The sequence below is a fragment of the Sciurus carolinensis genome, chromosome 15 (assembly GCF_902686445.1).
Source record: "Sciurus carolinensis chromosome 15, mSciCar1.2, whole genome shotgun sequence".
Taxonomy (NCBI): domain Eukaryota; kingdom Metazoa; phylum Chordata; class Mammalia; order Rodentia; family Sciuridae; genus Sciurus; species Sciurus carolinensis.
In genome coordinates, this window is record NC_062227.1 from 41,112,516 (window position 1) to 41,243,956 (window position 131,441).

The following is a 131,441-nucleotide window of genomic DNA, read 5'->3' on the forward strand; positions in this document are numbered from 1 at the left end:
GTGTGTGTGTGTGTGTGTGTGTGTGTACACAGAGATATATGAAATAGAATTACTATCATTCCAGCATAAAGAAGTCAGGGGCTAGAGAGCTAGCTATGCATCCTCTGATTTTCAACAAATCCCCTCAACTTACTAAGTCATAGCTTTGACATTTTTAAAGTGGAACTAATTCAAGAATGACATACTATGGCATTGAATTTAGTATCTACTCTTAATGCCTTGGGATAAATGTCTTACAGAAGGAATACTATCTTGAAACTGACAGTCTCCAAGGGATGTTGAATAATCTGACAGAAACAAAATTTGTACTATTTCTCGCTCTCAAAGTCAAAATTATTCTCATTACTAAACAGAAACCACAGTTTTGAAAATGAGGCATAAATAACATATCTACAGGTCTCAACTCCAAGAGCACTAACAATAAACAGGACTGATATATTGCTTCCTGAGATGACTGGTGAATGTGTTTTGGTAAAGCCTGCCTTCTGTAATTAGGAGTTTGCCTAACATGAATGGGAAGTGCGAATTATCACCAGTGTTTGCTACCTTCCACATCTAGCTCATGTAAAAGAAGTGGAAGCTAAAAGACATTCTTCCCTCCTGATTCAACTATGTAAGCAGGGTTGTTGAGAGTCTCCCAGGGTGCTGAGCACTGTTGTAGGCATAGGAAGCAGAGGGGGGAGCTAAGCAGAAACTCTCCCTAGATGCTGAATTTGTTGGGGAACTAATTCACCAACCACATTTAAACACTGAGGAGTCAAGCAGCAGTTAAACACTAAACAATGTGTCTCTCAGCTCAAAGAGCATGGTCCTTGGGGAATGGGAAAGAAAGGGACTACTAAGTACATTGTAATCATACTGGACCTTGATGACTGGCAAGATTGGAATTGGGGAGCCAAGGGTAGAAGAAAAAGGGGAGGAAAAGGAGGTACTTGTAACTACAAGGAACTCTGCTATTTTAGCTAAACATAATGCCAAACGGATCTTTCTAGTCTCCAATCACCCCTCTATTCTTACATAGATTCTTCCACTACTTTAATATCAATAATTAACATTTAACTTTGAAGTTTCCTGATCTGAGGCTGATTCCAGTGTTTGGAGCCCGTACACAGTCTCTGCTTTGCAAGAAGAGTTCAATTTAACATTTTACCCTTGCAATAATAGTTATCATTTTAACAACTATCATTAATAGCATCCTTAAGTAGCTAGACACTGCAGAATGCTTCACAAAGATCTTCTGATTTAGTTCGTATAACAGCCCTATGTGTCGAACGTCATTAACCACATTTGACAGATCTGAAAACTGAGGCACAGAGAGGCCTGCCTAGGTCACAAGACAGTAAGTCTTGGAAAGGGACTCTTATGAAAGGTGCGATCTATGAAGGCGAATTTGTAAATCAAATAAAAGAGTGTACATTTCCCCTAATGCCCTCGAGTTTTCTCCTAGTCTACATCAAAGGATCAAAGAATCCTCCACTTTAACCTCCTGTGATTTTTCTAATAACTTTCTTCCCAAGGCTGATAAGCCGTAAACCTGTTGGAAGCAATGAAGGGGCCACAGTAAAGAAGAAAGAAACCTTTGCGGAGAATGCCACCTGGAGTTCTGCTCCTAAGAGCGGGCCCCACACACGTCGGCTGCGGCTGCCATAAGCACGCGGGTCCCCCACGTCACCAGTCTCTTCTCGCCATCTGCGATCTGGGCCCAAAGCACTTTCACCAAGCGCTGAACCTTTCAGAAGTAGTGGGGGCCAGGCCTCTCAGCGTTCGGTTGCGATCACGGCACCCCAACAGGTCTCCGCTCCGCTAAGCCAGTTTGCCCTTGAGCTGGGGCCGCGAATGACCGGGAAGCTCTCCGCTCCTGGCCATTCCCGAGGAGGAGGGAATCAGGAAAGTGAACGATGGGGCGGGGCTTGCACCCAAAGTCCCCAGCCCGGGGACGTCACGGTCCCAGGTGCGTGTGAGACGAGGGCGGGAGTCTGCCCTGCACCTCCCTCCTCGGCGCACATCCCACCTCTGCGCGGGCGGCGAGCGCGGGCCCCCGGCTCCATTTTCTCGGGAGGGCCACACCTGGGACTGCGCCTCTGGGCAGGGACTGGGAGGCCGCGGCAGCAGAGGAGGCAGAAGCGGCCTCGGGGCGTGAAGGGAGCGCCGGGACCCGGGAGGAGTCGGAGCCTGGTCGCGGGGCGCCGGGGAGCGGGCGGTGTGGTGCAGCGAGCGGCCCGAGGCCAGGGCGCGGCGGAGCGAGGGCGCGATGGCGCGGAGCCCAGGGCGCCCGTGCGTGCTGCTGCTTCTCTTGGTAAGTGCAGCGAGCCGAGACGCCGAGCCCGGCAGTCGGGAAGCGCACTGGCGGGCGCCAGGCTCGAGCCCGGACCTGCCCGCTTCCGCCTGGGAAGGACCCGCCTGCCTGGCGCTGCTGCTTTTCCCGAGAGGTGGGGACCGGCTGGAGGGACCGGCTACGGCCGGAGCCCACCTGAACTGCGGCAAACCGCTCCGCCGGCTGCAACCGGTCGGAGTTCCCCGCGCTCAGGCCCTAGGGTCCTTTCCTAACCGATCTGTTCGTGTAGTGGGCGCTGGGGCGGGGGCACCTTTACGCGGGAAGGGGGCTGCGTCTGGAGTCTTTTTCCGACCGGAATCCTGGAGGCGGTTGGGAGCCACCCCCGCGCCTTCTTCCAAGTTTCTTAAAAGTTCTGTCCTTGGTTTTTCCAGCCCGCGATACACGTCAGTGAACTGGAGAAACCAGGAAAACACCTGCATTGTTAAGAGTGCAGAACAAGAGCTAAAACTAGTCACTTTTTAAAATGTGTTTTACAACGCTTAAATTTTTTGTTAAATCCGCATTTCTGTTAAGAAAATCACTCGCATAAAGAAAATTTTAGCTTTAATTTTGACTTTATGTTCACAGAATCAGTGTTTTAAAACGATTTCCTAGTGTTTAAGAAAATGAACGTAATATTTGGGAGCTTTTTTTTTTTTTTTTTTTTTCATTTAAGATTACAGAAAAAGTGTAGAGCCACCACCATCAAATGGGGTTTTCAGAGGTTATTTACCTATTTTATTTTTTGGTACCGGGGATTGAGCCCAGGGGCGCTTAACCGCTGAGTTACTCCCCAACCCTTTTTACTTTTTATTTTGAAGCAGGGTCTAAGTTGCTTAGGGGCTTCGCAAAGTTGCTGAGATTGACTTTGAACTCGCGATTCTCCTGCCTCAGCCTCAGTTGCCGCCTCAGTCACTGGGAGAGGTTGACCATTTAAAGAACAGGTCTTCCACCACAAGAGACAGCGTTCAGACCCAGAGCTAGATTTCTTACATTTGGTTTCTATGATCAAATGGGTTGTGAAACTTTCAGTTTTCTGTTTGTTGAAGGATTGCACACAACTAAGGAAAGTATTTGGCTTATAGGGCTTTGTTAAGTGACAGGTACAGTGCTATTAAAGGTGTGACTTCATCTTCCAGAGATTTCACAAATATATATTCAGAGAGATTAGATACAAAATCATTCTTAGTTTTCTGATATAATGATCAAAACTAAAAAATGCAAGTACATTCACTCAATTAAAAGTTCTGAATTTCGAAAGGTAAGTTTCCATCCTGCAGTTGTGGAGGGAGAGGGAGAAAAAATATATATGTGTGTATCTTTATATATCTAGGGAAATAGACTTTTAAGGCAAAAGAGAAAAAAAAAATTACTAACTCCAGTCCAGACATTTCAATGAACTTTCACTTGAGTCCGCATGATAATTAGGAACTCCAGACTTTTGGCACACTCGTTCATTTTCACGCTCTGTTTCATTTCGTTTCACTCATGTTGCTGAGGTAATTTTCAATTCAGGTTCGTTTTTTTAATGACATTTTTCTAAGACACAATTTTGGGCTTTGTTTTGACTTCCAGAACAACCCAATCCTCTCATTTAGATGTTTCCTATCTAAGGAGAATACTAACAAAGCACCTGGCCCACCTCAAAAGTTAAATATTAAATTCTCTCCATATAAGAAAAGAAATTACTTTCAGTCTTCAAATGGTATATCAAGCAAGCCAGTTTGTACACTCAGATAAATAGGTAAATAGTGTAGGCAAATTTTACATTTCAGCAACTTTTCATTTTTACCTTATTGGGCAGTAGTAGACTCCTCTTTCAAAAATGACTATAGCCTACTGGAGAGGAACAGAATTCTGTTCATTATAGAAAGTATTATTTGTGATATAAATTTCAATTTTTTTGGGGGGGTCAAAGAATAATGGGTATATCAATGTGAAGTTGGAAGCATAGTGTTAGGGGCAAATAAAAAAAGAAAAGAAAACAATAGGTTCTTTGTAGGATAGGATATAAATTATAGTCTTCTGGGTCAGAGTTCAGTCAAAGATAACACAATTTAACAAGCTAACAAAGAGATTTATCTCAGGATATTAATTTGACTCTGTAAGTCTAGGAAAGATTGAGGAAATTTTTTCCAGTTTGAGCTGTCAGTAACAACTTCAAAGCTACAAAACAGAACCCAGCCATTTAGGAGCTGCTGCCTCTCCTGGGATCAGGAACCAGAAGCCACATTGCTGCTTCCATTGTCCAGAAACCACTCTGACCAGGATGCTACTTGGCTTTCTTGTTTTTTTGTTTTGGGGTTTTTGGTTTGGTTTGGTTTGGTTTGGTACTAGAGATTGAACCTAGGGATGCTTAACCACTCAGCACATCCCCAGCCATTTTTATGTTTTATTTTGAGACGGGGTCTCCCTAAGTTGGCATAGGTCCTCACTAATTGCTAAGGCTGGCCTTGTTATCTTCAGCCTCCTGAGTCAGAAAAATTGCTACCTTTTTCAGGGGGTAGGGGCAAGTACCAGGGATTGACTCAGGGGCACTCAACCACCGAGCCACATCCCCAGCCCTATTTTGTATTTTATTTAAAGACAGAGTCTCACTGAGTTGCTTAGGGCCTTGCTAAGTTGCTAAGGCTGGCTTTGAACTGGCGATCCTCCTGTCTCAACCTCCCGAGCCTCTGGGATTACAGGCATGCACCACCATGCCTAGCCTGGAAAATGGCAATTCTTAACAGAAGTTTTCTTTAATAATAAATTTAAGGAAAAGTAGTTTACCAAAAAAAAAAAAAAAAAAAAAAAGAGCACTTATTGGTCCAAATTTTCCCTGATCATTAGAAATCTCTGAGGAACTAAATTAAATCTCTAAGTCTGAGATCCAGAAATACGTATTGATGGAAAATTCCCAGTTGACTTAACCACTGGTCTAAATTTTGCAAAATAGTTGATTTGGGAATAAAGCATACACAGGGATTGGTATTTTTGAAAGTGGCCTAATTGTAATAAAAATTAGGAACCTTAATTGAAATCATAAATGAACTTTGGATCTACTTAGTAAATTTTGATCAGAGCTTTTTCTTTCTTTCAAATTTCAACAGTTTTGAAATTTTCAAATATTAGTCCACAGATGAGGAAAGATTTTTCTGGTCAGTTTGGTTTGTCCTAAGTATCAGAAGTATACTCATATGACACTATGCTTTATTTCAAATTATGAACATGGAGCATTGATCTTATGCAAAACTTGGTGATTGGGGTGAAGAAAGTTGGAGCTCCAGGATTTATACACAGTGTAGGAGTAAGATAAGAAATGCCCACAAGAAAAGAAACTAACCATCAATGGTTAGTATTAAGAGAATCCCTTCTTGGTGCTAGGCAATGTGCTAGACACAAGAGGAGTATTATGAAAAAGCCAGACATGCCTGCCCTCATGAGGTTTACAGTCTTGTAAAGGATACAATAAGGAAATGGCTAGCTTCTCAATGGGGAGTGATAAGAAAAGTCCTGATAAAGAAACACAAGTACCATGGAGCCTACAGAAGGACCAGTCAACCCAATACCGGGCATCTCATCCAAGATCTGAGGATAATTATAAATTAGTGAGATGATAAGAAGAAAAGAAGGAGAAGAATGTTGAATATTGAGAAAAGAACAAAGGCAAAGGCCAAAAGACAAGAGGGCATGGTTCTTTAGAGGAGCTAGGAAAGTTCACTGTTGCTTTAACCTACAATATGAAGCAGAAGAATATGTAGGAAATGAGACAGAAGAAGTCAAAAAAAGACTGCTTGCCAAGTGAGTGTTTGTAGGGAGGTGTTCAGTTTGCTAAGGAAATGAAAAGATGTTTTTTGGCTGAGATAAAAGGGAAAAAGAAGAAACAGTAAGGCTGAGTTGTGACTGAGTGCTGGCTTTGGTCCCCAACGCAACAAAGAAAGGAAGACAAGAAAGAGAATTTGACTGAGTACAGTTTTGCCTAGTTAAAACAAACAAGGTAGGGAGGCATTCAGGCCTTGGTCTGCTATAATCAGACAAGCAGAGAAGCCCAGAGATCACCCAGCAGAGTGGAGGGAGATGCAGCCTGGCAGGAGTAGAGGGCTGCTAAACAGCAAAAGGATCAAGAAGACATTTGGTTGTCACACTGCCTGAGGATGCTCCGGTCCTTTGTTCCCAAAGTTTAGGAGTATTTAACTTCCTACAATCTGCAGAACCTTCAAGAAGAACTGGCCACTGGGATTACTTTTCCTGTCTAAAATGCTAGTAACACCTACATTGAGAAACAGTGATAGGCAAATAGAAATAGTAAGAGGTTCTAATTAGGAATTCATCTTACTTCTTTAGTTCCTTTTTTTTTTAAATCCAGGGGCACTTAACCACTGAGCCACATCCCAGCCTTTTTTTTTTTTTTTTTTTTCTTTTTTGGCACACTTTGAAGAGTTCTTTATTTTTTTGTTCTTTTCCAAGATGCCGGGTATTCAAACCCGGGTCCATGCAAGCGCTCTACAAGATGAGCTATTTGCTCTTTTTTTTTTTTTTTGCGGTGCTGGGGATTGAACTCAGGACCTTTTACTTGCAAGGTAAGCACTCTACCAACTGAGCTATCTCCCCAGCCCCCAGCCCAGCCCTTTTTTATATTTTATTTAGAGACAAGATCTCACTGAGTTGCTTAGGGAATAGCTAAGTTGCTGAGGCTGGCTTTGAACTCACCATCCTCTTGCCTCAGCCTCCCAAGTTGCTGGGATTACAGGTGTGCACCACCATGCCTGGCACTTGGTTCCCTTTTTAAAAATGGATATAGCTCTGTGGTTGATTATGCCTTCATATGTTCATTCACTCAAGAAAAATTATTGAGCACCTACTCTGGGGCAAATGGTATATCTAGGACTTACATCAAAATTACACCTTTACAAAAATTATTCTCACCAGCAAAGCAGTTGCTGCCTGCCTGGGGAATGAAGAGGTAAATGTGAAAGTAGATGAGACAGTTCAGACCTCCTCACTTCTAAAACACTTCCCTCCCACTACTCTTTCAAGTCCTTTGCAGCACAAATTTATTTTTAAAAAAATTAGATTAATTTTTTGTACCCACTGTTTCATCTTAATGATGCATTCCTCATAATCCCCCAAAATCCTCATTAAGACACTGGACAAGGGCTGGGATTATGGCTCAGTGGTAGAGTGCTTGCCTAGCATGTGTGAAGCACTGGGTTCGAGCCTCAGCACCACATAAAATGAAAAAATAAAATAAGGGTACTGGGTCCATCTCCAACTAAAAAAAAAAAATTAAGAAAAAAAAAAAGACACTAGACAAGGGACCTAGCCCACACACTGCTAATCATCTTGTCTTGGCTTTGAACTCATGATCCTCTTGCCAGTATCTCCTTCCTTTGCTTCCTCGGTTTTCTGGGGTTTCTTTCATCCCTAGGAACCCACAGCAGTTCTCACCCTGTTTTTCTGAGCAAGTACAGTGGAGGGATATGAAGTAGATGGACAGAGGAGACCTTTCACCTGAAGGGGGGAGGCTTGGAGCAGAGTAGGTGGCAACTGTTGCGGGGGATGAGAGGGTGCTACCTGCAGGTCCTGTGCAGATCCATGTGGGTGAATGTTGACAGGTTCCCCAGCAGCCTGCTGTGCATCACTGAGCCTCTCTGCCCACCACCTAATGTCTAGTGTCTCTTCCCTACCCAGAGAATTTCCCTGCCACCTAAGCTTATTGTTCTTACAGTCTGTCCTCTGAGAATCGCATCCTTCTAACCACTCAAACTTAAAGCTCATTCCTCCCTCTGACTCACTCCTCGTCATCTGTATGCAGGAACATTGCCAAGGACAGGTTTTCCCCCATGAAGACTCCTGCTTCCACCCATCTCTCTTTCTGCCACTCCCCTGGTGGTAGTCCTCATTACAACCCCCGTGGGATTTTATTTTAGTCCTTGAACTATCTCCTGCCTTTTATGCTGCCCCATAGTTAATGTCAAAAAAATCTTTAGAAGGCGCGAGTGACAAATTCCCAAATTCCCTATGCAGAAGCTGGCAGACTCTCCACCCCTTATAGGACCAACAAGGATCCTTAGCACAACTTGTCCCTCTGCTCTGCTTGCTACTGTCATATAGACAAATGCCTAAATGCACTCTTGTTCTTTGTCTTCACATCTCCATGTTCCAGTGCGTGCTGTCTCTGGTTTGTGCATTTTCCTTCCTTCTCATCTGCACAGACAGATTCAAGGCCAAGTTCATTGCCACCTTCTCCCTACCAGCAGAAAGTAATTTCTGCCTTGTCTGAACTCCCCAGAACTATTTTTGTAGCTGTTGTCAACACATTTAAGGTTTTCCACTTCTGTATAGAGGTGTGCCCTCTTATCCATGGTTTTACTTTCTGAAGTTCTGTTACCTGCAATCAGCTGTGATCCAAATAAATTACATGAAAAATTCCAGCTATAAACAATTTGTGGTTTAAATAACTTTTATCATAGCATATGGTGACTATTCTGTTTTATTATTAGTTGCTGTTATTCTCTTGCTGTGCCTAATCGATAAACTAAAACTTTACAATCAGTATATACACATAGGAAAAAAAACTTAGTCCATATACAATTCCATACTATTCAAGGTTTCAGGCATCCGCTGGGAGTCTTGGGTATCCCTCTTGAATAAGGGAGGACTTTCCTACTAAACTGTTAACTTCTTTAGAGCAGGATCTTTGTATCACTTATCTGTAAACGAACTAAATCCCCTGGACACAGAGATAGTCTTTAAAAAACATGAGCTAAAGTGTCTTTCTGTGTTTGAAAAACTGGAACAATAATCTGAATTTCACTTGTTTAGAAGAAATATTTAATGCCCAGATAGGTTGACTATTAAATTTTTGCTTGACTTTCATACATTCAGCAATGACTGACTGTGCTTCTGCTGCATACCCAATAGTCTAGGTGTATCAATAGTCTAACTGCATCCTCCCACCCCCGCCACCATCAGGGAACTACCAGTGGGGGAAGAGGAATGTAAGAAAGAGAACTTGACTTTTTCTGAGCATCCCCTGTGTACCAGGCACTGGATTTAGTGATTGTTAACAGTGAGTGAAGTTGAATAGAATAGTTTACCTGACACCAAATGCCACACTATCAATACAGAGCTGTCACCTGACATCCCATTATAGCAGTTTTCTAGTTAATTTTCAATAAATTCGGGACTTTGGGTACTAGAATATTAGTTTCATTGAAAGTTGGAGTCATTCTAAAGATAAACAGAAGAAGAAATGTAAATCAAGATTTATCTAACTCCAGAGATAGAATTCTGGAAACCTGTGGGAATTACCCAGATGCTCTGAAGTCCTGGATTCTCACTTTTTCTATTTTGTTAGTCCACTCTTTTTAAGCCATGGTCAATTTCTGGTGGTTCCTGAAGTTTGCCTTCTGACCGACCAGTGCCATCTAATGGTGATAAAGGACAATCTGAAGTTTTGTTTTTTTTAAACTTCTGAGTGTGGGAAAGAATTGTTTTTCTTCATTTTGTTTTTTAGTATAATTTTCATGAATATATTGCAGAAGAGGAAGAAAGAAAGAAAGATAAAAAGAAAGAAGGAAAGAAAGAAAATAGCCCATGATATCTGTGTATCAATTGATGTGAAGTGTACTTTTCAGATTTACTTATATTTTGCCTAATTCTAAAAGCATTTGTGACTGTTAAAGAAATGCATACCAATAAAATGGAAAGATTTTTTAAAAGTGGTGTATGTTCAGAATCAGTAAAACTTAAAGAAAAGATTTTAAAAGATAAAAGAGGAAAAGACTATTTAAAGCAATCCTGTAGCAGCCGATTAATACTTATTAAATGGGAGCTCTTCCTGTGATGGTGGTAGTGGCTTACCAGTTCCTGAATTTCCTGGTTTAGAATATTTCTTTTCACACATCTTGGTATTGAAGGGTTCTTTATCAGTTTATGAATTACCCAGGATCTCTTCTTCCTCCTTTTCCCTTGCTAGTCTGATTTTACACACGGTATTTCCTGGAGAGACCAGCAACATTTGAATTACCTAGAAACTTGTTAGAAATACACATTCCTAGACCCCACCCCAGACCTGCTGAACCAGAAACGCTGGGGTGGGACCCAGCAGTCTGTGTGGTAACAAGGTGACCCAGTGCTACTCAAGTGTGAGAACCACTGCTAACATTTCCATTAGAAGAAAATCAGGAGTAGAAAATACTAAATATCAAAAGGTCTACTTTTGATTATTTGTTAGCAACTTTCATCTTTTTTAAAAAGATGATGTAGGGGCCAAGAGAGTTGACACTAAACAACATAATGTTGACTTTCCTGGGCCTTCAGTTGATTTGTCTATACCAAGGGAAATAGTAGGAACTGTCCATGATTACACAGAACTCTGCTAGAAATAATGCACAGCATGATCTGACAAGTCAGGTGTAGCACAGTATTGCTAAATCCATGTTTAAAATTCCAAGTCAATAAAATGACAACAAAGAAAATATCTTGCCCTTTGGAGTTAACTTCAGTATGAGTCACCTGAAATCATATTTGTTACCTGGAGATGAACCTAGACATATGAAAAGCAGGGTAAAGAAGATGATAAATTATATACTTTGCTAGATAGATGTAAAATATTTGCTAGCTAATGTTCATGAATTAAAAGTAGAGTTCAGTGTTCTGCTTTTCTTGCTCATTGAGGTATGTTAAATTAGCAACTATGAAAAATATAATTGTAGACTTAAATCAGCTGTTAAGTGAGACTGCTGTAGGAATATATAAATGTCTGGGTCCTTTATCAGTTGTGCTTTTAAGTTGAGATTTTCAAAACAAGTTATGCCGTTTAGTCATAAAATAAATTCTATAAAGACTATCTCCCTCACCCTCCCCCAAAAAAAAAAATTAAGAGGAGGAAAATAGGGTAGGTGAAATTTTGAACATAAATCATCTGGTCTATATAAGATTTGTCAGAGTAGCTCACCAAATCATTGATCTACCCTGACTGCACTAGGCCACTTGAGTTCTTTGGGTTGTGTAAGTCACCATGACTACAGAGATCCTGCCAAAATGTGCCAAAAACTTTGTGACTACAGTTATGATAAGACCAGATCTCCAGTTTATCAATACAAGCAGAAAAATCAGATTCTTTCACCAGAGGAGATAAACAGGTAGCATCCATTGCCTGTGTCTTATTTTATTTTCTTTACATTATTTCAGTCCAAGTTGAAATCATTTTAAGAATGGAGGTAGGGCTGAGGATGCAGCTCAATGGTAGATTGCCTAGCAGGGGTGAGACCCAGGGTCTCACTCACAGTACTGCTGCAAAAGAAAGAATGGATGGATGGATTGGAGGAGAGCCAAGGACCCTCAGGGCAGTGTCTTATCTGACCTTCTGTACAATAAAAGGGAGAAACAAAGTATTTTAAAACATTCTGCCTGAAGTCATTCCTAGTTGAATGGAAATAAGCCATTAAGAACTTTTAACTTACTTTCCATCCCTTTTCATCTCATTTGTCATAAGGTATGTATTAGTTAGAGATATTAAAGTTTAAGGGGTCACCTCGCCATGGACTCTGGGACCACAGAAGGAAACTTTGAGATATCTACTTTTACCAAGGACTTCAGAAAGAGAATTTGAGCCAGGAGGAGCTGACCTCCAGTGAGTCAGGAGTTCTCTTGGATTCTGCTTGTGAAACTCATCAAAGTGACTTCAGAACAGGACATCATTTCTAAAGTGCTGACCTGGAGAACAAAGAGTACATTGATTGATTGTGTTTTGCAGTGATATTTCACCTTCCTTCATGCCTCTGCCAAAAAAAAAAAAAAAAAAAAAGGGGTTTTTTTTTTTTTTTTAAACCAGTTGCCAGAAAGACCAGTTTCTACAAGATACATAGAATCCAGTGATAAAAATTTTAAAGAGAGAGAGAGAGAGAAAGGGGAAACCTTATAAACTAGGGAATCTTTTGAAGGACTTTCATCTGAAACCATATTTTTAGGACTAAAAGCCTCCTTTTCCTCTTCAGGCATGTTACATATGACATTTTTTTCTGTCACCAAGTGCCTTATGAGAAAAAAAGAAAAAGTCACAGATTTCCTGGTTGGGAGAAGCCGTTACAGTTCCTCTTGTCCAGCCTCACTCAACCCTTTTACAACATTCAAGGGAGGAGGTCACTCAGACTTAGGGGTGGTCCAGGGCTGTGTCTCCATGGTAGAGACCTTGCGCAGCATGTACTGGGCTCCATCCCCTACACTGCAAAACAACAATTGCAGAGAAAAGATGTCGAAAAGGAAGTGCCTGGGACTGAGCGGAGAACAGAAAGTAGAGAGCATCGCCTGTCTGTTCACATTCCCTGCAATGTGCTACCAGTTGGGAAATGTACATTATTACCATGGGCCTCTGGAACTTGTCTCTCAGACCCCAGGGTACTGTGGTAGTTTCCAATCAGAGAAGCTTGGTCAAGCTTTTTTAACCTCAGCACTTGGCAATGCCATTTGGAGCATTGTTGAAGGGTGGGGCTGCCCTGTGCATTTCAGGATGTTGAGCAGCTTCTCTGGTTTCAACCCATCAGTAGCACTTGTCTCCTCTACCTGCTCTTTTGACAATCCAAATGGTCTCTAGACATAACCTAGTGTCCACAGGGGTAGGAGGAAGAAGAGTGGACAGTAAGGCAAAATCACCCTCAGTTTTGAACTACTCGTTTAAATTAAAAATGTGTCCTGTGAAATTCAGGATCCAAATGGTTTACTTGAGAAAGAAGTAACTAAGTCATTAACTATTTCCTAGTCAGATAACGTAGAGTTTTACAACTGACAAAACGTTAGTGTGATTCTCATGGATTTTTTGTACAAGTGTGGAGCAAATATTTGAGTTCTGAGTTCCTCATGCCTTATTAAGGGTCTGAAAATAGGCTACTGCAGTAGGCCTCACTAAAATACAAATAGCAGAACCATTTACCTCGATTCCAAGACACTCAACTTTACGACGCACATCCATTTTTAACTTTTTGGTGTTATATAACTTACAGAAAAGTGCACACAGAAAAATGTGTACTGTATTCTCCAGGAGCTGAAAACACCCTGTCACCAATAACCACACTGAGACAGAATAACCAGCTTGGCCTCCAGGTGCTCCGTTTAGTCTCTGCCCACCCTCTTGGGAGGTCAGTGTCCTGTTTCCAACAGCATAAATTAGGCTTGTCTGCTTTATGCTTGCTTCTTAGATACACATCGACTTGACAGATTCTTCTGAGCATCCCATTTCCTTAACCAAAACTCAGTGACCATTCCTACATTTTTACCTCCAGCCAGACCCTCTTTCTGAACTTGAAACTCATTACCAATACACCATTCACCTAGAAGACAAAAATGGCTCTTGCCCCACATCTCATCCCTCCTTCAGTGCTACCCCTCTTGCCCACCCCTACTGAGACCTCCCATTTTTTCTCATCTCAGGAAACTTTTCACTCACCTCATATCAGGTCAAAATTCTAAGAGTCACCCAGACTGCCCTTTCCCTCCTCAATCCATTCACAGGTTCTGTTGCATCTGCCTCTAGAGCAGACACTCAAGGTATCTACTTCCTGCCGTCTTCCTGCAACCCCCAGGGCTCAAACTAGTGTTTCCTGTTTCCTGGTGACTGTGCTATGACAAGCCGTGACTATGACTTGGTCTCCATTTGTTCTTGCCTTCTTATGGTCCATTCTCCATACAACATCTGGAATGAGCTTTTTCAAACATACATTTGAGTTCTGTCATTCCAAGCTTAAAGGTTTCCAGTGAATAAAATTCATAGTCTTCTCCATGACCAGGATCTGACCTGTCCCCCTAACATCATCTTCATGGAGACTCCTCTCACCAACACCAGCTTTGACCACACCAAAACCATTCCCACCTCTTGATCTGGGATTCCTTTTGCAGGACTTTGCCTGAAGCTCCCTCATTCTATTCAAGTCTCACTAGGTGGAAGCCACACCTTCTGAGAGTCTGCCTATACTTCTAAACCACTCTACCTGTTTTGGTTTTCTTTATGGCTCTTATCGCAACCCACTTTTGTCTGTATCCCCAGAATGTAAGAATCTAATGGAGTAAGAACATTCTTCTACCTAGCATGTTATAGAAGCTTGGAAATTTGAGGATATGAGTAAGGTCAGAATTCAGAAATGTTAACATATAAGACTTAGAACTGAGTAAATTAGTAAAATAAAATATGTGTCTGTCTTTAAGGAATTAGCAACCAAGAGTGACAGTTTCTTGTGCTGACTATTGGGACAGTAATGAATAGGCTAACTTTGTTGTCTTTTTAACTAAACAAGCACTTTAGATTCCATATCACATTCTAAAGCCTGACTACTTAAAGCACTATGGAAGAAATCTACAGTATTGGAGACCTCGTTAGAAATGCAGTGTACAGCTGACCTCCAGGCCTACTGACTGGAATCTCCATTTTAACAAGATGACCAGTGAACAATACACACATTAAAGTTTAGGAAGCACTGTTTGTAACCGTGTGATTCTGCACTGCTAGGTGAATAACATCTAAAGAGTAAAGCCCAATAAAAATCAACGAGGATGCTCAGATTGATACCATAGGTTATTGATGACAAGTTCTGCTTCTTCAAATGTTGAAGTTTGGAACATTAGAGAAGCTCACTGAGGCAAGCATATACAGCAGATTCTACTTAAAGATAGTAACACAGACTTCTCCCAGGAAGGAGAAGGGCTCATAGCTGGTATTCTGGTATCTCAAGAAGTGAGTGCCCTGCCCCTTTTATACATTTTAGACTTTCTTTGTTCTCCTGCTGGAGATCTCCCCCCTTGCCTCTCTCCTTCCCGCACACATGACTAGGCCCAGGAGATGCGGGTGGGATGGCCAGAAGGTGAGAAGCAGATGGGCAGGGGGAAGGACCAAATGGGGTGATCCAGGCATGAAGCAGCCCAGGGGGCATTAATTAACAACTCCTTGTCTGCAACCTTTTGGGAGGGGTAGTATAGGCAGGTAATCTTGGTAATCAAACAACTCTGGAGGCAATGACATTCCAGTCTCCCAGGGGCGGTTTCCAAATTTCCAGGTCCAAACCAGTCTCCACTTTTTTTTTTCCTATATATATGCAATTCGCTTTCATGTTTTTTTTTAATTTTTATTTTTACAGACTGCATTTTTGATTCATTGTACACAAATGGGGTACTTTTCATTTCTATGATTGTACACAAGGTAGATTCACACATTCATGTAATCATACATATACATAGGGAATAATGTTTGTCTCAGCCTTCTCTTTCCTTCCCCCACCCCCTCCTGTCTCGTTTTTCTCTACACCATTCAGAGTTCCTCCATTCTTCTCCTGCCCCCACTACCCCCCCACTATGGATCATCATTCACTTATCAGAGAAAACATTCAGCCTCTGGTTTTTTGGGCTTAACTTATTTCACTTAGCTTGATATTCTCCAACTCCATCCATTTACCAGCAAATGCCATAATTTTATTCTTCTTTATGGCTGAGTGATATTCCATTGTGTATATATACCACAGTTTATTTATCCATTCATCGATTGAAGGGCATCTCGGTTGGTTCCACAATCTAGCTATTGTGAATATGAACATTGGTGTGGCTGCATCACTGTAGTGTGCTGATTTTAAGTTCTTTAGGTATAAACCGAGGAGTGGGATAGCTGGGTCAAATAGTGGATCTATTCCAGATTATTGAGGAATCTCCATACTGCTTTCCAGAGCAGCTACACCAATTTACAACTCCACCAGCAATGTGCAAGGGTGCCTTTTCCCCCACATCCATGCCAACACTTATCACTGCTTGTGTTCTTGATAATAGCCATTCTATTTGGAGTTAGTTGAAATCTTAGGGTGGTTTTAATTTGCATTTCTCTAATTACTAGAGATGATGAGCACTTTTTCATATATTTGTTGTTCACTGTATATCTTCTTCTGTGAAGTGTCTGCCCAGTTCCTTAACCCATTTATTGATTGGGTACTTCGTATTTTTGGTGTAAAGTTTTTTAAGTTCTTTAAATTTTGGAGATTAGTACTCTTTCTGAAGTGTGTGTGGAAAAGATTTTCTCCCACTTTGTAGGCTCTCTTTTCACATTATTGATTGTTTCCTTTGCTGAGAGAAAACTTTTTAGTTTGAATCCATCACATTTACCGATTCTTACTTTGATTTCTTGCACTCTGGGAATCTTGTTAAAGAAGTCTGATCCTAAACCAGCATGATGAAGATTTGGTCCTACTTTTTCTTCTATTTGGTGAAGGATCTCAGGTCTAATTCCTAGATCCTTGATCTATTTTGAGTTGAGTTTTGTGCAGGGTGAGAGGTAGAGGTTTCATTTCATTTTACTGCACATGGATTTCCAGTTTTGCCAGCACCATTTGCTGAACAGGCTATCTTTTCTCCATTGTATGTTTTTGGCTCCTTTGTCTAGTATGAGATAACTGTACTTATGTGGGTTTGTCTCTGTGTCTTTTATTCTGTACCATTGGTCTACGCGTCTATTTTGGTGCCAATACCATGCTGTTTTTGTTACTATTGCTCAATAGTAGAGTTTAAGGTCTGGTATTGTGATACCTCTTGCATCACTCTTCCTGCCCAGGATTGCTTTGGCTACTCTGGGTTATTTCTTCTTCCAGATGAATGTCATGATTGCTTTCTCTAGTTCTGTGAGAAATGTCATTGGGATTTTAATTGGAATTGCGTTAAACCTATATAGTGCTTTTGGAAGTATGGTCATTTTGGTAATATTAATTCTACCTATCCAAGAACACAGGAGGTCTTTCCGTCTTCTAAGGTCTGCCTCAATTTCTTTAATGTTCTGTAGTTTTCGTCGTAGAGGTCTTTCACCCCATTTGTTAGATTGATTCCCAAGTATTTTATTTTATTTTTTTTTTGAGACTATTGTGAACGGAGTTGTTTTCCTCATTTCTCTTTCAGATGATTCCTCACTTATGAATAAAAATATATTAGATTTATGTGTGTTGATTTTATATCTTGCTATTTTGCCACATTCATTCATTAGGTCTAGAAGTTTTCTAGTGGAGTTTTTTGGATCCTCTAAATATAGAATCATGTCATTAGCAAATAGTGACAGCTTGAGTTCTTTTCCTATTTGTATCCCTTTAATTTCTTTGATCTGTCTCATTGCTCTGGCTAATATTTCAAAGACAATGTTAAATAGAAGTGGTAAATGAGGGCGACCCTGTCTTGTTCCAGTTTTTAGAGGAAATGCTTTCAGTTTTTCTCCATTAAGAATGATGTTGGCCGTGGGCTTAGCATAGATAGCCTTTACAATGTTGAGGTATGTTCCTACTATTCCTATTTTTTTCTGGTGTTTTAAGCATGAAGTGGTGCTGTATTTTATCAAATGCTTTCTCAGCATCAATTGAAATAATCATGTTATTCTTAACTTTAAGTCTATTGATGTGGTGAATTACATTTATTGATTTTCAGATGTTGAACCAACCTTGCATCCCTGGGATAAACCCCACTCAATCATGGTGAACTGTCTTTTTAATATATTTTTGTATGTGATTTGCCAGTATTTTGTTAAGGATTTTTGCATCTATATTCACTCCATTCACAGTAGCGTCAAAAATAAAATAAAATAAAATACTTGGGAATTAATCTAACAAAAGAGGTAAAAGACCTGTACAATGAAAACTACAGAACATTAAAGAAAGAAATTGAAGAAAACCTTAGGGGATGGAAAGATCTCCTATGTTCTTGGATAGGCAGAATTAACATTGTCAAAATGGCCATTCTACCAAAGGCACTATACAGATTCAATGCAATTCCAATTAAAATCCCAATGACATTCCTCATATAAATAGAACAAGCAATCATGAACTTCATCTGGAAGAACAAGAGACCTCGAATAGCCAAAACAATCCTAAATAGAAAAAGTGAAACAGGAGGTATCACAATACCAGACATTAAACTGTACTACAGAGCAATAGTAACAAAAACAGCATGGTATTGGCACCAAAATAGACAGGCAGACTAATGGTACAGAATAGAAGACAAAGAGACAAAACCACATAAATACAGTCACCTCATACTAGACAAAGGAGCCAAAAACATACAATGGAGAAAAGACAGCCTCTTCAACAAATGGTGCTGGCAAAACTGGAAATCTATATGCAGTAAAATGAAATGAAACCTCTACCTCTCACCCTGCACAAAACTCAACTCAAAATGGATCAAAGACATAGGAATTAGACCAGAGACCCTGCACCTAATAGAAGACAAAGTAGGCCCAAATCTTCATCATGTTGGCTTAGGATCAGACTTCCTCAATAAGACTCCCAAAGCACAAGAAATCAAAGAAAGATTCAATAAATGGGATGGACTCAAACTAAAAAGCTTTTTCTCAGCAAAGGATACAATCAAGAATGTGAAGAGAGCTTACAGAGTGGGAGAAAATCTTTTTCACACACACTTCAGATAGAGCACTTATCTCCAAAATTTATAAAGAACTTACAAAACTTTACAACAAAAATACAAACAACCCAATCAATAAATGGGCCAAGGAACTGGACAGACACTTTACAGAGGAAGACACAAAGGCAATTAATAAATACATGAAAAAGTGTTCCACATCTCTAGTAATTAGAGAAATGAAAGTTAAAACAACTCTAAGATTTCATCTTACTCCAATTAGAATGGCTTTTATCAAGAACACAAACAATAATAGATGTTGGCATGGATGTGGGGAAAAAGGCACATTTTTGCATTGCTGGTGGAGTTGCAAATTGGTGCAGCCGCTCTGGAAAGCAGTAAGGAGAATCCTAAGAAAACTTGGAATGAACCTGCCTTTTGACCCAGTTACCCCACTCCTCGGTTTATATCCAAAGGACTTAAAATCAGCAAGCCACAGTAACACAGCCACATCAATGTTTATAGCAGCTCAGTTCACAATAGCTAGATTGTGGAACCAACCGAGATGCCCTTCAACAGATGAATGAATAAAAAAACTGTGATATATATATATATATATATATATATATATATATATATATATATAATGGAATACTATTCAGCCATAAAGAAGAATATTATGGCATTTGCAAATAAATGGATGGAATTGGAGAATATCATGCTAAGTGAAATAAGCCAAGCCAAAAAAACCAAAGGCCGAATGTTTTCCCTGATAAGTGGAGGATGATATATAATGGGGGTGGGGGTGGGGAATGAGATAATAATGGGGGAATATGTAGAAGAAAATGAGAGGAAGGGGAGTATGAAAAATGGTGGAATGAGACAGACATCATTGCCCTATGTACATGTATGATTACATGAATGGTATGAATATACATTGTGTACAACCATAGAAACGAAATTATGTACCCCATTTGTGAACAATGAATCAAAATGCAGTCTGTAAAAAATTAAAGCTAAATAAAAATAATTAAAAAAAAAAAAAAGAAAGAAAACACTTGTACAATTCCCACCCTGGGAATAAGAATCTGTGACCTAGAAATAAAACATATATAATGTGTCAGGATGTCAATTGCTGCATTATTACTAGTAGTAAGAACTGGGAAGCAAAGTATGCCCATCAGTTTGGGAATGGTTGGATAAGATGATTCTCCATGCTGTGAAATCTCAGGCAGTCATTCAAAAGAATTGGAGTTCAGTCTTATAATATAGAAACATTTCTAACAGAGTTTGTTGAGTGGGAAGAGCAAAATACAGAAAAGAATTTGAAAAAAATAATAATAATCATATGAATCTTAACCTTAAGCCTGTTGATGTGATGAATTACATTTATTGATTTCAAAATGTTAAACCAACCTTGCATCCCTGGGATGAACCCCACTTGATTGTGGTACACTGTCTTCTTAATATTTTTGTATGTGATTTGCCAGATTTTTTTTAAGGGTTTTTGCATCTATATTCATCAGAGATATTGGTCTAAAGTTTTATTTCCCTGACATGTCTTTGTCTGGTTTTGGTATCACAGAGATAATAGCTTCACAGAATAAATTTGGAAGGGTTCCCTCCTTTTCTATTTCATGAAATACTTCGAGGAGTATTGGTATTAGTTCTTCTTTAAAGGTCTTGTAGAATTTGAGAATTCATCTGGTCCTGGGCTTTTCTTGGTTGTTGACTTCTTCTATTTCATTGCTTGAAACTGATCTGTTTGGATTGTGTACGTCTTCCTGATTTAGTTTGTGAGGATCATAAGCCTCTAGAAATTTGTCAATGTCTTTGAGATTTTCTATTTTGTTGGAGTATAGATTTTCAAAGTAGCGTTTCGTTATGTTATGTATCTTAGTGGTGTCCGTTGTGATATTTCCTTTTTCATCATGGATTTTAGTAATTTGAGTTTTCTCTCTCCTTCTCTTTGTTAATGTGTCTAAGAGTTTATCTATTTTGTTTACTTTTTCAAAGAACCAACTTTTTGTTTTGTCAATTTTTTGAATTGTTTCTTTTGTTTCAATTTCATTGATTTCAGCTCTTTAATTATTTCCTGTTTCTACTACTTTTGGTGTTGCTTTGTTCTTCTTTTTCTAGGGCTTTGAGATGTAATGTTAGGTCATTTAGTTGTTGACTTTTGATTCTTTTCTTGAATGTGCTCCATGCAATTAATTTTCCTCTTAGTACCACTTTCATAGTGTCCCAGAGATTTTGATATGTTGTATCATCATTCCCATTGACCTCTAAGAATTTTTTTAATCTCCTCCCTGATGTTTTCTGTTATCCATGCTTCATTCAATAGCATATTATTTAGTCTCCAGGTGTTGTTGGAGTAGTTTCTGTTTTTTATTTTGTCATTGATTTCTAATTTCATTCCATTATGATCTGATAGAATACAAAGTAGTATCTCTGTTTTTTTCCCTTTACGAACAGCTGCTTAGTGGCATAACATATGGTCTCTTTTAGAGAAGGATCCATGTGCTACTGAGAAGAAAGTGTATTCGCTTGTTGATGGATAGAATATTCTGTATATGTCTGTTAAGTGTAAGTTATTGATTATGTTATTGAGTTCTATGGGTGCTTTGTTTAGTTTTTGTTTGGAAGATCTATCCAGTGGTGACAGCAGTGTGTTAAAGTCACCCAGAATTATTGTGTTGTGGTCTGTTTCATTCCTGGAATTGAGAAGGATTTGTTTGACGTACATGGATGCGCCATTGTTTGGGGCATAAATATTTATGATCCTTATGTCTTCCTGATTATGGTTCCCTTAAACAGTATGAAATGTCCTTCTTTATCCCTTCTAACTTTGGCTTGAAGTCCATTTTATCTGGATATAAGGATAGAAAGCCCCACTTTTTTACTGAGTTCATGTACATGGTAGATTTTTTTCCCATCCTTTCCCTTTTAGTCTGTGGATGTCTTTTTCTATGAGATGAGTCTCTTGAAGGCATCATATTGTTGGTTCTTTCTTTTTAATCCATTCTGCCAATCTGTGTCTTTTGATTGGTGAGTTTAGGCCATTAATGTTCAGAGTTATTATTGAGATATGATTTGTACTCCCAGTCATTTTGGCTTATTTTTGGTTTTTAATTTGACTTGGTTTCTCCTTTGACTGGCTTTTCCTTTAAGGTAGTTCCTCCCTTTGCTGACCTACATTGTTGTTTTCCATTTCCTCCTCATGGAATATTTTGCTGAGAATGTTCTGTAGTGCAGGCTTTCTATTTGTAAATTCTTTTAACTTTTGTTTATCATGGAAGGATTTTATTTCTCTTCAAATCTGAAGTTTAGATTTGCTGGGTATAAGATTCTTGGTTGGCAACCATGTTCTTTCAGAGCTTGAAATATGTTATTCCAAGTCTTTATAGCTTTTAGGGTCTGGGCTGAGAAATCTGCTGATATTCATATTGGTTTCCCCCAATATGCTTTTCTCTCACAGCCTTTAAAATTCTATCTTTATTTTGTATGTTAGGCATTTTCATTATAATGTGCCTTGGTGTGGATCTGTTATAATTTTGTGCATTGGGTGTTCTATAAGCCTCTTGTATTTGATTTTCCATTTCATTCTTAAGATTTGGGAATTTTTCTGATACTATTTCTTTGAATAGGTTGTTCATTCCTTTAGTTTGTATCTCTGTGCCTTCCTTAATCCCGATAATTCTTAAATTTGGTCTTTTCATGATATCCCATAGTTCTTGGAGGTTCCTTTCATGATTTCTTAGCATCTTCTTTGTTTGGTCAACTTTATTTTCAAGATTAAATATTTCATCTTCATTGTCTGAGGTTCTGTCTTCCAAGTGATCTAGTCTGTTGGTGATGCTCTCCATTGAGTTTTTTATTTGGTTTATTGTTTCCTTCATTTCAAGGATTTCTGTTTGTTTGTTTGTTTGTTTCAGAATCTCTCTTCGTTGAAATGATCTTTTGCTTCCTGCAGTTGCTCTTTTAACTGCTTATTAGAGTAATCGTTCATTGTCTGCATTTGCTCTCTTATCTCATCCTTTTCTTCACAAATCAGTTTAATTACATATATTCTGAACTCCTTTTCTGACATTTCTTCTACCATGCTGTCATTGGATTCTATTAATATAGAATCTTGGTTTGTTTACAACACTTTCTTCCCTTGTTTTTCATGTTGTTCACATATCTTCTCCTCTTGCAGTGCAGATCTGGGTTTCAGTTTCCCCCCTATAGGCTTACAGTGACCCTGCAGGTTTTCAAAATCTCTTATTTAAGGGGGAGATCAATATTAGCAGCACCCAGTACAGACAATATGAAGCCCTAAATCAAATAGCCCCTATGAAGATATTAACAATATTGTCATAATAAACAGAGGGGATGAGTTCAGTGATATCTACAGTATAACAAATAGATTTGCAATGAGGTCTGCAGTTTCTAATGGAGGACAAAGAGGATGGGGAGGGGTGTAGGAAGTAACTGTTAATGGGATAAGAAAAGTGTATATAGAAGTTCTTGATCATAGGAAGAGTGAAAGTGTTATCAAAAGAAGTTGGTTGTTAGCATGAGAAAAGGGAGAAAGAGACTGTGAGGAAACAGGTAAACAAAAGGAAAATAGTAAGAAAATAAAGAAATAAAAACTTAAAATTTTTCAAAAAGGAGGAAAAAAAATCTATACTATAACAGTTATATACTATTCAAACCTCTCAGTTTTCAGTAGCCTGATGCATGAGAGGTACCTGACAATGAGTTTCCAGTCTCCAGCTGGTGTCTCAGGATGGGATTTGCCCCACCTAAAGATGAGAGCTTCTGCTTCTAGGATAGTCCAAGATGGCTGCACTGCCTTTCAAACATGTTGGCAAATGGGGAGCTACAGTGTGGTGTATGGGCTCCAAGTCTGTGTGGGGTGCAGTCGATCGGACCAGGGGTCCTGTAGGCGGGGCGCAGTCAGGCTGGTGGTCCTGGAGGCAGGGTGCAGTCAGTCGGGCCAGGGGTCCTGCAGGTCCTGGCTTTTGTCCCAAAATAACGGCAGCCACATGTAAACCAAACCTGCTAGTACTGTGACAGTGTACTTCCAGACAACAGCAGGCAGCTGGCAATCTGCTGGTGGTCTGCAGGTGGTCTGCAGGCTGTCAGCAGATGATCAGCAGGTGGACCTCAGGCAGTGGGTGATGGGTAGGTGAAAGGCAGGCGATGGGCAGGCAAGAGGCAGGCAAATGGGCAAATGGTGGGTGATAGGCGGCAGTCAGTGAACAATCTGCACTCAAAACGTAGTTGATACGCTGGCAGAGGGCGGGTGATCATGGTGGACAAATAGAGTAAACAGCAGGGGATGGATGAGCAGCAAAGACTGCCTCACAGAAAAACAGATTTTCCTCTGCTTGAAGCCCGAGTTATGGAGTGACAAGGAACACAGCCTCCCTCCTGTCCACCATTTTGGATCTTCCCAGCCTCCATTTTCTTGATCCAACCAGATCACCTACCTACACTACCTGCCTGTCTTTAATTCTGGCTAAAATATGATGCATTTACTTTTGACCAGAAAACTACAGATTGCTCTCTTTCACTTATATCTTCATAAAACATGATATTTGGTCACAATAATGAAATGTACATAAAGTAGCACATAATTATTATGCCCTTTTTCTAGCCAGATAGATTTTAGGCAAGAATAAAAGTCAGAAATCTTCCATCCAGCCAACTCCTCAATACACTGTGTACTAGAAAGGAGAGAAATTTGCAGATGCTACCTTAACCAGAGAGGAGGCTGGGAAAGTAATGCAGTAGATTTTAAGAATGTTCCTTACCCATGTGACACTGAGGAATCGTGAATCCAGGCTCTGGTTTTTGCTTTAGAAGATTCCCCCAGAGAAACGTGCAGAAAACAGCAGTGTCAGCATTGCTTTTATTTTTCATACCGTGCCACTGTAGAGGATGCATTAATTTGGGGAATACAACTTTGGTTAGAGAAATCTCTGGCCATTGCTAACTGGGTAAACTAATATAGAAAAAATAAGGAAGAAATATCTGATCATAAAGTAGAAAATTAGCCATGGTTTTTCATCATCCCCAGAGGCTCACCCTAGAGACTGGACGTCCACTGACCTTGAGTCTCCCTTCAAGGGAGAGGCAGGAGCACGTGCTGACAAGAGGAAAGAAAGAGGGTGAACCATCTACAGAAAGAACAGTCCCCACAGGAAGTTTTCAAAGGAACATAAAGGATGCGAAAGAGACTTAGCAAAGTTTAGCTCTGATTGCATGAATAGCTTCATCTGTCCATGTGACCTGACATGCAGATGGGCAAAGACAAACAAGACTGAAAAACCCAAGTCAAAGACACTTTCCAATGTAATTAACACATAAGTGGAAGGTGGGGATGTGACTACCATAAATAGAGACAATTCTTTGCATTTGGAATGATAGTAAGGGAGGGATGCGGGTCAGTAGATTAAATGTTAGCAGAAATAAGAGAGGGATCTGTTTTAGGATAAGGAAGAACTAAATGTACTTGGTTAACCAGTGAAGAATGAAGATGAAAGGTTAGTGGAAGGACCAGGTTCTTGAGAAGCTAAATGTGGCAGAGCAAGAGTTGAAAGCCAAGCACACAAATGCTGGTTAATTTTAGAAAGGAGTCAGGACACCTCTCCTTGGGAAAAATGGGAAAGAGATGCCGACTAAAGATGTAGTATCCATCAAATTAAATGTGGAACCATTGTGTAAAAGCAAGTGGGTACAGAAGTGTGGTCAGTGTGATTGGGGGTGGGGGGGTTCTGAGGTTTAGAATGCTTATGACAAGATACAATAAGAGGGAGACAAAGCCAAGGTGACTACCTAATATGTAGTCTGTATGTACTGCTGTGGATGCGAGGCTAAGAGATGGATGCCTGGCCAAGTGTCAGCTTGTACTCTCCTGGGCAAACTGTAAACACCCTGGAAGGAGTTACCACCTTTATAGCTGCTCTAATTCATGTGAGGATGGATTCCACTGGACCACCATGGCCTTCTCTTAGCAGTATTGCCAGGATAGGGTAAGAATCAGTAAGAATAATAGGTTTACAGAGCCAGAAACCATGTGAGGCAAGAATGTCAAAGACTCAAGAAAATGAAGGCTCCCTGGCTGTCATTGACATCTGTAGAATCGCAGTCTGCTGGTCTGCATGATGGAAATGTGCTCCATCCCCACCTCCGCATGGTAACCATTAGCCACATGTGGCTCTTGAGCCACTGAACTACAATTTCAGATATTTTCAGTTTAAATATAAATAGCCACATGTGGCTACTGTATCCATCAGTGCTCATTTAGATGAAGCCCAGAAACAATGAAGCCTGCAGGCAATTAACAAATTAAAAGGAAATTACAGGAAAATTCAGAAAGCAGGATAGGCATTTATGGGGCAAAATGAAAAAGAAACAACTGTATTTAGAATAATATAATATTGTGACAATGAAATCCAAACTGGGATAGTGCTTGTGAAGAACCAAAGAAAATTCGTCTTAGTGTGAGCATACATGGAATTCGTAGATGGAGCAAGTTGAATGCATAAGCCCATGGCCCTTAGCTTGAGCAGAAGATGCACACTAATGGTTTCCCAGCACCAAGAAGACAGAAAAAACTCAACTGCAATTACTTCTTTTATTCTGAGCAGTTTAAAATGCTTTAGCAAATACCTTTCTGTTCTTAAATCATTAGTAAAAAGGTTCTTATATCATTATTGATACAAGAAAAAGCAACAGAGACAAGATTCAGGACTCTTGACTCCAAATGCTAATCCACTCAACCACATTTCATTTTAAAGTGATAAACACCTTCCTTTGGCACTGAAAGCATAGAGGTTTAAAAATGTTTAGGAAAATGAAATCCAAACTGGGATAGTGCTTGTGAAGAACCGAAGAGTCAACCCAGGCAGAGGTGTGTGTGTGTGTGTGTGTGTGTGTGTGTGTATGTGTGTGTGTGGTGTGGCCCCTGGGGAGGCTTGTGAGGCTCATCTCATCCTGAAGGCCTCGAGGAAAAGTAAGTGGATCCCAGAGAACATGAAGTGAAAACCACGGTGAGGAGAAAAGGACCAGGGGATAGCTAAAATTCCACAAGGCAGATTATTTTGTTTGTTTTTTAAGATTCTACTTGTTGTCTGGAGGAGGCAGGGTGGCTCAAGGTGAAGGCAGGTTCCTCTCTCTGGCCCTTGTCAATGAGGAAGGGCAAAGGGGAAGATTAAAATTAATTTTCTTTTGACTCAGGATGGCAATGGTGGTTAAGCTTCTGTTTTTATGTCTATAATTTTATTTTACAGATCTGCTTTAACTTTGGAAATGGACTTCACTTAGAGGTAAGTAACCAAGGGGTTGTCCCAGAGATGTCTGGGACTCAGAGGCTTAATTTTCATAGTGGACAGTTGGCTGTGAATCCTAGATTAAAACCCATGTTGCCTTGACACAGCTGTTCTCATTCAAACAAGTGCCGATAAGTGCTGGGGAACATAGATCATTTTATAGGGAAAGACCTTTACCCATGTGTGCATACATGCATAACTGTGTAGTCAGAAAAGATACACTTTATGCTGTTAACATGGATACTCTGTAAAAAATGAGTGAAAAAGTAGAAAGAAACTTGATTTTTTTTTTTTGCATCTTAAGTTTTGATGTCATTTTTAATTCTCATTATATAACTTACATTTTTTTTAAGTTAGAAAAAAGATTTTCAAATGAAAACAAAGAAAAATCAATGACCTAGTGATAACCAGTGTGTTTTGAAATAACAATACTTGTTTAGGTATAGCAACAAAATTAGTAAAGTGATAAAATAATCCTCATATAATAATCATTTCTGATCTTAAGATAGCAGGTCATCTGTATTGAACTTTTCCTTGATAAAATACACACTGACATATAAAACCCAACTGAAAACTTATATAATAGTTTTCTACCTAAAGTTCTAGAAACAAGAGATGGGAGATTTACTCCTTTACCCAATCCTGAAAACAATAAATTCATTAACTAGCAGTTGTACCAGTTTTGCTCAAATTTGTATTAATAGTTTACAAACACTTTGTCTTAAAGCATGATAGTAATTTATTTTTAAGTAATAAACCAACACAGAAAAGTGAAACTTCATTTTCAGCTAACAGGAAAAAAAAAAAAATTGACATGTTCTGTTATTTCTAACTTGCCAATTTGTAAGGCCGCTAAGTTATCCTTCAGCCTTTTGAACTGGTCACTCTGGGAAATCTTTTTTTTTTTTTTTCCCTGTGAAAAACAAAACCCTCTGCTTTATGGGTTTGGAGACAATTTCTTGAACACTTACAGAGTTACTAGAATATATACATTCCTCTTTGAAAATGAAGCTTGGTAAGAAATACAAAACACCTTAAAATTTGCACTATTTTTAGACTTTAGTAAACTATAGAATTTCCTACAAATGCTTAAGGATATGTAATAATTTTTTGACAATATTTTATTGTTGTAGGTCTTAAACACCAGAAGCGAAAATCAGCTGCTTCCTAAACATACTCACCTAGTACGGCAAAAACGGGCCTGGATTACTGCCCCTGTGGCTCTGCGGGAGGGAGAGGATCTGTCCAAAAAGAATCCCATTGCCAAGGTATCTTCTAAAGAGGAACATAAAACACACACATATGATTAAAACTGTGGTGTAAGAGGATTTTTATACCCACTTTAAAATTTAAGGAAAATTATGTAATGTCATTATTGAATTAATTCCTGAATATTCAGGATATATTTGGAAATTAGCAGAGCTTACTGTTAGCAGAAAGTACCAACTTTGAGATTTTCTTTCTCCTTCTGAAAGATGCAACATCACTGGCAAAAGTATCCATCACTTTAAGTTTTGATTCAACAAGGAGTTAAGGGATCTGGCATTAGCTTAATTCTAGTTTAACACAGTGTTACAATACTCAAAAGAGGGTATTATCATAAAAAGTAGTTTTCAAAATGGAAAGAACTGAGGTCTAAGCTGGAGGGTGACTGTACATCCTGATTCATGCCTGTCATCCTAGCTTAATAATTAGTAGCTCCCCTTTCACTCTCAAATGGTCCAATTTTTAGATAAATTATGTGGTAATCCTCATACAAATGTACCTTATAGATGTGTAAGCCTGAACGCTTGTTGTTGTTGTTATTTTCCCCTAAAGCTGCTGTCCTAAAGTTCTACCCATTTCTGTAAATGGCACTATAATTCCATGCAGTTTTTAAAGGCCAGTTTGTAGCAAGTACTATCAGTTCTACCCAAAAAGTACATCCAAACTCTGCCCACTGTCTTCCAAGTCGTTCCCATAGTGCAAGGCCTTGTCATTTCCAGCCCTCCTTACAAAAAATGTTCCCACCTTGTCCCCTTCTCTCTCTCTTGCCAAGCCCTCCCACACAGAGCCCATGCTCCAGAAGTTAGCCAGAGCAAACCTTTGAAAAGACAAAGCATGCTCACCTCCTGGATGAGACCCTTGAGTAACTTCCCAGGGCAATGGAAGAAGCGACCCTCTTACCCTGGACCACAGGAGCCCATGTGACTGGTTGACCATGGCTTCCTCTCTGTCCCTGGTTCTAATCACTTCCCATTCCTTACTCTGCTACATCCCCCTAAGTTGACCACAAGCTCATTCCAGCCTCCCACTCTTTGCAAGGCTGTTCACTCTACCTGGAATCTGATCCCCACATATAATTTGCAAGATTAGCATATATCAGTCCTCTGCACAGTGTCACCTCCTTCTGCCTCATCCCACTTTCTGCCCCTCACCTGTATCAGGTTGGCTTACAGCATATTCCACTGCTGGATCAAACATCGCTTGCTTCATCGTCTGCCTCCCTCAGTATAGCGTGAGCTCTGTGAAGGCGTGGCTTAGTCCTTAGAGCTCACAGATCCTGCCTGTGCCTGACCCACACTGGTGTGCAGTAGGTGCTCAGTAAGCATTCATGTAAATGAATTCTGTTCAAATCCAGGTTTTACCTTTATCTTTCCAATCTTCTAAAGATCACGTGTGAAAAGCTCTTTTAAGAGAAACTGGGCCTTTGAAATAAAGGTTCCTGTTTATAGCAACATTTTTTTTTAATATGTATGACCTCCCTTTTTTTGTACTGAGTACTGGGGATTGAACCCATGGGCACTTTACACTGAACTACTTCCCAGTCCTTTTAATTATTTTTATTTTGAGGTAAGGTCTCACTAATTTGCTGAGGCTGACCTCAAACTTGCTATCCTTCTGCCTCCGCCTCTTTAGTCGCTAGGATTACAGACGTGAACCACTAAACTCTGCTTAAAATCTGGACTGTTTTTAAGTATGGCTCCACATAACTGAGTTTGTTTATTTTATTTGGCTTGCTTTTTTGAGATCTCAGTAATTCATAATCTTTCAATAGGTTTCCCTAAAATGAATTTGGAACCCACGTACATGCTAGGCAGTCACCATATGACTGAACTAAACTGTTCACCCTGGTTCTTAAGGGTTTAATAAGTGTTAGTGTTAGCTGTTTTTACTGATTTTAATTGTGCAGGCTGTTAATGAATAAAAGTTCCATGAAAAACAGAAGATCTTGTTAAATTTCTCCAACTTTCCCAATTTCTTACCTAAAGGTAATACTGCCAATGGTTTAACTTTTTTCAGACCTTATGAAATGCGTATTGTTTTAATCAGTTTTTTTCACTGTTGTGGCCTAAAGAACTGACAAGAAACTATTAGAGGATGAAAAGTTTATTTGGGGCTCACAGTCTCAGAGGTCAGTCCTCAGATAGCCAGCTCCATTCTCTGGGCCCGAAGTGAGGCAGGACGTCATGGAAGCAGAGTGTGGTGAAGGAAGGCAGCTCAGAATATCACACCTGGAAGCAAGAGAGAGCCCCACTCGACAAGGACAAAATATATACCCCAAAGGCATGCCCCCAGTGACCCACCTCCTCCAGCCACACCCTACCTGCCTATAGTTACCACCCAGTTAATATCTATCAGAGGATTGATGCACTGGTTAGATTAAAAGTTCATAACCCAATCCTTTTACCTCTAAACTTTCTTGCATCGTCTCACACACAAGCGTTTGGAGAGCACCTCATATGTAAACCATAGCACATATGTATGTATATGCTTATAAACTCTTAGTTACATACATACGTATGTATACACCAACAGTTCTGTCCACAGTTTTTGTTTTATTTCTAATATAAGTAGAATTATATACTGCATATAAGCAGTATGCAAAGACCTAGAATATCCTTATAAATACTGTAATGTATATTTAAATACACATACATAGGTATATGTGTATATACGTACATTTGGCAGAAAGACAGAAGCCCAGTGAAAAGTGATCATGTGACTGCTCCAGATTCACCATTGCACTCCAGGAGCTGAGCTGGTGGTGTAGTGGGAGGTTGGAGGCCCCATCTGCCACCTCTTGGTTTCTCCCAGCAGAAACCTCAACAACCCTGATGCATGTTGGGAAGCCTGAGGGAAGAAAGAGTAACTAATTCTGAAGTTTCACAATAGAGACCTGGCCAAGCAGGTTGGTAGTGGTGAGACTTCAGTGATATGTTAAGGGAGAAACTGAGGAACCAATAGGTGACCACAGAGAAGCATTTAGAGATACAAACGAAGTTGCTTATGGAGAATAAAGGTGGTAACTACAGAAGATCTAGCAAGTTGGAAACATGATGTGCTGAGCCATTCCACACAGGGAAGCACTTGATGGTTTTAATCCTTCTCTGGAAAGATGCCTTATTCATGATTTCCAGATAATTGACTAGATTAATGAGGGTGATTTTGACCCTACAGTTTTTACCATATGTGCCAAATTTAAAATCTACTTCCTCCCCCTGCAAGATGCACACAGTTATGTCTTAATTTCACAATCACCCTAAAAAGTAAATACTCACATACTCTCCATTTAAAGGATAAGAAAACAGACACAGGGAGGGTAAGTAGTTAACTCAGTGTCACGTAACTCAGATGCAGTCAAGATAGAATTCGAACCCAGGTTCCCTGATGCCAGCGCAGGTTCTGTGCCATCTCTCTCCTATCAGTGTCTTGACAACTTCAAATGGAAATTGTTCCTTTAAAATGTTTACAGTGTAAACTAAAAAGAATTTACCTTGAGACACTCCTCTTATTTTTATGTTAGATCCATTCTGATATTGCAGAAGAAAGAGGGCTAAAAATTACTTACAGATACACTGGAAAAGGAATCACAGAGCCACCTTTTGGTGTATTTGTCTTTAATGAAAACACTGGAGAACTGAATGTTACCAGCATTCTTGATCGAGAAGTAACACCTTATTTTCTGGTAAGTAGAACAATTTTGTTTGTAGTTTTTCTTTGGTGATAGTTATGATTTAATTTTTTTATGCTATAGGAATTCAATTACAGTAACTTAAAACTAATCTTATTATTTATGTCATGATTTCAGCTGATGGGTTTTGCTTTGGATGCAAAAGGAAACAATCTTGAGAAACCATTAGAACTACGCATTAAAGTTCTTGATATCAATGACAATGAGCCAGTGTTCACACAGGAAGTCTTCGTTGGGTCTGTTGAAGAGTTGAGTGCAGCACGTAAGAGTCTATTATTTTTCATTAATAACCTACCAACACCACTTAATTTCCATTATGTAAACAAACACTAAATCCCATATTGTAACAGAAGTGGAGTGTCACCCACAAGATATATGAAAATAAACCTGTTGTTGTAGGCTTAGAACCGTTTTTATTAAGATAAATTCAAAGGACTTTAAACTCATCTTTTTTACCCTGGGGAAAGATGGTAGACTGATGTGACAGGTAAGGTCTCCATAGCAACTACTCACTTCTGCCCTTTGGAAGGGAAGCAGCCAGAGACACTCCGTAAACAAATTGGCATGACAGTGTTCCAGTGAAACTTTGCATACAAAAACAGGTGTCTGGCTGGCTTTAGGCCACTGGGTGGAGTTGCTAACCTCTGACATATTCTTTTTACTGTAAGTTTTCTTGACAACATTGTTCAATGCTATACTCTGTAGAAAACTCCTAGGAGAGATTTCTCTTTGCTCAAAAGAAAAAGAATAATCATACTTCTCCTGAGTTGTTTGTATCTTGATAAACATCAGGATCATGTGTTTACTCATGAGTCTTTCTCTGTATTAGCTACTGAGATCCTCTTAGAGCAATTGTTCAGGAAATTACCCAGTCTCAGCCTTGCTTCTGTCCCGTTTTCCTTCTCTTCTATTCCAGTCATGCTTATTTCCTCATTCAGTTAAATTTTTGATTGTGGTAAACTGTGATTTTTTTTAAAAAAACTTTATTTATTATTTTTTTGTACTAGGAATTGAACTCAGGCGCTTAACCTCCAAGCCACATCCCCAGCCCCTTTTTATTTTTTATTTTGAGACAGGGTCTCCCTAAGTTGCTTAGGTTCTCACTAAGTTGCTGAGGCTGGTTTTGAACTTGCAATACTCCTGCCTCTGCGCCCCCCCCAATAACTTGGATTACAGGAATGCACCACCACACCTGGCTTAAACAGTGATTTTGACAAATACCTGAAATCCTTTTAGAAACAAGCTGAAATTAAAAATAAAATAATATCATACGTAAGTGGACCTACCCTGGACATCTTTATTTCTAATGCTAGATACACTTGTGATGAAAATTACCGCAACAGACGCAGATGAGCCCAATACCATGAATTCTAAAATTTCCTACAGAATCGTATCTCAGGAACCTGCCTATCCTCCAGTGTTCTATCTAAATAAAGATACGGGAGAGATTTATACAACCAGTATTACCTTGGACAGAGAGGTAAATTAAACTTTCATGTTGTTCATCTTTTAAACTCCTTACTGTCTTTTCCAGTTGCTCCTGTTTTTCTTTGAATTTTCTTATTTTGTTCAATATTCCTCAATCACAGGATAACTAAGAAGCATCCTCTTCTAGGGATGTGCTATTCAGTCTGGTAGACATTAGCCATATGTGTCTCCTGAGCATTTGAAATGTGACTAGTCCAAACTGAGATGTGCTGTATGCATATTGAGATGTATTTTAAAAATGCACCAGATGTGGAGGACTTTACATGAAAAAAAGAATATAAAATATCAGCTTAATTTTTTCATGTTGATCTATATTAGAATGATAATTACATAAAGACAACACTGTACTAGTACCTCTCCAGTTAGATTTCTGTTTCCTAGAGTCCTGAAGTAGCATTCCCCAGCTGGCAGGTTCTCTAATGAACTGTCTGGAGTCTCTAATCCATATGCCGGGAGCAGGGTGGTGGGGGCAAGGGGAAATTATTTTAAATCCCAAATTAAAGGGAAGTTTAAGTAGGTTACCTAGATAGACTGCCCTCTCAACAGTTTTTCATTCCTTGAATTTCTAACTCCAATTTTTAAATTAAAAGGAGAAATAGAAGATTTTTCAGATGCTACATGTACAAAGGTTGTAATGTACAAGAGGAAAATGTTGGTGATCCTCAGAATATTGTGTTGTCTTGAAATATAAATCATACAGTATTGTACTCTGGAAAATCAACTTGGCTCAGATGCAAGGGATTGTTGCCAACCTCCCATTCGGATCTTTGTAAAATTTAAGAATCTGATCACTCCCAACGTTCTTCTCTACACCTGTTCTCATAAAACTAGACAAGAAAAGTATCACTCTGAGTTAGTGGTGTAATTTTTAATAAGCTGCTGTCTCTGAGGTATGGAAAGTTTAGCCAAGATTAAGAACTGTAATTTATTGGGCAGTTACCATGGCCAAATGCTGTCCTAAGCCCTTTACATAGATTAACTCATTTAATCCACATGGAAACCCTCTGAGGCAGATCCAATTATTATCCCCATCTTACACATAAGAAAACTGAGAATCACAGGGATTAAGTGCGTGTGTAGCACAGCTAGTAAGTGACAAAGCCAGAATTGGAGGCCAGGTGGCTGACTTCAGAGCCTCAACTGTCCTTCATTCACTGTGTGGTTCTGCCCTACATAGGACCCCCCCATGTACTGGCAGCGGCTGCCAAACTTCTTAAATCCAGCCACACAGAATATAGCCATAGTGAGGGGACTACACATGGAAGAGAAGATTCCCTTTTGAATGCCAGTCATTGTCTAGGACATAGTCCCTAAGAATCCTATTCCTGGGGAAGTCAGGGTAAAGATCACCAGGTTTTGCCTTCGCTGGCCAAGTTTTCTTGGGACTAGGTTCTCCTGGCTTACCTTTTAGCTAAAAATGATGGATAGGGTAGAAAAAAAAAACATTTTGTACAATCCCACCATGACTTACTTTGTAAAAAGAACTATATTTTGAACAGTGTCCCTTTGTAAAGACTGTTTTAAGAACAGAATCTTCCGAGAATATCACCAATGGCAGTATTTAAGAATTTGATTGTCAATAACTCTGCTAGGCTTTTCTGTCCTTTCACAAAAAGCTCTGACTACAAATAAAGAGCATAAAAACAACAGATCGTGAAACTTATGTATGAATGAAGTATACTGTGGTCCATTTCCTAACGATGAAGTAAACTAAAATCAGAAAGATAGATTGGGAGCAATTCATTTTCACCCCAGTTGGATATCTTTCATTCCTCTGCAGGAACACAGCAGCTATTCTTTGACAGTAGAAGCAAGGGATGGCAATGGACAAATAACAGACAAACCAGTCAAACAAGCTCAAGTTCAGATTCGTATTTTGGATGTCAATGACAATATCCCTGTAGTGGAAAATGAAATGGTAAATATTTTTATACTAAATGTATCTATTTATCCACATTTTAGCCCTAAGAAAAAAAATACCCCTTGTTTGTATTATATCAGAATAAAAATCATGTGTTCTTATTTTGCAGTATGAAGGAATGATTGAAGAAAATCAAGTCAATGTAGAAGTTATGCGCATAAAAGTGACCGATGCAGATGAAATAGGTTCTGATAATTGGTTAGCAAATTTTACTTTTGCATCAGGAAACGAAGGGGGTTATTTCCACATAGAAACTGATGCCCAGACTAATGAAGGGATTGTGACCCTTATTAAGGTAAGTCATAAGTGTTCAAAACTAGGGTGGGACAAGTTGTAGCTGAAGAGAATCTAGCATATCTTGAGCTCTAAGCACAAATACTTTATGTGCACAACCAGCAACACAGTTGTTTGAGATAGTGGCCATCCCTGTTTGCTCAAGCTGTGTGGTTAGCAGATGGTTGCACTACAGCTCAGATGCAGATCAGGGAACTCTGATCCTAGCCAGACAACATGAGACCGCATCTTCACTGCCTCGCCCACTTCCCATCATACCCAACAGCATTCCCGCACCATGACCTCGTGCCTCTGCTGAGTATCCCTTCACTTACCACCTCTCAGTCTATCTAACAGTAGAGCCAAACCTCACTAATAGAATCCAAAAATAAAAGCTGTGATAACCTGACACTTAAGTGTGACAAAGACACGCCTCATAAAGCTACATGTCAACAGCGAAGATTTCTGGGTGCCAATATTAAAAAGCCTAACCGGGTGGAACTCATCATCTTGCCTTTTAAACAAAAACCTACTTATATTCTAATACTAATAGTGTGAGGGCTACATTTGGGAACAAAATATTCTAATCTCATGTGCACTGAATAAATGAAGGAAAATTAAATTGAATCATAAGCATATGTAGGGTCTTATACATTAAGTTCTTAGAGTTCCCACTTTTTAAACAAAAATTACAAGATGGATGTAGCAAAATAAGCAAGGAATAATATTAATGTACTTTTAAATGGTTTATGATAGAATTGACTTGCAGATTTTAAAACGAAATGCAAAGCTGCAGCTTTAAAAATATTATTTCATTAAGTTATACACAGACAAAAATTGATTCAAGAAGTTTCTAAATTTTTATAAAAACATGACAGTATAGGTAAAGATCTAACAATGGGAAAATGAATAACAGAATAGAAAATAATTGAGGTTTCATAGTAATAATTATGAGCACCACTAACCAGTAGACTACTGTATGCATTTAAACTACCTCTTTAAAAGTAGAGGAAAATTGAATACTTTACCTCATATTTAAAAGGAAGACAAATGATTATTGAAGAAATAATCATCAGAGATAAAATAAATTCACCTGCTTATGTAGAAACAGCACAATTTTTAGTCATCAATTATAGGTACAACCATGCCTGATGTTTGAGATAAGATCAACAACATACATAGAAGCAATCATATACTGATGAATGGCAGAAGCACTTCAAACTTTCTCCCCTGAGTGATAACACACAAAAAAAGGAGTATAGTTATTCTTACCAAGAGGAGTATGGATGAAAAGTAGAAAAATCAGCATTACAATGAAAGCAACGGGTGGGAGAAAACTACAAATTTACTATTTCAGCTATATAAAGAAGTTGCTTCCAAATTATAAGGGCAGTAATTGGATTCCATCAAAAAGAAGTGAGATTAAGAAGATACACAGGCTGGGGATATAGCTCAGTTGGTAGAGTGCTTGTCTCCCATACACAAGGCCCTGGGTTCAATCCCTAGCACCAAAAGAAAAAAAAAGATAAACAAATAGAAATATGCATATGTAAAGGTGCCCAAAATCATTAACTATAACAAAATACCATCAACTTCACAGCCTATAAACAACAAATTTATTTCTCACAGTAGATTCAGAGTCGGGTAAGGGCCCTATTTCTAGCTCATACATGGTGCCTTTTTGCTGTATCCTCATGTGGCAGAAGAGGTCAGCGAGATCCCAGAGGCCTCTTTCATAAGGGCTCTGATCTCATTTATGAGGGTTCCTAAGGCCTCACAAAAGCCCCATCTCATCACTTTGGGGAATAGAATTTCAATGTATGGATTCTATGGGCACAGAAATATTCAGACCCTAGCAATCAAAAAGACTGACACCACCAAGTACTGGCAAGAATACAGAGAAAGTAGAACCATTATATATTACTGGTGGAAATATAAAAGGACAATTTGGTAGGTCTTTTTAAATTTTAAGTTAAACATACAATAGTTACCCCATGACCTAGCAATCAAAAAGGAGTGAGTATTCACCCAAGATAAATAAAAACATATGTCTATACAAAGACTTGTGTGCAAAATGTTTATAACCACATATCAGACAAAATCTGGGAGCAGTCCAAACGGCCACCAACTGATGTGCAGATAAATGTGGCATATCCATATAAAGGAATACTATTGAATAAACGGCTAAAGTACTGATGCAAGCTACAACATGGATGAACCTCAAAAACATTATGTTATGTGTAAGACACCAAATACAAAATACTACATATTCTATGATGTCCTTTATGGGAGATTTCTAGAAAAGGTAAAACCAGAGAAAGCAGATCAGGGGTTACATGGGGCTGGGGATATAAGAGAGGCATGAAGGAACTTTTTATAATGATGGACATGTTTTAAAGTGGACCATAATGATGATTACAAATACTAAAAATCATCATGTTGTAAACTTAGGGTGAGTTTTATTGTATATAAACTATACCTGAATAAAACTGAAAAAAAAAAAAGGGTAGAGGCGATGAACAATATTTTAAAATAAGAGAGGTAATAAGTCATTATATGAGAAAACCATGCATAGCTTTACCAACAAATTAAAATCCATAATGCTATTGGAAAATAGCAAAAATGGAAATGATAAAATATATTGATAGAGTTGTAAAAAATAGAGGTATTTGACCTTGTCCATTGCTCATGATGTTGAAAATATTTTCATTGTCTTTGGAGCATTACAGCTATTTATGACAAACACTTTGAAACAATTTTTATGGCTCTAGTACCTAGCTCACTTTTTTACACTGCCTTGACTCTTGAATACTAATGATAATTGGCTGGAAGATTCTGTGTCTCATCTAGCACATATCATGCCTTCAAATCAGGCATATCAGGTGCAAGAGCATCTTAAAAGAACTCTCACAAAGATTTGACAGTCATGAAGAATGTATTTTCTCTAGTCATTTTTTGTTATGTCCTTGTCCCAACACATAGTGGTCCTTATTTTAAAAGGGGCAAAATAAATTGTTGTCCCTAAAAAATCTACATAGAGGAAAACAAAATTCATGCTAAATCACCCCCCCAAAAAAAGTGAACGACTGTTCTAGAATTCTGTAAACACATGTAATATATTTGATGTTATACTGAAAAAGCAAGAAAAAATGGTCCATGCATCTGAATATCTGGGAACACTATAAATAACAAACAATGAAAGGATAGGGCCTAAATAAACTTTGACTAGGTAATTCTTTCAGTAATTTCATATAGGTCAACCAGAAAAATAAGTTGTATAAGAATGTTCAGGAAAATATTATCTATATTTAAAAATTGCAAATGGCCCAAGTGTCTGGTAATAGAATGGCTAAGTAAATTAAGTATATCTAAATAATAGACTACTATAGAAATGTTTATGAAATGAAAATGGAAAAATTGGAGCATACGATATATAGAGAGAGTGATGAGATTATATCAAACAGACATTTTAGATACCATAATTCACAAAGACCTATTTGAAAGAAGGCTAATCTTTTAAGGAATTAACAGCAAAGCAGATATTAATAGATGCTATGCTACAAAGGCAGGACATAGGTTCTTTGTTTAAGCAAATTTGAAAATCCCTGGGTTTTTTTCTTTACTCCAGGAATTCTGGGGATTTTAGGATGTTGGTGTGTGGTGTTAATCTATCCTGGGGGACAGAACTAGCAGTACTACCACATAGTGCCTAGTCCTTTCACTAAAATGGAGCACCTCTTAAGCAATATTAATTTTTACTGAATGTCTGTTAATGTTTCCATTAAAAAAAAATCACTTTAGATTGTTAAAAATGTATCCTTTTAAAAATGAATTTGGCCTTTTAAAAAGTAAACTTATTAAACATTAAACCTTTAATAAGTAAACTTATTAAACATTCTTAATATTTATGAATATCCAAATTGATAGAGAATTTGTAATTACTTGGTATGAATGTGAGTTGGAATACTTGATGCCATGGTACTTACTACGTGTCAGATTAAGATATCTAACATTTACAATGTGTGTGTGCACACTGTCCATGTGTGTTCTGGTTGTTTTCTCTATTAGAAACTTTGATCTTGCCTTTCTAGGAAGTTGATTATGAACAAATGAAGAATCTCGACTTCAGTATCATTGTCACTAACAAAGCGGCTTTTCACAAGTCAATTAGGAATAAATATAAGCCCACATCCATCCCCATCAAAATAAAGGTGAAAAATGTGAAAGAAGGCATTCATTTTAGAAGCAGCACGATTTCATTTCGTGCTAGTGAAGGAATGGACAAGTCAAGCCAAAGCCTATCAATTGGAAAATTTCAAGTTTTTGATGAAGACACTGGACAACCAGCTCAAGTAAAGTAAGATATAGTTGTGAATATATTTCCAAACTTTAAATTACTTTAAGTGCCTGTTTTCAAATATCTTAATGAAATCTGAGCACCCCAGCAGTATAACTCTCCAAAGGGCTGTAGGTTAATTTCCCAAAGATGTGCCTGTAACTAGGATGTGCAGAGGTCTTTTCATTCGAATCCCCTTCCCTGGGCCACCTGTGTGTGAGGATGAGGCTAGAGTGCTCACCGAAGAAATAGCTCTGGCTGCAGAAGCATGAAAAGCAATAAAAGACAAGCTCAGAAAAAAATGCTTTCTAAACTCTCCTATTTCCCAAAAGAGACTTGAGAAGTAAGAAAGTAGCAGATAAAATTTACCACAAAGCCATTCTACACAAATTTAATTAAAAAAAAAAATTCTTCTTTGAATATGGGAAAACTAGTTTTATTCACACGTAAATCTTGAGAATGAATCTTGCTCTAAATCATGCTGTTTTTTGGGATTGGTGAACTTACTTTTTGTGTTTGTCTTGATCGTAGTGACTTTGCTCAGAATACATTTACTAAGGCCACAGTGCCATCACTACACTAAAAGGGACCTGACGATGTACTCTATAGTGACATTTTGGATTTGCATGCTTTAAAATTTTCACAGTAAATTTACTTAACTTTCAGAGCTATGTCATAGAAAAGAAAACTCTCTATAGGGCTATTATTTATGAAATTGCAGGGATTCAGGTTGGATTCAGAGAGTTCCCACCTGCTGCCCAGGATGCATAGCTTTTGCAACTTCCTACTAAGTACCAGAGCTGCTTGGGCTTGTCTGCTTATGTCTGTGACCCTGTGTGCCAGGTGCTTCATGCAACATTGCATTCAGAAGCATAGCCAACTGTAGCCAAACTGGAAATATGGAAAAAGTCACTTCAACAATCTCTTTCCTTTGAACACATTTCCTATGGAATTCAGCCAAATAATTATTTCCAAAAATAATTTTAAGAAACAGCTTCCACTGTTTTTGACATATGGGGTCTTGGTGACCATCTTTGCCTATCCTCTCCATAGGAGCCAGCCTGCCTCTGCTGAGTTGGATGGTATAGTTTTAATTTCCCCTGCTCTGCACCAAATAAGGCAGTCCCTACCTGAATCTACAAAATTGAGGATTCTCCATGAGGTTCTATGTGAAAAATTCTCACTGCTATCTCCCGAGAAGTCTATATGTTCTAACTATATGCCAATAGTATTGTGGCTATCTATTGAAAATTGTTTCCCACCATTTTTTTTTTTAATTCAGGCTGCTATTTTTTTTCTTCTTTATTTTTTTTTAGTTGTCAATGGATCTTTATTTTATTTATTTATTTATTCATTATTTATTTATTTATTTATTATTTATTTACTTATTTATATGCAGTGCTGAGGATTGTACTCAGGGCCTCACAAAGGCCAGGCAAAGTGCTCTACCACTGAGCCACGACCCCAGCCCTAGGCTGCTATTTTTAATAGAGGCTATAAAATATCCAAAAAACTATTGTTCTCCCTGGAAGAATGATGCACTGTGCTTCTTTAACATGCAATTATAGAACTTTAGAATGAAAAAAATGTTAAAGTTCAGTTCAAACCTGTTATTTTAGGAAAGGAATGGGAGGCACAGCTAAGTTAAATTATCTTCTGGTATTCATCTAACTAATTAGTAATTCCTGTTTTGAAATCTTTTTTCTTCTTTTTCGCGGTACTGAGGATTGAACCTAGAGCCTGGTGCCCGCTGGGCGAGCACTCTACCACTGAGCTGCATCCGCATCCCCAGATCTTATTTTGACATCCCTACAAGGACAGCAGTAGAATCATTGACTTTATCACAATTTACTATTCTGCCTATTATTCATCTGTATTAGTTGTGTATGGATATTTGATACAGCATGAGAGCTGCCATCTACTTGAATGGCATCTCATCTTCCCAACAGAGAGTAGTTAGGACATGTCCAAAGTTAGACTACAGAAAGCATTCCAGCGTGATGTGTGATACTTATTACCAAGATTCTGCCTTTAAGTATGAATGAGGGTAACTGTGAATGGCAAGTAGATCCCAGCTTTAAAGTTCCTCACAAGAAATTCTGAGTCCTTGTGAAAATCTGAATTATTTAGTAGTAGAAATAGTAAGAGGCATAAAAATGTAGTCCAAATGTATGATCAGATTTTTTAAAATATAATACACAAGGACTGGGGAGATAGCTCAGTTGATAGAGTGCTTGCCTGTCAAGCACAAGGCCCTGGGTTCAATCTCCAGCACCACAAAAAAAAAAAAAAAAAAAAAAATACACAAAATTTAAATACATAAAATACAATACATAAATATTGCTGTAAATTAGCCACCCATTCTTGTGTGCCTAAAACAACCACTTAATAGAAAATAAATCATCAATTTGGTTGAGCCAAGATACTCATGTTTAGTTTATATTTGTATTTTTATATGTTAAACTAAATGGAATTAATTATGTACATTTCTGAAAATACAGTAGGAACAGTCCCACTGCCTCCCCATAGCTGGCTCTTTTCACTGTAATTCTCTTTACTTTGAGCAAAGAAACCTAGAAATCATTTTGTCAGCATTGTTTCTACTTCTAACCATTTCTGCCTGAAAGTTATTTTTCCTAACACTCACCAATATCCCAAAAATTTTAGATACTTCCTTTTAAAGCACTCCATTGACTTTTTTTTTTAAGGACAGTATTTTTAAATATTGACCACATCCCAATGAACAGTGTAATGTAAGTCTAGTTTTCTCCATCTGTCTTTTTGTGTTACTAAATTATTCCCCAAAGGCTTAACCCAAACTTAGGAGAGATTAGATCAACAGTTACAGGACAGACTACAGAGTAATTGACAACTTCCCGGGTTAATAGGTTAAAGGTAATCTCCTTATTTTTGTGTCTCAGGTACACCACAGGAATAAGGAAGGGTCAGGAAATGTGACATGTTGTAGGAAGAACTTTTAAGAAGGTTTCAAGAAATTAAAGACAGCCAAATAATTGCCTGAAACAAGAACATATATGAAATGAAAATTAATTTTGAAAGAGTTGTAGAGATCCCCAATTTGTCCAGAATTTAAAAATAATTTGATGTTTGTTTTACAACAGATATGCCAAATTGGAAGATAAAGATAATTGGGTCTCTGTGGATCCTGTCACATCAGAAATTAAACTTGTAAAAATTCCTGATTTTGAATCTAGATATGTCCAAAATGGTACATACACTGCAAAGATTTTGGCTATATCAGATGGTAAGTTATTAAATAGATATTTTTCTTGATTATGTGTGTTTAGATTTTATCTTTCAGCATCAGAAACCTTTGTTTTGAATATGTATAAAAATCTAATCTTGGGCTGGGGATATACCTCAGTTGATAGAGTGCTTGCCTTGTATGCACAAGGCCTTGGGTTCAATCCCCAGCACCAAAAAAAAAAAAAAAAAAAAAAAAAAAAAAATCTAATCTCTCTAATGGATAGAGCTTCATATTCCTACTTATTCAGTGACTTAGAAGTCAGTACTTAATCTTGAATATGAGACATATCTGGGATAGGAAGTGTCCTAAGAGATTGGTACACTCTCTGTATCAAGTTGGCAAGAGAATTCAAACTGTGTCTGTTGTCAACAATATGATCAGAATAGACATAATTCTTCCTTCTCTTATTGTTCAGATTATCCTAGAAAAACCATCACTGGCACTGTCCTTATCACAGTTGAAGACATCAATGACAACTGCCCCACACTGTTGGACCCAGTGCAAAATATCTGTGATGATGTACCATACGTGAACGTTACTGCAGAGGACCTGGATGGATACCAGAACAGTGAGCCATTCAGCTTCTCTATCATTGATGAACCACCCGGAATGGCAGAAAAATGGAAAATAATACAACAAGAAAGTAAGCAAAATTGTTGGGCTATGTTAAAATCAAAATATTGAGCATGGTAGATTTTTAAAATCCTTGTAGGTTGTTTTTATCCTCACATATATTTCCAATAAAATTTTTTAAAGGCATTTTGTAAAATGAGGTTCTGAACCTACATACATAATATCTTAGTATCTTTTACATGCCTATGGAAAGAAGAAAATTTATCTAAAATGTCTTAAAGGTAGTGGGGTGTTCTCTGAATAGCTCTCGAGATCTAAAAAGCACTTGTCTCATAAGCTGCACAGAAACAAGCTTTTCTAGGCATAATAATCATAGTAGGCACCTTCTATAACTCCTGAAGTATGCTAATGATAATTCCATTTTAAAAATAACATTTATTGGAGTAGGGAGATTATATTTTTTGAACACTTACTCTGTGCCAGGCACTCTGTGTACCTTGTCATATTTAACCCTTAATCCCTAACATTATTCCCTGACTAGAGCTGAGAAAACCTTGGCTTAACTAGAATTTAGTAACTTGTTTGTAGTTAAAATGCTAGTGTGTGATGGAGATCACATGACAAGGGGTCTATCTGATGTCCCCCTGCCCCATGTCAGTGGACACACCCATGGGTCCACATCTTGGACACAGTCCTCGTTTTGACGTGAGATTTGAGTGTCCTCTAGGGTAGTCTTGAATGCAGAAAAGTCTATCCAGAAAACTATTTTGTTTTAAACAGTGTTCATTTCAGAAAAGTTTCAAATGCAATCTGCAAGTTTTTCTTAATTTACAGGTTTGTCATGGTATTTTAAGTTCAGCAAATATTTATAATCATTTTAAGAGGTTTTGAATAATTTTTGACCAGTTTACAAGTTAAAACACCCTCAACATTTTAAACTGCATATATAAACAATGTATTTGATTTCTTTTTTATATATTTCAGTGATCCAAATTAACAAATAAAACCTCCCTATGATTTTATACCCAAAGTTCCTATAAGTTGAACTTACATTGCACCTAGAATTCTCTTTAATATTTTAATATCAAACAAAATATTGACCTTTTAGCCTAAAACCACAAGTCTAAGTCAGTAATATTGATTATATATTCTAGAGTTATACATCTGTCATCTTAATAGGGCTAATTTCCCATAACATCATAAACAATAAAACAAGTATAAATAAATTCCTGTCAATACAAAACATTAAAACAGTGTCCTTAATTTGCTTCAATATTCCTTCGCATAATTCCAAACCTCAGATTTACAAGTTCACCTGAAGCAGATGGTCATGCCCTTGGTTAACGCAGGTTGCCTTCCCACTGAGGATGAGTCACCTTCATGATTAGTTGAGGCTGTCTGTGACAAGTTCCCAGCCAGCAAGAGCCCTCGGGTGGCAGGCGTCCACGTGGTTCTCCTGGTAGTCTCATCACAGGCATCAAAACTTGAAAATAGTATCCAGTTCTGTACCCCGAGAGACCTGGGACACCCCCAGGCTGAATGCCTGACTGCAGCTTACCTTTCCTTGACTAAAATACGTAAATGAATTTTGCATTGAACTTGGAATCCCAAGAGTCCTTTATTTTATCTGAAAACCACATGGACGTTAGTATATGCTGGACATAGTTTTCAGCACCTTTTACTGTAAACCTTAGAAGTTTGACATTACAATTGTCAGCATTTTACAGGTGGGGAAACAAAGGCACAGTTAGTTTTCCTGACTTTCTTGAGGCCACAGCTAAGTTAAGACCTGGAGCCAGGACTCAACCCAGGCTCTGCCTGGGTGCTGTGCTGCCTCTCTGAATGTAAGTGGCTTTTCTATCTAAAAGTAAACATATTTAAGCTTGATGAGTCCTTGAATTTTTTTTCATAGTCTTAGAAACATAAGACTCTTAAGGAAGTGTGTTAACGGTGTTAGAACAGGAAGTCACTGAGATTATTCTTTATATAACTATGCAGTTTAGAGAGAGGATTCTATAACCCAGGCTTTCTTGTCCCTGGTTGTATAATAAGGTGATTGACCAACTGTCATGATACATAGCTTCTTTCTATTTTTTTTTTTAATTTAGCTGGGAAAATTTTTATATATGAAAAATTATAGAGACTAATAAATGAGACAGTATACTTAAGACTTAGAATTAAAAGAATGTTAGCGATTTATTCAGACATAAAGAAGAATAAAATGATGTCATTTGTAGAAAAATGAATGGTAAAATAAGCCAAGTTCAGAAGGTCAAGGGTTGTATGTTTTGTCTCACTTATGGAAGCTAGAAAAGAAAAAGGGAAAGAAAAATGGAGCAGCAGGATCTTATGAAAATAAAAGGGAGATCAGTAGAAGAAAGGGTCAGGGTTTGGGTGCTGAGGAGTAAATTGGCCAAACTGTATTGTTATATTGTGAGCATGTACGAATATGTAACAACAAATCCCATTGTTATGTACAACTGTAATGTACCAATAAAAAATATGGAAAAAAGAAAATAAATAAGTAAAAAAGAAAAATATATTAACGAGGCAGGCATAGTGGTGCACGCCTATAATCCCAGCTAATTGGGAGACTGAAGTAGGAGGATAGTGAGTTTGAGGCCAGTCTCAGCAACATAGCCAAATGCCATCCCAAAGAAAATATTAACAACTTCTTTGTATTTGAGTCAGAACTTTCTTTTTTTGACGATAACCAATAGAGTGAAAATATCACCTTCCCCTCCCACATACCCCATCAGAGCCCATCATGATTTTAATTGTATTTTCCTAGGCTGTGTTTTCCTGAGCCCACACTCCTTAAACGAATGACTACATCCTTTCCTCATTTCCCCAGAGCTTTTGTGATGATTTTAAAAGTATATTTCTAACCATGCAGATAAAATTTCATAAAATTTGGAGCTTAAAATGTTTCTTACTTCAAAAACAAAGATAAAACCAAAACACTTAATTTGTATCTTTGTGTTCTCTATCATATCTTGCAAGTAAGTTATTTTAATAAATATTTACATAGGTCAGGAAAGTTTTAAGCTATTGTAATTAATCATGACTTTTATTAATGTGGAAATTGGTCATTATTTTTATTTGTGTGAAAAAATTTTAAATAATCACCAGACATATTCTTAAAAAAAAAAAAAAAAAAAGGTATTCTACAACACTTCCAGCGTTATATATATTCTTGCTAAAAACATAACCTGAATCCAGTCATAAGGAAACAACCAGACAAATTCAAACTGGAATATTCTTTGAAATAAGTGGCCTTTAAATATTTCAAGATCTTGAAAAGCCAAAGAGGGAAAAATCCAGATAAGTAGGGACTAAAGTAATAACTAAATGCAATGTGTTAGCCTTGATTGGACCCAGGATCAAAAGAGAGAGAAAAAAGGACAGGGACCTGTAGGACATTATAAAAGGATATTTTTACGACAACTGAAAAGTTCACAAATGAGTTATTTATTACATCATATTATTATATCATAATAAATTGGGGGGGGAGGTACTGGGGATTGAACTCAGGGACACTCAACCACTGAGCCACATCCCCAGCCCTATTTTGTATTTTATTTAGAGACAGGTCTCACTGAGTTGCTTACGGCCTTGCTAAGTTGCTGAGGCTGGTTTTGAACTCTCTATCTTCCTGCCTCAGCCTCCAGAGCTGCTGGGATTACAGGCGTGTGCCACAGTGCCTGACTCAATAATAAATTTTTAGGAGTACTAATATTCCTTGGTCTTAAAAGATTTGTGCTGAAGAATGTCATGCTATCTCTAACTTACCTTGAAATAGTTCTGATGAAAGTTTTTGTAAAAAGTATTCATATATATATAGACAGAGAAAGTATTGTTGCAAAATGTAAACAGTGAGTGAAGGGTATTTGTATTGGTCAGCTTTTTATTGCTGTGACCAAAATACCTGACAAGAACAACTCAAAGGAGGAACAGTTTATTTTGGCTCGTGGTTTCAGAGGTCTCAGTCCATGGTTGGCTGACTCCAGTGCTCTGGACCTAAGGGGAGGAAGAACATCATGGTGGAAGGACATAGCGAAGGAAATCTGCTCAACTCCTGGCAGCTGGGAAGCAGAGAGTGAGGAGCCAAGGACAAAATAAAATCCCCAAGGGCCTGCCCCCAGTGACCTCCTACCTCCAGTCACTCCCTGTCTGCCTGTAGTTACCACCCAGTTAGTCCACTCAGATTATTAATCCATCAGATGGATTAATCAACTGATTAGGTTTCACCTCTGAACATTTCTGCTTTGTCTCAGGCATGAGTTTTCAGGGAATACTTATGTTCAAATCATAACAGTGTATCAATACTGATTGTAATATTCTTGTAAATTTTCTGTAGTTTTGAAAGTCTCAAAATTTCAAATACACAGTATTGACCTCAAAAAAGATAGAACCAGATAAAATATTGTTGGAAATTATGAAAGTTGGGGATGGCTACCACGAGAGTTATGCTTGTCTATGATTGTCTGTATTTGAAGAAATGGTAAAAATAAAGCCCGTCAATGCAAATGTTAACTCACCTTTCGTTTGTTACTATAGTCCTAGCTTTGGGTAGACTACACACATTTATTAAAATTAACCATCACAAAAATAAAGTGTCCAGATCGTTTTAACTCTGTATCGGAGGACTATGGACAGATTTTAATGCGCTCACAGCACACATTCAATGGGAAGTTAAGGAAAAATAAAGTTTCTAAGTGGAGCTAAATAAAGAACATTCTTTTGGTGATTTAATTTCTCCCTTTGCTTGGTAATCACTCGCTCCTGTTTCTCCCTGCCTCTTACTCTTGAAGGTACCAGTGTGCTGCTGCAACAGAGTGAACGGAAGCTCGGGAGGAGTGAAATCCAGTTCCTGATTTCAGACAGTCAAGGCTTGAGTTGCCCTGAGAAGCAGATCCTTAAGCTCACGGTTTGTGAGTGCCTTCGAGGCAGTGGCTGCGTGGATGCCCAGCATGACTCCTACGTGGGCCTGGGACCCGCAGCAGTGGCGCTCATGATTTTGGCCCTGCTGCTCTTGCTACGTAAGCCTTAACAGCCACTCTTACCTCCGTTGGTAATTTGAGTGCCCACTAGTGATTTGTTACTATGATAGTCTTTGATGTCTTTACAGGTGTTCTTCAACCACGCTAGACCACTTTTCAGGGTGAATAGGGAAACAACCACTGGTGATTGATAAATTCACCAAAACTTATTGCAGGACTCTTTTCAGACTTAACTTGCCAAGAGCTCCGCCTCCCTCGCTAGCCTCTACTTAGCTTGCTTCTTCACCAGCACCAGTGATAGCCAGACCGCTGAGTGCTTCTGTGCATACCAACAATGACAAGCTGTTCTCAACCAGGTCTGCCTGCTCCGTCCAGCCTCCAAAGACCTTGGGTTTCCTTTCATGAAAGAATAAAGGACTGCAAACTAGGGTCATGGAGTCCTACTCCATTTGACCTCTGAACTTGGGCAGAGCACCAGCTCCAAGGCAGTCAAGGCTATCTCAGAGAGAGGAGGAACCTGAGAAAGCCATTAGCAGATGCCCAATTGAATGCATAGATCAACAGTTTATTTACAGTGTACCTTTATTCCATTATCTTCATTTTATGGGTAATTACAAACACAGACACATAAGGATAAGTGACTTGTCTCAGTTTTCAAAATTTGTAGGTAGATCCTGGAGCTGGGACTGCAGGCTTTACAGGATTCCTTGTACTGCCTCTCATCTCAGATTCTCTGGAGCCTAATGTGGCACTTGACACATGACAGATACTCATTATTTATCAAATGTACTGAAACTGTTGAATCACCATTGGTTGATTTCCATCCTATATTAAGCATAGTAGCTGTAGTCTATAGTTATTACCGTCAATTATTTTATAGGAGAAGGAATCCAGGAAGTATTCAGTTCATCAGACTGCCAAATGGGAGTGACAATAAAACCAAATAAAACTCATGTGGTTTTATTGCAGACCACACCGCTTGCTGACGTGGTTAATTCTATACTGCCTTGACCAGGGGGCCAGCATCAATTGGTCTTTGCTTCCTCCTAGAGGTAGAATAAAAGTTAAGGGCAGAGCTCTGAAATTGTATCAAAATCTAGATAAAATGTGTGTGCATGCATATATTCACACGTTTTAATGTAGAATCATTTTAGAAAATAGTTCTTAGGTGATTTGGAAGTTAATTGAGACCTCAGACAATCATGCCTTGTACAAAATTCTCTGTTAAAGTATTATAGCAGCTTCAGCATTCTAAAATTTTTATACTAAAATTTTTCCACTCTTAAGACCTTTTTAATACATACTTTTTGGACAGTGAATTTACACACGAAAAGTTTTGGACAGTGGTTTAAAGTTTTTTCATCTTTAAATTGGTTTTGCTGCTGTGAATACTACCTCTTCCAGTCTTAGTATCATCCCCCGACCCCGTCGCCTACCATAACCACCACCAGCCTCTTATAATGAACAGGCTTGGAGTGTATGACTCCCTCCTTCTACCTCAGGCTTTGGTGTGACTCACCCAAAACAAGCTTGGGAAGGTTGAATCGGAGTGAAGGAAAGAAAAATCGTGCTATAAGCAAGTGAAGACTGAACTTTTAGAAGTGATATGCAAATTCCAAAATTGTGCAATTTAAGCTTAGAAATCATCAGGGTTGACCTCTACTCTGTTTTGCTTCTGCACAGTTGTGCCACTTCTGCTGCTGGTGTGCCATTGTGGAGAGGGCGCCAAAGGCTTTACGCCCATACCTGGGACTATAGAGATGCTGCACCCTTGGAATAATGAAGGAGCGCCACCTGAGGACAAGGTCAGTTCATTCATCAGATACTGATGCACCTTGTCATCTTTTCTGATTTTAAAGGGGCCTCAGATTGCAGAGAGTGTTTCTAACATTTTTGGTCGTGAGAGTAATGTTGTTGTAATATTATAAAATACATGTTTGGTGTTCATCCCCATTCCCTGGCATACAACTCCTAAAATCCTTGGCATCTCCAGAGTAGTAGCATCTTGCCCCATATGAAAGGGGCAGTGGGGGCTGGGTGGTCTTGGGAACTGCCCTCAACCTGTGAGATCTGACACTATCTCCAAGTAGATAGTGTCAGAATTATATCGACATAGAGGACACCCAGCTGGTGCCTGTTGCAGAATTGATGACTTGCTTGCTTCCCAAGATGGCTGCCATCTTGGGAAGTTTGTGTTGGTCATTGGGGTGTGAGAGTACAAGAGTGTTTTGTTTTCACTAAAGATTTCACACACATGGCTTTGTTAGAGTTCAAATGACAACATACTTTATGTTGATTGCCAGGGCAGAGTTGAGGCAGTTTTACTATGCCACAATGTATCCTGTGTTAATAAGAATGTAGACCATGTGTCAGGCAGTGACCCAGAGTATGTGGAACAGTGTCCCAGTATTAAATGGGCAATCTTTCTCAACCAGGAACTGTTCTGCTTTCATTCCCCTCCACGTATACAGCTGACACAGAGGTAAACCTCCAACCCCTGTGACAGTTGTAAAATGCTGTGAGGTCCCCTTTCCTATTCATCTCTCTATTGCATCTTCACCCGAATCTCTCTGCATCTGCCATTAGCACTCTTTCCATCTGAGTATGATTCAGAATCCATGTCAATATTTAGTGAATTCAAATAACAGTTGCTTAGACATAAATGTGGGTAGGTCAGGATCAACATGATAATCCTCCAGCATGTAGCCCCGGTGTCTCCTTTCTTGTTTCCCCTCCATGGATGAGTCCCATTGCCACACTGCCCTCATGTTCCAGACACTAGCTAAGTGCTCACGTTCTAAGTAGCATGTGGGAGAAGAGTAAAGAATCCATCTATAAATGCTTTTCCAGAAGTTGCCTACACCATTTCAGCTTGACTCACATTGACCAGATCTCAGGTGGCTATGCCTAGTAGCAGCAGAGGCTTGGAAATAAAGAGGCTAAAAATAAAAGTAAGGGTTCTGTAACCACAGCAGAAATCATCAAATCCAAGAGGAAAATGGAAATGTCATTGATGCTAGTTGATAAGTGAGATGAGACCATACAGGAAAGTTTGGGTTTTGTTTCCTCCTTGGATTATAATCACCTATGAAATGAAGAAGGTAAAATGGAGATATCTATAAGACTCAGATAGAAAAAATAAAATAAAATAAAATGAGGAGGATAATAGGCATTATCTCAAAAAAATAAAGACTCAAGTAGAAATCACTTAACCCAAAATATTTTTTCTTGATTAACCTCTGGGGAAAAAGCTTCTCCCTTCTTTTGCCCACTTAGCTCAGATGCTTCTGATACCAACCATATGGACCCTCCATCCTTCTGACTCAGTTCTCAACTGTATTTGCTCACAGGTGGTACCAACCCTTCTGGCAGTGGATCATGGGGAGAATTCAGCAGTAAGAAATGGAATAGGAGGTACAATAGCCAAGGAAGCCACCATGAAAGGAAGTAGTTCTGCTTCTTTCACCAAAGTGCAGCATGATTTGTCTGAGGCGGATGGAAGATGGGAAGAACATAGAAGCCTCCTTTCTGGTGGGGCAACCCAGTTTATGGGGACCTCAGGAGGCATGGTGGGTGCTGAAACCATAAGGACCACAAGAGCCACAGGGGCTTCCAGAGACATGGCTGGAGCTCGAGCAGCTGCTGTTGCAGTGAATGAGGAATTCTTAAGAAATTATTTCACTGAGGTAAGGATGGGTTTTTATGTATAGGGAAAAAAATTAAGATGGGAATATGGTTTTAGGGTACCAATTGCCTTGGATACGAATGGGACTTTGGGGTTTTTTCTGTTTGTTGTTTATAGGTCATGTTTATAGACAATAAGAGAAATGATACTCATTGAATTAGTCAGTATTAGCTAAATTATGCTGTGATAACAAATGATCCCATAACTTCTAAATTCTCATGAAGACTTTTTTCTCACTTATGTTCATGTCTTGGCCAGTCAGGTCGGCTCTGCTCTGCTTCATGTTCTTTTCATTCCAAGGTGTGTGCTGAGAGAGCAGATTGTACCTAGGAAGCTGCCATCCTTGTGACACAAGGAAAAGAGCAATGGCAGAACCAGGCTATGACAACATAAAGCCTTCAACTTTCTTTACACTTAAATTTCATTGGTCAGAGCAAGGCATATGGCCACACCAATGTCAGTGGGTCAGAAAGCACAACCCCTCTGCCTGAGCTCAGGAGGGAGGGCCAGAGAATACATGATCTAAAAAAATATAAGCTATTTTACGTCCACTCTGATTTAACCTGCTGGCAAATAATACTTTGCTTTACTATTAGGGGGATTGATAAAAAATGATAAGGAAAGTTATAGCAAAGATGATCAAATGCATTAAGCAAGTTCATGCCTGGAATTAGGAATTAGAAGCAGGACTGAAGATAAAAGTGTTCAAGACAAAGTGTATTTCAGAACACATTCCATTACTAGGAACTATCAGGGATATTTATTTCATTATGGAAAGTTGGCGCTTAGGGGGAAAGGGAGGAAAAAAAAAAAGAAAATGGATAAGTTCTTCTGGAGGCCTAATACCCCTAAAATATGTCAGTACCTAATAACAGAAATTCAAAACCTGGTAGAACCAAAAGAGAAACAGACTAGTCCATAATTATAGCTGGAGAGTTCAACCTATTCTGTCAGTAATTGAAGAAACAAGTCAACAAAATCAACATGGAAGGGCTGGGATGTCACTTCATGGTAAAGCGTTGGCCTAGTATGTGTGAGATCCTAGGATATAGAAAACCTAATACCATTCTAGGATATAGAAAACCTAATACCATTATCAACTGGCCAGAGCTACTTGGCATCAGTAGAATACCCAACAACACAAAAGCAGAATACACATCCCTTTTGATGTAGAGACTCTATTTTGTGACAAAATATAATTTAATAGATTTAATAGACTTGCAGTCATGCAGGGTACCTTGGCAATCACAAACCAATGATAATAACAAAGCATTGTATAAAATATACCCAAATATTTGTAAGTCACACATTTCCAAATAACCCATGGGTAAAAGAAAAAGAGAGAGAGAGAGAGAGAGAGAGAGAGAGAGAGAGAGAGAGAGAGAGAGCAGTTAGTATACAGTTGGAACTGTGTACTCTGATGTTTGTGTTTCTGTGATGTTTCCTTTATAGTCAGACTCAGATTTTGCATTATGGACAGAAATTTAGTCATCGCTGATGACTTGTCTCTATTTTTATATCCATTTTAGAAAGCGGCCTCCTACACTGAGGAAGATGACATTCACACTGCCAAGGACTGCCTTCTGGTTTATTCTCAGGAAGAAACCGAATCTCTCCATGACTCCATTGGCTGTTGCAGTTTTATCGAAGGAGAGCTAGATGACCGCTTCTTAGATGATTTGGGACTTAAATTCAAGACACTTGCTGAAGTTTGCTTGGGTCAAAAAATAGATATGGATATGGAAATTGAGCAGAGGCAAAAGCCTGTCAAAGAAACAAGTGTGAACGCAGTTCCACAGTCACGCTATGACCAAACCGTGGTGAACTCAGAGACTTCCTACTCCTCTGGCAGCAGCTTTCAAGTTCCGAAACTAATGCATGAAGCAAATGCAGAAAAAGTAACTCAGGAAATAGTCACTGAAAGATCTGTATCTTCCAGACAGGGTCAAAAGGTAGCACCACCTCTTGCTGAACCAACTGGGAATATCATAATGACAGAAACATCCTATGCCACAGGTTCCTCTGTACCACCAAACACTGTGATCTTGGGTCCTAGACAGCCACAGAATCTCATTGTGACAGAGAGGGTGTATGCTCCGGCTCCCACCTTGGTGGATCAGCATTATGCTAATGAAGGTAGTGTCATGGTAACTGAAAGGGTAATTCAGCCTAATGGAGGTGTCCCTAATCCTCTGGAAGGCACCCAGCATCTGCAAGATGCACATTATGTTATGGTGAGGGAGAGGGAGAGAGTCCTTGCCCCCAGCTCAGGGGTGCAGCCCACTCTGGCCGTGCCCAACGTGGCAGTAGGACAGAAGGTGACAGTGACCGAAAGAGTGCTAACACCTGCTTCTACTCTGCAATCCAGTTACCAAATTCCCATTGAAACCTCTGTGAAGGCCAGAAATATGGTGGTTTCTGGAGCGGGAGTCTCTGGCCCTCTGCCAAATTTTGGTTTAGAGGAAACTGGTCATTCTAATTCTACCATAACTACATCTTCCACCAGGGTCACCAAGCATAGCACGGTGCAGCATTCATACTCTTAAACAGCAGCCCGCCACAAACTGGCCCAGAGCTTAGCCAGCAGGGACTGGTTGTATGGTTTCCATGTCCCTGGTCTTTCCTAAACCTTTCAGACATGCAGAGACATATATGCATAGAAGTTAAAGTTTTTCTCTGTCACTGATGGGCAAAGGACTACCCTGTCTCTGCTTCCGTGGGTGCATTTCAGAAATGCCCTGTGATTTACGGAGGACATAGTGATGATGCCATTTCTGAAGTGCCTTTTAGTGAGTTATACAAACAATATTTGTAAAATAAAACAGTGTAAATGTGACTTCCGAGAATTTACCAAATTAACTTGAAGTATCCAGTTCATCAGCAAAACAATATTTGTAAAATAAAACAGTGTAAATGTGACTTCCGAGAATTTACCAAATTAACTTGAAGTATCCAGTTCATCAGCCGTCCAGCGGAGCAACCCAGGAAACCAACTGGGTCTCTGCCTACCATAACAACTTGTAACATTGTACATTCTGTAGTCTGTACATTACTGCACCTTTCAGATTATTAGCAACTCCTTTTTCCAAAAATACAGTCTGGGCCACCAATTTTGTTGGTTTTCTTTACGACTGGAACCCTTTAAATTGTGTGCTATTGTTGAAATTTTAGAATACTGGTAGAACACATGTCGTTATGTGTTTCTGTGCACATGATATGCCTGCACAGATGTATTATAGTCTTAAAAACTGGCATTGTGTCTTCTTATCTCTCAACAGTCATGAAATTTTTGAATACATCAAATTCAGTTAAATAATCTGGGACAAAATTTATAAATATACGTTGATTTTAGTTATTATAGTAATGAAATGCTGGGTGGTGCCGAACTCAGGATATATTATTTTCTTACCAGTTACAATTTAGTGCAGCTAAACTAACCAGCTACTGTGGTAGGAATGGTGCCTATTTCACGGCCTTATATCCTCAGTGCCTAACATGGACACCAAATCAATATTTGTAGAATTAAAATGAATTTTACAAACCATTCTCTTTTATGTTCAGCTGCCCAAAATATCAAAAGACCCCATGTTCCTATAACTATGAATTTCAAATTATAATTTAATTCTGATTTCCCAAAGTCCATTGACTGGTCATAACTTAGTACATGAGTAGTAAATATTACATTTGAAAATAATAATTATTAATAATAATAATAATAATAATAATAATAATTGACCTGATTTGGGTTGTTTGGCTCCTACATTGTATTTTATTGCTCCTAGAAATAATAATGTTTCAAAATATATGTACATATCAGTAATAATTTATATAACTATTTCCAATAACAAAGTAATTTTCTTAACTTTTCACGACTAATTTCTTGACTTTTAAGATATTTTGCTAGAAAAATGAAACTTTTTCTTTGGACTGTGCTGGGCCTCACATACATTAAGCAAGTGCTACACTGTCAAGTTTTACCCTCAACCCCAGAAATGAAATGTTGTATAGGGCATTTTTTAAAATATTGTTTACTTGAATTGTATTACAAAAGGATTTATACAATGTGTTCCACCTACTGTGCATAGAAAAGGCAAATGTTTTAGAGATCATAAGCTGTGGCTAAGATGAAGGCCACTCTTCTTCCATGATTTAGAATCATTTTCTCTCTAGTCGGTAATTTTTCTGTTTATTTTTTTTTTTTCATTCTAGTCTTAGTTATATTTTGTCAAATATGCAGCAGGAGTATCCTTGCCTTGTGAAAATGTAGATATGACCTATGTACCTGGAACAAACAACACTTCATCTTCGGCCTCGTGGGGCAGGCTTGGAAACCAAACCTGTCATGTGTACATAACATAACCACATGTTCTAAATGGTTTTCTTTGTTCCTAAAAAGGTACTTTGCATTATTTTTTGCTTCGGTTCCTTGGGAGATTTGTATGTGTATCATCATAAAATATTTAAATAAAAAGATTGCCTTTAGAGGGACCTTTCTCCATGTCTTCTACATTCTTGTATACTATGTTTTTTAGAGGAGAGCACACCCTAAAGACAGGTGTTTCTTAGACTTTGTTATTTAATTAGATCCACTTACAGCCAATGCAGTCAGCCTCTTTAGAAGAGCATTATTTCTTTTCTTAGGAAGGTTGGAACACAAAAAGGCACAATTTAATTTTAATTTCAGATTCGTGGTAATTTTTTTATTGTAAGTATGTCCAGTGATTAAAAAAAATACAGATGCTTCTTGATTTATGATGAGTTCTGTCCCAATAAACCCATCATTAATTGAAAATTAATGAAAATACCATAAATCAAAAATGCCTTTAATACCCCTAGCCTACTGAATAGTATAGTACAGTTTCTAACAAATGCAAATAGCTTTCAGACCATGGTAAAGGTGAAACATCTTACGTCTGGGACCACATGTTTCTGTAGTTTACCTGAAACTAAAGTTTCACCAGGTACCACAATTGTGTTTTTATTTGAGCAAGTCTGGTAGCCTGTTCCTAAGGAATTAAAGATCACTCTGCCTAAAAATGAAATCTGAATGAACCATTGTGTTTGGCCAGAGAGGTCTCACACATCTGACCAGAAGAGATGAAATCTATCCATGATGCTTATATATATATATATATATATATATATATATATATATATGTATATATATATATATATATATATACACACACACACACACATACAGAAAAAAAAATATATATATATATACATATGTATGTATGTATGTATCTGGGACTCTAACAAAACAGATTAAAAAGAAAAAATCTAATAACACATATAATGTATATCTCAGGAGAAACTCACAGATGAGCAACTCGAGGAGTAATTAAAACTTGGGTTGATGCTCAGAGCAAAACTGAATAAGCAGTTTAATTGAGCAAAGAACCATTCATGAAATTGAGCAGCCTTTGAACCAAAAGAAGTTCAGAGAAGTGCACTCTGCGACATAGGCAGTTATCATTCAGAGACCGGAAGTGGAACTGAGCTGCAGAGCAGCTTGATTGGTTACAGCTCAGCAGTTGACTTCTTTCAGCAAAGGACTGATCAGGTTGTAGCCAGTAATCCATTGAAACTTGGCTGCTGTGATTGGCTGAAACTCAGCTATTTGTTACGAGACTAAACTCTATGTATGGTCTATCAAAATGTATGGATGCATTCTACTCTCTTATACAACTAATTAGAACAAATAAAATAAAAAATTTAAAAAATTAAAAAGTACACTCTGAACTTCAGTTTTCTATTTACCTACCAAGTTGGCTTGCAGTTCTTCATGCAGGGACTCAAGAAAGGGAAGCAGCCCCTGGCCAAATTTAATTTAACAATGTGTCAGCTTGGGCTAAAAAGGGTGGAGTGTGAGGGAACCAAACTCATAGATGAGGGAACCAAATTTTGGGAAGGTTGTTAGGAAAATACAGTAAACAAGGGTGAATTTGGATATGCCCATTTAAGTCAGCATCTCTCCATTGACAAGAGCTCTTGGAATTCAGTCACCCTTTTCTTCTGGTGCAGAGGAGACACCTTAAAAGGGAACATTTCCTTTATATGTGTAAATCTCCCTTACAAAATGGAAATGTATATTCTATCTTCAGAACTTCTCTAGTGTCTGCAACGTCTCAATCAACCCAAAATAATCGTTATAAGAAGGCACATATGGGGATGGCACATTCTGGGCTTCTATGCTGCCGATACTACAAAGAATACATTAATGAAGATTCCACAGGGATATCAAGACATCTTGAAACCTGAAGACTGTCCTGTTATATTTCTGTGATTGCAGCCTCCCCACCCCCAGTGAATCAGGAGGGAAACTCTGCTGTTCTCTGTAGATCACATCCCACTCCCCACTATATCAAAATGTATACAGTGAGATGGTGCTGGCCTAGCATCACCTAGAAATGAGATGTTTCAGGTAATTAATCAGGTAATTAAGTCCCTGGAGGGATACCAGGGATTGAACCCAGGGGTGCTTAATCACTGGGCCACATCCATAGCCCTTTTCACTTTTTGTTTTGAGACAGGGTCTCCCTAAGTTGCCCAGGGCCTCCCTAAGTTGCTGAGGCTGGCTTTGAACTCACCAAGCTCTTGCCTCAGCCTCTCAAGCCTCTGAGATTACAGGCTATGCCACCATGCCTGGCAAATCTCACTTCTTTAACACATCAAAACCTGTTAGTTTTACTATTTTAGTGTAGTTCATATCTTCCTCTGTTGTTAATTGCTGAGAGAAGTTAAAATTTCCCACCTATTGTGAGTTTTACTTATTTTTAATTCTAGCTTTATAGTTCTATATTTTGAAACATGAAACTTGTGTTGCTAAGGACAAACACATTTAGAATTATTATGCATTCCTGAAGAATTGACCTTTTTGTCACTATGGAATGTTGCTTTTATCTTTGGTTATCTTGTTGTCTTGAGAGCTACTTTGTCTAAAATTGAGTAACCACATCAGGTTTCTCTTGCTTAGTGTTTTCACAGTTTATCTTTTTAATCCTTTGGTGCTCCTCCTGCTATATTTATGCTCAGAGTGCACTTCTTGTAAACAACACTAGGTGGGTCTTGCCTTCTTAATCATTTTGACATCCGGCTTTTAGCAGGACGGTTTACACCAGTTACTCATAAGGGGAAGTTTAAACCTTCCATCTTGATATTTGTTTTCTCTTTGTCTCATCTGCTTCTCAACTTCTCTTTCTGCTGTGACTTCTTTTGTGTAAGTGACCTGTGCTACTGACCTTTTTATTCCTCCTTGGTTTATTGTTTAATTGTCTGCTTTTGTTGAGGAAATATAAAAACAAAATCTCCTGCCAACCTAGAAAATCTTCCATAAAGCTAGAAGAGAAAAATAAGAAAAAAGTTTTATTATTAGATAAGCATTAAGGCAGAACTGTTATCAGCAGCAGCAATACATAAAGAAATTGCAAAGATGGGAGAAGTCTTACCCTAAAGAATAGCCAGGCAGAGCACACACTTTCACAAGATAAAGGGCAAGAAAGAGGATTTGACAGCACCATTTGTTATATATAGTTCATCTTAAATTCAGTAATTGAGGTGGCCATTATGTTTGCTAATTGCTTTATCCAAAGAAATAATAAAACTTCTTTGGTCTCTATGACAGGTAGCTAATAGCAACTTGGACCGAGGCATCCTTGGAGAAGGGGAGATAAGGGTGCTATCTTCCTGGGTGTTTACCTTTCAAAGAGGTAACTCAGGTCCTTCACAAAGGCAGTCCCAGTTATAAAACTGGTAGGCTAATTTGGTTTTTTAAAGATGGGTATCTCAAAGTGATAAAAGAAGAACTAACAGTTGCAAGTTTTCTAAAGTAAACACTTCAAGAAAGCAGAGAGGGGAGGCAAAGACCTTTGCTTTCTGCAAAAGCAATTTGTCAAAATGAATAAGAAGGCAAGACCTACCCATGTACTGTTTACAAGAAGTGCACTGAGTATAAAGAGATAGCAGGTGGAGCGGGAAGGATCAAAAAAATAAACCATGGAAACACTAAGGACAAGAAAGCTGGGTGGTTATTTTAATGTGAGGCAAAGTAACTTTTAAGACAAAAAAAAAAAAAAAAAAAAAAAAAGGCAGATAAAGGGCGACATTCCAGAGGAAATGCATTTTTTTTTTTTTTTAATTTCTGATTTGAACTTAGCCTTACACTCCAGGGCTAGGCTCTATGTGGCCAGAGGCTAGCAATTGGTGGCACAAATATAGAACATTTCTATCATCATGGAAAGATTCTTTGGGAATTTAGAGAGGTTTTTAATTTTCTCTTTCCTTCCTGAAAATTTAATAATTTTAGGCTATGAAATGAACTGACAATATACAAATTAATAGAAAAAAACATACAAATCTATTACTATGCCTAAACACAAAAGCCATACATAAAGTTTAAGGCTCAAGGAGGGGCAAAACTGTTGAACTTCATATAGAATTTAAGGCAGGGATGGGTTTGGGCTTGGGGCAGGGAGGTGGGCCGGCTAGGGAATGCTGGGAGGTGGTGCAAGGCAAGCAAGGGTCATCTTGTGATGCAGATGAAGATTCCTGGTGAAAGACCTGCGGTCCTCTGGGCCAGAGGGCCTTAACCTCTTCTTGTTGAAAGATCTTTTCCAGGCAGAATCAGGGGTAGGAATCAGATTAAAAGCTTCTCCCTGCATTCTCTGTTTACAAAGGACAGATGTTCAAAGCTATTCTATTTCTTGGAAAAACCAACTTGAAATATGCTAAAGAAATCCACTTGGGGTGGGATATTTTGATCTCCCACAGGGACTCATAGCTCTAGATAGGACAAACGCTCATCATCTCTTCTGTTTTCTTCAGTTTCTTCCTATATTCTGGTTTCTTGGATTGTCAGAGTTCTTATTGTGTCAAAGGTTTGCTTATTGTTCTGTCCTTCAGGATGTTCATTAGGGTGTAATCTAGGTGTGACCCAGTGTCCTGCTGCCCCTCCTTACTGTTTTCAGCTGCTTCTAGCAGAAAGTTTGCTTTTACAGTCCCTCTTGAGTTGAACCTTCCTGAAGTAATCTTGAGTTTTGCCATTCCCCCACCCCCGCAAGGACCACCTCTTGCCCCAGTTTTAGTGAGATCTTTCTTAAAGAAAAGGCACTGAATTGGGGAGAGAAAACAGACCTTGAGGTACTGATACCGTTGGTGATGCGAATCAATCAGGGACAAGTTCCATTTCCCCAGATGTGAAGATTGAACACCCAAGAAACACCAAGGCAAGCATTGAAATCAAGTTTTATTTAAAGGGTAGAACAGAGATAGACTTCTCCACAGAGAAAGGCCCCCAGAGCTGGATATCCAAAAGAAGTGGGGATATCTTGTCCCCCTTATACATTTTAGAATTCCTTTATTCTCAAGTCTTCCTTCTCCCCTTTTCTTGCTTCTCTTCTATCACCATCCTGTGTATGGGACCAGTGACCCAAAAGGCGGACCAAAAGGTAGAGTGATCAAGGCTGGAAGGTAGCAGCCCAGGAGGTATTAATTAACAGCTCCTATAACTCCCTGCAGGGAGGAGCAATCCCTGGGGCAGGTTACCTTAGCCTTAGATTGAGGAAGTGGGGGAAGGGCTTTGGAGATATCAGCATCTGATTTCCTTTCCTTTCCAACCAGGACCCATCGTCCTGATCAGACCCAATTATTTATTATCTATATTGACCACCTTTTGTCCAGCAGCTTCAGTACCACAATAAGAGAAGTTGGAAATGCACAAAATACAAGCATCATAAATTCTTCTATGTACAAACAAAGAAACAACATGTATCCCATTTGTTTACAATAAAAAAAAGAAATACAAAAATAAAATAAAATAAAATAAAATAAAATAAATTCTTCTCAATGTATCCATCATAAATTCTTCTGAATGAGGCCCAAATGAAGTAGACTTGGCGATTAACTATATGTATGTTCACCTACCAATTATTCACATTTCTTTGTTTAGAGCTCCTTTGAACTGCAGAAATATGGAGCGGAGTGGTGTAACTCAGTAATAGAGTGTTTATCTAGCATGCATGAGGCCCTAGATTCAATCCCCAGCATGGGAAAAAAAAATGGAATAACAGAAGCACAAATATCTAAGCCTGGAAAACATCCCAAAACAATCATCTCACCAAGTAAATACGAATGTTATATGCTTTGTGGCCACAAGATGGCACTATATATGAAGCAAAACAGGCAAACGATCAATATCCAAGCAAGGGAGAAAAAAATTCATTACTTTATTAAGTTCATGAGCATTGCAAACTCACAAAGGTCAATACCTTCCTTCACTAACTATGCCTTCCCCAGCTAAAGTGAGATGTTTCAGGATTGCCTGGAAAATGAAGCCCCAATTATGGAATCTAATAAAACCTGTACTATTCTGTTTAGGTAGTGAAAATACAAAAGGTCTTTCTGAAGGTCAGTCATGAATGTTTGGTCCTAATAAAAATGCTGCACTTCAGGGCTGAGGATGTAGCTCAGTAGAAGAGAGCTTGTCTAATATGTCCAAGGTCTGGGTTCAATTCCTAATATTGAATCTATCCAATGGATTGATAAATAACATAATCAGTCTGGTGTAGGCTAATTTTAAGAATAGATGATGACTATATTATTATTATTTTTTTTTTTTTTTTTGCAAAACTAGACTCAATTAAACATTCATAGAATTCTCACCATGTGCAAAGCTTTAGGTTTATTTAAAATAAGACCCAACCCTTGCCCTCTCGGAGCTCACACAAGTAGCTTACTCTGAAAACTCAAACAGCCTGCAATAATAAACAACTCTTCAAAGACAGAAGATACCGAGGCTAATTGGAGAGATTATTCCTCTCTTAACTAGTCCCTCTTTGTCATCCCCAACCCCTCCAAGTGAAAGAGAGAAGGACTATGTAGGAGGTCCTCTTAGAGGTGGGCTTTTCATGAAAATTGGAGATCATGTAAAACAGGAATCAGCCAGTTCAGGGGCTCATCTCACACAGCTGAGGTCGACTAGTGGTGGCAAGGGGGATCAGGCAGTGAATGGACAGAGCAGAAGGTGTGGACGAAGAGGCAGGAAGAAAACATTTTGAGCAGAACAATCCCAGGATCAAGTCATAGAAAGAGCCATCAGGCTATATCGGAGGGTGGGCTGGAGGTGGGAGGTTCTGTGGCAGGAGGTGGGGGAAGCAGAAGACAACTCCAACCAAAGGGAATGTTAACCATTAACCACTTTTTTCTCTGACTTTTATTGATTTTTCCGTGTATTCTCGGTGCCTTTTTTTCTCTGCCATAAAGTAAATATTAAATATTATGTCAATAAATTCACAGAACCAACAGGGAGGCAAGATATGGTTTTGGCAATATTTCCCCAACCAAAACTAGAAGACAGAATTTGACAAAAGGGTGTTTTCCCCCACCTGACTTGTGAATTTGTTTATATGAAAGTCTTACAAAGTTAAACCATCAAAATAATTCAGAGCCATTTATTTAATGAATCCGTTCCATTGAAAACAAAGACCTTGAAATTAGACTATTTCAGAAAACCGTTGATATATGTTTGGGAACATGACAATTTGGTGTTGCTTTGGTCTCCTTTATGAAATCACAAACTCTCCAAGTCAAGAACTTGGTTTTATTCATTCTTGTTCCTCAGCATATAACACAATGCTTTATATGGAATTTTTTGTTATTGTCAAAGTGCCCTTCCTTCCTTCCTTCCTTCCTTCCTTCCTTCCTTCCTTCCTTCCTTCCTTCCTTCCTTTCTTTTTTCTTTCTTTCTTTCTTTCTTTCTTTCCTTCCTTCCTTCCTTCCTTCAACAAGGAGTAGAACCCAGAGCACTACAAATGCTAGGAAAGTGCTCTCCCACTGAGCTACATCCCCAACTCTTTTATTTTACTTAGAGACAGGGTCTCACTATATAACCCAGGCTAACCTCAAGCTTTTGATTCTCCTGCCTCAGCCTCCCAGGCTGCTGGGATTGCAGGTTTGTGAAGGTGTATTGGTAGACATTTTCCCCAACATTCTTTTGGGAGACATTTCACACACAAAGCAAATTTGAAGTAATTTACAATGAATATTCACATTTCCACCATGAAGATTTCGTCGTTAACTTTTTACTATTCTTGCCTTATCACATACCTATTCAACTCTCTAGGTCTCTCATCATCCATCAATCCATATTATTTTTCTTGATGGATTTCAAATTTGAACAACATAGCCATAAATACACCTCCCCTACATACATCAGTGTGCATTTCATTAGCTAGGGTTCAGGATATGTTTACAATTTTTTCTTCTGAGATAAAGTCACATACCATGAAATGCACCAAATTCAAGTGTACATTTGCTAGTTTGACAAATACATATGCCTCTGTAATCCCCAAAAGAAACAAAAAACACCTCTCAAGATATAGAAATTACCAGTACCTTAGAAAAAACTAATGCTTCTTTCTGTTCAGGTCCAGACGCACTTCCGCCTCCAGAGACAACTTTATTTATATAGTTAGTTAGCTAACTAGCTAAGTAGCTAGTTTTCCCCTTCTAGATGTAAATGGAGTCCTACAGCACGTGCTTCTCGGATGGGCTTCCTTCGCTCAGCACGGTGCTGTTGAGATTCACCTGTGTGCTCTATCAGCACACATTCCTTTTTGTTGGGAGTAGCATGATATTGTATAGTTATGTCAGAGTTACTTATCTTCAGTTTGATGGATACCTGGGTTGTTTCTAGTTTTATCGAAAATAAAGTTATTCTGACCTTGTTCTACTCTTGATGGTCATATATTTTCATTTCTCTTGGGCAAATACCTAAATATCTGGGTCCTAGGGTAAGTATATTTAGACATTTTCAAAAACTTTTTTTTTCAAAATGTTGGGCAATTCTTGCCATGCTTTTTCTCTTTCAGCTTGTCAGTTTAAAAGAAATCCCTGAGTAAGAGTCCCCATGGGTCTGTTGAATGCTATTCCCCTCACTTAATATTCCAGAGCATTAGAGGTGAACAGCATTCACACACACTCAGCCAACAGCTGATTAGACCTGGTGGGGGGTGCGGGGTGGCGCTTAGCCCAAAAGTAGGCTCTTTAGAAATCCAGGAGAGTCTGGTTCAAAGATCTACAATGGAAAGCTAAAGAATAACTGGTCTAGTCATTCCTGTCTCTCTTTTTGAAAAGAGGCATTCGGTTAGGAAGTAGAGACAGAAGGAAACACACACACACGCACGCATGCACACATACACACAAAGCGTTCTTTAGATTTCTTTGAGTGACCAAATTGGTTATTGAAAAGATAGACAAGGACTCAAGCTTTTCTGAAGAAGGATTTTCTTTTTTCCCAAAATCCAGGAGTTTCCTTAGAAAATTAAGAGAAATAAAATTCCCATAAAATCAGGTACATTCCAAGAAAGAACAAGAGAATCCACTATGTTATTGCCAGTGCAGGATTTAAAGCCTCAAACATCAGGAAAAGAACAGCCAAATCTGGGGTGAAATAAAAATAAAAACAATGAGTGAAAGATATATCAACACCACCCCCCCCCCCATACATACTCTACTAAGATGGCCATAATTACCAATCGGGGGACTAGAAAAAGGAGTAAGGTAAACCAAAATAAACTAGAAAGGAAACAGAAGGAATATAGAAGGAAACGAATTTTCTGAGTCTTTCCTCCTCAATCCTGACATGGCACCAATGATGAAGACCACCTGCACCCAGGTGTAGGATGTGATCATTCTAATGGCCCACCAAAAACTCGACAGATTCTTGCAGTCTGGCTTCTACCATTTTACTTCAGGACATAATCGGACCATTATGAAAAACACAAATGTATACGGGTGTTCACCACAGCATCGTTTATTGTGTTAAAGTGTAACCAGAAGTTTACTGACAGTTCTTTCAAAATCTGCTCTGTGCCATGCAACACGTGGATTGAGGAAATGCTCTAGAGTTGAGACAGGGATACTGCCAAATTCTTTTTGGTGAGTGCAAAGATACAAAGGCACAGGGACTAGATCTACCCACCACCACCCCTGGCGCACTTCTCCAATAAGCAAATCAAAGGTGAAGCTCACGTGGGTAGGCACACCTGCGCACGCTGCTAGGAAAAGCTTCCAGGTTCAGAGGCCTTCCTTGCTCAGTGGTTCTCATCTTGGTCAAAAACCGTTGTAGTCATCTTCTACAAAGGAAAATAAACATGCACTCCCTTCTGGAATAATGATCCTCTGAAGCACAGAGGAAATCTAACACATGACAACAGTTACAGTGGTACCAATGACGATGTGCATACGTCCAGCCTACTTTCTCTGGACGGGCCCTTGCCAAGTGCTTCTCATACCAATATCTGATATTATCCTCCCAGCCATTCCAGCGCTGAATTCTATTTTCACCCCATTTTATGGATGAGTGAGCTGAGGGTTAGTGAGGCTACAACATATGTGAAGCTTGTGATTTGCTGCCTGTTTCTTTGCATCATTGAACATTCAGCCCTGGAGAAAGAAATGACAGGAACCAGAAAAAAAAAGCTAAGAAGGAGAGACTTTAGGAGCTAGGGAAACCATTTGTTTATTGCCTGTTCCAATCTTCAGATTTGTTGGGATAGAGACGGGTTCTTTAAACATCCAAGTGCCAACGACATAGAAGAGGGTTTCTTTCCCCAAATACCCTCAACTATTTTTCAGCACTCCAAACAAAAGCACAGAGTAGAAATATCCATGCACCTATGATCTGCTAATCTGTAGCTATTGCTTAGCAACCAATAACAAATAGAGGTGGGCTAAGGACTGATTAGCATTCCTTTGCAGCAGAAAGATCAGAGTTATTACAAGGCACAGCCACAGCGGAGGCTGGCAGAGGCTATAAAGGTCAGGCAAAGTCTCTGTTGGTTTGAAGGTTTTTCCTTTTTCTCCTTTCTTTTTTCTTTTTCGTTTCAGAGCAAAACACGTTTTCTTTGTTCCTTCAGTTTATAAAACTCATCAAAGTTCACAAATTTAAAAAAAATAATAAAACTCTTATATGATCTCTGAAAGAAAACAGTCTGCTTTTTGGACCAGTCCCTACTTGCTCAGTCTGAATCATTGGGAGACCTTGAACCCCTTTTTTAGACTCTGTAGCTGCTAAGTTTTCTATGCAGAGATCCACACCAGCCCATAATAATGAAAACCTTTTGCAAAATGCTTTGAAGTCTAAAAAAAAAAAAAAAAAAAATTGAAAAGTCAGTGCTTTCACCAGTGGAGAAAATAACAGCAATGATAGCAATGATTTCCAACAAGTGAGGAAAACACATTTATATTCTCAAAGAGAGTTGAAACAAGCTTAGAAGGTCAACTAGCTCCATCATTCAATAGGGAACCACCTCCTTATCAGTGAAAGTGGAAGAGGGGGCCACTTATCATCCTTGGATATCCACTCCCAAAATTCACAGCTTCTATGTCCGGAAATTCTCCCTGAAGTCTCGCTGAAATTCCTCTTGCTAGTATTTCAAGCTAATCCCTTCTCATTCTCTTCATAAAGGAGGCATTAATCTTAAGAGGCCTTAAGTGGTCCCCATGCACTATGTGAAGTGCAAGCATCCTCTGTTTTTGAAACTTCTCCTTTTGATGATCTGCCAATTCAAAATCTTAATTTCGTTTTTCCATTTCAAAGTTTCAACTCTATTTTTATCAGTAAAATTCAATTATTTCTTAAGTCCACTGATGGGGCGGGCAGGGCAGCAGTAACAGAAGGGATGTGCCACCTAGTGGCAAAAATGAGACAAAAAGAACACCAAACCCTGCTTTACCCTTGCGCCCACCTGGAGTAGAAGCAAATCCGGCCTTTCCTGTATTCGAGGTGCCGAAAACTATAAAATACACCATTGGTTTAATATGAGAACAAAAAGGTCAAAAATGGAAACAGGTGTAATAAACGCATGCAACGTCTGGATTTTCAAAACTCAAAGGAAAGTGAAGGGGTATTTAAAGGAAATACGGAGGTTGGTTTTTAACTGCTTTTCTTTCCAGCACTTGGCAGCTAATGAAGGGAGATGAACATGGCTGATGATGGTGATCACAACTCAGCAAGTCCCTACTCTGAGTATTCCACAATTGTGCTGCAGAAAGAATGTCATTTTCCTGTGTAATAACCTGGGGAACGTGAAGTTCAAGAAAAGAGTTACCTTTGACCTAGGATCCAGGGTTTAGACTCAGGAGGTTGACTTCCAAGGTCCACAGTTGTTCTGCTCTCCCAAGCTTCCTTCTGCTTCCCCGCGAGTCCTCGGGCTTCCCAAGCGCACTCACGAAGTGAGATCACTCTCGCTATTCAGCTTTCCCTGTACCCCATTTCTGCTCCCCACTCCAGGGCACAACCAATAACTTGAACTGTTCCAGCCTCTGGAACTGTTCCACCTCAGGCTCCTCTATGTCAGTCCTCCCTTTTCCCAAGATCTGGCTCAAACCCACCCCTTCTGCTACTCAACTTTCTGGGGACTTCTAGAGACATTTTCCTCCCCACTTGTTAATTCTCCCAAAACCTGTAGAAGATCCCGACAGCTCCCTGATTCCTTCACTCTTAGGCATGGAGGACAGGAGGTCCCAGATGGGTGTGGAAGTGATACCACTGGTTACAAATGTTCAAGTACAACACCAGAGAAGCACCGAGGCAAGTGTAGAGTAGAAAGTAAGAAGTTTTATTTAAAGAATAGTAAAACAGGCTTCTCCCAGGAGGAAGAAGGAGATCCAAAGACAGAATCCATAGGATGAGACAGTCCTGTCCCTTTTACACATCTAAATTTCCTTTGTTCTCCTGCATTCTTCTCCCTTATCTACTTCATTTCCCCGCCTCCTACACAGTGACTGGGAGATGTGGGTGGAAGGGCTGGAGGTGAGCAGGTGGGCTGGAAGGGCCAAGGCAGAGTGCTGGGCAGAGAGGGAGCGGCAGCCCAGGGGGCATTGATTAGCAGCTCCCTGACTGCTCAGGAGTTGTGTCATTAACAACCTTTGGGGAGGGGTAGTATAGGCAGGTAATCTTGGTAATCAAAGCACTCTGGAGACACGAACATTCCAATTTCCCAGCAGCGGTCTCCAACTTCCCCAACCCAAATTGGCCTCCATTTTCTCAATCTGACCCGATCAACTATCTACACTAACTGCCTGTCTTTGTTTCTTGCTTCAAAGGTACCAAAAGGACAGGAGAACCAGCAGATATATGAGGTCAGGAGATGAGAGCAGGGTAGGCAACTCATCAATGGAGGCAATATTAGAGGCCTTGGAATTCAGCGGCAGGGCCCAGCTCATTGATCTTGTTAAATTAACCACATCTCCAGGGAGAGAAGCACAGGTCACCAGGAACAGACAGGAACCAGCATGCTGGGAGAGGCCTGTTCCACCAAGAGGGTAGGTAGACTCCCCCTCACTCAGGAACACTTTAGAAAAATAGGAGAGAGTTACAAAACAGTTTAACACAACTCAGAAATGACTGCTTCAAGTCATCAGAGACAGAGATTCTTCCAAGTTTTCCTTAGCAAGTTTAGTAGTCTCCCACTCCTTCCCCTCCACTAATAGAAAAAAGGTCTCCAAATGTGAACTATAGAAAATAAATGAAGATGGGTGTGGAGACACACTCCTGTAATCCCAGGTACTGAGGAGGCTGCGGCAGGAGGATCACAAGTTCAAGGGTAGCCTGAGAAACAGCAAGACCCTATCTCAAAAATAAATTTAAGAGGGATGGGGACATGGCTCAGTGGTGGAAGGCTTGCCTAGTTAGTGGGAGGCCCTGGGTTCAGTCCCCAGTAATGCAATAAACAAAGAGCAACTTTCTGTACATCTGAATTGCAGTGTGGATCAGTCAGGTCCTATTCAGGAGCAGAAAGTTCTATTCCAAGGATATCGTGTGAGTTTCTCCTTTGGCCAGCTCTAACTTGGATCCATAAAGGATGGGAGATTCTGTAAAACGCAGTTCCTAACACAGCCAAAACTGACTGTGGAACCAACCAGTCCAGGTGTGTACATTTCAATCCTGCTACAGAATAACTTTCATGTCATTAGAAACACACACACACACACACACACACACACACACACACACACACACGTAGCAGGGCTAAGAAGTGTGGGTTGAATTTAGAAAAAGCTGTGGGAAGCCAAGGGATGAGGGGACCTGATACATTTTCTATCCAAAAGCCATAGATTGAACATTTGTCAGATGGTAGCTGGCATGTGACAGAGTCTCTGATGAGCAACATAATTCATGGCTTAAACATGTTACTATATGCAAAAATGACCAAAATGGGGGCAATGCCTTTTATTAAGCACAGGTCAGACAGGCATCAGAGGGGCACATTTTGGAGGGAGAAAATGGCAGGGGTCTGCAGCAAAAGTCAGAGTTTTTAGGGCCTTAGCAGAGCCAGGCATGGGAGGAGATAGCTACTTTTGGTGGGCTTTTGGCAGGCAGGTGAATTTTGGCTGAGTCATAGCAGGAGAAATTTCAGCTGCAGCAGGGAGAGAGGCCTTGAGCAACCGGAGGTTACAGATAAGGGACATTGTACGCACTCAGGGCCCATCGTCCTTCCTGGGGGATGTGATTTTCCATATCCTTCAGTCACTGCTACCAACATTTTCCCTAAAGCCTTCACTCTTCTTGCCAGAGTTCTCATTCCTTGTCAGTGAGCTCTCAACCAGTTCCTGCCATCTCCAATTACTTCACAAATGACTGCAGGATACAGGACACAGCGAGAAAGGAAGTGCCAGCTTCCTGTTTGTCTCCTATTTAGAGTTTTCGAGAATAGTTCTGTGTGTCAAAATCTGTTCCTCCAACCAGGATAGGAAGCAGTTGAAAATCAGCGTGGCTTCCGTGTGAGAAATCACAGTGTGGTTGGGCTGTATATTTTCTAGACAAGACCTTAAGGTCTCTAGAGCATTAAGATGCCCTGGCCAGCGGTGTCCTAATTGCCATTGCCCTGGACCTTCTTCCTTTCTGGCGGATACAAGCTGAAAACGTCAGCCTCTGGCTTTCCTACACACTCTTGCAGCCAGGACCTGCCTTGTGGCTTAATCCTGGCTCACAGGACCAGAGGAAAAGTCAAAGGTGTTTCTTCCTGATAAAAAGAAGCACCCTTCCTCTGGCTCAGGCTGCTGCTGAACACATAATAGGGACATTTGTGGTGGTGGGTTTTGAGGGCTTTGGGAAAGCCAATAATCACAGAGAAACTGAACCTGGATAAAACGTATGATACAGTAAATACATAAACCCAACATAGTCGTTTATTATCAAGTTTTAGGTGCTGTTCACATATGTGTTTGACTTTCCTGCAGTCAGCAGCTCAGTAGGTTTGTTTACATCAGCAACTCCGCAGACTCATGAGTGACACCCTGGGCTCTGATGTCCCGATAGCCATGATGTCACGACAGCTATGACATCACTAGACAAGAGAATTTTCAGCTCATTTGTGTTCTGATGAGACCACAGACATACCTGTGGTCTGTCATTGACTAGAACACGGTTATGTGGTACATGAATGTATTCCAAAAGGGAGGAAGTTTGAAAAGCAGATAAAACACCAACAAGAAATCAATGCCAGAGAAAGACAACGTCAAGTCCATTAGTATCCCAAACTCTTCTGTGGCAGCTCTAGTCAGGTATCGTCTAAGTGGAAGTCACCTGTAGTAATTAAGGCAGCATTGCTGATGCCTGTCCATGGAGCATGTATTTGATGAGTAATTTTTATCATAGGACACGCTAGATGTTGTCATCATTAGTACAGGGAATGTAACTAAATTTCTAGATTTGGCACAAGTGGAAATTTCAGTGCCATCTATTTCGCAACTAAACCCAAATATTTAACCATTATTTTAAAGAATATTCATGAGTCATATGTAAGGCATTCGACTGCTCTTAATTCTGTGCATAACTGTATTTCACAATAAAAAGTAAGCAGGACCTTGGCACGTGAGTTTTGTTAATCATCCTTTTGGGTTGGGGACCTCCTTTGTGGTTGCAGCACTGACACTGAATACACCTGTCTGTCACAGATCAGTCCAGCAAATTACCTAGGCTAAGCAGGACAGGGCCCAACCATCAAGCACTGACCTGTCACCTGCCTGTCCCTGCTCTCGAGCTGTAGCCTCTGCAGGTAGGTCTGCCCAGCAGGCCTTCAGTTCTGCTTCTCTACCCCAAGAATCAGTATCGCCGAGGGCCACCCCTTCCTGTGAGCCCACCTGCAACCTGGTCTCTGACAGGGTTATCCTTTATGTCCCTACCCTTTATGTTAGTGTTTCCAAGCGTGGGACTGCACCTAGACACCAGGCTTGTAAACATAGACACACAGATGATGCCATTTCAGGCATGGGTTATTAGAATACCTGTGTCACCAGGCTCCTTTATCCATATCACTAGGAAAAAAGCATCTGCCCCATTTTGTTTACTTCCACTCACTTCAATTCTACCTTTTATTTCCAATATTACCAGTTGGAAAAAAGGGGTAGTTTGATTCGATCACCCAAGAAAATCATTCTCCAAATGGCCTCAGGAGTATATTTTTATTTTCATTTAAAGTTAATGAAAGATTATTGAAAACAATGGAAAATAATCATAAGAGGAAAAAGACCTAATGACTCAGAACGAAATGTATTGCCATCGCTAAGATGGCTCTTCAGGGGAATGCTTTCTAGCAGGGCAATTTTTTTTTTTTTTTTTTTTTTGAAGCAAATAAAAATCAAATCTTAGGCGAGAGAAGAAATGGCTGTGTGAAAATAGAAGTAAATAGAAAATGAGACTCTTCCCAGTCTCAGTCCTCAGGTAAAGGAACAGCAGGACTGGGCCAACAGAGCAATTGCAACTTGGTGACATTTTCCAAAGCCCCACTGCCGATGGCCCCAGGGAAAGGGGGAAATACTAACCATCCGGAAGTTTCCCTCTTGGTGTAGATTAGCTGAGATCCCTGTGCCCTGTCCCTACCCTTGATTTTTTTTTTTTTTTTTTTTTTTTTCCAGTACTGGGGATTGAACCCAGGGACTCTGTCACTGAGTTACATCCCCAGTTCTTTTATAGTTTTTATTTGGAAGCAGAGTCTTCTTAAGTTGCTGAGGCTGGCCTCAAACTTGTACTCCTCCCACCTCGGCCTCCCAAGTCACTCCTCAGGCAAGTGCCACCACAACCAGCTTTTAAAAGTCTTTCTTAACAGTTCTTACAGTTGCTCTTCCAAATCTGAGCTGTGCCCTGGAGAACATGAGAGGGGAGAAGTAGCCCTTTCCTGAGTCAGTTGTAGGAGAAGGAACAGTGGGATTAAAAGTCCATAAGAAGTCTGTTTATGGCCAAAGTGCTATGAATGACCTGCTGTGTTCCAGAGTCTTCCTTGTGAGAGCTTTCTCTAGGTGAAAGCCCCTGTGGTCGCTGATTGCTCTGAGAGTGAGGAGCTTTCCTACTTCTAATTAAGTCTGGGGACCCTTGGGGCCATTATGTGGATCTGGGCCCTAAGTGGTTGTCAAGTCCCAGAGGTCTACAATTCATTTGATATGGATTGTTCCTCTTTAAATGAGGAAATACATGCTCCAGGAAGGAAGGAATTCCTGTGTTAGGTGAAACAAACCAGATTAAAAAAAATCCATGTAGTTGGAGAAGCTGAGGTTATTCTCAAAGCTGGGCCAATTATTCTAGTTACCAAACAAAGACATTTCCACCACACAAAAACCTGCATACGAACATCGATAGCAGATTTGTCCTAATTTGTCATAGCTGATGCCAAAATTTCCATAAAATGAAGATGTCCTTCAATAGGCGAATGGGTGAGCAAATGATGTTGCATGTACACAATGCAATACTAGTCAGTGGTCAAAAGAAATGAGTTGTCAAGCTATTCAAAGTAATGGAGGAAGCTGGGGCTGGGGATATAGCTCAGTTGGTAGAGTGCTTGCCTCGCAAGCACAAGGCCCTGGGTTCAAATCCTCAGCACCGCAAAAAAAAAAAAAAAAAAAAAAAAAAGAAAGAAATGGAGGAAGCTTAAAAGCATATGGCTAAATGAAAGAAGGTTATCCCAAAGGTCTATGTGATTCCAACTTTAGGGTATTTGGAAATGGAACAACTATGGAGACAGTAAAATAAGAAAAGCAGAGATGGCCAAGAATTAGAGGGAGAGAGGGAAGAAGGAAGAGGAAGAATACGGACAAATGCTCTTATGATACCGTAATGGCGAACACAATGTACAATGGTACATTGGCAAAACCTAACGTGAAAAATGAACTTCAGCTAGTAATTGTCAATATGGGCTCATCACGTACAACACTTATAGGACTGGGCATGCAGCCCAAGTGACGGAGCACATGCCCAGCATGCATGGGCCCCAGGGCTCCATCCCCAGCACAGGAAAAAATGTAACCATACTAATACTAGGTGTTAATAAGGGGAAGTTGTGGGGTGGGGGAATGGAGATGACATGTGGGCTAAATGGAACAGATGGTATGTAGGAGGTGAAGAGCAAGGCCTGGTTGAAAGAGGGCAAGATACTGAGAAGAAGTTTCATTATAAGCCATTTACGTGTGAAAAGGACAAGACAGACTGAGAACCGGCTGTTTTTTAAGCAAGTGCTTTCCACACCTGGTTTCTTCCAGTCTTATCTCTGTACTTCCCATTCATATTTCTGTAAACCTAAAATGACTCTAAATAAGTCTGGCAATTTATTTATTTATTTATTTATTTTATCTATTTTTTGGTACTGGGAATTTATTTCAGTAGAGCCCTACCACTGAGCACTTTACTGTTTGTTTGTTTATTTATTTATTTATTTATTTATTTATTTATTTATTTATTTTTGGTACCAGGTATTGAACCCATGGGTGCTTAACCACTGAACCACATCCCCAGCTCTTTTTAATGTTTCATTTTGAGGCAGGATCTTGCTAAGTTGCTTAGGGCCTCACTCAGTTGCTGAGGCTGGTTTTGAATTTGAGATCCTCCTGCCTCAGCCTCCTAAATCATTGGGATCACAGGCATGTGCCGCCCACCAAGAGTTGTAAATTCTAGATGTTTCTCCGTAGATGATACTTTCATGGTGTTAGTTAAGGGCATTTTTGACCTCAAAGAAAGTAGCTTGCAATGAGCAGTGAAATGCAGGCAAGGTCACAAGTGTTCTTTGAATTTCTTTAGGGTCTCCTTAAACTACTTCCAAAGTAGATGAGAAAGCATGAGAAAGGGTGGGAGTTAATTTGTAGAAAATAAACAGAAGCAAGGGAGCTAGGTGGAAATCACATCAAGAGGAAAGAATTAATGGAACTAACTCCTGACAGGGTCCACTGAGGTTGATGTGAAGTTAGGAATTATGGCTCTAAGTGTCTCCAGTTGTCTGGGAAGGAAGATTCCTTTAGTAGTGCAGGTGCACTAAGGTAACTTCTGACCAGCTATTGACCCCAGTGCCACATTAACATGGGATTGACTTGTAGAGGAAGCCCCTCTAAATAGGATGTCCCCATGACAGTTCTGAAAAGAACCCACTAAGATCAAAAATTGCACCGCCTGATGTGAAGGAGGAGTTGAACACCTGACTGACAAGGAGTATAGAAGGTGGTCCCCAGCTCTCCTGGTAAACATCAAACGGTAATAAATTTGGAGACAGCATTGTCTTCTTTGTCGTTCTCTGCCCAGAGATGGCCCACTCCGTCTTGAGTGTGCTCTCTGCTTGAGCCTCACTTTGCTTTTACTTTACTTTCACCTTGCTTTCATTTTACTTTCACCTATAATAAAGTTCTCTTGCATGACTTTTCATATCCGATTTTACATTTTCTTTCATCAGAACACAAGAACGGAAGTTTGGAGTTTCAGCTCCCTGCTTTCCTGTGACATATTGACCTGGTGGTGGACTGTCCTCTTCATGGTGTGGAAAAAGTAACCAAAGTAACCGTGAGCAGAGAAAGGATGAACTTGGTGTATTTCTGGTTTTTCACTGACTATTTGCGTGGCCTTTAGTGGTATAGCATAGGTTAATTGCTCAAATCTGGTGTCTCTGTTTCTCACTGGTAAATTGAAGATGAGAATAACCACTTCACAGCGTTGTTGTAAGGAGTAAGTGTGCTGTGTTGAACATGTAGCAAGCTCCAAGCTTGCTAGGCATTGCTCTTCACAAGATGCTACAGCTCTCTGAACCTCAGTTTCTAATCTGGAAAGTGGGGAGTTTGTACTTGGTAATTGCTAAGCTACTTTCCAGGCTGGGCATTCTCAATAAATTTCTATGATTTTGCAACTAAAGAACAGGTCTGAAGCTGGGCATGGTGGCTTGGAAGGCTCCTGTGATTTGGGAGGCTGAGGCAGCAGGATGGCAAGTTCAAGACTGACCTCACAAGGTCAGCAACTTAATGAGACCCTGTCTCAAAATAAAAAGGGCTGGATATGTAGCTTAGTGGTAAAAAGCCCCTGGTTTCAAACCTCAGTACTAAAAAGAAAAAGGAAAAAAAGAACAGGCCTAGCTGAAAAAAGGTAATATTAAACAGAGGCCTTCTGAGAAGTCATTCAAGGATACAAATGAAAGGGGTAGCTGGGCATGGTGGTGCATGCCTGTAATTTTAGCAATTTGGGAGGCTAAGGCCAGAGGATTGAAAGTTCGAGGCCAGCCTCAGCAATTCAGTGAGACCCTGTCTCAAAATAAAGAATAAAAAGGACTGGGGATTGCAGGTCACTGAGTTGCCTGCCATTTAAAGGGGATGGGTGGATGCGGCTCAGAGTGAAAGCGCCTCTGGGTTCAATCCTCAGTACCAAAAATAAATTAAAATAAAATAAAGGGATAGATCAAGAATTGGCTCTTAAACTAATGCTTTCCAGAGCTTGTTTCCTCCAAACCTTAGCAATCTTCAGTGATGCAGAAGAGGAACCAGAAACTCTGAGAAACCAGAAGCCCTACAAGAGGGAAATTGGCACACACACCCAGACAGTGATAAAAGCAGGATTAAAAAACAAGTCTGCTGACCCACAGCCATGCTCCTCTAGGGGAATCCAGCTTGCCGTCCACTTGGGGCGGGAGGCATGAAAACTCTAGGAACAACTCAGCAATATGGTGTGGCTGCTTGAGGAGGTTCCCCCTGGAAGAACAGAATGCATTCTGCTAGCGAATGAGAGAAATCCCAGAGATACAAACGTCCCCCAAAAGAGCAAAGAAGTCCAGAAAAATGGAGCTGAATGAAGAATCTGTTTTGCCTTTTTTGAGGAGTGTTTTGTGAGAGCCTCTCACGCAGGATTTCTTGCTGATTCCGAAGCTCCAAGAACTAAGAAGCCAAACCAACTTCAGGAGTTCCTGTGGCTCCAGAGACACCTCCCGTTCTTTGTACACATCATTTCCTTTGTGTTCACAGCTTCCACTCACCCAGAATAGCCTCTGCAGTTTGTGTAAGACTTGAAATTGCACCCTTTATACATTCAAGTCCAGATTATCCTTCTTAAGAGGAACCAAACATTGTGAAATCCCCAGATAATCTCCCAACCTTATTTGCACTATTTAAAAAAATATATATTGCTTTCCCAATTTTTTTTAATTGCTTTCCAAGCACTACACTGAAAGAATCAGTGAAGTAAAATTGATGGGTTTGGATGCCAAATCTTAACCAAGAATCCCATCAAAATGGTATGCCAAGGCCCCAGAATCCTCCTAGTTCCCCTCTAGCTCCAGCTCCCAAGTCCATTCCTCTTTAGCTAACCATGGGCGCATGCAGACAGCCCTGAAGGAAGAACCAGGCCCTCCCAGGCAGGAGGAGGTCTGGTCAAGGGCAGCAGACACGGAGCCTCCCTAAACCCAGGTCAGAGCACAGACTGGCTGCCTTAGGTGGTTGGGTCTTAATTTCTCATTCTGTTCTAACAGCTACTCAGGTAGCATCAAAAGCAAGAACCGAAGGGCAAAACTATGAAGTATCTAACAGAAGGCTCCATAGTAGGTTTCCAGAACAGTCATGTCTGGAGTCCTAAAAACTGAGTAGGGAGCCTATTGACTGTAGGCCCTGGATGGTGCAGAGGCCCAGGTTCCCTCTTGATCTGTTCTTCCAGTTAGCAGGACACCCTGCTTCTGACTCAATGGGCTCATGTGTGTTGGAGCTACTTGCTCTGTGCATTTTCTGGTAGAGATACAAGGAGGCCATAGAAGACAGACAACAAGCTAGCTAGATGAACCAGTGGGAGATATGAGGGTGAAGGAGGAGAGAGAGGAGAGACAGAGGGGAGGAGGGAAAGTGGAAAACAAAGACAGGCTCTCTGCAGGCCAAGAGTCAAGCCCATTTCGGTGGCAGAATCTACCTCTTCCTACTCCCTTCTTCACTTCTGGGTCTTTGGTTCTGATAGTGGACTCCATTCTCATGAAAAGCTTTCCTCCATAAAATCTTCAATGCCTAACCCAACATTGGCATGTCTGTTTCTCCTCCCTAACCCCAATACTGAGGATTGACCCAAGGGCCCTCTCCTAAGCTCCATCACCAGCCCTTGTCTCACTAAGGGGCTGAGGGCCTTGTTAAGTAGCAGAGGCTGACTTGGAACTCGCAATCCTCCTGTTTCAGTGTCCTGAGTTGCTGGGATTATAGGCCACCACCACGCCCTGCGACCATCTCTGTTTCTCAAGTGTGTTGGGCAGTTTCGGTCTGAACCACCAACCAAGCAGTTTATTGCACACCTCTACTTGGAAGCATATAAACCCAGTTCCTGACATACTCTCTCAATGGGTGGTTTCATTTGCTCAAGGGCAAAGTTATCCTAGAAACTTTACTCACTGCCAAGACCTAGGACTGCTCTTCACCCTCCAGATGGGCCTTGACTCACTGACTGAACTCTTCCCCGGGCATGCTCTCCTGAATGCAGGCCTGGTCAGGAGAGCCATGGAGGGCTTCCTCTTCAGGACACAGCGCTCTATGGGTCTCCTGAGGCAGAGGGGATGCATAGTTATGGCAAAGGGCCTGCCAGTCCTTTACCTAAGCATTTAAGGTGATGTGGAGGTGATATTCATCCAGAAAAGGGTCACTATTTTTTTTTTCAAACACACATGGAATTAATTTATAAAAAAAAAAAAAACAGTCCTTTCAAGACATTGCTTTTTATTACCTTCTTGCCATAGATTTGCTTTTATAGGGGCGAACAGTAGAAATTCAGGTTTCAGCATTTATTTGACATTAAAAAGGAACTTCCCTGTCATATTAGAGCAGGTTAGAATCACTGATGCAATGCAAATGCAGGTCTCCTCCCAACTCACACGGGGGGACGTGGGCTGCACACTGCAGCCCAGAGTCCAGGCTCTGCATTTAGAAACAGAGTCACTGAGTCTTCCAAAAATGAGCTTCTGAATTCACAGAAGCTCAACGCTGAGGGCAACGTTTAAACACGACTGATGCACCTGTCACCCTCAACCAATTTGCTGGAAGCTACAATCAAAATGTAAAAATATGACTTAAACAATTCTATTTTCACTTACAGTAAACAGCAAGGCCCAGCTCGGCCTTCTCTTTCCCCAGAGCAGATTTTTCAGAGTCCCACCTTCCCATGGCCAGGAAGAGGTGAGAATCAGACTCATCACCTATCACAGCATCAATAGCTCCTCTCCCTCCTTGACCCAATTCTCTACCTTGATTTTAACAAATTGTCATATGTGATAACCACCCAGCACAGGGAGTCCCACTGAAATAACAGGGACATCACTTCAATGCCATAATAATTCCTTGCATTTCTACACACTTTGTAAACCAAGAGGTGACTACCAAGTTAATTAATATAGTCAAATTCCAATGAACTTCTGTGTTCTATTTTGACGGTATTGGCACTCAGGTCAAAAAATAAAAAGGGTCTTAAGGTGTATCATGATAAAGTGGTTGCTATCTAAAAAGCTGGGACTTGGAACCAGACAGCCATGGGATAGCAACTTCTCTGAACAGTATCTACAAGAAACAAGCCAAAGATTAAATTGCTTGATAAAAATGAAGGTAGAGCTGCCAACTTCCCATTACACCTTTACCTGACTGGACTAATATTTATAAATTACTATGGGCCATAAACTGTGCTGTGCTTCTTATTCACTATTGCATTCAATCCTCCCTAATGGGCAGATGCAATTCTTGTCACTGTTTAACAGGGAAGGACACTAAGTCTCATAGACTGTGTAAGAAATCCCAGGTAAAGCAGCTGGGATGTGACAAACTTGGAGTCAAACCAAGATTTTCTGAAAATACGAAGTTTGTGCATTTTCCACTATACTACGTGGCCTCTCATATGAAATATTGTTTCTTTGCCAGGTGAGTGTGTGCAGATTTGGGTATGGTCCTAGCATAAGAAAGTGGGAAGATGCTTAGAAGGCTTTAAAAAGTGGTGGCACTAAAAAATACAAACTAACTCCTTCACACAGGAGTCACAGCTGAGTATTTAAAGCAATGTTTATCCAACTGACACTGCTTTAAAAAAATCAAGTATGCACAGACATGTTCCACTTGCTCATATAGGTGATCTTCTTGAACAATGCACCATGAGTCACCATGTGGAGCTCCAAGTTCAGATGTATTAATATGTGACATCTATCACCCTTGAGACCAGATGGAGGCTAAGTCAGTGAAGGACTCCAGGGAAGGGCCCTGATGCTAGATGGGACAGCTTACCTCTCAGGAGCTGGCTCCAGCCCCACAGCTCCCACAAGAATGGGGATAAGAGATTGCAGATGCGGTGGCGGAATGCAACTGTGCTATTAGGAAAACACTAATCCACATTAGCCCACAGCAGCACTGACCTTCATGATGACTTTGGAACAGTTCTCAAAACTAAGCAATGGGGAAAAAGCCAAATGGGGCGACACATGACTCAAACAAAGCTATGGATAAATTGATTTTGTTTTTTATGCAAACATTTGTCCCAATGGAAGAATTATAGTGTTGGCATGAATATGCATTTAAAGAATAGAACACGATTTGTGTTCCAAAGAAATTCTATTGACTACACAAGCAGCTAATGCCATGGTTTTCTTCTTTGCAAGAATCAGCACTCATTTTCTGAGTGACCTTGTAGTTTAAACTCTTCAGACATAAAGCACAATGAACAAATTGCTCTATTGAATTCACAAGTAACAAAAACACAGTTGCACTAAGCCATTATTTGGGTATTCCTTTGCCTGTTGAAATCTGGGTTGATCTTTGTGCACCAGGCTTCCTGAGCTACTAATATCTGCAAATAGTACTTTCTATGCAGGTTAGAGACTCTGGTACAAAAGAACCCATGTGTCATGAATGATTAGCTTTGCCTCTCTCAACTTGGAACTTTGGCACCTGATTAATGGAGGCAAGGAGGTTCCTATTTGCTTCAGACACCTAGCCAAATAGATTTCTTTCTGAGAAAGGTCAAGGGTGGCCATGTACCTGGCTACTAGTCAGCCTATCCCTTTAATACCCTGAAGCCCTTTGCTATTAACCTGGCAATTTGACATCATTGTCTTTAGAGGTATTCACAGAGCCATAGAATGTGACTACAATTGAGATCTACTGACTCAAAATGTTACCTTATAAGAAAAAAATATATAAGGTTCAGAGAGGTTAAGATACTACACCAAGTTTACTCAGTTAGGAAGCAAAAAACAGGTTGGATTCCATGGCCCAGCCTTACTCCTGAGCACTAACTGCATCTATGAAATGGTTTTTCAAACTTTAGCATCAAAATTATCTGAATGGCTTCTTTACAAGTACCAGGGTTCCCCCCGCCCACCCCAGAGCAACAAATTCAGTGTGTCCATAATGTAGGTTTCTGGCAAGTTCCTAGAGAACACTGATTCTCTTAGTCTTGGACTCACACTTAGAGAACCACTAATGTATAATGTGTAGGTAGGAAGAAGAAAGAAGTTGCCCATTTGACCCCTAAAACAGAAACGATTCATATTAAAATTCAAAATAAAGAAGTTAGTTCCAGTTTTCAAATCTGTTCTAGGCTAAGTAAGTTTGGTGAATTATAATAAAGGAACTTGAATTAGACTCAAATTTACAGAAATGAATCCTAAAGCAGATACAGAAGCCCACAGGTGACTTGGGCGGCCACAGGAGTGGGTACAGGCCAGCAGATAGGAGAGTGGGGGCACCATCAGGGGTGGAATTAGGAGATTTGGGACTCTGAGTCAGACTGGCACAGGCAGTCGAGAACGCAGGAAATGCTTGGGCAATTGTTAACCTATGGTCAGAATCGGGTGGCAGATGGAAAGGGCATCACAAGTTTCAAGTTTCCATACTCTGAGAGAAAAAGCAGTCTAGCTGAACCGGAAGTAACTCCATTCACTTACTGAATCATTCAGTAAGCATGTATGGGGCAGTTCCTGTGTGTAGGGCCCTGCTCCGGGCGTTAGGGGTGCAAGAACGCAGGAGGCCTGGCACTTGCTTCTAAGAAAGAGAAATCGTGAACACAAACTGCTCTGATCAAATGCATAACTGGTTTAAGAGGCACATACTCACAGGGAAAGTGGCACATACTCATAATACTAAAGGCTCAGGAGGCTGAGGCAGGATAGGAAGGTCAAAGCCAGCCTCAGCAACTTAGGGAGATCCTGTGTCAAAATTAAAAATACAAAGGGCTGGGAGGTGGCTTAGTGGTAAAAATACCCCTGGGTTCAATCCCCAGTGCCAAAGCGGGGGCGGGGTGTAAAGCATTCACAGGAGAGCGAACTTCTGCCTGGCAAAAATCTGTTTCAGACTTCTCTTATCAGGAAGGCTGGTGTACCCTAGAGTTCTGTCATTGACTTTTTATTGTTAAAGTCTCTTGGTGACCTCCAAATGCTGGAATCTTCCTCACACTGGTGACCCTGAGTGCTCATCTCCAGTCCGGTTTCTTCCAAGCGACATCTTCCAAGCCCCACTTCTGGGCTGCCATCTGGAAATAAATGCCTGCATACCAACCCCTCACCCTCCACCTATCTTCCAACTCATTTCCCTTCCTATTTCTAGATAAGCTAGAGTTTTACTATTTAAATGTGCTCCCAAGCTAAACAAAGCACTCAGGTCATCCTTGGCTCCTCCTTTCACTCACTTTCCATGTCTGATGTCTCCAGAGCCTCCGCTTTCTACCTCTGTACCTGCCTCTCACCTGGCCTTTTGTATGAACACGGCCTTCACCGACACTTTCCTGGTGTTCACTCCTTCCGGCGGTTGGCAGTGCGAGGAAGGATGGATGAGGAAGGGGATGAGGGCACAGGACTGGCCTGTTATAGGATTTTGCCCAGAGTTCAGTTGGTATTTGAAGGACCATTGCAATAAACAAAGATGGAGCAGAACCAAGTCATGGCCCTCTCTGAATGTCAGACAAAGGACAAATGGACTTTATTTGGCTGACCATGGGGAGTGAGAAAAAGCTTCTGAAGAGAGATATGATGTAATCAGAGGTGTGCATTAAGAAGATTAATTTGGCAGTAGCTTATAGAAAAAGATTATATGGAAAACAGATTAGCATTAAGGAGATCAGCTGGGATGTAATGGCAAAAAGCTATATGATTAGCAATGAAAGCTGGAACTCAACTGGCAGCTATGGAAACAGCAAGAAATGGAAGAAATATTTTGGAAGTCAAAATGATATTGCTTTTTAAAGTCTGGTTCTAGGAAGAAGGTTAATTAAAGCATAACTCCTGAGGTTCTAGCCCTGACTAACCACAGGAACACTGATTCCACTTAGAGAAGGGGTGAGGGGGTGAGGGGAGAAGGCCTGGAGAGCTCAGATTTAGACCTGTTGAACTGGAGGCCCCACTGGGATGGCAAGAGTGCTGGGAGAGTCAGAAGGTAAGGTGGGGCCAGAAAGAAGGGAGTTGAATGCCCTACACGGAGGTGACAGAGCAGCTCTGGGAGTTAATGACCAGGGTGAGAGACACAGAAGACTTTGGAATTGATGGAATAATAAGATCTTGAAGTTGAGAAGTCCTGAAGAGGAAGTGGCCGGAAGCTAGACTGCCGGCACCACTGTGCATGATGAGAGGAAAAGAAGCAAGGTAGACCAGCCTGCGGCAGAGAGAGGTGGCTTCCCAGTCAAAGGCTGCAGACAGGTGGAGAGGGAGGTGTCACTTCGAAGTAACATGAATTAATTTTCAGGCATAACAGAAAGGAGGAGGTAGGGAGAAGGAAATGCAATGAAGAGTAGATAATGGATGATTTCAGAAGAAGACAAAGATGAAGGTCAAAGTACTCTAGAAGGATGGGAAGACTGGGAGTCTCGAAGAAATAATGAACTCTGTTCTAAGTCAGGGGATAAAAGCAGGAGGGTCAGGGAATAGTTCACAAAAGAAATGAAGTTTCTTCATTTCTTCACAGGAATGATGTGGGTTCCAGGGTCTCTTGTTCAGACCAGGAAACTAGTACCACTGGAGACAACTTGAGAGAAGTGAAGTTATTGGGAGAGAACACATTCCAATTCTGATGGAGACGTAAAGAGAGCACAGGGCCCTGGCTGAGGATAAAGGGGCGTTGGTACGAGGGGCACTGAAGTGATCTGGAACTCAATGGAAGGAATGGTTATAATCAAGAAGTGAAGAAAGGCTGGAAAATTAGAGGGAGGAGTTTACATGTGTATGGATAAAGGAGCACATACCTGGCTTGTTTGTCAATTCCTTTTGTTCACTTAGTAGATCTTGGTGTCCAATGAACTGGAAAAATCAGTCATCCTTCTCCATCTCTAACTGATGAAGTAGATCATCCTAAGAATACACATTCCCATTGTTCATTCTTATGGTCCACTTGTCCAGGACCATACCTTCCAGAACAAGACCTTGTTTTGGAAAAGCATGTGATTTTTGCAGGGACATCTAACTTGAGGTATACCTGCATTGTCTCCTTAGCCTCTGCCTTTAAATACTCAATTACTACCCTTTCCATAATGAAATCTCCCACTTACTCAATTGCTATTTTGATCCACTGCCTTTCTTTCAGAGAGTCCGTCTCTAATCCATTGAGGTTTATAAACTGAAGAATCACTTCAACCCCTTCATCTTTCTCAACACCCCGTCCCCCAGGCACCACTCCTTATTTACATTATCTGTTGTATACACCCCTTCCTTCTATGATCAGTGGAACTCCACCAGCCCAGATTACTATTGTTGACATTGCAAGAGTGGTGCTCACTGAGTTCAGAGTGTCTCCAAGTGGAGGCCAGCTGGCTCTTTCCCTAGGGGTGTTACCAGGGCAAGTTTGCTAATTCACTGGGCTGATCAATGTCCAAAGTCAACTGTGGAGGCTCAGAGCCACAGTTTCATCAGAAATCTGAGAGTTGGATTCTTAGTAACGAAGTTTACAAACACTAAAGTATATATAAGAATTCCAAGGTAGTAATATTCCATAAGAAATTCAGCAGTCAGCTGGGCATGGTAGTACATACCTATAATCCCAGCAACCTGGGAGGCTGAGGTGGGAGGACTGCAGGCTCAAGTCCAGCCTCAGCAACTTAGCAAGACTGGGAATGTAGCTCAATGGTAGAGCACCTGTGGATTAAATCCCCAGTAATGGGAAAGAGAAAGAAAAAGAAAGAAAAAAACAGAAAGGGGGGGGGGCAGAGAGAGAGAGAGAGAGAGAGAGGAAGGAAGGAAGGAAGGAAGGAAGGAAGGAAGGAAGGAAGGAAGGAAGGAAGATAGAAAGAGAAAGAAAGAAAAAGAAAGAAAGAAAGAAAGAAAGAAAGAAAGAAAGAAAGAAAGAAAGAAGAAAGAAAGAGAAAGAAAGAAAGATGAAAGAAAGAAAGAAAGAAAAAAATGAAAGAAAGAAAAGTGTCAATACAGATCAGGATAACTAGTAGGTTCTCTTTCTGGCATATCTCCATGGGAAGTCTTTGCAGCATTCTTTCTTATTCCAGGGAAAGTTCTGTCAATGAAACTAAATCTTCAATCCAAAAAAAAACCAATGCTACAATTTCCTGTTTATTTCCCTTCCTCTACCAACCAATTCCTGAGATGACTGCCATTTTCTTTTTGCAAGCTGGTTAGAGTCCATTAGATTGCAGGTAAGCCTTGCTGGCCTGGATGCTGTTCTGTCTCTTTGTTGGGGTCCTTAAACTTGTTTGCATAAAATTAAATACAGGGATTACAAAGGAAATCAATTACCTAAAAATGCCATTTACATTTTTTTTTCAAATTGTGACATAGCAGTATGTTATATATCTATATTAATTATAAAACTCAGCACCAGATCTATTAGCTACCATAACTTCAAAGCAGTGATGAGCATAGAGGATATTTCCAAATAGATCTCTTAACTAGATGTAATATGAAAATATCTGTGATTTCTATTGGTGATAAATTCACAGGTACTGCTAGTTATGACTTTTTTTTTTTTGTCTTCATTCATACTTTAAGGAAATGCTGGATTTCAATCAGAGGTTTGTAAAAACAAAGACGCAATATTTTTTCCATCCGATTTGAATATTTTCTGATTTATACCCACAAACACAACAATTTGTGGACCTCCAAGTGAAGAGCTACTATTAGGATGATTTAGCATGGCTCTGTTTTTTTGTTTTAGTTTTTTGGCTTTTTTCATTGCATAGTGATTTTGTAGTGTTTTTCTTACATCTCAATTTCTAAGTTCTTGGGCAGCCCATTTCATTTTGTGTATACTACCTACAGTTATCAGATGTGTTCTTCATCTTTTCAAGAATGTTCTTTTTTACATTTGAAAAATTATGAAATAATCACCAAAATAATGGAAGTAACTGAAGTGTACACTGAGTAGAAATAGATGAGCAACTTGTGGTATGTCCATTCAATTGAATACTATTCACAAAATGAAAGTGAATTATAAAACATGCAATTTCATGAACAAATGTTTTAAAGAATTATGCAAACTGAAAGAAGACAGATTCACAAGGCTAGGAGGGTATGATTCCATTTATGTGACATTGTGCAACAGACAAAACTGAAGGGACAGAATAGAAATCAGAAGTTGCCAGGGGCTGAGTTGGGGGAAGGAATTCACTACCAAAGGGAAATTTTTGGAGGAAAACATTGTAACTCTTCATTCTAGTTTCACAACTCCATATATTTGTCAAAAATTCATATAACCGTATCCCTAAAAAGGGAGAATTTAACTGTTTGTATACTATAATGTAATATATCTTTTAAAAGTATGAGAAAATATATGCAGGACTTCACCTAATAGAAATTGTACTTTTAATATCCATTCATAGAGAAAATACATGTGAAGATAGGCTCAAGATCCACAACTTCAGAAGGACAAGGGTACCAGTAACCTTGACCCACAGGTTGGATGTGTTATGGTTTAGACATTAGGTGTCCTCCAGAAGCTCATGTGTGAGACAATTCAAGAACATTCAGAGGTGAAATGATTGGGTTATGAGAGTCTTAACTCAATGGAGGAGGTGGGTATTGGGGGCATGTTTTTGAGGGTATATATTTTGTATCTGGCAAGTGGAGTCTCTCTCTCTCTCTCTCTCTCTCTCTCTCTCTCTCTCTCTCTCTCTCTCTCTCTCTCTCTCTCTCTCCATCACACCCTTCCACCATGAAGTTCTGCCTCCCCTTGAGTCCCGAGGAATGGAGCTGTCACGAACTGAGGCTCTGAAACAGGGAGCACCCAAATAGACGTTCCCTTCTCTAAAATTTTTCTTGATGGGTCTTTCAGTCACAGCAATGAAAAAACGGATTAAAACAGATCCCCTGATACATTAGACTTCTAAGTGGCCATTCAGCCTCTAGATTTTCCTCCTCCAGCCTCCCTCTTTCTCCTGGCTCATCTTCCTAGTTTTCATAATGTCATTTGATCACTCAAAGTTCTCAATAAACCCTTTATAGACTTATTATTGGAAGGGACTCTGAAGGTCATATACTCCCAACTCTAACCACTGAAGAGCCCTAAACCCAGTAAGCCTGACTTGTGGTCAGGGAGCTTCTATAAGGGTGTCCAATAGACTTCCTCACCTCACAGCAGAGTAAAGGGGAATAGCCTGAAATTACCAGAAGGGTTCATGTTCTTTCTTACAGGAAAAACAGGAGTTTCTCAGGAAAGGCTCCACAATCTGCTCCAAACTTTTTCTGGCTCACCCAGTAGGTTTGTATGACCCATATGGAGGCGTTACTATACTCCTTGTCCTAGGGCCACACCTGGTACACTTTTCCACTTATGCACCTTTGCTCATTCTGGCTTCATGTCTGTTTAGGACAGGTTGCCTGTCCTATAAGCTCAGTCCAGAGCAATTTCTTATCCTTCTCTGAAGAGGCTCTGAGAGCCCAATAAAATCAAGAGTAGCAACAGCAACTATCATGAACAAAACCTTTGAAGACCTCAGTGTGCTATGACCAAAATTCTCAATCCATGTGTGACAAATGTTACAAAGTGATGGTGCCTTCTGCTCTTGGAATTGCCAGGTGGGACTTCAGGTGGCTGGATTCCCTGGGCTCATCACCTCCACATAGAGCAGTCTCTTCCATCTATGTGAAAGTCCTATCTCGTACTTGTGTGTGTGTGTGTAATTATGTGTCTAATTATTCTTATGTGTGTTGAAAACTTAGGGCAACACAGCATCCACAAGCCTCTCGTGCCAGATTCCATCAGATCCCAGGCTGCAAAATTGATCCTACTTTTAACCTGCTTCATCTTTTGTCTCCTTACTATTCCATTGATTCCTGCCTGCTTTAAATCTTTCTCGCTCTTTAAAACTAATGCTTTTGACAGATTCTATACCTGGTGTCCGATCCTAGGTTTGGGGTTTTACTTGTTCCCAGGTATAAGTGCCACTTACTTCACCTTCCACTCCGATCACTTGAGGTTCTCAAATGCTCCCCCACTTGTATGGAAAAGAAGTTACACACACTGTTCCTCTTCTGCTAGGCAGATTATATTAATCCTTGATAATCAAGCTTAAATCACAGCTCTTCACATAAGATTTCCATGATCCCAGAGTCATTTCCTCCCTGTGTGAATTACTACTTCCTATTTAATGGACAAATATATTTTCTTAATAATTAAATTACAAGCAACTCTAAGGCATATGTTTCTCAATAACTCCCACTGGGTAATAATGTCTGTCTCATTCCACCATTTTTCATACCCATCCTCCCTCTCATTTTCCTCTATGTAATCTAAAGTTCCTCCACATGAATGGTATGAATCTATATCGTGCACAACCATAGATACGAAATGATGTACCCCATTTGTGTACAATGAATCAGAATGCTGTCTGTAAAAATTAAAAAATAAAAAGAATAAAAAATAAAATAACTCCCACTGTAGTGGCTAACACGTTGATACTCACTGGTTGCTTCTTTTTAATGAGCTGAACTTATTTCTTTATTAATCATATTTCCAAAGTCAAAAGATAACAGAAGTGGTCAAAATCTAAATCCTGAATCTTGGACTCTGAATTATGTCCACAGAATCAGCACAGCTGATTTTAAGAAAGCTGAGGATATGGAGATAAGATCAATCAAATCTTCTTTAATTCTAGCTGGTGTTTTTATCCAAACCCCAGTGCAGACTTCTTATAAACGTACTAAGCTATAAAGCATCCCAAGGATGTGATTGGAGAGTTGTCTGTCCACTGCCATCTCTCCATCATCATGGTCCATGCTTATCCTTCACAGATCACAGCCAGATAGGCCCACCTAAGTGCCACACACTGTCGAGCCTGCCCTGCCACACTCGCTGCAGGAGAGCCACAGGGCATAACAAAAAGAAGCCCAAGGGCTGGGGTTGTAGCTCAATGAGTGCTTGCCTAGCCCGTGTGAGGCACTGGGTTTGAACCTCAGCACCACATAAAAATAAATAAATAAAATAACAAAATAAAATAAAATAAAATACTGTGTCCATCTACAACTAAAAATATTTTAAAAAAGAAACCCAAAGAAAAAGTGCCAACTAGACAGAAGAGTCTTGAACCTCCTTTTCTGTCTGCATCTCTCCCCCTCACAGCGTAGGCGGGTGAGCTTTGAGGGACTCTAGAATCTAAAACTCCAACTGCATCTAATGCCTATTTATGGATAAAGTCCTTAAAATACAGATAATCACCAAGACAGTTGAAAACCTAGACCAAGGCAGGGTTGACTTGATTCAGTATATCATCTGAGCTAATGATATAAAACAATTTAAGCTCTCCCAGATAGAGGCAGTGTAGGTTCTTAAGCCAACAATGGGGCTAAGATCACTGCTCTTGATGATGTGACCCTCAAATATCAGATCTGACAGCATGCAAGATATCAGCTGTGGAAGAGTCTTGTCTTAGGGATTTCTCAATTCCTGCTCCCAACTAGGATGACTCCTTAAATTCAACCATGGAAGTGAAACCATAATTACTAAAAAATAAAAAGTGGTCTAATTAGTACACCCTAAGTAATGTTTGCTGTACTTGGATAGTTATCTAGGCAAACAAGGAAGGCAGGGGACACAAAGGAAAAGACGTTTTCAGTGTTTATGCAACGCTCCCTGAAAGAAAGTCACGCGAGATTAGGTAGACATAGCATTCCCAGCCTGGGAAACGTGTTCTCTGCAGTGAGGTAAGGAAACTTCTCTGGCTCTCCCACAGCCTGGAGGAAATATTTTCACAAAATTAGCCAGGTCCCTTTGCTCCAATTCCTTCCTTCCCTAGCAACCATCTGACCATTAATTAAATTGGTATTATGGTTTTAAAATGAGTCTTTTATGATTTGCTTATCATTAATCAAACTGCTAGGACTTATCTGCCTCAAGGGGAGCTGACAAAATTGAATTCTTTAACTTGCAAAGATCCGGGGCCCCCAACACTGTCACTGCCCTCCCCCTTCTCCCCACACCCTGAGGCCCAGTCCAAGCACTTGACCAGCCATGTGGCTAATCGGCTTACTCACAGTAATGTTAGAGAACACTCCATGTGGACAGACCCCTGGCTAGCCGTTTGACATGTGCCCTCAGAAACTGAATGAAGGAGAAATGATGTATCTATGATATTAAAAACATTATAACAAATAAGGCTGTTCATTATGAGGGAGAAGGCCAAAGAATCTTAAATCAAGATTGTCCTGAGTTGTTCATTAACCACCACATATTCTAAAGTAGGAGGAAGAATGTTGTTGTCAACGAATCAGTCTTCTTCACCTCCATTAAACATCTAGGTTATAGCCCCATGGCCAGAAAGTGAAGAAACACAGTACATAGCTAAGAGAAGACTTAAACTTGTAGCTTAAATGTTGCTCTGTTCTCCTCTTGTTTCCAGCCCTGGATCCTGGTTGCCTGTAGTGTCACCATAGCTCATGCGGCATCTATAGCAACCACTTAAAATTCCAGGAATGTGGTGACCCTTGACCTCAACTCATCTGTCTCGATGGATCTCATGTAACCATTCTCTGAGAAAGGCTTTCACAAATTCAAATAAACACAGGAAAGGCAGATCTCCTTCTCTTTGGGGGACCGTGTTTATCCACATAACCCTCTCTCATCCACAAACTGCCTCTCAGGCAAGAAGTAATGGGCTTCTCTTGTACATGTCATTGCTCTTTATTTCACACAAGCATTCCTTTGACGAAGAATGCATTTCTTCTCTCTTTTTCAATTCTTCCTTCCTGCCTCAGCCTTGTTCTCTCACCTAACATGTGCATGCTTCCTGTCCGGAAACTGTCTGGCTTGGACTGCAGATTACCTATATTTGATCTTCGATCCTCTGCACAAATTTTCTCTCCTCTTGATATTAAAAATAATCTCTATCTCTGTATATTTTTTCAATGATTTTCCAATCAGACTCAGAAACCTCCTGTATTCTGAATTACCTCACTTGCTCTCCACCTCTTTGTCTGGTTCAAATTCAAATTTTATTAATGATTTCCAGATCGATGATGGTTCAGAAGGCAAGCAAGTCAAAGTGTCCAAGGGCATGTTGCTTGGAGGGTGCCCTAACGCAGTGACCTACAGAATCAACCATTAAATGATGTCAATAGGATGAGGTGGCAGGTTGGAACTAACTGGATGAGATGGATTCAAGATCAACTTGAAAATGAGCAAAGCACAGGATGATGGATACTCTACAGTTGTTTTAGAGTTTGTGACCAAGGAGTCACAATGGGTAGTGTTATAATGAAGGGGTGGGTCACAGCAACTACAATTGTAATGCACTTCGGGTGTGACATTTGCCCTAGTCCTTGGGTTGATCTGATCTTATCTGGCTGATGTATCCAGTTTAATGCATTGCATTTGAAGAGGAACATTGTCTAAGGGAGAATGCCAAAGGACAAAGTTCTGGTGAGAATTCCAGGCACTATATCTGAAGAGAAAGCATTCAAAGAAGTAGGGATATCTATTTGGCAGAAAGAAAATAAGCTGTCATTCACTACTTAAATTGCTACTGAAAGACCAAAAATCACAACACAAATTTTCAAGAGGCTGGACAGAAACATAGACAAGGAAAACAGGACATGCATTTAAAACAAAACAAAACAAAACAAACAAAACACCTCAAGTACGACACTGCCATGGGAAATGGCAGGCCATTTGGCTTGAAGGGAGGCGTGTGAATGAGCCGCTGCTGGTTGTCCTGTAGATGTGGGCCAACTGCTGCCATCTTTTCTGATTTCTTAAGACAAGCCAGAAATCCAAATTTTTATGCAACATGTCTCAATTTTAATTTTAGTAACTATTTCAAACTGTTTAAAGAAAAACTGGTGTCTCTGGGCTGGTGGCAGCCTAGCGTCGCTGGTTCACAAGGTTATAGGAGGCAATTCTTAGTTTCTACAGGGGGTAGTGCTAAAATGTATGGGTGGAAGATTTTTCTGGGTTGTGAAAGAACTTTGGAATATTTAGGATTCATAGTCAGGGAACAGACTCTATCCAGGTTCTGAGTAGTGGGAAATAATCAAGAGGATACCGGGTAACAATGTATGACATTAAAGAAAGGATTTTTTCCTTAGCCTAGACGTGGAACCAAATCATGTTACAATCGCGCTTTTACAATAGGATCATGGTTTACAGTATAAAATGCTTTCAAATCATCTTATATAAAAGTTACTAGAACAGTCGTTTGAAGTAGAAAAATAGATGTTACAAATGAGTCAAATGAATGTCTGAGATACTAAGTAACTCACAGAATCATCCAGGACACTGAGTAGCAGAACTAGAGTTGGATGACTCAGGGCCCCTTACTCCAAATTTAAAACTCCTTCCACTGCTACTTCATTGTCAGACTCAGGCTATAAGATTCCAGCCCTAGTTAATGTTCTCCACTGGACTTGCTCATTATTCCTTTGCCAACCCACTCTCCTGGAGTCTCCTGCACACATCCATATTCCTAGAATGCCTTCCTGTCCCTTTCACCACATCCTGAAAGATCTTACCCTACGGGGTTTCTCACTGAATTTCCAACCTGACTCTGTCAGCTGTGTGAATGTTTCCCCAACTCTAGTGCTCCAAACCGGACTCACCCTTGATATGTATTTGTCCAAAATGTTTGTCTTCTATCTCTTACATGTTTGTCTTTATAAGAATAAAGACCTGTCTTAATTATCCATGAACAAAGCTATACACACATGTACATACTCACTAGAGTTGGTACTTAATAATAAATCATCTAATTATTATAATTCCTGGACTTGTAGGTCATCCAGGAGGAAGAAATGTTGTCAACTGTAGCTTCAATTTCTCACAGTCATCTCTACCTCCTTCCAGATATTTTAATTCTGACAAAAAGCCAGCTGAGTAGCCTTTTCTTGTATGCCCAGTGAGGAGACACAGTAAAGATATGGTTCTCTGTATTTCAGGTTCATCAATGCCAAATTGAAATATGCCCTTATTCCCTGAGTTGAGGTGAAACTTATTTGGGAAACACACACACACACAACACACACACATACACACACACACACACACACACACACAAAATGTAGAGAAATCACTAAGCAGGGTTTCCAAATGACTTAGTTTGACTAAAACATGCTTTTGAGAAATAAGCATTGCTGAGGGTTTTTCTTGTTGGTACATGGACATGTATCTAGTGCAATGATGTTTTCTAATGCACTATTATTTAAGCCAGTGCAAAGAACTGTCACTCAACATAAAAAAAAATTACAACTTACATTTGTCATCTCAAATGAAAGCAAAAATGTATAGCAAACGGGAAACATGCATAGAGGGGGCAAAAATCCCAAGAATGCTGCTGCCTTTGGTCAAGCAGGGAGAGGCTAATTTTGTTTTGTTTGGGTTGTGATTTAGAGATCCAGCTAGTCAAATGACCAGTTAAGAATATTCCATAGAGCTAATGTTCCAATGCTCTAATCTCTGTAGACAAGGTTCATATTTGTGTGGGTTACTTATTCTCTCTTTGTTGACTAAGTCAATAATCAGAATCAGCAGGTTTGGAGTCAGATTGGCAGGGATCAACAGCCTGGCTTGGAAAAAGGGTGTATATAAACCCCAAACCAAGAGCAACCATCACAGAAGCCCACTAGGTCCTGGCAGAATGGCTTCTCACCGTCTACTCCTCCTCTGCCTCGCTGGACTGGTATTTGTGTCTGAAGCTGGCCCTGCGGTGAGTGTTGATTCTGTCAAGCCTTTTTTGGACATTGCAGATGTATATTAGATGAAGTAGAAGTGACTTCTTCCAGCTTTGGCAACCAGCTTGTGTTACTAGAGCAAGAGTACTCAGCACCTACGTTTAATATCATTGATTTGAACTTCAAAAACAGCTTACTGAACCAGAGTTTGGACTCTACGCTCTTTTCCCTGTTGCTTTGGTGTATTAAGTCTGCAATGTCTAGCTCGTCAATATTCTCAGACACATGATAGAAATAAAGATACAATCTTAATGAAGCTGCTAATATTGAATTTTCATGAAAGTGTCCCTTTATAAATATTGTTAGGGGGCAAACTGAAGAGATTATACTTTGGCCCTTTGGCTAATCAGAAAGTGTTTACTGATTAATGTTTGTTGGTGAGCAACATTCCAGTCAGATATCTGATTCTTAAATCCTCTGGAATAACTAACTAATACTACAAAGTGAGTCAAGAAATACTCTGACACGATTTGACAACAGATAGTAAGAGGGAATTACCATCGCAACCACTTATTAAAATGATCTGAGGAAAAACTATTTGGTCCTATGGCACATTGCATCTTTTCAGTATTTCACTCCAATGGAGAGGCTGAACAAAGCAACTGTTCTCAGAGGGCCTATTTTCTCCTTTAAAATTCATTATGCACGTCCCTGGTCGATAGCAATGTGTCTGGAGGCAGAAACCAATCTTGCTTTGGAAACAATTATGCCTGTAATATACTGAGTGGGGAAGCTCATTAATTGTCAACACTTAAGACACTGGTAATGGGATCAACATGTACTTCCGGCTTTGTTGCGGATTTCAAACACCAGAAAGAATAAGTCCTTTCCTTCTGGTTGATTTTGTTGACTTCTTACATGTCTCTCTGTGCCCAGGGTACTGGGGAACCCAAGTGTCCTCTGATGGTCAAAGTCCTAGACGCCGTGCGAGGCAGTCCTGCTGTGGATGTGGCTGTGAAAGTGTTCAAAAAGGCTGCTGATGGCACCTGGGAGCCATTTGCCACTGGGTAAGCTGCCAAAGAACCCTGCCATGGGATCTGGTTCTATCTTTCTCACCTTTTTACTTGTTATAGCTGGGAGGCGGAGACAGAAGGATCATGAGGTTAAGCCAGCCTTGGCAACCTAGTGAGACCCTAAGCAATTTAGTAAGATCCCGTCTCAAAATAAAACATTAAAAAGGGTTGGGGAATGTGACTTGATGGTTAAACATTCCCAGGTTTAATCCCGGGTACCAAAAAACAAACAAACAAAAAAAGGTCCTATGAATAGATTAAAAATGTGGACAGAGGTCAAGTGTGGCCTGAGAAGGATGCCTTCCTCTTGCTTTGCTTAGCTGGGAGTGACCAGAGCATCATTTAGGGTTGATGACATGAAAAAGGAAAAGAAGGAGTCAGTGACTCCCTTACTCTAGCAGGAGTCAACTTTTTCAGGTCACAGACTACTTGAAGAAAGTGAGAAAACTATAGACGCCATGCCCAGAAAAATGCACAGTAAACACACACATACAAAAACACATGTAATTTCAGGATCTGCATAGATTACTTGGTGCCCCTAAGGTGACACCCATGTTGGGAAAATTCTTTATATTTTAAGCAAGATGTACAATGAATGTTACTATATTAACAAAAGAAAAGGAATCGAGAAAGAGAATTGACAAGACACTTGCGTGGAGTTTACTTGGATCATATAGAATCCAGGGCTTTTGTGGAATAAACACTTGGGAGCACCTACTATGTGCAAGACTGGCTGTTGTCAAGCTTAACAAGAAAAACATCTAGGAGAAGGCCATGTACGGCAAATTCTGGCCATAGATTAATCTCTCAATCACCCGTCAGCATGCAAATATGACTCCTCACCTTCATTAGCCACTTTACCATTTTCATGGAGTTTTTCTACCTCTACTAGCAAGAATTTCAAACAAAATCCCTATTAGTAAACCTGAACAAACTAACCAAAAGGAAGAGCCACTAAGAATCCCTCAGTACTAAGCAGAAGAGAAACTATGAAGTATTTCATCTCCTGAAGAAGAATTTCTGTTGGGTTTTAATTGAATCCCAAGAACTACTTCATGAAACTTCTTCACCCATCATTAGGAAGATCATTTCTCTCTTGCAGTTTTAATTGAGATTTTATTTTTAAACTCACTTATGTTTATGTAAAATACCAAGCCTAACATGGAAAGTGGTTAAAAGACTATTCTAAGTGGGAGATAGACTGGACACCAAAAGTATTCAGATGTTCATATACCAAGACACACACACACACACACACACACACACACACACACACACGCCACATTAATAAAAAACAGGGGCAGGCATGATCAAAATCACTAAAGACAGCTTCCATTTTTGTCTGTCTTAGTTTTGTAGTCTAATTGAGAGCTATTTCTAACATTTCAACTATTGAGCTGGTACCTAAGTACAAATGGAAGTTGCCTAGTATTTTGTTGTTGGCGAAGAAATGCCAAAGAGATTAATTGTATAAAAGGAATAAGAGTCAATATAGGCTTTTCTGTATGCTTTAGATTTCCCACTCACGTGCCAGGGGGACATAAGTGATATTCTGCTGTCCTGGGGAACTGGAGAGTTGGAGCACCTTAGGGCCACTTCCAGTGTCCTGAACTTTCATACAATGACCAACCCTGAGTCCCAAGATTTTTTTTTGTTGTTGTTGTTGTTGTTGTTGTTATTCTGAGGATAGAACCAGGGTCTCACACATGCTAGGCAAGGGCTCTACCACTGAACAACTCCTCCAGACCTTCAAACTTTTAAAATTAGCATTACATCTGTATTTTTTTCTTATACAAACAAAATCTACAATGAGCCTTTCAAAAAGTTTCTACAAATTTCTTGCCATTTGATTTCAGAGAGTTACTAGTTTTCTCCCTCTTAGTTTGGTTGAAGGGAAATACATATATATAACACATATAAATATCACATGTAAATACATAACGCACACATATGCATGTGGTGCCACTTTGCTGTGTCATTTATTCCCTTCATGCTTAACTTAACCTGGACTTCTGTACCTTATAGGAAGACTGGTGAAACAGGAGAATTGCACGGGCTCACGACAGAAGAGAAGTTTGTAGAAGGTGTATACAGGGTGGAATTGGACTCCAAATCCTACTGGAAGTCACTTGGCATTTCCCCGTTCCATGAATATGCAGAGGTGAGTACACAGACCCTGGAGTTGTTTCTGGTTTTTGTTTTTGGCTCCAGGAAATTCACGGTTTGCACTCAGCATACCATGGAAGTGTCATAAGGAAAGCACTGAATGACCACAGGTTCCCATTCCCAAGTTACAATCAGAAATCCACACCCTGAGAAGCAAGCCCTTTTCTGAGTTTGGTGAAAACTCATTTAGCAACATGACCTGAACTTCCATAATGCCATTATGGTCTATTCATCCCATCTCATATGAATATTTGTTTATTTGCTGAAGAATTTTTAATCTTTGGTTATGAGACAACTCTCTAGTCCCCACTTAAGGTGTTAGGTAACAAAAGAGAGGATGCATCTGGTTCCCCAGAGGCTTGGATACACAATTCTTGGCAATGCATAGACAGACAATAAATTCAAAATAATAATGGCAACACAAGAGATAAATTCACCAAATGTACATCATATGCCAGACACCATGGTAAGTGTTTTCCGCTAACCCATCTCAACTGCATGACCAACCCACTGAGGTCAGTCCAATTATCCCCACTTCACGGATGAAAGTGAAGCATGAGAGGGTAAATGACTCATCAAAGGTCATGTGGCTAGCAAGTGAAGGAACAGGCCTGTTTACTACCAGGGGCCAGGCTGGTTTGGCCTCAGTGCTGGTGTCCTCATGCTGCCTCAGGAAGACTTTTTCCTGTGAGAAGCCAAGTTTAAAAAAAAAAAAAAAAAAACAAGAAGAAGCAGCCATATTTGTAAACTTTGGTTCATTCTCTTCTTCTTATGAGATAAGGATCCTCTAGCAGTTATACATGGGCCCAGTCTCCCTGCCTCCTCCTTGTCTGAACTCTGTAAGTCATTTAAAACAGATGGCTGTCATGGAAATAGAATCCAGACATGTTGGTCAGAGTTAAAGATCAAGTAATTCCATCAAAAATAGCTCAGCATGAAAGGGAACCATTCTCTCTGGCTTAGTCATGGATGAGACTTTCAATTAGCATAGAACAGTTCTTTCAGTAGACAGTGTTACCAGGGAAACTGTAGGGGTCTGTTTGACTTGTAGGGGCCCAAAAGTCACCAAGAGAGTCCCCTTTACCAAGAAGCATGTCTCTGGCTACTCCTCAGCCAGGCAGCAAGACAACAAGCTGAGCCAGGAAGCGCAGGGTCAGCTTGGGTGCAGCACAAGACACTCTTAGCTATACCCTTCAGCACTGGATCAGCCTCCCTGGGCCCCTTGTCCACCCTTGGTCAGCTCTAGGGACCATCTGAAAAGGTTTACCACTATATTGCCCAAGACGGTGCTTCTCCTATTTGACTGATATCAGCTACTATTCACTCTTTTAGCGATCATTTCACAAACATTTAAAAAATAAAATCCTTCATGTGTTGAACACTCTGCGAGATACTAGAGATTTGATGGTGAAACGTACCCCTGTCCTTGGAATGGAAGGGAAGGGAAGGGAATGATATTAGACATGTTAGGCAGAGTCATAGTCCATCTTGAGCCTGAAAGAATAAGGGGAGCAAGAAAGAGAAAGAGAAAGTAGTGAAGCATGTGTCCTCACACCTCACTCAGGGACGATGCATGGTGACATCAGCCATAAGCTCCTTTCCTGCAGTTTCTTCTGATAAGCACCTCCCAGAGACGCACAGCCCTTCAGAGCTGGTCCCTCTTCCTGGCCAGTGACCCAGGTGGCCATATTAGATTTACAAAGGAAGATTAGAAAACTTCCTATGGAACTAATATGCCTCTGCTTCATTTTGTTACAGACTATGCCTTTCACAATTTTAAGGGAAAATCAGGTGGGGCCAGAGGACATTATCACCAAAAAAGCTAGGCAATTTTCCCTATTTACTTCTAGGAATGAACTCCTAAGGGGTTCTCTCTCTTCTTCAGAGAAGATTCTTAGCAGGTTCTCACCTCCTTGTCCCCAGATGTTCTTTTTATGTTCAGTTTGGTTCACTTAGATATTTTTTTCCTCCTGTTCCTAAGTTCTCAAGGTTTGTTTCAGATTTGGAATGAAAGTGTATCCAATGCTCAACCCAGGGCCTGTACACAAAAATAAGTAAAATTAAACACTTTGTCACTGCCTGCCAGTTTTCTCCTGAATCAAATCAACCCCCATGTCCCTCCCTCCCATCACCGAGGCCACCCCAGCTCCTGAGTCTCAGACACTTTGATGACTTTGAGAAGCATGACTAATGAATTACAACAGCACTTTGATCCAGTTTGCCCAGTCAGAAAGCTCAAATGAGCTCCAAGGCAGGCATACACATTTCAGAATTCCAATAAGCTCTTCCACCATCTTTGTATTATAAGTAGGATCCTATAGTACTTTTAGTCCATATTTCATTTCTTGTAATATACATTAAAATATCAATTTCTAAGTTAGAGAATGCAAAGAAAATCTCTGGACTTGAAGCCATGAAACTTGCCTCCCTCGTGGGTTCTGTCATTGTATGAACTTGGGTACACACTAATGCAGAAGTCTAGGTTTACTTATCTGTAAAATGGGGAAAATAGTCCCTATAGCTCCTAATTTCTAGTTCTCAAAGTAAGACTGTCGGTCAGCCTTCTCAGCCAGTCTCCAGTCTCTGGATGCCAGTATTTACCTTCCCCTCACTTTTCTCTGAAGCCAAGAAAGTGGACAAGGGACTTTAGGTTGTGACTACCCTCAGTCAGGCAAGGGCCACCCAGACTATGGTGTGAATTTACCAAACAAGAGACTCATCATGCAGGCCGTAGAGAACTGCACAAGACTCTGGAACCTTAACCAGCCAGCGTATTTGAATTTTTGCTTTTTGTTCTAATTGTTCCCCCAAAATGAGATAATGAAGTAAAATTAATTTTGCACTGGGCTTCCAGTGATCTCTGACGGTGCCTCAGATCTCTGGGCTCTGTTACAAACAGCTCTGTCTGTCCTCTCCCCTAGGTTGTGTTCACAGCCAACGACTCCGGCCAGCGCCACTACACCATCGCTGCTCTGCTCAGCCCCTACTCTTACTCCACCACCGCCGTTGTCAGCAACCCCAAGGCATGAGGGACTTAATGGAGGGACAGGATCTCACACACTGACAGTATTCCATTTGTACAAAAGCAGTGTTTCCACTCTATAAACTATGTTAGAAACTCGGGAAGAGACAATAAAATATTCCCATGAAAGCACCTCCCATTTCATTTGAACTGATTTTCTTTTATCCTCTTGTTTTTCCCTTCCCCTATTCCCTCTCTCAAAAAATCCAAATTTTATACCAAAGCAAAAAAAAAAAAAAAAAAAAAAGCTGACAATTTTCTAGTCAGAACTCTGGGAGAGATCCAGATTTCCCATGTCTTGCAAGCAAAGCACATATTAAGCACGATCTGCAGCTGTTAAAAACACAACACACTGCAAATGAGAGCATTTCATTTTTCTGTAACCTTCACTGAATAGCAAAAGATGAATTGTAAGGGCCCATTTCTTTACTCCAGGCATTTCTTTTAAGTGCTTTACTGATTTTAAGAGCAGCGCAGATCCAGTTGGATATCTCTGCAGCAACTCAGCCCCTCTGATCCATCTGGCACAATCAGCTAAGTAAGGGACAAAATCACAAAACCCTCAAACCCTTGACACACTTCGATGAATCCAAAATCCACATATGGAGAACTTATCACGTGCCAGGCACTACTGCAGGTGCTCTAAGCATCAAGAATAAGACCCAGTGCCTGCATTTACTTAAAGTGCCGACAATCTTTTGAGAAGATAACTACGTCATCCATCATGCTATGGTACAAGGCACAGAGAGGGTATGAAGGAGCAGCAGCCAATAGCCCAAAGAAGTCCAAGATTTCAGAACAGCCATCACTCAATCTGAGTTTTGTAGTTAAGTCAAAAAAGGAGAAGCCTTTGTAGGTAGATAGAATAAAGACTGGAAGCTCAGGTCAAAGAAAACAAGTGGATAAAAAGAGGAAAGAGCTTGATTTAGAATGTAGAAAGGTAAGGGTATTAAGGTGGGTTGAGGTCGTGCAGTTATAACAAACCACCCCAGTTCTCAGTGGTTTATTTCCACTCATGCCAGGTCCAATACAGAAGTTTTTGCTCTGGCAACACAGCAGGGCCTCTTTCTTGTAAATGGTGACTCTGGGATGCAGCTTAATTTAGTCTGTGACTTCAAGGGTCACTCTGGTCACATCTAGCCAGCAGAGGGAAGAGAAAGAATGCAGCATTAGGCCTCTGTGGACTGACATCTGATTCAGACTGGCATTTTACTGTTCAGAGCTATTTACTGGATGTCTAGTCTATTTTCTGTTGCTAAATAGAAAGCCTGAGACAGGATGATTTATAAAGAATAGAGGTTTATTTTGGTTCATGGTACTTGAGGCCGGGAAGTCCAAGAGCATGGCCTCAGTATCTGCTCAGCTTCTGGTGAGGACCTTCAGCTATTCAACTCATGACAGAAATCCAGAAAAGCAAATGGGTACTGGTGAAAGAGCCAAACCATGAGAGATAGTCTTGCTTTATAACAACCTACTCTCATGTAAATAACACAGTCCCTGCAGAGGAGAAACTAACTCATTGTGAGCATTATCCCAGTGAGAAAGGCATGAATCCATTCACAAAGCTCCGCCCTCATGACCCCACACCTCCCAGTAGGCTCCACTCCCAACACTGCCTCATAGAGGAATTAAGTTTCCAACACGTGAACTTTCATGGGATGCATTCAAACCACGGTCCCATCTAGATGCACTGAGAAAGAGGGTCCCTGGCCAGAGACTTTTCCCAGGACAACTCTACATTCTGGAAAAGCAGCACTAATCTGAGTTGGTCAACACTATCTCTGCCACAGTAGGGTTGGGAGAGGTAGGAAATGAGGCCCAAGTAAAGGCCAGCTTTACCTGTAATCCTCTAGAGCTGGGGATTTATCTTAAAGGTAACATGGATCCATTGAGGGGAACCTTGACATCAACCACACCCTGTGGCTAGAGCAAGGAGAGATGCTTGCATAGTCTCCAACCAAGATCCCACAGTGAACCTGAGCGGGACACATGGCTCAGGCCTAAATATCCTTATGAAGTCTTTCCATTGTCCTCCAAATTCAAATCTAATATCTTGATACTATCTAGCTGGCTACATAGAGAAAGCAAGAAACTTGGACAAAATGGAATGTAACTTTGGACTTTTTTTGTTTTTGGTACTAGGGATGGAACTCTGGGGTACTTAACCACTTAGCCACATTCTCAGCCCCTTTTATTTTATTTTATTTTAGTTTAGTTTACTGTATTAAGTTGCTTAAGGCTTTGCTAAGTTGCTGAGGCTGGTTTTGAATTTGCAATCCTCCTGCCTCAGCCTCCAAGTCATAGGATTACAGATGTGTGCCACCACGCCCAACTGGACTTTATAATGTATATTGAGATTTCCTAAAATATGTGGCAAATTGATGTCTCTGATTTTGTTCAATTTTGTTAGCAAATCCTTGTCCCATATATGTTAGATTAATCCATATCAAATTGTCACTTTTGCAGATTATCATTATTCCTCTCATAAGAGGAAAATCTGAAGGGAGACACAGGGAGAGCTCCCTGTGAGGACAGAGGCTGAGAATAAAGTGATGGAGCTTCAGACTGGGACTATCAAAGATTGATAGCCATCAACAGAGCTAGAAGCAGGCAAGAAAGGATCTATCCTTCCTGTACATTTTTGGAGGGAGGATGGCCCTGCAGATACCTTGATTTCAGAAATCCATTCTCTAGAACTGAGACAATACAGTTCTGTTGTTTTAAGCCACCCAATTTGCGACACTGTCAATGTAGCCCTTAGAAGCTAATATAGACATATAGGCTCCTATGGGGTTCCTCCAGATTTTATTATGGGTTTGTATTCATTGAAATCTTTGCCACTCTAAAAAGCAAAAAATTACATTTAATATTTATTTCAACCTTTTTTTTTGCTTAGTAATGTTGAACATATTGTCTCGTGTTTATCGGGCATTCAAACATCTGTGAATTTCATAACCACACACATCAGCCACATGATAGAGTCTATTTATCTAATCCTGATTTATAATAACTTTGTGTATATGAAAGATATTATGAATTGTATTTTAAAAGTAGATGTGTTATGTAGAGGAACAGTTGTAGTTGTAGAAAACCACATTAGTCAAGACACCTTATATATCTAGGAGTTTACATTGTCTGCTTTTTTTTTTTTTTTTTTTTTTTTTTAACAACACAGGGGATCAAACCCAGAGGTGCTCTACCATTCAGCTATATCCCCAGCACTTTTTAATTTTTGAGACAGTGTCCCTAAGTTGCCCAAGTTGGCCTTGAACTTGCAATTCACCGGATTTACAGGTGCACACCACCGTGCCTGGCTAGGGGTTTATATTGTCAATATATCATAGTCTGTGCCCCGTGTTTGATAACTAAAAAGTCTCATGCAATTCACTGGTGGGGGTGGAGGAAATAATCACAAGGCAACATGAAAGAAGAATGGGAGAGGAAGAACCTAGAAAACACGTATTGTTGCTGCAGAATTATAGGCTAGCGAAGATAAAGGACAAAATTCAACTAAAAATGGTAAGGAGAGGGTGGTGTCAATACTCCACAGCCCAAGTCCACCAGGAGCACATCAGTGCAAGTAAACCAGTTGTGCTTATTACTCTTTCCAACAAGAGGGAACACACTCCCAGAGATCTGGGAGGAGGCTCACTACAGGGCGACAGACAGGAACTGCCATGAAGTCTGGACTTTGGGTGACTCTGGGGAGAGACTGAGGAAGTGGCGGTGCACCCCAGGTTGGACGCTGTCAGGAAGTGGGTGCAAGTCTACAACTGGGTATCTCCACGGCCGACCTGTGGGGAGGGCAGACCAGAGGCGAGAAAGCTGGTAATTGGTCAAACGGCAGCAGTTACTCACTTCAGAGAGATGCAGGTGTGTGGTGTTCTGCAGGTTTCACAGTAATTTTGTCTTTGTGTTACTTTGTCATGGTCTCAGTGATCTTGTTAGATGCTGATGTTCTGTGAGATTGTTATATCCAAGGAGACAACACGGCCAGCTATTAGAGTTAGATTAGCTCACAATAACATCGAGGCCAGCTCCTGGGTGTCAGGAGCTGCTTTTTTTTTACATTTCCCTCTTTTGCTCAATATCTATTCGGAATAGAAAATCAACAGAAAAATCAGTAATAGTTTTGTTGTGGGCTGTGAGAGAATTAGAGGAGTCTCGGGCTTCTTTTCTGGCAAGCAGGTTGAATGGACCAGCTAGTGATTACAGGCAGAAGCACAGATTTGTAGTCATAGACATGAAGTTCAACTTTAACCACCTTGAACTTGAAGTAGTCAGGCCTGTTTTTAATCTCATAACTTTGAAGCTGACATTGTGTGCACACACAAAAAAGAAAATTAAGACATTGCTTGAAAATAAAAATTATGAATATGAAAACACTTCCTGAAACATTTTGATAGTCCCTGTCAAACAAGGAAATGTAGGGCATTTATGCCTCCAATTGCATTTTTCTACCAAGAGTGACAGCAGACGCAGCACTTCTTAAGAATAATTTCTCACCAAACCCTCAGTTTTACAGTCCTTCCTTTTACTTCATGGTTTGCAGAACACACCACTCCCTTAGCCCCATTACTTCTTCTTACTGCCTTTCAAAATGGAAATAAGCTCAAAATCAACTCCATTTTCCTGGCTCCCCATTCTCTCTGGGTTAGAATTGCCCCAGTTAATTTAAAGCCAAGGCAGATGGTAATTCATCTTCAGCAATCTATGCAAATGCTGAAGGTCTGTTCCAGAACCACTGTTAGCAGACAGGTCACATGCAGGCTTTCTTAAATAAAGCCTGGAGATGTGGAGTTGCCCTTGGGCTCAACAGTCACCCACCCACTGTTGCTGCAGCTAATGTCACTCCCCAGGAGGCTGGAGGTTATGGAACTGGGTAAGAGGCAAGGTGCAAGAGACCCATGCAGTTGCTTGCATGACCAAGTGTACGCCACACCACTGGCTTCCTCGGGAAGGTGCACTTGGAAAATACATTGGACACATTTCTAGAGAATAGTGCCTAGCACATAAGTAGGTGATTAATAAATTTGGGAGGGATACCAGGAATTGAACTCAGGGGCACTAGACCACTGAACCACATCCCCAGTCCCTTTTTTATACTTTATTTAGACACAGGGTATCACTAAGTTGCTCAGCACCTCACTTTGCTGAGGCTGGTTGAACTCATGATCCTCCTGTCTCATCTCCCAAGCTGCTGGGATTACAGGTGTGCACCACCATTCCCGTCTCAGTGATTAATAAATGTTTGAGCCCATGGAACAGCATTCCTTTCAAATATGTGGAAGGAATAAATGTTTGGCTCCAGGTAGGCAAAAAATTCTCATCTGTGCCCTTACAGACCACTGAGCTTTCCACCAGGGTGTTTTGTTTTAGTTTTGTTTTTGTTTTTTTTTTTTTTCTGTCACATAAACATGCAAGAAATAGAACCAGGACCCATCAATATACAGTTTGACCAGTTTGTTAGGAAACACCAGAAAACTACCAGCTCCTCAGGGTAATCTAGTTCAAATACCGAATGCCAGGTTCTGTATCCTTGGACTGATTTCAAGAACTTAGTCATTTAGAATACTCAAAAATAGAACCAGTCTATTTAAAATGTGCTTCTGAGTAGGCCCAGGACCAAAAAGAATGGCAGCTAAAGCCTCAGGAGAGGTTTTGGACCAGGGTCTGGAAAGGCAGAGACCCTCTGCTGTTCTAGGCCTCCTGCGGAGAAGAAGCATGAGATGGGAGCCTGGGCTGAATTCGGCCCTGCTGGGGGCGGAGCCCTGCTGGGGTATTTTGGGCATGCACAGGGAGTCCAGGCCCTCATGGGAAGCTGTAGCTCTGCTCAGAGAGGTGATCTTTGCCTGGGATTCCATTAAAGTGGACAAACACAGACAAATTCACACATGCTCCTTAATGAATGTTCCATCTCCTTTTCCCACTGAACAGCAGTGGAAGTGATCTTAGCCCTGAGCTCCTGGAGTCGGGGAGTGGGAATAAGAAGTTGAGTGAGAAGCTGGTCTAAAGCAGTCAGTGAAATCTCATTTGCTAAGATGTTTACAGATGGGCAGGGGAACTAAAATGACCAAATCATAGGGACACCTGGGACTTTTCTTTTACAGAAATAAAAGAAAATGTGGTGCTTCCCTGGAATAATGCCACCTGGCTGCCTGGAAGAGAGTCATCCTCAGGAGAGAGCCAATTCAGGAAGGCGGAAAGTGAGCCTGCTTTCCCTCTGTCCCTCTGTCCTTCCCCGCCTACACACTCACACACGCACACACACACACACACACACACCTTTTTTTTTTCAGTACTGGAGAGTCAATTCCACTAAGCTATATCCCCAGCCCTTCTAATTTTTTGTTCTGAGACAGGGTCTTGCTTGATTGCCAAGGCTGGCCTCAAACTTGTGATCCTCCTGCCTCAGTCTCCTGAGTGGTTAGGATTGCAGGCATGTGCCACTGCATCTGGCTTTCTTCTTTTTATTTGTAAAATGGGAATGATCATAGCGTCTACTCCAGAGGGTTGTTTTGAAGACAGTTGTCACAATACATGCAAAAGGCCTCACAACAATGCATGGTACATACTGAGCTCTCAAGAACCATAGTTAGTGGAGTAATAGTGTATGAACACATTAATATGGTAAGTTCTACTTCACAGCAACCTTATTAGTTCTGCCTATTAACAATGTGTGACCATTTCAACAGACATACCATTCTATCCTGGGATTGCCTTAATTTTTTTTTAATTAATGAAGATGAACATTTCTTATGTGTCTTGACTACACAGTTCAATAAATAATTTTATAAAGTATGTCTAATACATTGATAGGGTATGTGATTTAATTCACATGGGCACATTTATTAGTTTCCTATTGCTACTATAACAAATGACCAAATTCAGCATCTTAAAACAACTCTCCTATATTTCTGGAGGACACAAATCCAGAACTTACAGTTGTCAGGTTGGATTCCTTTAGGGTGCTTCGGAAGGAATCACTGTCTTATCTTTTTTGGCTCTTAGAAGCCACATGTACTCCTTGGCTCATTGCCCCTTGTTATAAGGAAAACTGATTATGTGGGGTCACCCAAGTATTCCAGGAATATCTCCCATCTTAAGACCCTAAACTGAAAATCACACCTGCAAAGTCCTTTACCATGGAGGTGACACAGTCATAGGTTCTGAGATTCAACATGTGAACTTTGGGAAGGGGGCATTATTCAGCCTATGACAGCATGTATGCTTTCATTCATTCACCATAATTATCAAGCACCTACTCTGGACCAGGTGCTGGAACTGTAAAGATGCATGAAGATACAGGGTCTGTTTAACATGTTACTAGAGAGAGAGAGAAAGAGAGAGAAGGAGGGAGGGAGGGAGGGAGAAAAAAGGGAGGGGAAGGAGGTAGGGAGAAAGAAAGGAGAAGGAAGGAAGGAAGGAAGGAAGGAAGGAAGGAAGGAAGGAAGAAAGGAGGGAAAGAAGGGAGGAAAGGGAGGGAGGGAGGGAGGGAGGGAAGATAAGAAAAGAAGTGAAGCAAAGCAAAGCAAGCTGAAGGGGAAAAAAGGAAGGAAGGGTAGAAAGAAGGCAGGTCAGGCAATCAACCGGTCAACATTGCCATTTAAGTATTCAAAATGCTGTGGCACACACCCATAAACCCAGCAACTCCAAAGGCGGAGGCAGGAGGATTTCAAGTTCAAAGCCAGCCTCAGCAACTTAGGGAAGTTCTGAGCAACTTAGGGAGATCCTATCTCAAAATTAAAAAAAAGGAACTGGGGATGGTGACTCAGTGGTTAAGTGCCCCTGGGTTTAATCCCCAGTAGAAAAAAAACGCTACAGTTACATAATAGAAAAATGTGTCTGCTTCCTGGGAAACAAAGGGGTCTCGTAGAAGGGACAAAATTGTGCTAGTTCTTAAAAGTTTATGTAGGAGGCACCAGGTAAATAAGTAGGAAAAAGCTATTCCTGAACAGAAGATGAAATAGCCAAGAGACAAAGATTTGAGGTGGAAATTGTCAATATTCAGAGAAAGGCAAGTGATTTGGCCTAGCCAAAGGTTCAAATATTTCATCTTGAGGGACAGAAGATTGAAGAGCTTAGTTAAGAAATCAAAGAAGCTAGGGAAGCCAGGGAAGGTCAGAGGGTCACCCAGCGTTTTCAGAAGCCCAGTCCCATAGCTGGAGCAGTCTGACCAGGGTGAGCTGACAGGCTGTACCACCACCCAGAGGAGGGGTGGAAGCTTCCATCTGTATTTCCTTTTGTTTTAATGGATAGCTATTAAAAAGTAAAGGAAATGGACTGGATAACTTTAAAGTTTCCTTCCCGATCTAAAATTCTGTGATTTCAAGATTCCTATTCAATTTGTTCTTCCACTGGGATTAGTAATTATGGTACTTCAGCTTCTGTGTCTAGAGTGAAATCACATTTCCCAGGCAATGACTTTTAAAAGGTTTTTAGAGAAGTAGCTACTAAAAAATCATTATCGAAAAGATTACTTGATTATGCCTTCCAATGTAGTCTAACATGCCTTAGTATAGCTTTTATTTCCTTACCAAAGTACACTATTAAAGTAATGCCATATATTTTTCTTAGAAGTAACAAAACCCTTCAGACTAAGAACAATAGTGTGTGTTAAACAATAGTGTGTGTTTAATTCTTTGGAATTAAAGTCTAGTGTCAGGAATTCATTTCTAGAAAAGTTTATATAAAAGCTTATAAATTATTTACTTCTTGAATTTTCCATTTAGTACTTTGGGACCATGGCCAATCATGGGTACCAGAAACTGTGAAAAATGAAACTATGGGTAAGAGGGCACTACTGTAGTTGTAAAAGATGCCCCAGTGATTCTACATGAATCAGTAGTAAAACCACTAGCCTAGAGTATTATTCATTTGAACAGTTCCCAAAACTTGCATAGCATCCAGATCGGCTTTCCCAGACTTCTTAGTCACAGAATGAACTAGACTCCTGGAGAACTGTTCCAGAGTATGCATAGATCCTCAAGTCCAGCTGAAACTGAAGCTGTATCCTTGAGAGTCTATATTCTAGACAAAAGGAATTGAAAACCAAACCAAACCAAACCAAACCAAAAACCTGAATCCATATTAAAAGGTCAACAACCAAAAAAAATGAAAATTTTCATTTACTAAATACTTATTGAACCCTAGTTAGAAGGAACTGGTAAAATGAAAAAGAAATGATTCTTGTCCTCAAAGATGTCTCTTCATTCTAGTATGGCTATTTTTCATGTAGATTTGAACATACCTGGTCATGAATAGCATATCTTTTGATTGATATAATCAATATTGATTTTACTGAGGCCAAAACTTCTCCAAAAGATAAATAAGTGCATCATTTAAGGATCATTTCATAAGAAAACACAAATCCAGTTCTGCTAACTTGAATGACAGTGGGTTAAAGATCCATAGGCATCTCACAGAACACAGACTGAGAGCGCAGTGGTGCCCACTAGGAACTGGGTGTGTTGTCTCCGAAGCTACACTGATTTCCAAGATGAGTCTTCTTCATTCTTTCTCTGTAGAGCAGTTTATCTGCTCATTTAATCACACAGAAGGAAATTTGGGCTAAGCCCCAGGTATCATTCCCTGACATACACCCAATCTCTGACAATTAACTGTCTCTAGTCTCTGTCCCTTCAAATTCCTGAGGAGTTCGAGTGGCTTGGCTTTTCTGTGAACTGTGGTGCTCCCTCTGGGCCAGGGACTACCCCTTATCCAGTGAACTGTGGCCAGGAGAACTACAAGGTATGTGGAACTCTGCTTCTAAGGTGGTTAAGGAAGATTGTCCAGGAAAGGACTCTGGAAGGGTCTGCTGATCCACTGATAGGGCCACCAAGGGTAGATGCTACCTTTCTCACATTAATTATCAAATAAACTGTGTATGAAAAGAAAAATGCAAAATTAAAATAGGAAGAAAAAATAAAAACCACATACAACAGTAATCAAATGGAAGATTTCTTTGTACTTCCTAAGATTAATCATTAAAAGCAAACTCATTATTATTTTGCTTTGCTTTGTCCAAATACTTTCTAAAATTTGTTTAAAATCAATTTTGGGTTTGCTTTTTAAATTTAATATGACAAGGGAAGGGAGATAGCTCAGTCGGTAGAGTGCTTGCACTGCAAGCACAAATCCCTGGGTTCGATCCCCAGCACTGCCAAAAAAAAAAAAAAATTTAATATGATAAGCAAAACCATTTACATGGTTCCAATTCACAACCATATAAAAGATACTTGAGGGCTGGGGTTGTGGCTCAGTGGTAGAGTGCTTGGCCAGCATGTACCAGGCACTGGATTCGATTCTGAGCACCACATACAAATAAATTAAATAAAGGTCCGTCGACAACTGAAAAAATATTAAAAAAAAAAAAGATATTTGAAGGAGTCTCCTATCTTTACTCCTCAACCCCACTGCCATCCACCCCAAGAGACTATCATTTTTATTAGTTTCTGGTTTAGCCCGCCAGTTCCTCTTTTGTAAAAAGCAGCAAAATACACATGCTTCTTTTTATTTCTCCTTCTTTCATTCACAAAGTAGCATTTTATGTAAAGTGTCTAAGCCTTGTTTTTTTTCCCCCCACGGAATTCTATGTTCTCATGTGGATTTAACCTGGAAACTAATACACCTCGTGAGAACATAGAATCCCCCGCCCCTCCTTTATTTAGCTGCAGAGTGCTCTACTGTCTGTGACCAGAACTTATTCAACCAGTCTCCTCTGGAGAGACATTCAAGTGCGTCCCATCTTTTGCTGCTCTAAATAACGCCTCCATGAATACCTTGAACATGTGGTTTCATTCTGTAGAGACATGTCTTTAGGACACAAGCCTAAAAGGGACATTGCTACATTTCCCCTGCAGAGACAGTGATGTTTTTCAACTCACAGTGATGCCTGAAAGTGCCTGGTTCTCCACGGCCTCATCAACAGCGTTGGTGAAACATTTGAATTTTTGGCAAAATCCAACAAACCAGCATTGGTATTTCAGAGTAATTTTAATCTGAACTCTTATAGTGAGTGGAGTCAGTCATCTTTCATATAGCAGCATTTGCACTGACTACTTTTTTAGATGATTACAGATTTACATGCATTTATAAAAAAATAATACAGGGAGCTAGGGTGCAGCTCAGTGGTAGAGAACTAGCCTAGCATGTGTGAGGCCCTGGGTTCAATCCCTAGCATGAAAAACCAAACAAAAACACAGTGAGACCTCGTGTATACTTTACCTAGTCCTCTTCCCCATAACATCTTGCAACATGACAATACACAGCCAGAACACTGACATAGATACAACTGAGATGCAGCACAGTTCCCTAGCTCCCAACAGACAGTGCTGGGTAGGAGATGTACATTTCCCAACTTCCATTTCCTGGCAGGAACCAGGTGATGCCCCTCCCTGGCACAGTCTTTGGGGGAATTCTATGGGAATTTCCCTTCTTTTTATGTCACCTGTTGAAGACTTTCATTAATTTTTCTACCAAGTTTACAAGTTGATCATAAAGCATTTCAAGAGGGGGTTGTCCCTGTTGAGAAGCTCTTGGTAAGCACCTCCCTTACTTGGTATGTGGGCTACTTAGGGAAAGAACTTTATCTCACTCACACCCCACACACAGCACTGAGCACAGCAGGTTCTTAATAAATGCCCAAAGTATTGAGATTGGAGAATTTAGGAACCAGATGGCCAGAAGTTACTAAACAGGCTAAAAGACTAGACAACCATCCCATGCAAATGACATTTATACCAAGGTCCAGAGGAAGCACACAATAAAGTGATCCTGTTTTGCCTAAATGAAATGGTCCCAGTATTTTATGAAGGCTGCAGGAAAATCAATAGCCACCATTTTTCTTGGGGCTAACAAAGATGGTGGTGGAAGACAGAAGAAAAGGACAGGTGAAGGACAAATTTAGGAGGAGGGAAAACATGTCAAAGAATGTTAGAATCATTAGAAATTCGATACATTTTTAAAACCGCATTAGACAGCAATTATATTCCAGAAGCAAATGAACACCTTTTCTTTCATGAGCCAAACAGGCATTTTCAGCACCTGCTCTCAAGCTTTTATCAAAATATTAGTGTCACCAATTTTTAAAAAGCTTATAAAAAATCAATCTCATGTAACACTCTTGTGAGAAGGGTATTTACTTCTTTTTTGATTTTTTTTAATTTAATAAAAACTATGGTAGTGAAATCTGCTTTTTGTAAACATTAATACCTATGTTTAAGTTAGTAAATATTTTTGAACTTTTAAAAATACATTGAATTAAAAAGAGTCTAGAACTCTATTCAGATACATTTGCAGGTGAACCACAGATTTTCAAGATGGCCTTTAATAGCCAAAATAAAGGCACTGATCTGACTTAATAAAATCCAGTAGTATGAAGTAAATGTATTAATGGAACTGTAATTTAGATTGCAAATAGAGCTCCCTTGATGGAATAATTCCTTCACTGGGCACTGTGCTGGATGCTTGGGTACAAAAAGGAGGAAGACAGAACTGCTACTCTGAGAGAGTGAACCGTCCTCAGGAGAAAAGAAATTTCCTGTGATCAAATAAATGCAACAGTGTAAGCCATGCTTTAGTGAGGTGTACTGTAGGGCAAGGGTACAAGGTAGTGAGTGGGAAATTTTCCTTTGGTTAGAGGGAAGTAAGTCCTAGAAGAGGAGCTTACATGAGCCTTGGCAGCTATGTGGCAGGTCCTCTGGTGGACATGTGAGGTAGGAGTGTAAGGACACTAAGATGGTGGAGGCAAGATGTAAGAAAGAGGTCACTGAAGGGCAAGATAGGGAGATGAGTCATGTCCCTGTTTACAGTAAGTTCCATTACCATGACAACTCCCACTACAGGTTCAGTATTCCAAAATGACCAGTGGGGGTAAAGTGGGCAGTATTCTAATTCAGTTTTCCAAAGTAAACAGTGGGGGAAAATTGGACACTATTCTAATCAGGTATCATAAGGTAACCAATGGGAGCAAATGGGGTTAGGTCTTCAATCCAGACTGTATGGGAAGAACACCTCACAGTTCAATATAAAAAACACTAATTTATAGACATTGGGGCCTTGAGTCTTTCTGGCTTGGCCCACTCCCTTCTGGAAAGCTATCCTTACCTTTGTTTTCAGTAAGTCTGTTCTTTACCTGTCACTTATGTGTGTCTTGCTCAAGTCTTTGTTTGGGACACCAAGGACCTGGACCCCAACTTGACACCCCAATGATAACATCTTGGCAAGTCAGTCAGGAGATAAGTTCCTTCTCAGAGACACCCCTCCATTGCACCCGCCTAAGTCTACTGGTCTGCTTTATCAGGCTCTCCAATAGTACCATATGTAGACTTAGGAGCAATTGATGTTCCCTCAGTGCATCCGAGGTGATCAGAAGGCACCTCTGCTCAGAATACTGGGAACTCTATAGCCTGGAAGGGTGGAGACCCTGAGACTTTACTGAACTCTATGGTACTGCTCAGCCTCCCTACCATGCACTTGACCTAGCTTGTTTGGATTTTGGTTTCAACATTTGTGGTTTTTATCTCCAGATGAGTCTGTTGCTCTCCCTCCACTTCTCAACCTCTTCACTTGCTCGTAAAGTCACGTCAGAGCTCTTGGTTTTTGGCCACACTCTCAGTAGGCACAGGTCAGGGAGTTAAAAGCCACTAAGACTCCTGTGACAGGATAATCAGGTAGTGAACCAGTTAGACTGTGCCAGATATAAGCCAAAACTCACCAACACAGGCACATTGTACAATCATCCAATTACTTCAACTCCAAAAGGAAATTAGTTGAATCAGACCTCAACGTGGTGCTGTTTCTGCTTCTGCTCCATTCCCAGCCTCCTCCCACCTCCTGTGGACTTTCACTGCTTCTCAGTCAATCATTTATCCCTGCTTCTGGGTGTCACCTCCTCCAAAACACCTATTGACTTTTCTTTGTTTACTTGGAATTCCCACTGGGGGGATGGGGACTATTAGCTGTGGTTGCTACCCATATCTTTGACCATCAATCAAAAGAAAACAGGTCAAGATAAAACTGGTTTTTTTTTCCCTCTTTTTCTGGGCTTAATAAGTCTACCAAAGGTAGGGTAGGGACAATTGGGATGCCATTCCACATAGGACTATACGGGTTCTTTTTAGCCCTATGTGTAGTGAGACTAAACACCACTGTTAAGAAAAGAAAAAGAAAATACTGGGGAGTTACATGGCCCCTGGAATGGTGCCAAATCAAAGAGTCTATATTAAAAAGGTAATGGAGAATGCTGGGCACAGTGGCATGCATCTGTAATCCCAGTGGCTCAGGAGAGGGAGGTAGGAGGATCACAAGTTCAGCTTCGATGACTTATCAAGGCCCTAAGCAACTTAGCAAGATCTTATGTCTAAATAAAATACAAATACAAGGCTGGGGATGTGGCTCAGTGGTTAAGCACCTCTGGATTCAATCCCTGGTACAAAAAAAAAAAAGAGAGTGAAAATTGGTAGCTTAGGGGCTCATGGTCCTGGTCATCAGAACTCAAAGCAAGTGGTGCACATCCAACATGGGAGCCAGAGATATCTGGCTACAAATATTATTGTGGGAATTCTGTGGGGACTCCCAGGAAATACCCAACCGGAAGGTCCCTAATTGCTGAGAGGGATAGGATACCTTGGGTAGAATTCAGGATTGTTACGGGAACTAAAAACTCTCCTCTCTTTCAGAATAGCCACCATGGGAGGGACTATCTCCTTTCCACAGGACTTCCTGCTCGGATGTATCCTCTATCACTGGAAACACTTTGACCCTGACAATTTGGGAAAAAAAAAAAAATAAGATTCATTTTTTAATTCTAATAATGCTTGATCTCAATATGAGCTACAGGACTCAGAGCAATGGCCTCTGAATGGAAGCCAAAATTGTAACACCATCCTGCCACTAGACCTCTTTTGCAGGAGACAAAGCAAGTGAAGTCCCTTATGTCCAAGCCTTCATGGCCTTATACCAAAATCCACTCCTATATGATGACAAGATCCCACAAGGGACCAATGAGGAAACTGCCCCAAATCCTGATATCCTGGATGACCCATTGTTAAACTGCCCTCCTGTCTCTCAAGGGGAACTATGGCAACCCCCTCCATACAGTCCTTCTGGAGAGGAACCCTCAGGCCACCTTCTAAGCCAAATCGTCTAAGCCCTCATCATACCAGAAGCGGTAGAGAGGGGGCTCATGGTCCTGGTCAGAGGAACTCAAAGACAGTGACCTGCTACCCTCATGTTACCACTCATGAAGGTGGCTGGACAGAGGTGACTGGGAGGGTGCAAGTCCCCTTGGATGTTAGAGACATCCAACAGTGTAAGGAAAGACTAGATAAATACTCGGAAGACCCAGACAGATTTGCCAATGGGTTTCATACCCTAACCATGGCTTTTGATTTGTCTTGGAGAGATTTAGTTTATCTTGACAGTATGCTGCACCTCACTGGAGAGGGAACTATCACTAGGCAGCCTGCAGGGAAGCTGATGAGATTTTTGCCCAGACTCCGGGAAGAAACCACCCCAGGGCAGAGACAGTTCTAACAAATGACCCCAGTTGGGATTATAATACTTGTGCAGGAATGGCAAGGAGCACTCAAATGATAGGAGCCCTCTTGGCAGGGATGAAGAAAGGCAAACAAAACCCAATAAATTATGACAAACTAAGAAGTATTACCCAAGGAAAAGATGAAGACCCTACAGCATTCTATGACAGGTTATAAGAGGCCTTCCCAAAATATACCAATATGAATCCCTCCTCTGTAGAAGGCATTGCCCTATTAGGCCAACATTTTGTTAGCCAGTCAGCTCCAGACATTAGGAGAAAATTACAAAAACTCTAGAAGGGATCTCAGACAAGAAGAAGCCAATTACTAGACTCTGCCTTTATGGTCTTCAACAACACAGATTTGGAGAAAGGTAGAAAGAATCACAGCAAAGACAGTTAGCAAGCCAGACGTACGGTGGCCATAAGTGGCACTGCCCTCAAGACCCATCAACCATCCAGAGGAAATCTAAGAGGACCTCAGGAAAAGACTGCTTTAAGTGCAAAAGCACAGGGCACTGGGCAACAGATTGCTGAAGGTCACCACTGGATCCCTGCAAATGATATAAAAACACCTCAGAAGACTTCTGGTCCTGGGAAGCTGACTGCCCCCATTCCAAAAGAGGGACTAGATCAGTTAAGACTCAAGTGACGCAGGCCCTCCGGGATGGAGAAAATGCATTGAGGATGCATTGAGAATGATTGAGGATGCCCAAAGTAGCCACAGAAGCCCTCATGTGAATTCACCATCTCTCCTGAGGAATCTCAGGTAACCTGGGACATCATGGGTAAGCAAATCCAATTTCTTGTAGATACAGGGACTACTTGCTCTGCTCTGACCACTTACACTTCCAGCTTCTTCCAGGTTCATTTTTGTGGTAGGTCTTGAAGGGAGAAACAAAAGAAGATACTTTACTCCTCCCATACCTTGCCCGTTTGATAATCTGATTTTACTCATGAACTTCTAATCCCCAGCTCTCCTCTCCTGCTAGAATGAGACATAATGGCAAACTTAGGTGCACTCTTCAATGGGGATACAAAAACCCAAACAGGTTTTGTGATCATTTGTGACCCTATACCTGAGGAGATTAATTCTCAAGTAAATCCTTTGACTTGGTAAGTGGGAAGCCCAGGGAAAGCTACTTATGCTCCCCCAGTACATATAACCCTAAAGGACCCTGGCTATTACCCAAATAAAGAACAATATCCTTTAAAGGAAGAGGCGAAAAAAATATATGGACTTCTTAAATCTTGCCAATTTCCCTGTAGTACCCCAATTTTGCCTGTCCTGAAACCTGGCAGGGAATACTGGCTACAAGATGTGAGACTTGTTAATGAGGCTGTGTACCCCTTAGTTGAAGACCCTTATATGTTGATCTCCAAATACCAGGAGACTACTTGGTTTGTGGTGCTGGATCTCAAGGATGGATTCTTTTTGATCTCAATGCATCCACCATCCCAATATCTCCATGCTTTTGAATGGGAAAATCCTTTAATAAGGAAAAGACAATACTGTACATGGTTAGTCCCCCCTCAGGGTTCAGAGGTAGCCCTCATTTCTTTGCCCAGGCCCTGGCAAGGGACTTGAGGGTTCTCAAGCTCAAGCAGGGAGTGATCCTTCAATATGTGGATGACCTGGGGATGGTCTCCAACCAAAACATCATACAAACAATTTCTTGGCAGAAAGAGGATACGAAGTATCTAAAAAGATGGTCTAGCTCTCCCAACAGAGGGTGCAATATTTGGGACATATACTAACTCCTGGAACCAGAAAAATCTTCCCAGACATGATATGCACCATTTGTGATTTGGGTCCACCAGTTACTAAGCAATAGCTCTGATCCTTTTGGGAATGGTAGGTTTCTGTTGAATCCAGATCCCAAACTCTGGCCTTATCACAAAACCCCTCTATGAAATCATAAAAGGTCCAGAATCAGAGCCTCTAGAATGAAGAAAAAGAAGTGGTCTATGGAATAAAAACACAGTCCCTTAGCCAAGTCACGGCCCTAGGAATACCTACCTACCTAACTATGCCATTTACACTTAATGTGGCAAAAAGGGAATAGTCACAGGAGTCCTGACCCTAGGTGTGGGGGGCCAACCCAGGCCAGGGGCTTATTTCTCCAAGAAACTAGATGGAGTAACCACAGGGGTGGCCAGGATGTTTGCAAGGGGTGATGGCTACAGCCCTCCTGGTAACAGAGGCCACTAAGATTACTTTAGGACAGTCTCTTGGGGTCCTCACCCCACACCAGGTTAAAGCCACCTTGGAAATAAAAAGAGCATTTATGGATGACAGGAGAGACTCACAAAATATAAGGCAGTTCTCTTAGATAATCTCAAGTTAAGTATTAGGACATGTAATACTCAATCCAGTTTCTCTAATGCCCACTGACCTCCCAGCTGGACATTCATGCAAGGAAGTAACCCTCCAGACCTATGCCAGTCTCAGACCTACCTGACCAACCCCCGCCTAACCCGGAGGAGGAGGAGTGGTTCACAGATGGTAGTAGTTTTGTCTGCAAATGGTCAGAGGAAGACTTGGTATGCAGTAGTTAGCCTAGAAAAAAATAATAGATGCTCCTTGCCCCGCGGACCTCAGCTCAACAGGCTGAGCTAATTGCCCTAAATAGAGCTTTAATGAAAGGATAGGATAAAGTGTTCAATATATCTATCTATATATATATGTATATATATATATACACATACAGACTCCAAGTATGAGTTTTTGGTGTTACACCAAAAACCATAAAGGAACAAATCTTGCAGCTCTTGAAAGCCGTGATTCTCCCCAAAATGTTGGCTTTCATAACACTGCTGGGGACATCAAAAGAATGTGTCGAAAGCATTCTGAGGCAACAAAAGAGCTTATTAAATAGCCAAGGAGGCAGCCATGAGAGTAAGTCCAATCCTGGCTATGGCTTTTGCTCTCCTTCCAAAGTACACCCACTCTGTATTCCAGAGGAAGAACAGGCCACTCTCAGGGCAGGAGCCACTGAAGAAGGAAAATGGTGGGAAAGGGATGGACAACTTTATTTACCCATGTCCATTTTAAGGAAGACAGTTAAAACCTTACATGACTCTTTCCACCTAAGGCAAGGGGCCACTCTTAATGGCTACCCAACTTTTCCTGGGTGATGGTCTAAACGAAACATTTGCAGGGTTTGCTCTCTTTGCTTTCATAACAACCCAGGGCCCAGGCTCCCCCAGTGGTTGAACCTATGCAACACAGGAGAGCACACACAGGAGGAAACTGACAGATGGACTTGACCCATATGCCTGCTTGCCGGGATTTAAATATCTACTTGTCCTAGTGGACACCTGTACTGGGTGGGTTGAAGCCTACCCTACTAGGACAGAAAAAGTCACAGAGGTAGCAAAAACCCTATTAAAAGAAATAATTCCTAGATTTGGGCTCCCCCAAAGCTTACAGAGTGACAACAGATCTTCTTTCAGTCCCAGTTCACCAAAGTCCTAAGAATTAAATACCACCTATATTCAGCTTGGAGACCCCAGTCATCAGGAAAGGAGGAAAGAATCAAACAGACCCTACAAGGGGCCCTAGCTAAACTCTGTCCAGAAACTTCTGAAACACAGGAGACCATTGCTCTCTTGAGAATTCAAAATGTACCTAGGACCCAGCTACATATCGGTCCCTTGTGAAATGCTTTATGAGCAATCCTTTCTGTCAAAAGAACTTGTGGCAGATCCAGAAACTGCTGAACTCATTAAATACCTAACCAATCTGGGCAAATTCCAACTGGCTATTCAAACCATAGGAAACAAAGTCCTTCCAACTCCTAAAGAGGGAGGGGTCCTTTGAGAAAAACCCAGAGAACAGGTGTTAATAAAAACCTGGAAGGAAGGATCCCCAGAGGATCGACTGGGGCCAAGATGGAAAGGTCCCTATCGCATGACTCTGGCTACCCCACAGGTATTATAAGTCTGTCGAGGGTGAAGTGAGTACTGCCCTGGTCATGGCACGACCCTCTTGAGGAAACTCGGACCAGTGGGTCTGTTGAATACCTCATTCCTTCTCAAGAAGCAACCACCAAAAAATAAGTGAATGCCTGCTGGTCTCTACCCCACCTGAGGTGGGCCCTAAAGAGAATTATCATCCTTTGCGGGTTTATTGTGTTTGGGATTCTGCTATTCCTAAGACTAAATTCTCAACCATAAGACCTGTACTGTCTCTTTAAGATGGGGTTACCACTCCAGAGGACTGCTGTCATACCAAAAGCCTCGTTCTGCTTTTCCCCATTTCTCACCCTGACTCTGGAACTAACCCTTACCCATGGTCAGCAACTGGTTCAAGTCAGCATCTAGGAGGATTCTTGGATCCAATTTACCTGTTAAAAATTTTAAACCTGGGGCTGGGGTTGTAGCTCAGGGGTAGAGCGCTTGCTTGGCATGTGTGAGGCACTGGGTTCATTCCTCAGCACCACATAAACATAAACAAATAAAAACAAAGACATTCTGTCCATATACAACTATAAAAAAAAAACTTTAAATCCTACCCATTATTTCCTAAACAAATCAAATCCTGGGTTGGCTAAGTTAGACCATTAGATATGTCTGTCCCTGACCTCTGTAGAAAACACTGCCATCCCTGTCCATACCCAACTATGAGCTACCAGCAAAAGGACTCTCCCACCTAAACATGAAGGTGGTCATACATTCCAGCTAATGACCTTAGATGATTTATACAACTTCCAAATTACACAGATGACCAAAAACACTGTAGGGCACTTCAAATCTCCCAGTCCCATCAAAATAATCTTACTAAAACTTCATCTTATCTGCCAATATGGAAACCTACTACAACCCAAATGAGGCTCAAGTTCCAGGTGTTCTTCTGTATCCAGAGGGTGTAGGATTCTGGGTATCAACTTGGGAACATCAGAAAGTCATCTTTGCAACCATACCTTAAAAACTATCCCACGGGCCAAGCGCAGTGGCACATGTCTACGATCCAGTAGCAGGGGTTTCATCTGATGCTTTGACCATATCCCTTGTGACTTTGTTATTTTTGCAATCTAACAGTGCTGGGGACTCGAACTCCCTTGTGACCTTGAAACTTACATGTTCTTTTTCTCTTTCCCAACCTTCTTCTCCCAGACTTTTTCCTCCCTGATCTTATTTTCTCTGAATCACTCGTTAAAAACCCCATTCCTGTTGATGGACAGAATCACAGCCTTTGGGACAGGAGTCCCCTGTTTCTCCATTACTAGCAAAGCAATAAACCTTTTTCCTTTTCCTCAAAAGTCATGTCCTCATTATTGGACTGGCATCGAGCACAAGGACCAAGCTTTTGGCAACAACTCCCCTCCTAGTAGAATTGGTAATAGCTGCAGGAGTTGGCACAGGAGTAGGGGAGCTAACATTTCCCTCTATTTCCAGAATTTGTCTAAAGATCTTTCTGATAGCCCAGAGGAAATAGCAAAAAACATAATCACGCTCCAAAACCAGAGACTCATTAGCAGCAGTCACTCTCCAAAACAGGAGACTTCAACTGCTGAAAACGGAGGGGAAATGCTGCTTTTATGCAAACCAATCTGGGGTTGTTATGGCTGCAACAAAAGAATTTAACAGGCGGCACCTCCCAAATCTGAGAGCAATTGTCAATCATGGGGACCATGGTCAAAATCGTGTAACTGGATGTCTTGGTTACTACACCTTTTGATGCTCCTCTGGTTTTGTTGTTTGGACCCTGCCTGTTAAACCTACTATCAGGGTTTATCTCTTCTCATTTAGAAACCCTCAAACTCCAGCTCATAACTGTAGTATGGTTATAACAGATCCTACAAACAGACCCAGGTACTCTGCCATCTTATTTTGATCAGATTGGGCAAGAGATCTGTGAGTTCCAAATAGGCAGGGATATCAGTCCACTGTCAGTCTGAGGTAGCAATGAGAAGATGAGACCCCCCCAGTCCCTCAGTCACCCAAAAAGAATTTTGGATCACCTCTCTCTGGGGAAATGTTGGGTAGTTCAGGGACACCAAGATGGCAGAAGCAGGATATGAGAAAAATGCCACTGGAGGATAAGACAGGGAGATGAGTGACATGTCCCTGTTTACTGGTAAATTCCATTACCATGACAACTCCCACCATTTGTGGACTTATCACTATGACAACTCCCACCACAAGCTCAGTATTTTAAATGATTATTGGGGGGGGGGGGTAAAGAGGGCAGTAGTCTAATGAGGTTTTTAAAAGTAACCAATAGGAGCAAATGGGTTAAAATCTTCAATAGGTCCTTATAGGAAAGGGAACGCCTCACAGCTCAGCAAATAAGACACTAATTTCCAGACACTGGGGCCTTGAGCTTCTTTTTTTCACTTGGTCCACCTTAGAGTGTTACATCCACCTTCACCTTCAATAAATCTGTACTTTGCCTGCTGCTTGTATGTGTCTTACTCAGTTTTTTGTTTGGAACACCAAGGACCTGGACCTCAACTGGACACCCCAACAACGGACAGGGTATGAAAGATGGTGTGCAACAGCAAGCACATGACACTGGCTCCTGGGGGCAGCTGGCAGGTGTTGAGATGGACTAGGAATGAGAAGGTGGCAGTCCCTGGAGAAGCAGGCAGAGGTCATGTCATTAAGGTCTGATGTGAGAACCAGAAATACTTGGACCTTATCTGTTGGCTGTGGGACTCACTGCTTTGAAAGGTCAATTTCTGGGGCATCTGAAAGATGGATTCAAAGAAGAAAAAGCCTTGTGGTACAAAGATGAGAAAATCTGGGCAGTTATTGAGGAAACAAAGGGCCAGGTGGACAAACAAGTGAGGTAGGGTTAAGACTACAGAGGAGAAAAACAGATGACTCACGGGTTTGTCTCTTGAGTTACTAAATGGAGATTGAGTTTTGAAGGGGAATCTTGACAGATTCAGCTAAGGACAAAGTGAGTTTTTGGTTTTTGTGAACAGATGGGAATAACCAATAGAGCGGTAATATGGAACAGAAGATAGGAATTGTGAGCTGGGAATCTGGACTTGGGAGTTTCCTTTGTAGGGGGTTCATGCAGGTAATGCTTTGGAAGTACAAGCTGCATTTCACTATTTTAATTTAGTTAAAATTCGACAATATCCTAATCCAATTCTTTTGTCCAGCTACTCACATTTCAAAAGTTTAAGAACCATGTGTGGCCAGTAACTACTCCATTAGACAGCACAGATATTGACAATTTTCATCATCACAGATCATTCCACTGGACACTGTTACAAAGTGAGTACTGATCAACAGAGACAATGGGAAGAATGGAAAAACTACTTTGATGGCAATTATGTACCAGAGATAAATGAACACTTTGTGGAGGACATTCCAAGAAAACTCAGGAGAGATTAAAAAAAAAAAAAAAAAAAAAAAAAAAAATCAAACCCCCAAAGCCAAGGTAGGAAGGAGAAAGCAGGTGCTCAGACACACAGGGGACATTTAACTTCTTTAGTTCAGAGCTGAGAGAAACTCCAAGTTACTGGATGCCTCATAAGTGCTACATACCAAAACAAGTGCTTCCCATATTGTCCTTAATTCCACAAACCTCTGAAAACACAGACCCTGGAAGCCAGTATCACATTCATACCAAACCAGATAAAGACATATCAAGAAAAGAAAACTACAGATCAACATCCTTGATGAACTTAGGTGCAAAAAATACTTAAAATATTAGCAAATTGTGTTAAACAACATATCAAGAAGATTGTACACCACAACTTAGTTTTATTCTAGAGACGCAGAATGATTTACCATAAGCAAAACAACAAATGTAATTCATCACATAAATAGAATTAAAGGCAAAAATCACTTCATCATCTCAATAGATGCAGAAAAGGCCTTTAACAAAAGTGAGCACCCATTCATCATAAAGACACTTAAGAAATTAGGGATAGAAGGAACCTACCCTCAACATCATAAAGGCTATCTGTGAAAAAATCCAAGCCAACATCATAGTAAATGGGGAAAAACTGAAAGCATTTCTTTTAAAATCTGGGATAAGACAAGAATGTCCACTCTCATCATTACTATTTAATATAGTGCTAGAAACTGTAGCCACAGCAATTAGGCAAGAGAAAAAAATAAAAGGGATAAAAATAGGAAAGGAAGAAGTCAAATTATCATTATCTGTAAATAATATGATTCTATACCTAGAAGATCCAAAAACTACATAAAAAGGCTGCTAGAGCTAATAAAGAAATTTGGCAAAGCAGCAGGTTACAAAATCAACATACAAAAATCAATAGCTTTCCTATATACCAACAATGAATCTGCCAAGAAAGAAATCAGGAAAACAATTCCATTCATAATAGCCTCAAAAAAATTTAAATACCTAGGAATAAATCTAACCAAGGAGGTGAAAGACCTCTACAATGAAAACTATAGAACACTGAAGAAAGAAATTGAAGGAGACCTCAGAAGAGAGAAAGACCTCCCATGTTCATGAACAGACAGAATTGATATTGTTAAAATGGCTATACTACTAATAGCAATATACAGACTCAATGCAGTCCCCATCAAAATACCAATGACGTCATTCACAGTCCTAAAATTCATTTGGAAGAATAAAAGACCCAGAGTAGCCAAAGCAATTCTAATCAAAAGAAGCAATGCTGGAGGCATTGCAATACCTGACTTCAAATTATACTACAGAGCTATAGTAACAAAAACTGCATGGTACTGGCATAAAAATGGACATGTAGCCCAATGGTATAGAATAAAAGACATACAGTCATCTGTGTGAAAAGATGCCAACAACATACACTGGAGAAATGACAGCCTTTTAAACAAATGGTGCTGGGAAAAATGGCTATTCATATGTAGGAGAATGAGACTAGACCCACATTTCTTACCCTGCATAAAAATCAACTCTAAATTGATCAAAGATCTAGGACTTAGACCAGAAGCTATGCAATTCCTAAAAGAAAGCATAGGTTGAACAGTCTAGCATACAGGTACAAGCAATGACTTTCTCAATACAACCCCTAAAGCTCAGGAAATAATGCCAAGAGTTATTAAACAGGATTAAATAGGATGGCACAAAATTAAAAAGCTTCTGCACAACAAGAGATATAATTAGGGATGTGAAGAAAGAACCCACAGAATGGGAGAAATTCTTTGCTAGTTACTCTTCTGACACAGAATTAATATCTAGAATATATAAAGAACTCAAAAAAACCAAATAACCTAACTAATAAATGAACAAATGAATTAAGCAGACATTTCTCAAAAGAAGAAATACAAAAGCACAACAAATGCATGAAAAATGTTCAACATCACAGACAATTAGGGAAATGCAAATCAAAACTACAGAGATTTCATCTTACACCAGCCAGAAAGGCAGTCATCAAGAATACAACTGGGCTGGGGTTACGGCTCAGGGGTAGAGCACTTACCTAGCATGTGTGAGGCACTGGGTTTGATCCTCAGCACCACATAAAAATAAATATCTTATAAAAAACTTAAAAAAAAATATAAACAATACACGCTGAAGAGGAGGTGGAGGAAAAGGAACTGCTTTCACACTGTTGGTGGGACTGTAAAAAGTAAAACCACAAAGGAAATCAGTATGGAGGCTCCTCAAAAGAATAATGACCATATGACCTCCCACCATACCACATTTGGTACTTATCCTAAAGAATTAAAGCTATCATACTATAGTGATACCTGCATACCATGCTTATAGCAACACAATTCACGATAGCAAACTATGGAACCAACCCAGATGTCCATCAACAAATGACTGGATACAGAATATGTGATATATATACACGCAATGGAGTTTTATTCAGTCATAAAGAAAATTTAAATTATGTGATTTATAGGAAAATGGATGGAACTTGAGAGTATTATGTTAAGCAAAATAAGTCAAACTCAGGGTCAAGGGTCATTATGTTTTTTCTCAAATGCAGAAGCTAGAGAAGAAAGAGGATAAGAAAGGTGTGTGTGCTGAGGCGGGAGTGGTCCTCATGAAAATCAAGGGAATATAAGTAGGGGAAAGGGAGCAGAGGTGGAAAGTTTGGAGGGAGGGGAAGTTTGGGGGAGTGATATTGGCTAAATTATATTGTTATACTGTAAGCATGTATAAATGTATAACAACAAATCACCTTGTTATGTACAACTATAATACACCAATAAAAAAAATGTGGGTAATAAATGTCAACTATGGGATTACAAAATGTGCTTGGAACTCACACAATAAAATTTCTTAGCAGGTGAAAATACAGAAAGAAGGTAGGGTTGTGGCTCAATGGTATAGACCACTTACCGGTATGTGTGAGGCACTGGGTTTGATTCTCAGCACCACATATAAATAAATAAATATACATAAATATAAAAATATAAATATTATATCATTAAAAAATAAACAAATAGACCCTGATTAATACTTGCCACATTTCTTCTCATGACTATTACTGACAAATTTTAACTGTGTACCTTTTCCAGTTTTACTATTATTACATCATTTCATATCATCACTGACCTAATTTCCTAGAATTCAAAAATACAGTATCATTCTTTAAATATTACCCAAAACAATTTGCACAAGAGAAAAGCTTTTTAAACTAAAGCTAGAGGGCTGGGGATATAGCTCAGTTGGTAGAGTGCCTGCCTTGCAAGCACAAGGCCCTGGGTTCAATCCCCAGCACCGCAAAACAAAACAAAACAAAACAAAAAAAAACAAAAAAAAAAAAACAAAAAAAAATAAACTAAAGCTAGAAACAGACTTAACATGAACCATGTTTTTGTTCAATGTCAAGTACTGTGCTAAGTATTCGATTAGAGTTTCCTTGTCAAATAATTTCAATGATCTTTCAGTTGTTCCTATCAACCTAGATTGAGAGCAGGAAACAGAACTATAAAGCTTTAAATTTTACTAATTTCTCACAGCTAATGTCATGTTTGAGCTAATCCCTGAGCTCAAACTTAGAATCTAAAGTTTCCAAAGTCTTAGTTTATAATTCCGACTCCACCTTCCAGAGTCCTCCTAAAAGTTTACTGCAAATTGTTATGATCCATTGCAGAAGAACATTTCAACTACCCTTCTGAAACATATACCCTTCAGTTATATGTTCAGAGCTGAGAAACATCATATGCCTGGAGAAAAGCTGCTCAATAAACACTGCATTAGTGAAATAAAAAAAACATTGTTTACATAGGACACAAACTAGCACCTCATTTGATGGCATACAGTTCCTCAGATATTTCCACTCCATGGGTTTTGAATGAACAAGATAAAAAATACCTGTAGGATAGGAGTGTCTGATAACCACTTAAGATACTCTAAAGTGGGGTTGGGGATATGGCTTAGTTGGTAAAATACTTTCCTTATGTACACAAGGCCCTGGGTTCAATCCCCAGCACCACAAGAATAAAAAAAAAATCCTCTAAAGTATAGGATCTCATGATGAAACTGGGAAGATTAAATTGGCCATGGGTATCAAGTCTATCAAAATGTTATACGAATGTTTTAAGAAAGATTCAAGTTTTATTTTTCAAACCATATTTCTTTTAATTGCAGTACAGTTGAGTGATAAATCATTTTTTTCTTAAGTCACTTACATCAAGAATAGTACATGGTCCTTAAGAGCTTTCTCTAAAAAAAATTTTGGTCCAGAATATGTTCACAAACTGAAATACTGTGTTTAAAGAATATATATAAGTATGTGTATGTATATATATATAACCATATATATATATATATATATATATGGTTATAATATTGTTATAATATTGAGTTAGCCTGTTCCATCAGAGAATAATTACTACCATGATATAGGAATCTAGGGTAGACTAACCTAATTGAATTTTATGACTTTAAATATTTAAGTGATTAAATGATTATAATTTAACAACTGGCTTTATTTGTGATATATAGTGGTCATATCCTTATAGATCATGCTATGTATAAAAATTAACAGTACTTAGAATTAATTATAGAAAAAGTTGATAAAAATCATGATCTCACAATCTAGTCCCAAGTACAAATCTAGTCTCTAGGTATTTTCAAGATTTGTCTTAAAGATTTTCATGAGTACCTGAGAGCTGAAAAACGAACTGTCCATAATTCATATCAGCTTAGTTTACTGAAGTTTTGCAGGGAGAAGAAAATTTGTGCACAAAGTGAATTCTTAAATATTTGTCTTGACAGAAAAGATTACCAACTGTACTAATGAAAAACATTAGTCTTTTTTGAAGTACAAGCTATGATGTGATTGCTAAGTATATTGAACTATAACTGCCTTATACTTACGTTGTAACCCTAAAGTCAACCAAGACTGTCATCAATAACTCACTGGATATTCAGGAAGACAAATAAAATCACCAGCTAAGCTGGGTGGAAGTGGGGTAAAAAAAAGTTCCTGAGGGAAAATAAGTACATCATCACACAAAGTCTTTAGAACATTATATTTCATAAAAGACAATGATAAAAAAGTACAAACATTTCCATGAGAAGCAAAAAAAAAAAAAGTACAAGAAATTAATAGCATTTATTTCAGTGCATTTATGTAGAAGCCTTTCATATCTTAATAAATAAAATAATTTTAAGTACACTTCCTCTTTCTGATAAATACCACAGTCATTTTTGTTCTCCTTGTTGGTATTCCTGCAAATCCAAGGCAATAAATCTAGAGTACAATTTATTTGAAAAGTACATAAAGGAATATAACAAGGACGAGCAAAGGCCAAATAAAATGACATAAAATCTGCTTTCACTTGGAGGGAGCCTCCAAAAGGAGAATATTGCATTAGTTATTTTTCCATTTTGTTTTAAAGTGGGTATCAGTATTTTGGCTGGGAAAGAAGTACAAGTTTTTAATACACAAATTTTGTACTTACATAATACTGTGCATAAGGTTTTCTTAGTGAACATCTATTTCACAAAATACAAACTAAAATTTAAATTTAGACTTAAAAATATTCGTTATACCCTAGTTTTGGCAAAGAATTAAATGACTAGCTTCACTGTGAATTAGACATAATATTACCACTGTGTACACTTTGCCCTTTTTTCTTCTAGTGACAGGCTCATTAATTATGATTCCTTCTCTAGTAAAAGGCACTATATATAATTTTACCAGTAGTGCCAATGGGACCTCTTAATGTCTCTATGTTCACATATATAGGAAATATGACAGATAAGTTATCAGAGGATGACTTTATAACCTCAGAGAGGTTTAAATTTGCTTGACTTGACTTGTTTAGAAATGACATAATACTTTCAAATAAGCATACCTGGCACTTCACCTGATAGAGTAGGCAATCAATACATGTTCATTAATAAGTCTACCAAACATACCCTAAAGAAAAGTGTTTGCCTTTGCCACATACTTGTTAATCTTTAGGAAAATAAACTCGTTGTCATACAATGAAGACAACTGGGCAAAGTTCTCTCATTCTTATGGAAAACATACAAAGATCACTGTTTATAGCCAAAAATAATTTTAGGTATGTATTCAGTATTTAAATCCCACTCCTAAACCACTATTAATGTCACAAGAAAATAAGGCAGATAGTAGTAGTACTAAATTCTCTAGAAAGTGAAATGTGCATCAAAATGAAAAGATATGGACAGTCACATTAAAATGAGAAAAATGTTTCCCTAATAAGACTGAGAAATTGTTAATTTTGCCCACCACTAAAATACTTGAGTATTATATTTATGCTCCTGTCCCCTATTATCTTGTTAGTGGTCAACAAACATTTGTTATCATTATCATTCTGCTTTCATTTCATCAAATTAAAAAACTATGTTGGCTTATTGGAAGTGGAATGACCAGATACATAAATTAAGTACAAATATCTTAATTTTCAGGTTTGAGTTTCACTATTTTGAGTACCACAAAAAAAAAAAAAAAAAATCAAAAGATAAATATCTTGAAAGTATTTCTAAGAAATCAATGTGGGAAAATTCCAACATACTAGGCTCTCTGTTTTCTCAAAGTATAAGAATTTTGATTATTTCATGATTTGGATTGTGATCATTTGTATTACCAAAACTGCCACAGAAAATGACACCTGAAAATTAAACTCACAATCCAAGATAAATAACCTTATTTCTGTTTTAGGTGAACAACCCACAAGGCAAATATGATTCAAACATTTATCATTTCTCATTGTTATTGAAGATTCGCTTTATAGGTATACAACTTTTTGTTTTAAATTTGTGAAAACAGCCAGGACTGGTGACACATGCTTGTAATCCAGGGAACTTTGGAGGCTGAGATAGGAGGATCCCAAGTTTGAGGTCAGCCTCAGCAATTTATCGAGACCCTCAGCCAACTTGGTGAGACACTACCTCAAAATTTAAAAATATAAAGGACTGGGGATGTAGTTCAGTGGTAAAAAATGCCTGGGTTCAACCTCAGTACCTGCCCCTCAATTTTTTTCCTGAAAATATTCTAAAACATTTTAAAGAACCTACATAATTAATAAGTTTCAGAGTAAAAATATTGCTTGATTTTTGCCATGGAAAACTTTGCCCAATTTTAAGACAAATATCCTTGGTATCAGGTAGTTAAGAGCTGTCTTCAGAAGTGTCATATTATAATATTAGCACATTTAAATAACTGATAATGCATTTAAAGATAACTCTTAAATTATACTTTAAACAAAAAGTTTTAGTAATTAACACCTGATTTCTTGAAAATGAAAAAAACAGTTTGAATAAAACTATCTGACATTAAAAGGGTCCTTTTCAAAAGTGAAATTCTATAAGTCTGAGAATTAAAATTTGTTTTTATCTACTAAGCATTTATCTTCATAAAAATAGAACATTTAATTTCTTATCTAATAGTATAATTCATTTGTATAAGTACTACTGGGTTTTCTG

General features: G+C 39.9%; 2 protein-coding genes across 2 annotated transcripts; both read left to right on the plus strand.

The window, feature by feature from the left end:
• The first annotated feature begins 2,019 nt into the window (after positions 1-2,019).
• On the plus strand, positions 2,020-55,359 carry Dsg2 (desmoglein 2). Its single transcript, XM_047526087.1, has 15 exons — positions 2,020-2,296; positions 26,944-26,979; positions 28,116-28,250; positions 31,769-31,930; positions 32,054-32,198; positions 33,250-33,416; positions 35,205-35,342; positions 35,455-35,640; positions 39,710-39,975; positions 43,077-43,219; positions 43,638-43,865; positions 48,610-48,837; positions 50,482-50,603; positions 52,149-52,484; positions 54,013-55,359. The coding sequence occupies exons 1-15, from the start codon at positions 2,252-2,254 to the stop codon at positions 55,027-55,029; spliced, it is 3,354 nt and encodes a 1,117-aa protein (XP_047382043.1). The 5' UTR covers positions 2,020-2,251; the 3' UTR covers positions 55,030-55,359.
• A 39,328-nt stretch (positions 55,360-94,687) lies between these two features.
• Positions 94,688-101,203, plus strand: Ttr (transthyretin). Its single transcript, XM_047526576.1, has 4 exons — positions 94,688-94,844; positions 95,746-95,876; positions 97,908-98,043; positions 100,970-101,203. Exons 1-4 carry the CDS (start codon positions 94,776-94,778, stop codon positions 101,075-101,077), a joined length of 444 nt encoding a protein of 147 aa, XP_047382532.1. The 5' UTR covers positions 94,688-94,775; the 3' UTR covers positions 101,078-101,203.
• Positions 101,204-131,441: the final 30,238 nt, after the last annotated feature.

What these genes read in the sequence shown, in the direction of transcription:
- Ttr (XM_047526576.1), top strand. Translation starts at nt 94,776, where the DNA reads ATGGCTTCTCACCGTCTACTCCTCCTCTGCCTCGCTGGACTGGTATTT. An exon ending in TGGGAGCCATTTGCCACTGG is followed by an intron (nt 95,877 to 97,907) that starts GTAAGCTGCCAA and finishes TGTACCTTATAG; the next exon opens with GAAGACTGGTGAAACAGGAG. An exon ending in CGTTCCATGAATATGCAGAG is followed by an intron (nt 98,044 to 100,969) that starts GTGAGTACACAG and finishes CCTCTCCCCTAG; the next exon opens with GTTGTGTTCACAGCCAACGA.
- Dsg2 (XM_047526087.1), top strand. Translation starts at nt 2,252, where the DNA reads ATGGCGCGGAGCCCAGGGCGCCCGTGCGTGCTGCTGCTTCTCTTG. An exon ending in TGAAGAGTTGAGTGCAGCAC is followed by an intron (nt 32,199 to 33,249) that starts GTAAGAGTCTAT and finishes TTCTAATGCTAG; the next exon opens with ATACACTTGTGATGAAAATT. An exon ending in GGCCCTGCTGCTCTTGCTAC is followed by an intron (nt 48,838 to 50,481) that starts GTAAGCCTTAAC and finishes GCTTCTGCACAG; the next exon opens with TTGTGCCACTTCTGCTGCTG.